Here is a 106,536-nt window from a genome sequence, read left to right as displayed (position 1 = left end):
CCAAAGTGTTTGTCAATAAAGATATATACATTATATTACCTAATATAGCATAAATTTAAAATCTATCAACAAATCACGCTTTAAAATATATTACTCTATTATTTCTATTTTTAATTTTGTTTTCTTAATTTATTGTTTCAAGTATATTATTATTTTTACTACGAACGCAACAAGAGCGTTGGTTAGCTAATGCATTTTTTCATATTATCTCTAGTTATATATAATATAGGGTAGTAGGCAGTGGATCCATGCTAGTATAAGATATAGAAGTACAAGCTCTAGTCATAAATATAGTTGCTATATTTACCGTAAAACAATGAGAGTCACAGACATTTTTTATTAAATAAAAAGGGTAAAATTGAGTAAGGTTAAAAGTGTGTATATTTTGTTTTGTACAAGCTCGGCCTCGAGATGCTTGTAATGTTATAGTTGATGGTTTGGACCTAAAGGTTATTCATGCTTAACTAATATTTTGGTACATCCACCACGATTATTTGTTAGTCTCATCTTAATTAGACTTTATTTTGATTAATTATCTAATTGAAATTTTAATATTTTGATTAAGTTAGTTTTCACTTTATTTATACATTTTATTCATATTCTTATATTTTGACATTGCGAGTTGTGACATGTGCATTGAGGATCATATGATGATGTTAGCCTTCTTTATGAAGTATTAAATATTATCGTAATTTGTCGCTTTCTTAGTTTTGGTTTACCAAACATTATACAAAAACGATTCATGATTTACTTATCTTTTCCTAAGTTTGAGCCGATTCACTATAAGATTAGCTTTACATGTAGTAAAATATTATCTATAGTCTAAGTTTAAAAGGCCAGATTGACATCACAAATCAAATCAAATAAAAAAATATATAGCTAACTTATTATGATGGATACAATGTTTGTATTGACATATCAAACTGAAATAATTTTTTTGTCACTTTAATTTTGCTATAATAAGTTAAGTTAAGTCTATTAATAAATAATGAAATAAATAATAAGACAAACAAATACATGGATAAATATTTGTTTTGATGAGATAAAAGAATAATTGAGTTTATTGATAAGAATATGAGATTAAGGGAGACAATATAAGATCAAACTCCAAAAACAACGATAATAGTATAATAAAATTTGACAACTCAAATAAAACTAGATAATATGTAACATAATTAGAGAAATAAAATCCTCAAATAAAAGTCTTAGACGGATTTTCCTTTCAAAAAGTCATACGAATTTTGTCCATACTAAATATTATACATATATGTTTTAATTAGAGCCATCAAATCAAATTTCAACTCACATACTTCTGTCGAGTCTTGTATCCACATTAATTTTTACATTATTGTAATTTTATTTTTAAAGTTGGACTTAAGTCGAACTCACAATATCACTTACACAATTATACCCTTTTCTTTTTAAAAGTAAAATCAAATAATAAGTAAAAAAATAAAAAAAATATTGTAAAAATATATGCAGAATATTTAGAATGGACTTCATATATGCTTCATCTGTTTCATTATACTTGCAGCTGAGTGTGACATATTGTGTGGGAAAATGTCACTATCAGTAGTATTATGGAACGGAGGTGTTTCGGTAATGAAACGAGGAAGTGCGAAAGACACTTAAAATACCTGGAGATAAGGTGTAATCGGGGACAACTGTCAATACGCTAAAAGTGCTTATGATCCTTCCGCTGATGAGACCTCAAATCCTGCAATAAAACGTCAGCCTTGTCCGTGGTGGTTTCCTTGAAAATCCCTCCGACGCTCAAGTCAGATCGGAAAATCGAAAGTAATGATCTATGATAATTAATGAATACAAGATTGACGGATTGTAGGATGAGTTCAGATCAATTGAAGAAATATTTGGTTAAATATAGATTGTAAGTAGAGGGGTGGTGTATTTTTATGGAGTTACGGTAAGAAGATAAAACTTCAGGTGCAAATGATGTATGCAACATGTATTTATAATTGTAGAATGGAGGTTAGATGGTGAATTGATGTGGGAATCATGAGTATGATGGGTGAGTGGTCGGTTATGGTGAGTAGTGAGTAGTGAGTAGTTATTTTAGAAAGTTATTGGACTAAGGTGGGTGTTTTGGGTTTGACTAAATAAATTACGGGTTTATTTATTTGACTCCATAACATTAGCCCCACGCATGAGTGATAGATGAGGGAATTTAATGTAGTGAGGGTATTAGTCTTTATGCGAAAAAATGATACCTGTGATGCAGACGAATAAAATGTTCGGAAAAAATCATGCAATAAGGTCTGAATAAAATAAACTTTGAATTCTTGCCTCGATGGGCCCATGTTGGTGGGAAGCCCTATGAGTTATAAATGTTTGGCCTTTGGGCCACTTTTGATGATTCGACTTTAGAGCCTGATATGATGATTCGACATTTGAGTCTGATATGATGATATGGCCCAACAGTCAATCACCTGGGACTTAGATAAGGAATCATACTAGATGAATCCTTCGAAAGCATTGATGAATATTTGGATCAGACATAGGTCCGCATTGCCCAGCCGTCAATAACCCGGAACTTAGATAAGGAATCATACTATGTGAATCCTTCAAAGATGAATATTCTGATCGAACATAGGTCCGCTTTGCCCACCCGTCAATCACCCAGGACTTAGATAAGGAATCATACTAGGTGATCCCTCAACAAATATACTGATCAGACATAAGTCTGCTTAATAAATGATCGAACTATCAAGCTAGGTGATACTCGCTATGAATACTTTGACAAATAACACCCAAAATCACTCGTTTTGGGGCTTAATAAGAGTCCAAGTTATCAAGCTAGTTGACACTCGCAAGGATCCCACTTTCAAACAAGGTGAAAGTTTGATAATTAAGATGAATACTAAGAAAATATTGCCCAAAATCAATCATTTTGGGACTTAAATAATAATATGATTTTCAAACTAAGTGAAAACTTAGATGATTCCATAATATGACAAATAATGCTCATGTTTTGGGACTTTAATAATAATATGACTTTCAAACTCGGTGAAAGCTTAGATGATTCCATAATATGACAAATAACTCCCACATTTTAGGACTTTAATAATAATATGATTTTCTAACTAGGTGAAAGCTCAGATAACTTTATACATTCTTCGTTGAAAACCATGTATAAGTAAGATCCAATATAATAAGAATAATAATTAAAGTATTGAATTCCCACGCGTAATTAATAAATAATTCATTAAATATGTGTCAATATCATACTTGATCACTTTCCACATCGACCCATGAATAACAAATACGAAACACCCAATATTCGTTAATGAATAAAAGCAAGAATAACCATATGATCATAAATATATTCTTCACTTGGCAATACTAGTCAAAGATTTGCATCATTTATGTAGCATTTCATTAGAAGGCGAAAGTGATGATTTTGCTCCATGTATCGTGTCACCTGAGATTTTTTTATGGATGGATGGTTTGAACTACTGTCAGATCATACCTGGATCCAGCCAATACATTGAATGTTGGTAGTTTTCCGAGGATCCGATGTAGATAGTTTGAACCACTGTCAGATCATATCCTAATCCGGCCAATACATTGAATGTTGGTAGTTTTCCGGGGATCCGATGTAGATAGTTTGAACCACTGTCAGATCATATCCGGATCCGACCAATACATTGAATTGGGCAATATTTGGACTAATTTTTTTAGACCGAAACCACTTAGTTGAAGTTAGTTTTGAAGTGTTCTACGGGTCATCTAATCCTTTAGATAGTGCATCAAACCGAACTTCAACAATGAGACTGAATTTTTGGGTCAGTTGAAGTTGGTTTGGAAATGTTCTATGGATCTAATAACCCTTTAGAAGGTGCATCAAACCAAACTTGGGTCCGACTTTATGATAATATGTCATGACAATTACTCAACCGGGTCTTTGATGATTCGGATGTAGCATAACTCGGCTACTCTCAATACTTAGACAATTTTGCGAAATTATTGGAGGCCCTTGGGGGTCCGAGTTTTTAATATTTCGGAAAAATTGATGATACGGCAAAAGACAAAACTTGTATAATAACCTTAGACAAGAGAATCCGGCTATTGATGGTACAGAATGACTCATCGCATCCGAATCCTCGATGTCACGATTAACCAAAAGATAACTCGGCCATTTTCTAGGTTCAATTTGGATAGTACAATTTGAGGGTCCGACTTTTTAATACTTGGCCATTTTCCTTTTTGAAGTTGGTTTGTAAACATTCTACGGGTCATTAAACCCTTTTAAAGTTGCATCAAACCGACCTTCAGTATTGGATGAATCAAAGCAATAAGATCGGACTTCTACATCCATGAATAATAACAAACATTAGGAATGATTTGGCCCAAATATTCTCAATCTGATCGGTAAAAATTTAAGTTATTCTCACTCGTAATTTTATGAACCAAATAGAGTCGGAACGAGCCATGATAAATATATGCATTTTTGGATTGGTAAAAATATATGAATGATCATCGTAATGGATCTTCTAGTTTCTTGATAGGATTAGTCATTAGCCCCCTAATGTACCATAACGTAATTGTACATTTGTTTATGCAATTTGATCTTAAAAGCAAGGTAGCTCATCCTTTAGTCAACTCTAAACTTTTTCAAGAGCAAATTCGTCATTGCTTTCTTTCTACTTATAATAGTAAGGGAATTATTATTTGTCGCCACCTTTTTCATTTTATCGCCACCCCTCTAACAAAATTACGATATTACCCCTAGATTAAAAAAAATTACAAAAATGCCACTTAATTTAGAAAATGTTTAAGAAATGTAAATGGCACTTAATAACATTGTTATCGCTTAATAACATTATTATCGGAATTATAAATATATTGAATTTTCAGAGGCTATGGTAGTATATTCGAATTCAAACACGATACCTTCTTTCTAAAAACTCTCTAAAAACACTACGTAAAGTTAAACAAGCTAGAACTCTAGATCGGTAAGCAATTAATCGGTTCGATTTTTGCAAAAAAAAAAAAAAAAAGGAATGAAGTCGCACAAACCAGTCGCACAAAACGTGCCGCACAAAACGTGCGACTGGGAGTCGCACGTTTTGTACGACTGTGTTGTGCGACTGCTTCCAATTTTTTTTTTTTTTATTTTTTTATTTGAATATATTAAAAAAAAAATTCAAAGAAGTCGCACGTTCTTCTGTTAATTTTTTTTTTTTAAATTCGAATTATAAAATTTATTTTGTTTAATTAAATTATTTTATTTTAATCTATTGTTGTGCTATAATAATGGTATTTTATTATAATTATTTTGTAGAAATAATTATTTTTTAAGTTATTATTATTTTGATATATTATGATAATGTTATTATAATTATTATTTGCAGGACTTTGAAAATTTAGGAGATAATATAGGTTATTCTGATAGATTTGTTACCGATAGAGAATTTGATTCTGTAGATGATTTACATGCTTGGGCTAATGAGATAGCACTAACAATTGGATTTCAATTTACACGTGCTTCATATAAAAAAAAAAGAAGGGCGTTCTAGAGTGAGTCTGTACTTAAAATGTCACCGCTACGATAAAAGAAGTGTTAATTTGCATAACTTAGACAATGCTGCCCGACCTGGTTCCAAAAGTAGGGGTTGTGGGTGTAAATTTATGATTTTAGGAACTAGTCGTAACCCAAAGGAAAGACCTTGGACGGTTAGAGTGTTTCCTGGTGAAAAAGGAATACATAACCACCCGTTCTTCATGTACAGAGATGGTCAAATAAGAGTAAATAGGATGACTGTGGATATCAGGCAGCACATACGAGATCTAACTGCAACTGGCATGCAACCAGCATTTATAATGTCTTCAATTAGAAGAAATTTTCCTCGTTTTTATGCTAGTATGAATCAAATTTACAATGTGAGACAGTCAATCAGGAGAGAAGAGATGGATGGTAGGACTCCTCTTCAACACTGTCTGTATATGGCCACGGAGCATAATTATGTAGTTTGCAGGGACTTGGATAGTGAGGATCAGTTGACTAGATTATTGATTGTGAATCCAACTTCTATCCAGATGCTACGTTCGTGACCCCATGTTGTGTTGATAGACACAACGTACAAAACGAATAAGCAAAAGTGGCCCCTTTGCGAAATCATTGGAATAACGCCAACGAATCATAATTTCTTGGTTGCATTCTGTTTGATGCGAGATGAGGCGGCTGTGTCTTATTCTTGGGTGTTGGAGAGGTTGAGGGATATTTACGGGAGAGTCCAGACGCCGGATATAATCGTAACGGATCGGGATGAGGGTTTGTCTGCAGCTATTCATGCTGTCTTTCCAGGTAAACATGTTTTAATTATTAATTATCGTCGATCTATGTATTATATATTTCTGAATTAATTTTAAATTTATGTTTAATGCAGATGTACGACATCTATTATGCGTATGGCATATTGGCAATGACGTGGAGAACATGGTCGATAAATTGTGTGGCGGCAAGAAAAATCAACAGGGGCAGTTATTCAGGCAAACAAAATGGAACCCCTTGGTTAACAGTATGACGATCGCCGATTTTGAAAACAGATGGGAAGGGATTGTGTCCACTTGGTCGACTAGGAACCGGAGAGTCGTGCGATATTTGGCAGGAACATGGATTCCTCACAAAGAGAAATTTGTGCGTGCGTGGACGAATGATTGTTTGCACTGTGCAAAACCGAGCTGCCTCACTGTCCTCTCAGGAAAATAGACCTCCACGATATCGAAACAGGTGATACCACTGATATAGGAGGTACGTGGGTGCTCGTTCAATAAAGACCTATCATAAGTCATGTACGGAGTCCACTCCACCTGCTCACAACGAATATAATACATAATCAACATAACATCTCTGCCCTTGTCATGTACAATTAAGTTTGAGGTCATGTACAAAACCTGTGCCTCTGTCATGGCGTCCAGTATGCTCCTACAGTCTATCAGTCTGCTCAGCTCGCGGATTGGCTTCGGCGGGGACCACATCTCTGCCCTTGTCTTGTTCGGCATGTCAGCTTGACGCGGATGGGGGCGGAAGGCTGGGAAGTACTCGTAAATCCATGTCTGCAACAGTGTCAGGCAACCAGCAATAGTCTTGCACCCAGTCCTTGTCGCCATACCCAGTTGGCGATACAAGTGAGCAAGCGTCACTGCACCCCAAGCAATGTCAGCCTAATCAGCGGTAACAGTAACAACAGGGTGAGGACGCATCCCGACTCTAGTCTTATCCACGAGCAACGTGGAACCTACTATAGCCATGTAGTAGGCGGTACGTTGAGTATCCATAGACTGAGAACGGTGGCATAGCTGCAACAGTGCACCAACATTAATGCTACCGCTTGTGAAGTGCCCCTTCGCACGCAGCTCCGACAATGGCATACCAAAAAGGCCGGCCAAGCCAAGCTGCCATTCACTATCAGACGGTTGCACGGGAAGTGAACCGTCAATGCCAATTCCCAAGATGCGTTGCACGTCGTGCAACATTATGGTCATCTCCCCCCACGGCATGTGGAAGGTGTTGGTGTCAGGCTGCCACCTTTCCACAAATGCCGTAATGAGAGCACTGTCGATGTGCTGGTGCATTATATACGGCAGACGACCAAGGGGAGTACCAGGTAACACCCTGTACAATTCATCAGACATGTCCTGAAGTCTAATGATTGAATCCAACGTTTTCTTCCGAGCACGACATTCCAAAATCGGAGGGGTGCGCTCCAATCCCTCATATATAGCCTTTGCTACGTGCCCACCGTAGCTGGGTATTAAAGTAGTATCAACAGGGCCCCCGGGCTGGGGTGATGTGATTAACCAGTCCGTGTCCGCGGACTGCGAGCGCCTCCTCCCCCGTGGAGCCGCATCCTCAGCCTGGCTTACTCCTGCCTGATCAGAAGTGCCACTCGAGCCCTGCCCTCTAATCCTGAACTTAACAGCATGGCCTCTTACGATCGTCCAATCAATAGGATGACATGCAGACTCATCCTGACCAAGAGACTCTTCCCGACTAAGAGACTCGTCGTAATCAGTATCATCGTCACCTGAGCCGACCGTATGACTATGTAGGCTACTCTGGCGCTCAAAGCGACTACGCACTTGCTCTAGGGTACTTGAACGTTGGGCCTGACTATGTGATGGCCGCCTGTTCTTGCCTTGCTCGCCTTGCAGATCCCGTAACCCCTCTCTCATGGGGATCACCTCTCAGTAAAGTAGGCCTAGATCTACTGCCGCTTAATAACCCTCTAAAAAACCCTTTTCCTTCACCTTGATTTCCAGCCATTTAGTAGAATTTTCATATTTTAAATTAAGACAACATTCTAAAGTTAATTTAATAAACACTTAAAATCAAATAAATTAAAAACAAGTAACACGAAAAATATTTCACATTTACAAACAATTAAACAATTATTATATTCATAAATATTTAAACAACTCAAATTTAATAAATTAATTACACTAAACAAATTCATTACAATAAAAAAAATAAAAAAAAAATATTGAAAAACAAGTCGCACATCCCAGTCACACAAAATGTGGGACTACAGTGAAAAAAAAAATAATGAAATGGATTCGGCACAGTCGCACAAAACGTGCGACTGTGCCGAACCCATTTTATTATTTTTTTTTTTTTCCTTCGATTGATTTAAAAAAAAACTTACCTCGAATTTTTGTTGAGGACTTCGATTCCAAAGTTTTAGTTCCGCTTAATTTTATGTGAAGAATTTGAGTTTATGGAAGTGATGAAAGTGTTATTGAGTGAATTTGAAGTGTTTTTATAGAAGTTATAAGCTTAGTGGCATTTTCGTAGTTTTTTAAATTTCAAGGGTAAAGTCGTAATTTCATTCGAGGGGTGGCGATAAAATGAAAATGGTGGCGACAAATAAGAACCGGGTAATAGTAATGACGAAAACAACAGAACTGTTGTTCTTGACACCATGATTATACAAGTAATACCATAACCATACCAAAGTTTGCAGGATCGTACATTTTTATTTTTTTCATTTTTTTATATATTTCTATTTCTATTATATATATATATATATATATATATATATATATATATATATATATATATATATATATATATATATATTCTTTTGGAATAATAAGAGAAAAAGAGCTTGTTCTCGAATGTTGAGTTGGAATAGATAATCAAATATAGAAAAGCAGTTATTCTCAACAAAACTGACTAATTTCCATGGAAAACAGCCAAAAAATACCGTGTAACATGATCCAAAACTCAAAATAATCTAACTGTTGACAATCATAAAAAAGACACAAAATTCATCTAATAAATATAGAATAATTGAATGTGAGCAGGAGTAAAGAAAATGATAAACTGATAAATTATGTTCGGGGATAGAATCAATTTTGTAATTCAACTAAAATCCAGAAAATTTGACATACAGATTAAACATAAATGAATCGATGTCGTATCTCGTTGAACATCGACATCACATGTTCGATTAGAAACATAAATTGGGTTCAAAATCCACAGAGAAAGAAGCTTAATACGGTTGATCTTTGGAAAAGTACAATCAGACATATGCAATTTATAGTTATACGAAAATCATTTATCCTTGAAGATTTAGAACTACATATACCAACAATTTGAGAGGCTAATTTATGAGAATATTGGGGAAATCAGACTCTCAGATTGAAAAAAAAAAAAAACAGGCGAAGATTGAGAGAATGGTAAGTGAAGATTTAGTACTACATAAAAATGGCGATTCAATCACTCATTGTTATCTGGTGGTGTTTTTGTTAGGGAGGAGCCCTGAAGCCATAACTTTTATGTTTGTAATCCCCACATAGGACGCCAGACTGTTTCAATAATGAAACGAAAAAGTGCAAACACTTAAAATACCTGGAGATAAGGTGTAATCGGGGAAAAGTATTAATATGCTAAAGTGCTTATGATTTTTCCGCTGATGAGACCTCAAATTTTGCAATACAACGTTAGCCTTGTCCGTGGTAGTTTCCCAGAAAATCCCTTCGACGCTCAAGTCAGATCGGGAAACCAAAAGTAATGAATATATGATAATTAATGAATATAAGATTGACGGACTGTAGGATGAGTTCAGATTAATTAAAAAAATATTTGATTAAGTGTAGATTGTAAGTAGAAGGGTAGTGTATTTTTATAGAGTTACGCTAAAAAGATAAAATTTCAGGTGCAAATATATACAACATGTATTTATAATGGTAGAATAAAGGTTAGATGGTGAATTAATGTGGGAATCACGGATATGATGGGTGAGTGATCACTTATGGTGTGTAATAAGTAGTTATTTTAGAAAGTACTAGTTACAAATTCTTCTCCAAAATTCAAATGTACTTCTAAGTTCTAACACAACCCGCCGCTCATCCAAATTCAAATACTCAACTCCAAGTCTCCACTATTTCACTTCTTCTACCAAGCAAAAATGGCGAACGCTCCTCAAAACGATCTCTTCTCATCTCTCATCGCCGATATTAAATCTTACTCTGGAAACGATCCTCTTCTTCCGTGGATAAGGTACTCTTCTTTAATCCTCTCTCTTCATCATCTTCACTTTCTCTCACTTTTTCTGCACGATTTGCAGAGGAGTTCGAAAATTGAGGGAGACATTACCACCGAATATTCTTGAAGAAAAGCTTCCTCGATTTCTCCAGAAATGTGCTCAAACTTTTGAGTCTGATCGTCGTTACCGGAATGATAATCGATACATTCGTATTTGGCTGCAATTGGTGATTTTTTTTACTACATTTGGTAGATGTTGGTTATTTGTTTGGGTTTTGGATTGATTTTAGGGTTTTTGTGGACAGATGGATTATATGGATGAACCGAAGGCTTTGTTGAAGAATATGGAATCAAAAAAAATTGGGTTGAAGCGGAGCGTGTTTTACCAGGCTTATGCGTTGTTTTATGAGAAGACTAAGAAGTTTGAAGCTGCTGATAGAATGTATCGGTTGGGCGTTCAGAAGTAAGCGGTTTTATAATCAAATTCTTGCTGCTGCAATGCAATTACTAAAGTTTAGTATGTTAACTGTAGATGCATGATTTAAGCTTAGGGTTTGATTTACTATTTTGGGTTGTATCATGTATGGGTGTTTAACACAAGTTCCTGAGATAACAACAATGATAACTGCTTTGAATCACCTAAAGGAGATAATATGTAAGCATTAAACAAGCTAAGCAATGTCTTTTGAGCTAACAACAAAAACAGAAGAACACATAGATTGTGGGTATCTTTGCCCTTCCAGGCCCAAATGATTTGTAAAATTTTAATGTAATTAATTAATTATATACAAATCAATATAGCCCATTCAAACACTCTTTGTGTTTGCCTCATAATTAGACTACAAACCTCATGTTCTTTAGTGTTTGTACTCTCTTGCTCAATAATTGTGTCGTTGAGACACTCAACTTATCTTCACAATTTCTATCTTGAGCTACCTCGCTCTTCAGTGATGGAGTAATCTTCCTTAAAGATTACATACCTTCTTTGATGGTTCCCCTTCCTCACAATCTGTAAAGCTTCTCTTTAAGATGCAAGAACTTCAAGAAGTTCATACACTCTACCACACTCTTTTTTGACTTCAAGATGCCTTAATCCCTTAAAGGTAATAGGAATTGATCATTGAAGACCACAAAGCCATTATACGTGCTTGGTGCAAAGCACGTAGTTTGAAACTACTCATCCGAGCAAGAACCCCGATTGTCTGAGTAATTCTCCACGTGAAGCTCTTGACCATGCCCAACAATCCAACACACCTTTTTGTGCATTGCAACTCTTGCTTGGCCATTGCAATTCAGGCTCTTGCTAGCGATTTTCCTACTGCTCACAATCGCTCGCCTAGGCCCTTTGATGCTTGCCCGAGTAAAGAGCACGCTCGCCTTAACAAATTTCCAAACTTTGTGAGCACTAAAGCTGTCCATGCTCGTGCCAACCATCATTTACTTGCCGAAAACTTCTTTGTGCTTAGATAAGTTGCTCGCCCAAGCACATGCCAATACTAGCTTCTGCCAGCCTCGTACATAACGGCTTGCTTGAGGCTTTTTGCTTGCTCGTTTGAGCATTGGGAATGGTTTTGTACGTGGCATTCCAATATCAATGTCAGTGTATTCCAAAAGATGGGGTTGACGACTTGAAATAGAAAGAAGTTAATTCATGAGATCTTTTATGACAATCATGTTTTTCATTCATTCATGTCTAGTGCTATATGGTCCTAGGTTGATTCAGCTACTTGAAGTAGCAAATAAGTCAACCTCGTGAAATTATTCACAATCCTTCTTTTCTATTCATTCTTGTTACATGCTAGATGATTGTGGATGAAACCCGAAAGAATTTTGGTTGTCAACTAGTGTTTTCTTAGGGTAAGTGCGGGTGATGGATAGTTGGTTTTTATGTTATTCAATGTCTTCATAGTTGAGATTGGAAATATCAAATACGTCTAATTTATTAGGGCTAGAGTATCTACCAGTCTTAGCTTTGAATATCTCGCCCAGGTGTTCCTAAGGCTAGTGCCTTGGTCAGATAATGGGTTGGATACCTTGATAGGGTTGAGATAGGCGATTCCTATTTCCTAAGGCTAACATCTCAGAGTGCTTTATAGTGCCTAAGTGAAGTGACTTTTGTCTTAGTTTCACAAGGAGCCTATTTGATGAGCACACCCCATCAGGCATGTTTTCTCGTCCCTTCTTTATTTCTCTTCTTTTTTGTTTTTTCTCAATGTTTCGGTGTTACCTGGGTTTTGGAGCGCTTCACATACAAAGGCTAGCGTCTTTGCTTGATGCCTAGAGCCTAAGCTCTCAGGACCCTTAGCGCCTTAGGGAACCCCACACCTTTCGGGACTAAGCTTCCAATTAAATTTTGTACGATTACATATAAAATATGTATGCCAATTTCAAGTTTACTTTTCTAGCTCATATTTTCGCCTTGCTATTGATTGAAAGAATCACTACTTTTTAAAGCTATTTATAGTTTGTAGTTGTAATGTGGATGGGGAAGATTTTGCATCCATTCAAATGAAACCTATGTGGAATGCAATACTCCATTGCCTTGTTGTCCTAGCTCAATAGTTACACTTAGACAAGAAATAAGTGCAAGATTTAAAGGGTGTTTTAAGTCTGTTTATCAGGGACATAATTATAATTTTTGAACTTCTCTGAAGCCTTGCAGAACCTTTGGATGATTTGCAGAAAGCATATGAACAGTTTATTCAACGCATGCAGCGGCACAAAAACAAGAAAATTCAGGTTACATTTCTAAATTTATATTCACACTTATGACAGTTCTACATTTTGAGGGTTCGAGAACCTTTTCATGGTTAACTAGTAAATTATTGTACAGTGCCAGAAGGCGAAAGCTTCAAAGAGATCTCAGTCTGTTCATAGCACTGCTATCCAATGCTGTAATTTTACTGAGGATAAAGAGATAGTTGAGGGAACTTCTGATGCATCCTTGCTCAGGGAAACTTCCTTGAAAAAAGATTCTGAAAATCCTAGGAATGTTTTAACTGAATGTCCCGAGATTCTGATACCACAAAATGAAGGAAATAAAGGTGATGAAAGCAAGTTATACCGGGATGACTCTGTTGTGGCAAAGTTTGTGGATTCTGCAATTGTTGGTAGGTCTGAAGCAGAAGATGCCTGTCACCACGGTCTGGTAGAGCCTACTATAAACATGAAAGAGGCCATGAATGCCATAAATAGCATGTTTAGAGAACCCATTGAACCTACAAATGCTGTTCGGAAATCAAACAAAGGGCATCTTAAGGTAGATCAGAAAGCTAGCAATAAGCTTGAGGTTTTTATTGATGAACATTCAGATGATACAATTAAAGGCAAGGGACACTTTCAATTGCCACGAAATAAGGAGCATAATCTCCATGAACCGTTCAAGATCTTTGTTGATGATGAGTTAAGCAATGATATGGAGCCAAGCGAGGCTCAAATATCAGCAAATAGTTCTCCTTCATCTTCATCAAGCGCTGATGCATTTGTGTTTCTCAGGCCACAAGATAACCAATCAGAGTCTTCCAATGAGATGAAAGCTGACAAAACATCTAGAAAGACCAGAACCGGCTTTAGGGAGGACACAGTTGTTTGTAGATTTGTGGGTTCAGCCATTCTTGATGAACCGGAGGTGGAAAATATCTGTCACCATGGTTTGGTGGATCCAACTGTTAATCTCAAAGAGGCTATGGAAGATATAAACGGAATGTTCGGGAAGCCAATAGATTTTCTCAGGACTACCAGAAAGAAAAGGCAGGAAAAAGCAGCTGCTTCTGGTAAAAATGATTTTAGTGGGTTTGCAATACTTCCTGATGATGAGTTCAATACCCTGGAAGGTCCACAACCTTCTCAAAACAACACATCATTCAAAGAAAATCATGATCTATACGAACCAACCATCTTCACAAAAGAAGCAATGGATGATATAAATAATCTCTTCTCGATGCCTCTTGATTTTTAGACTACAAGATCAAAAAATGTCCACTGCATTGCTGTTGATTTCCGCAAACGGTATTATTCAAAATCAATTGTTCAGTTTGTGTTGGTTAATTTTGTTTCATAAATTTGGTTGAAAAAATTCATTTCGAATCATATATAATATCGTTCAGATCGATTTGTAGACCAGTCCTGATTTTTTCAAAGCACAAAGAAATTCAAGAAGACAGAGGTAATTGTTTATAATTAGTTCAGTTCAAAACTTCATTCATGAGCCGGAAAAAGATTCTACATTAGACAATACACAAAGAGGGATTTCATCCTAGAAAAAATTACACCATAAAAACCTCAGTATTGGTTTGGCATACAATGCTCAGGACGGAAGGCCAAGGGGCCTGCAGCATAAACGACAGCCTCGTAACCCTTCTTCATAATCTTCTTCTTCTCATACCGAAGTGTGGCTCCATTAACGCCATAGTTAATGTTAGTGAAGACATCACATTCATCAATTGGGGAAGAAACCAGCTTTACAACACAAGCTTGAAGAGGATGATCAAGAAGCGGATGCCTCATTGTAAATCCATCAAGCTTTGCATAGAAGTAACCTCCACTATCAGTACTGTAAGTCTTGTAGTAGCTGATTCTATCCTTGTTATTCCTGCAAATAACACCGACTTTAGCACCATCGATGGGCTTAGCCTCGTCAAGGGACCATGTTCCCGAGTACTTGCAGCTTTGACAGTAAACTATCCCTTCCACCACCACATCTGTTGACATTTTCGGTTGTGCACTATATGGTTTCGTATATGATTTGGGTTGCGAGTTATATCCATCCGTGCTTGCATATGAGATCGATATAGCTAGCAGTAGCAGAAAGACTGAAAACTGAAATAAATTTCTGCTTCTTGCCATTTTGGGGAATTTTTTGTTGTTTTTTCTTTTGGGTTAAAAGGATTACTGATGTATTTATATTTCATGGCTAAGATTGATAGATTTGAAATATTGTTCATACGTGTGTGCTACTAATTTGAATGTCAACTGTGCTGTTTTTGAAACATGCAGGCAACTACTACAGCCTGCAAGAGAGGAGATCAATCTAATAAATTGTACTAGTGGTTGACTTGAACTGCATCATAGGAACATTATTCTTCTACTTCTATATGATTATTAGTAGCTAATTTACTTTTTTATAAAATAGACTCAATGCAGAATCAGTCTTGTTTTTAGTTGGATTAAATACCACATATCCCGGACAAAGTCCTTAGTTTGATGTCCACCTACTTTAGTCTTTTCTCAGCCTACCATGTAATCCAAAAAGAAAGAATAGACTGAGTGATAAGGTAATAAGTTACTATAATTGGAAACCACCTCTTTGTTAGTTTTATGCGTACGTACCCTTCCAAATCATACTCTAAATGAGAGATATCTTATGATATTGAAATAACAAATTAACAACTTTAATGATTTATTTTGAAAGCCAATAACTATATAATTTTTCCTCTAATCTTACCAGCTAATAGTGAACTAATAGTCAAAACTTAATAGTCATCATCAGCTCGTAATATGTTTAATAAATCAATAAATCATACATTATATCATACACATTAATAATTTTGTCATGATTGATTTATATTGATTATTACATTTAAAAAATATTTAAATTTGATAATGATTATATATATGTGCACATTTTCTGAAATTTTTTAAAAAATATCTTCATTAAATTCCATAATTATTGTAGGAGTTATTATACTTAAGAATATAAAGCCTAAAAGGTAACTTTGTTTAAAAAAAAAAAGTAAATGTAGTTTATTTGAAAATAGAAGTGTGTATTTCTTATAAAGATTATTAGATATTAGTCCGTATAATAGATTTAGAAAACATATTCAAATTATAATTTTTTTTTGAACAATGAGCATTAATAAATACCTTCAAAAATCCCTAAATGAGGCATACAAGCTATACGTGTTGTTACATTTCTCTAGATTTTCACGTTCAAATTCTCTTTTTACATTCTAACTTAAATATCATATGAAAATTTTCAAATGTCAATACACGAGTTAGTAAGACCATGAACATCTAAAAGGATTCACCTTCCTCTTATCACTCTTTTTTCTCCTCTTAATTATTCTCTTGGATGTGTAGAGGAAACAACAATCCTCTTGGCCAAGAGGATTGGTCATGATCCTCTCCATGAAGAGGATGTAGATGGATACAAAAGGATTGAATAGGACAAAAAAAATGATGGCATTCCTACGTTGGGAGGGAGAAAAAAGAGGGAAAAAAAAGAAAAAGTATTTAGGCCAAGAGGATTGGTACACTTGGCACAATTTGATTAGTTGAATTTAAGTTTGATTTTTTTACAACGGTATTATTTAAAACGATCATTAAAAAAACGGTAAAGCAAAATTTCAAAATAATTTCACCAACAGATCTATTTTTTTTCTCTATAAAATGAACCTAAATTTTTTTATATTTCACACACTTTAATTCTTCGGTCTTTTCAAGCTTAAATGGTACAACATTTTCTGTCACACCCGAACGATATGATAATCGTTATTTTACAACACTCTTAGCTACAAGAGAAGAATTCGTGATAGACATATACATATGTTTTTGAAGAGTGATTTGGTAGAGCATATGTAGGAAAAGTTTGAAAGCTCCTATACAGACTAATTTTCGAATAAAAAAAATGTAGTAGTATTTTTTTAAAAAAAATTCTATGTTTTCCGAACATTTAATTAATGTATGTACTTTATTTCTTTAAGTAATAAAATATGAAATTATGAATATTTTTTTGTGGGTTGCAAAACTAATAATCCGCTAATTAATTAATTATATAAAAATTGAGTAAATAATATTTATCATTCAATAACTACACAAATTGCAATTATTAAATTTGGATAGGAAAAAAATGTGTGGTGGGATATATGTGAGTAGGAGAGAGAAAGTGAAAAGAGGATAACAGAGTATACCCGTAGAGGCGTAGATGTTGGACAAATTAAAGGAATAGAATGAGAAAGAGGATGTAAATAGTGAAAAATAATGTAAAGGAAAGAGAAAATAATGTGTTAAATAGAGAAAAAAAAAATAAAATTATGAAGATAATATTTATCCTCTTCATTGTTCATGCTCCAACTCTTAGATTTTGCAAAACATCCTCAGTTATATACATGAAACATCACCTTCAACCTACTTCAAATATTGAGATGTGGACAAATCTACCCTTATTATTGTAATTATTACTCTTCCATCGGATAAATAAATTGCAACTAAATTTCACCTAAAAAAACATTTCTTTTTTTTGAAAATCTCCCAAATAAAAATACTTCAATATACTTCATAAACATTCATGAACCTTAGAAACTTTAACATATGCCATATTTGTACTATAACAAGTGAGATAAGAATTTATGCTACAATTTTACATTTTGAGACACAAACAAGCAGCAAAAACATCAGTACTGTGGATGATGTACCTGCCTTTGTTCTTCAAAACATAAATTACACCAAAACATTATGAAAATATTTTCACAACCTTCATACTTCACAACCTTGAACTATATCTTCTAGGTTCCGTTTGCAGATCGAGCATCAAGCTCCGCCCACCAAAGGGAAGAGAATCTCGGGACTGCTTTATCTTGATTGATACCGGTTACTTCCTTCAATTTTGCCGCAACATCTTTCATTGTCGGTCTATTTTGTTCCGAGTGAAGACATTTTCTAATTATTTCACTAAGTTTATCGAGCTGCTCGACATTGAAATGTCGTAACATAGGGTCAATAAGTTCTCGAAGAGGTTGGTCCCCACTCATGTACCCCAATACCCAATCATCGAGCGAGTTCTTTTCCAAAGAATGCGGAATCCGACCTGTCATCATCTCGAGGAGAACCAAGCCGAAGCTGTAAACATTGCTCTCGGGACTGATGGATGTCATACTTAAAGTGCTTAAGCAGTTCGTGATAGGCTGAACGCGTGGAGCAGCCACTTCGTTCCAGAAACAGAAATCAGAGATTTTTGCAGCATAATCTTCGGAGAGGTTTACAGATGATGAGTTGAGATTTGGGTGAGTCACGGGTGGTGTTAATTGGTGCATATGCTCGAGACAGTACGCCATTCCCATTGCGACCCGCAGTCGCATACCCCAATCTAAGTGCTCAGCTTCCCTTACTGTGGATTCACCAGGATCATACTGTATTATATTACTGCCCTTGTAGGACATCAATTTATATTCCATACATGCATAATCTTTAATAGTTATTATGGTTTTTACATACATCAATTTATAGTCCTTAGTGTGGATTTAAGAAAACGATTAGAAGTTGCATATATTGAGAAGAAAAGAATTGTTTAGACGGTTTTCACATCTGCAAAGACAGAAGATAGAAAGTTGGAGCTAAGTGGGTTTAGAAGAGAATCGTTTCTATGAGAATGCACCCTAAAATATTTTGGGTGAAATTTAGTGGAAAGAGTAATTGAGTTGGAAAATAAGACAAAAAACAAGTGGATGATAGAAATGAGTGGTTAAGATAGAGATATAGTATGTTTGTGAATGAGATTAAAAGAAAGATTGTGGGACCATTGCCAAAAAGGGAAATGGTGCAAAATGAGTGAGACAAACTAAAATAGAAAGTGGTGCAAATTGAGAACGACAGAGGGAGTATAAAGAATTTAGACTTACATGTTGAGATTGAGTTGAATGGAGAAAAAAATATATGTAGACGACCACTGATCTATTTTGGTTCATGTAGTGGACTCCAATCTTTCGGGATTAAGGCTATGACATTGTTCTTGTTGTTGTTACTTGTAATTTAATCCTATATGTTAAAAGCATCTTATAATTGTCAACTTCACTATAAGTTTCTACAAAACATTTTATCGAACTTTCTCATCCATTCTTTCAATCCGTGCTTCTTAGCAAATTCAAAATGACCCTTCTAGATGATTTTTTCAATTACTATTACTTCTTCTGTAAATTTTTGCGTATTCGACATCTAAACACAAAAGAAAAAAAAATAAGATGAAGTGTCTCTTTGATCTCTCAAATCGAAATTCTTGTTTCATGAATCATGATCTTGTATATTAAGAAGAGGTAGACTATTGTGTACTCACTGTGCAAATGCTCAAAAAGCGAGCCATTTGGGGCATATTCGAACACCATCAATCTGGTAAACGGTTCTTCTTCCTCACAGTAACCTAACAGGTTGACAAAATTTTTGTGGTTCACTTTCGATAAAACCTCAACCTGGAGAATACACAAAATAATTAAAAAAATGAATGAACAATTCATTTCATGATACGGGTAGAAACTAGTCGCTTTTACAATCAATGTACCTTCTTCCTGAACTGTGTCTCCAAATTTTTAGACCAGTCCTTGGCTGAAGTTACAGCCAGAGATATAACAGCTATTTCAACTCCATTTGAAAGTGTTCCTTTGTATATGGTACCGATAGATGATGATCCAATGACATTGCTGAACTCTTCACAAGCAGTAACAAGCTCGGATCTCTTCAGATTCGGCATTCCTGCTCACATTCTCAATTAGAACACGAAAAGTAATAGTACATCGGACAAAAGATAAAAAGACCCTTTGGCCACATCCTCCTTTATGGGTATGGGTTGCCGCCTTCTTCCCTTCCCAGACCCTGATCATAGTTTCCTATGAGCGGGATACACTAGGTACGATGACGATAATGATGACGACAAAAGATAAAAAGAAAAGGTTCTCGACTGATCTGCAAAGATGCTAGAGTTTTGTATATAATTAGATTTAGACGGCTATTAGAGATGCATCATCTGACAGGCTACTAGGGAAGGAAAAACAACGGTGACACCGAGAATGGATGGGTTGCTGGATCAGTAAGTACGTAAACAGCCTTATCTTAAGCTAGTCTAGACTATAGGTTCCTTCATGCGAAGGATGTAGTTTAAATAGAGGTAGAAAAAAAATTTGTTCCTGGGATTATTTCTTTCATGTATAATCATCAACGACATTTTATATTTCTATTACCCTAAAGTCACATGTACCCAAACTTACCCTTGTAAAAACAAAGCGGTTATATCCGATTGACCCTTGATAGAAAACATCAAAAGAACTAAAACATTTTACGAGTCATTTTACTAAAATCCATTATAATATGATCCAAATTCGAGAAAATGATGTACGTGTAATTAAGAAAAGCTAAGGTAAGTGGTAACAAGTATTTCTAACCTTCAATAAAGCTTGCTTTATCACGGCTGAGTCCATCTGATTTATCGTTACCTAACATTTGTTCAAATTCCAAGAATTGAAAAATAATTCTTTTGAACATCATCACGCCCAGAAGATAGTAACATAAAGAGAGATTATTTATAATATAAAAGCATTACCTGCAACAAATGCTCTCTGACTTAAGCTTGTTGCCCTTTTGATCGTGCGGCTCCTTACGAGGTATAGTATAAAGCTGACTAAGATCAAACCAATGAATCCACCCACAGCTCCAATTGCTATTGGAATTTTGGAGGTTCCTGACGATAGTGTAGCAGACGGAGGAGGCGAGTTCGAATTAGAGGTAGTAGGCTTTTGCGGTGACTGTATGGGTGGTGATGGTTGTGGTGTTTTGGATAGATTAGATGGACTCGGTGTTTCAGGACTGTTAGGTTTGATAGGAGTTTGTGGAGATTGGTCGATTCCTTGATTTTGAGATGAACGTGCAGGACGGATATTATCTAGAGACTGTGTCCCGCCCGATTGTATAGAAGGACTTTCGGAGTTAGTCATGTGCTGATGTTGTAGTATCCTTCGACGTCTTGCATCTTTTGCATGATAATTATGCCTAGGTTTTAGATAAACTAGTGATCAACAATGTGCCAAAGGAAACTTGAGACATTCTTCAATCTTTTTTCGCTAGTTTCTTTTACAGCTCGTTTGGTAATCGGTACTAAATGGTAGAAATGGTAATGGAAAGTTAGTGTAATTTTGGTAAGAATATCTCTTGACAAGTTTAATGGTGATGATTATACTGTTTCAACAATCTCATTTTCTCATAAAATTCATTCTAATGCATTACCATTTGAACATGTGGTATTAGGTGGTAATGGAAAATTGTGAAGAAAAAAACTTTTTTATGATTAAACTTTCATTACCATTGGAATGACATGATACATATCATGAAAAGTTACACTACAAATCATTCTCATTCCCACCATTTAGTACCGATTACCAAACGGGCCGTAAAGGTTACTTTATACGAGGTGTTGTTTAGTGTCATTAGTAATTAGTAAATAGTAACTCATAAATTTTTCCTACAGTCATGTATAATGCCTACATTACCTGGCATAAAGTAATCCTTTCACAAAACTTGCCAAATGGTTCTCATCTCGAACAACTACAGAAAACATCGTACGTTTTTCAAGTTCAGAAGTTATGCAGCAGGATCGTCCATTGTTGTCTAATAAACTGCAGATTACACAGAATAGAGAACACAAAATCAATGCAACAAACAGAGAATACATGTGGATAAAAGTCGCGGGAACTTACAGAATTGGGATGTTGAATTCAGATCCATGAGGAATAGGTTCACAAAAGTTATTGTAACCCAAGTCTAGCAACTCCAATTTTTTCAGATTTTTCAGTTCTTTGGGAATGATTCCGGAAAAGGAATTGTTCCGTAATATGCTGTAAAAGACTTCAGACTTAAGAGTGAAAAATGCCATGAGGAAATGAAACGAGCAAATGAAATCATGAGTATTACGCAAATTGAACAAAAAGTGATTATGCCTTTGACATGTTCTAATATGTTCTTACATGGACTTTATGTGCAGCAGATGGTGAAGTTCGGGTGCCAATGTTCCCTCGAGACAAAGGTTATTCAAGTTCCTGAAAAGTTCGGTATAGCTTAGAGCATAAACAACATCTGAAAGATAAATGTCATAATTGATTGCATAGCAAACACCGCCTTTTTTCAATGTCATAAGAGTAGATTAACAACAACAACAACAACATTTAATTACTCAATGCCGTTAAGTGGCTCTTACCTAGCCGGGATTTGACAAGGTCATACATACCCAACCTTACCCTAATTAGTGATAATGAAGAGGTTTTTTTTCCGATTGAAACTAATAGGAATAGGTAATAATCACATTTGAAAAAGCGCAGACAACTGAGCACAAGCAGGAAAAATCCATATTTTGTCGCTAAAATAATCATTGGTAATTTTTGGCAACTTGGAAAAACATTTTCAAAACCAAATGGGGAAAACCATTGCATAATGGATTCGGGATTTTGAAGTTAAAGGAAATAATACATTCTAGGTCTTAGAAGAGTCATCAATATAGTTCACCTTTTGTTCCCATATAGTAATCGTAGAGTAGTTTTCTTACAAAAAATTGACTTTAATTGCGAAAAACAATGCTTCTATACATTTATTTTTACATATCAAACTTACCACAAATAGATTATCTTAGATTTTTCCTTTTTTAGGCTACCATCAATGTTTTTAGCTAAGGACCTTACTATCAAGTCTAAGAAGTTGACTTCATTAATCCTCAGTTCAGTTTAGTTCTATTCAGTTCAATTCAATGAAGTTACATTAAGTTTTACTCATCACTCTACACTCACATTTTCATGATTCAATATATTCCATTACTAATAAGTTTACTTTTATTTTGTTCATACCTAATAAGCCTCCAACATATATCTATCAAGATAACTTTTATATATGTTAAAACTTTAGCTTGCAAAATGTTAAATGTGGCTTTTACATCGAGACAATTCAAAATTTTCAAACTAGAAACATAGTTCGATCATTTATAGGAACCAAATGAATAATTGAAACTTATTCCCTAGAGAGGTTCTATTGTTCTTGCTCTTAGCAATCAATTCTATTTCATTTTTTTGTACTCCAATAATTATGGGTTTATAAATTTGTCTTAACTTCCAAAAAAAAGTTAAGATAATCTTGTTGACAAATAACAACAAAGTTTACAAAAATAATTTATGATAAGGTTTATCATAAGCAAAAAACTAAGGAAGAAATAATCATAAGGAAGTGCAAAAAGAAATGATCACAAGGAGTGAAGAAAGAAATGATAAATGGCTCACAGGGAAATCACATGCCCACCAGAACATCCAATTCCAAACCAAGAACAAGGGTGAGTTTCTCCATGTTCCTTACTCCAACTTGACAAAGCTCCATATGGGTCATTCACCACCCTATCTCTAAATTCTAACAGAGCAATTCCTGTTTTGTCACCAAAAATTTTTTAAAAAAATAATAATTCATAAAGCACATCACTTGATGATCCTAATTCCTATCTAGTTCTTGTTATAGACAAAGAATCTAAAACCATAATGATACCTATCAAGCAACATTTCTCAAATTGTGACGAATTCAAGATACTAGTATACAATGGGCCGAACACTCACGTTTACATGTGTGCTGCAGCAAGTCAACTACTATTTTTTAATCAAATGACATGAGCCAGCCTAGGTAGGTCCGCTTAGATTTTTTTTTTTCTCAAAGCACATCACTTGATGAAATAATAAGAACACTAGGGTCTAAAGGTTCAAACTTTATCCCTAACAACACCCAAGAACAATGGTAGGGGTGTTCAATGCAATGAAACAAACACTTCAATAAACTAGCAATGAAAAGCAATAAGAAACAATGCAATAAACAAAAGACACAAGATTTACGAGGTTCATTCAATGTGGGCTACGTCCTCGGTGGTGGTTAGTTTGCTTGTATTATGTGAATAATCAATGGAGTTCTCAAGAACTCATACAATGGAGTATTACACTTGGAGAAGAAGAATAGAGAAAGAGAAGGGTTTGTGTTTGGCTTAAGGTTAGAATCCACATGGGAATGTGTGTAGGGACTTCTATTTATACATGTGTACATATGGGAGTAAATGAGGAAAGGGCCCAGCTCTAATGATTAGCCACAGTAATTTATCGCAAAGCAAAACAGCAGCTTGCTTGACGTCGCTCGACTAGGTCGAGCCAAATCAGAGGAGGTCGAGCGGATCTGCTGAGTGGTCGAGCATAAGATCAGAATGCTACTGATCTTGTCGAGCCATGCTGCACGGGTCGAGCGACTTTGAAGGTGGGTCGAGCAGCAGGTCAGAGATTTCCCATTCGTGTGAAACCTGCTGCTTTGTATCACCCTCATGTATAATCTCCTTAAACCACCATTCAAGCATGGCAAGCACATCACACACACATCCACACACCATCAAACTCGTCATACTCCATTGATGCACTCAAAGTCACACCAAACTCCAACACTTGATGATCCTAATTTCTATCTAGTTCTAGTTTTAAACAAAGAATCAAAAATCATAAGGATACATTCTCAAATTGTGACGAATTCAAGATGCTAGTATACAATGGGCCGAACACCCATGTATACATGTGTGTTGTAGCAACTCCACTACTAGTTTTTAATCAAATGACACAGGCCGACCTAGGTAGGCCCTGGCCTATATTTTTTTTCCTTAAAGCATATCACTTGAAGATCCTATCTAATTCTTGATCTACACAAATAATCATAAAGGTAAAATCTTTTTGGGCAATAATTTAAGCATAACAATCAAAAATAGCAATTTCTTAAACTCTATCAATCATAGAATAGCAGAAAAATGCTTCGAACAGAAAAGGGCTAAAAACTTTGAATCAAACAAGTACCTTCAAGGTTAAGAGACAAACAAAAGATGGAATTCTGCTGAAAAATTCCTATAAAAACCAGAATCCTCCATGGAAAAAACCCATTCCTCCACCAACAATTATTCATCTTCTTTGTCATTCATCAAACACCAAACATTCTCATATACCAAAATTTCAACTACCCAAAAAATAAAAACTGAATTTTGACCCAGTCCTTGTATAATATTATCTCCAATTGCACAAGAAACCCTTAAAAAATTAAAAAATTTGAAGAAAAGGGTTATCAAAAGAAGAAAATTCAAAAAAAAAAAAAAAGAACCCAAGTGTTAAAGATTCAAACTTTGGGCTTAATTTTTACAAAATCAACAAAACCCCAAAAGGGTGAGGATTAGGAAGCATAGTGATAAAGTTGTGTTTGGAGAGAGAATGTTAGTAGGATTAGAAAATGGCGCTAGAGAAAGACTTTTTGAATGGGAATTGGGAAGGGATGACTTCAGGGTAGAATTGTGAGGAAACAAACAGGGAACAATGTTAAAAAAAAGTTGTATTTGCAATTTTGTAATGGAGAAATGATACAAGTGTGCATAGTTTGGAATTAAAGAAGATAATAATAATAGTACTAGTGATGTTACGTAGAGCTAAAGACTGAGTAAAAAGAATTGAGACAACATCATTTTGTATAGTTGACTCACTTCCCACGACAATTTTGTCCTTTTAAGTTGCCCTTCAGTAAGGTATACATTAAAGAGTCCATTATCACCCGGTCTCCTGATAAAACGTCTTTTTAACAGATGTTTTTCAGATCTGCCCACCTTAATGTTTATTTACTATATTTTTAATGTCTATTTACATTATTCTTAATTTCTACTTACAATATACTTAATACCCACCGAAAAAGCACTTAAAATGTCTACTTACAATATTATTAATGTATACTGAGAAACTTAGCCTGCTAGTCTACTTACCATATCCTTAATGCCTACTTGCAATATCTTTAATATCTAATTACAATATACTTAACCGAGTAAATACTTAATTACTTACAATATTCCAAATGTCTACTTACATTATTCTTAATGCCCACCGAAAAACTTACTTTATATCTTCCATTTTGGGCCAGCACAATTCCTCAAAAAGACCGTCTCTCACAAGAATTTTGTGGTCCATTATTGTTCGTATGTAAGCTGTTAGAAAAAGAGAAAAATGTAGATGATAAATCACTTTATAAACTTTAACAGTAATTTTTAGTCTTCTAGTAATATCAATTGATTTTAGCAGTAAACATTATTAAATTTTTAGATGAGTTACTTCTTCTCTTTTTTATTTGAATTGTCAAACCCTAATTCTTAAATTCTATGGGTAAATATTTTGTACCTAATTGATGATCATTCACATTTGACATTTCTTTCTCTACCCCCAGGAGTACTATTTCTTTTAAACTTTTTAACTTCGCAATATTATCACATCAAATGGTAGAAAATCGTTTGTAAAATTATAATTTTATTTTATAGTCCAATATCTTAACTTTAACATGCATTTTTATTTAATTAGTTCTTTTATTATTTAAGAAGTATATAACATGTCTACATTTATAATGATAATTATAATATATAAGGTTCTGTCTTCTGTTATTTTGATAATCGCCAATTAACAACCAACATATTCAACCCTCTAATAGTGTACATAAATATATAATATATTATTTCTTGTAATTCAACTATTAATTTAAGTTTTTTTAAAAGGAACTTAATAATTCATTGAAAAAAAATGTCATACAATATTTACAATAAAGTAACAATCGATCAAATACATAGCAATTTTGATCAAACAAAATTCTATATATTAGTCACGATCATCATAAAGGAGATATAACATTGAGTTTTGTCTTATATCACATCATTGTTTGATACAGCCTCCTCCGAGGAGGGTCTTTAGATTTGGTGTAGCTTTAAAATAGAGATAAGTTTAAGCTATTGACTATGCTAGCAGAATTGACACTCGTGATAACGTCATAAACCTTTTTACCGTCAAATTGATAACAAGACTTCAAATTCTCATAATGAGAGACTTAAAAACCCAATATATGGTAATATAATAAATGGATAAAACTCTATAATATACAGATAATGAATTTTATTTGTAACTAAAAACAAAAAAAAAAATTAATATATTAGAGTCATCAACCCTAAGGTTGACAGAGCCTCAAAATTAACAATTGAGGCTAGGGTTTTTTAGAGAGAAAAAGAAGAAAAGTAATCCTTTTTCATTATTAATTTAAGTTTTTGGTTGAGTTTAACTGATTGTTAAGACCCAATATATATTATATATTATTAATCGTGTGTTGGTGTAGATCATGATAAGTGGTCAACGTGCCTACAGGTTGCATTGTGCCTCTACGTGCTTGTCAGAATGGGGATTCTTGTTATGCTTCACTTCACCAAACAATAACTTGTGACATGAGACGAGCATACACCGTAAACCACCTTTTCTTTTGTTAACCATTTTCCCTCAAATTTAGTTGTAAAATGGCGTATTCGGAAAGTTATGCTTGTAGGTCATATACACTGTCGTGTCTTGTTTTAAAGTCATAAGTGTGACACTAGTCTATATTGTTCAGTCATAATTTCATTATTTACAACAACTACAAATCTACATGTTTCTACTAAAAAATCGTTAAATTTGTAAATGAGACATTAAGAGAGAAGTACCATTGAGTTAAGGGAAGTGAGGTGATCTGACCGTCGTGTGTGGTGTACCTGCAATCATAAAGAAAGTCTAAATCGCAGGCTGATGTCCCGAAAAGCCCTCTGATGCCTAAGTTAGGCCGGGAAAGATAAATGTAAGCAGTAAGTATAAGTGTGAGTATGGGAGTAAGATTGCGCACCCTTTTCATATGGATAAATGAAGTATTTATAGCAATAAGTTGTAGGATTATGGATGTAGTTACCTGATTAATCATAATTCAAGGTGATCATGTTTGTGTAAGTGGAAATAGCGAGTAGTTACTTTAGGAGTAGTGACTAGTTATTAAAAGTGGTAGGTTAGGCATTGACTTGTGTATTGACTTTGACCTTTGACTAAGAGTATTTTCAACATTACAGGTATACGAAATATTTAACCCGTAACACTACAGTTCTATACCTAACAATTACTCATAGAGCTTACAACTAAGGATATAACTAGCATCTACCCTTCAACTATCTCAAACCTTTAAAATATCACCAAAAACTTATAGATGATTATAGTTTGTTGTATGGATAAGCACGTACCAATGCTCAATAGTATTGTCCTACACTTATTAGTTGAGGTTAATTTCATTCAAGAAAAATGGAATGAGTCTACTAATACAAAGCTAAGGTTCCCCTAAAAAACTTGGAACAAATTATTCTATTGATAACATAATGGGTAATTTTTAAAGTAAAGGGTTCTCTCCGGTAATTGATAACAAATCATTAATTTTTTCTAAAATATGTACACTATTTATTGATTTAGAAAATTGTTATTTATTTAACTGAAAAATATTTAAATAGTTAGATTGTAAATTTTTTGTCCTTTTATTTTTAGAAAAAATTACCGTGAATAATACAATTTTTTGTTACTTTTCTTACAATAATACCAACTATTGATTAACCATGAATAATACCAATTTAGGGGGTATTTTCCTTGAATAATGTCAACTTTAGTTTATTAACTAACTCACCAATTTTTTTTGTCTTATGATCACCTATAGTTTGATTTTTAACATATTAGAGATTTTCTAAATTGGTATTATTCATGGTTAATCAATAATTAGTGTTATTGTAGGAAAATTAACAAAAAATTATATTATTAACATCCTTTTTTTTAGTCTTATACAATCAAATATCTTATACACATTAAATATCTTATACCAAGTACGTATATAAAAAATCACCGTAAAACGCAAACGTTATAATGAAGCAAATATGGTTATATAAATGAATGATACCTAATAAAGGGTAGTGTTTAATGTAGTTGTTTAAGTATAATTGTTAGTATAGTTTATAGACTAAAAGGCCACTTTAGAAAAAATATCATTATCTAAAGTGACACTTTAAATAACTTTTAGTGGTACAACTATTTTTTTTTTCCAAAATATCACAATTTCATAGCTTTTCAAAACTAAAAGCAACAATTGAAATTTTTTATACTTTTTCTAATAAATTATATTCCAACAACTATTATAACCGCAACTTCAACTAATAAAGAATAATAATTTAAACAACTAATTAGACAATAATAACTATAATCATATAACTAAAACACTGTATTAATAACTATTTAGACAACCAACCGCTAATCTCACGTAACTAAAATAAAGGTGTCTAACTTCTTACTTTAAATCTCAACAATAGCCTATCAAAATCTCCAAGAATCTTATCATTGCACACAACATATGGGTAAAAAAAAGATATGGTTAATAATTAATAATTAGATTTTAAATTTAATTGTCACGTAATTCTATAATCCATCTTTTTCTCTAAGTTAGATAATTTGTGATTTTAATAATTAGATTTGGACTATTAATTAATTAAAAAAAGTTACGTTGCAATGTAATAGTCAAGAGGGCAAAAAAAAAAAGTTTGTAGTGTTCCATCAAAGTTCATCATCTCATGTTCCCAAATTCCATATTCTCAATAATGTCTACTTTCTAAGACAATGAGAAAATCATACACCACAATTTAATAAAAAAATTAAAAATATTTACGTGTTATTCTCATAGAGTTTCATTAGATGTGAAAATATTATTGATAGATGTTGACTTATGTGTAAATAAAATTTAACCAACCTATTATTTATAATCCTTTTAAAAATTAATTAAATTGAGAAATTTTCAATTTAAAAAAAATAATTCAAGACAAAATGTATTATAACATTATATTACTTTAAGTATATAAAAAGTTTACAAACAAATCAAAATTATTATTTCGAACCGAACTTGAATAACACCATTTAATATTTAAGGTCTCTTACTTCTGAGGGCTCTGAGCGGTCAGCTATCTCGGATGCCCAAAGAACCGGCCCTATTAAGACTCTTACAAAATGAAATAGAGTATTCTAGTGGTCATAAGTACCATTATACATGTATCCACTCTACATATTCATTGTATATACTTATCCGATCTAGTGCAATTCATCAAATACATTACACTACAAATACACTTAGCATACTCCTCATAAGACGCTCTAGTACTTGTTCAAAATTAGAAGACAATAAATTATTTGATCTTAAATCGGTAAGCTCACATTTGGACCATAAACAATAAACAACGAGAAAAAAATCAACATGTCGCCAGCAAATGCACCATCATAACATGATAATGCTTATGCTTTGCACCTTGCACGTAATCTATACAAAATCTTACAAACCAAATACGAGCATATACTACTAGTCAACCAACCTAATTTGTTGTTATATTTTATCTTGCCACGTGTGTTGTCTTGTTTTATCTTTTTTTTATTTATATTAATAGTAAATATTTATTGATATATATAATAATATTATTTTATAAAATTAATTTATTTACAACATAAATTTAATTATGAAATCTTTGTATTTGTTATGGTATTATTATTATTATTATTATCAAAGTGAAGAATTTAGTTGAAAAGTTAGTCAATTAGTTTGCTAATTTATTATGTGATAATAATTTATTATCTAAGTTAAAATAAAAATTTTCATGTATATTCTTTTCTGATTTATATAAGGAAATATAGTATTTCAATAGATCATCACATATAGTTATAGTCAATCAACAAATATTACATATTTTAATGAGTTAATTTTTTTCTTAAATATCAAAAGTTTCCTCGTCAATGATAGAAAAAAGGTGCAAAAATTTTTAATGACAGTATAACACGTGTCTCAAGTCGTTTTTTTATTAGTATATTTTATTGATGATTAATTATTAATTTATAGATACTTTTAAACGGAGAATTTTATAGGCCACAATCTCTTTTTTAAGAGTATAATTTAACTTTTTTAAAACTTTAAATTATCATTTTCAAATCCAAATTATAGTTTTTATAGAATTTACGAGATATCACGATCAATATCATAAACAACATATATAGTGAATATGTAAAATTTGTCAATCACATTTGAGTGTTTGACAACTAAGGAGTACACACGTATTAGGAGTATTATAAGAATACTAATAGTCAACAAATAAATAAAGATATCACCATTCATCTTTATCTACAATTGTGTGGGTTCTTGGAAGCAACTTTTATTAATAAGAAAATATAAGCCATTTAAAAATATTACTAGAAGCTTCATTACACTCAAATACTTCTTCAAAACTATACTTCTGCAAATTCAATTTCTTACAAATTAAGTACTCTTACTTTTCATATATCGTTTCTTTCTTATCTATTTTAATAACAACAATTTGTTTAATAGCTAACAATTCGATCAATACTTTTAAAGCTAATAATTTTAACCTAAAATCATTTGCTAAATAGACTCAAAATTTTAAGAAATTCAACAAATTATGATATAGGTCAAATGAAGAAAATTGTCCTAAAAGACTGGTCTAGTGAGAAAGGGAGTTTACTTGCCTATAAATCCCACAACATTTACCCAAACAAACGATGTGGGACATGTTTCATAACTTGCAATTTACCATAACAAATGACCCCGTATGACCAATGTCCTCATTGGTCACGACTATATAATACAACAGATGACTCTTCCGAGCCATCTACTCCATAAACCAATAATCTGCGAGAGAACTCTGGCTAAAAAACTAGTCTAGTGGTAAAAAGAAATTGCTTGCAAATAACCCCTATACTAATTGCTCATAACCAATGTGGGACAAGTCCTGACTTTTATATTGCAATATGGGTCATAGTTGGCTCTCTTATGCCATCTATTTCATAGGCCACCACTTTAAATATAACTCTGATATAATTATAAAAAGTTAAATGGATAAGCTTTCGATAGACTAAACTACTAGATTATGGAGCCTAATTACCTATAAATCTCACCCCAATTATCCATACAACTAATTTAAAATGAGTCTTAACAACTTAGGATTCACCATAACCAAATCAAATTAAGACCAAGAATTGTCAAACACCAATACAAATCCCTCCTTTATAACACCTTTTCCTCGCCTCTCCCCCACCCACAAGAAAACAAAATCAATCAACAAACAAACAAAAAAAAAATTCATAAACCAAAAAAATGCGCCATCTTCTCATTCACTCTTCTTTCCTCATCATAATCTTCATATTCACCTTATTTTCTCATACAAAATCTCAACCTAATCATTTTCTCAAACCTCCATCATCATCCCTTTCTCCCAAAGAAGCCATTAAAATAACTCCACCATTTTCAACAACAAATCTCCCGACCCCATCACCATTATGCACTCTTCAGCTCTTCGACAACACTACTTATTTACAACCCCCTTTTACCGCCATTTATTCTCCCCCTCAAAACTGTTCTCCGCCATGGAATCAGGCCGTTCTTCAATTTTCCGGTGAGGTTTATGGGAATCAATTTGATGCGATTGCCGGAGTTTGGTTATCTGGGGTTGAAATTCTTCGCACAAGTACCCCTCAAGCTGAGGAAAATGGAACTTTCTGGAGTTTCACTAAGGATATTACTAAGTATTCTTCTCTTCTTCAACAATCTAATATTTCTCTTTCTATGATGCTTGAAAATCTCGGTAATGATAATATCGATGGCATTTATAATATTAGTTTGACTATTTTGTTTTATAAAAATGAGGAGATCAAAACAATTAAGAATCGGAAATTAGGGTTCGGGTTTCAAAATTTCGAGGTTGGTGATGGAGTTTATGATGAACCAGCTGATTTGGTCATTCCGATTGCGAATGAAGAAGGGGAAACAGGGAATTGGTTTCGAATTGAGAAGGACTCTGAAGTGGTGTTGAAATCAAATGAGATTCCGATTAATACTAAAAGAATTGTGCTTGAATTGTATGTTTCATCTCATGGTGATGATGAATTTTGGTACACTAACCCACCAAATGAATACATTGAAAAGAATAATTTGAGTTTTACCAAAGGAAATGGTGCATTTAGGGAAGTTTTTGTGAAAATTGATGGGCATTTAGTGGGATCTGAGGTTCCATTTCCGGTTATTTTTACAGGGGGGATCAACCCATTTTCATGGGATCCTATTGTTGCCATTGGGGCATTTGATTTGCCTTCTTATGATTATGAATTGACCCCATTTTTAGGTGATATTCTGGATGGGAAAAGTCATAGCTTTGAAATTGGGGTGACAGATTCAATTAGTTTTTGGTTGATTGATGCAAATTTGCATCTTTGGCTCGATAAGGAATCGACTAATGTTGAGGCTGGTATTGGTGTTAGTAAGCCATCTGAATTCGAGATTGAAAGGAAGTATAAGTTTAAGCAATTGGATGGATCATTTGAGGTTGAAATAGAGAGAAAGAGTCATTCTTCTGGATGGGTTAACTCTAGTTTAGGCAATTACACTACCAATGTTGATCGGAAATTGAAATTCAAGAACAAAATCAAGTTTCAACAAAATGGTGCACAAAAGATTGTTGAGCAAGAAGTAAAGGTGAAAACAGAAGTGAGTGTTGTATCAGATACTGGTTTATTGGTGTCTTCACGAACTTTTAAACGTGATTATCCACTCGATTTTGAGATCTTGACGGTGCCTGGATTGGAACCTGGTACCAATGTGATGACTACAAACATAAAACTCGAATTGAAGGAGAAATCCTTCAATGGGTTATCGGAGATTTCACTTAAGAACGTTCAAGAATCAAGGGGTTCGATGGTTGTAATGGATCATTCAGTTCTTTCGGGTACAGCTCAAACCCACCAAACGTCGAGCTACAAGGATCCAACCAGCTGCTTTTTAAGAACCGCGAGAGCTAATGGTGGAAACCTTTTAGTCGATTCGAGCTCTGTTTGCTCTTCTCGCGATCGCTTCATCAATGACCATGACAAGAAGTTGAGCGCTTGGTAATAAGCTATCTCTTGAATTTGCTTATATATGAATGGAAACCTTCCAGTGATTTGCTTTATCTATGCTTGCTTGCATCTAATCTCACGGTTCTCTTGAATTTGCTACATACGATCTGAAAAACTCTCACTTTGATTTGCGTAATGTACTAGATTCAGTTTGTAAAACGAGTGTATTGTTTGCTTTCGAAATTGTTTTGGAGTTCTGTTGAATTGAAATTTTGTGGTGTTTTTGAGGGAAAGTGTTCCTATACTTTGTAATAATTGAATTTTGTGGAGTTTGAAGGGATGAATTATTTGAGGTTACTTTTGCTGATTTTTTTTCTTTTTCTTTATGTGATGTAACAAGCATGTAATAGTTGAACCCTTTGAATCAATAGAATGGTAATAAAATTGCATTCAACATTGTACACAAGCGTGGAGGGTCTCATTGGCCGCAATGTTCTTTGCCGTAAACTATCCGTTCCAAACCCTGATGAGAGCGGGATATAGCGGGTATGATATGATGATGGACATTGTACTCAAGATTAGTGTAATGTGCTCTTTCCTTTCTGGGACCAAAAACTTTTCGGGCCAACAAGATTCCGATCATTTCAGAGTCAAAAACCATTTTGAAGAGATTGAGAATCGCTCATAAACTGTTGATCTCTTTGATGATCATCAGATAAATAAGTGCTGCAGCGAATCTGCAGAAGACGAGGTTATTTTTTCAAGAGACAAATGAATGTCTAATTGACACAGATGAATTTGATGTAAGCAATGAAGTATTGCACTAAAAAAGCAAGCACTCAAGATTCATTACTAGTAGGCAACCCAGAAAAGGAAGCTGTTGGGAAGAACAATCTATGCTTAAGGGAGGCTTACAGGGTGTCGTCATAAATGCCTGTTCAACAAATGAAAAGAAAGACAACATTTTATTATATCAATGCTATTATATGAATTCCGCCTGAACTCCTATCTAGTCAGAGTTTGTTGAGTCAAATTTATGCAATATTATCTTCATAGTAACAGAGAGTTTGCTTTCCAATTAAATTTTAATAATAAATAATATCCACGTCTTCGCACATAAAAAGTGGAACAATTAAAAGGAACAATTCTCAATTCTCATATTTATAATTGTTAAAAAATCCTCATATTTATGAAATTACTAGTGACATGGTATCTTCTCTCTAAATCACACATTGGGAGAATATATTTTTTTCTCCTTGCTGCAGGACAAAGAGATAGGCTTATACACCATTCCTGTGGGTACCATTGTTTTAGACCATAGTTTCCACTTTCCAGCACATTGATTGGTTGGCTACCATGGCTGCAAAATAAAATCATTCAACAGGAATGACATTTTCACCATTTTTGAATAAAAATTTAAGGGAGTTACTGCAGTGGCAGCACATAAAAAGAAACAACATACTTATATTTAAAGTGCAAATTTGGGAATAAAAAGTAAATAAAATTTGCAAAAGAAAAAAAAAATAAAAAATAAAAAAATAAACCGCCCACCGTGGGGCTCGAACCCACGACCACAAGGTTAAGAGCCTTGCGCTCTACCAACTGAGCTAGACGGGCTTTGTTGACAATTAATGACAATATAAATAAAATAAAAGAAATACTGCTCTCCAAGTCACCAGTCGTAATAAGCAAAAATCAACATACATCCTTGGTACTTGGTACATAGCTAGAGGGTATACTAAACTTTGCCCTGCTTGAAGGCCCAATGAGTTTGGCTTTGAACATGTTTTACCTAAAAGAATTGTTGATTCCGTTTAATAATTAAATTTTAATTTTTTTAAAATTGTAGATTAACAAAATTAAGTTTAGCTTTACCACAGTTGTTCCTGTATGATTTTGTAGAATAATTAATTAAAACCTTAATTCCCTAATGTGTGATTAATCAGGAGTTAAGTGCTGGTGGAAGTCTGTCTTTACTATTTTATCAAGTTATGCAGTAAGATCTTTTGAGAAGATGGTTGTTCCTGTAAAATGAAACAAGGGGTTAGCAGAGCCCGAAATGTTTTTCCGGGAACCCACTCCGACGCCCAAGTCAGTATCAGTCTGAAACAAATTGCCTAATAGGTCCTTCTAAGAGCATTGTGGTTGCAAAGTAGATTACTACTTAAGATTTATTTTGACCTGAGGTCTTTTGTGATTAATATCTGACAAATGTTCTTTTGAAGATTATTTATGACAATAGTAATTACTCTCTTAGATTTATGATTGTGCAATTATAATGTTCTTCTGAAAATCAAATGTGGGTCCTTGAAAATCAGGTGTAATAACTCATTTGCAATAAATTACTTAGAGTTCTTTGTATCTCTCTTAATAGTATAAATTAATTCGAAATTAATTACCTCATATATGTACTCCTTGATGTGAATTTATAGTATATCATTGTACATCTAGAACATTCTTCTATTATTTTATCAATCTCCAAAATTCTCTTGCATGCCATTGTAGTTGTTTTAGACGTTTCAAGTTCTTCTTTATTTGGTGATTTTTCCTATATTTTATATGGCGTTCTTTGCTTTTCCTATTAACATGTGTCCCACTAGCTTATGATGACCTCCTGTAATTGAAAAGTATCTTCCGATTGCACGTGACCTTCCCATGCACTAATATTACTAGTGTACGTTCAATATGCTTCTTCAATCCTCCAAATGAATGTTGCCAGATAACCTACTAATCTTAATAATTCTTCCCAGATTAACACTAATTTAACCTTCCTAGACGGTTTTCTGTCATAATTACTTGTGACTAATATTTTACATATACAATGGTTTTGAATATTCACTGTAATTTTGGAATTATAATATATCAAGTTTAATTAAATTTTAATTTTCTAAAATTGTAGATACCAAAATCAAGTATTCAAAGTCATATAACATTAATATGCAATTAACAATACTTTCAAATATAACAATTATATTAAATAAGGAGAACATAACAATTACAAAATAAAATAAATCAATAAATACTATGTAAGCCTATTAAAACCAATAATAATCAATCATTTGTCAGGGCTTCTAATAGTATATAATTTGTCTTTTTTCAGCAAAATTATTAGTATTTATGATTAAAATTATGACTATTATTCTCAACTTATTGAAATGATTAAGAAGAATATTTTATTATTATAGGGTAGGCTAAGAAAATGAGAGTGTTATGTGGTATGTAATTCCAAAGCCTTACTTAAAAAAAGTTATATATACTCCAACTAAGACAAAACTCAATTATAAAGGTACTTTTTTCTATAGCATTAGTATTAGTTTTCATATTAATGTGAAGATTATTCAAGCTTATCTCAAATTCTCAATAATTCGTCACTAGTTATAGTTATTTTGTATATAAATTTAAAATACAGTTCAATTTACAACAAGGCGTTTGTAGTCCAACGGTTAGGATAATTGCCTTCCAAGCAATAGACCCGGGTTCGACTCCCGGCAAACGCAAAATTTGTTTTTAAACCTGACATTGTCTCTTTATTTTCCTTTTACTTGGGCTTTGGTTAAGACTTTTAAGAGCAATGATTTTGCGAAAAAGTCAATTTTGGCATTAAAACACCTTTAGTTAGTCCTGAGTCCTGACAATGACAAGAGTGTTAGAAAATTGGTTACTCATATAAAAATTGTTCTTCATGTATGTATTGGTTGATACTACAGAAAATTTACAAGGGGAAATGATATGTTTTATTCGTTTTGAGAAGCATATTATAAAAGTCAATGGATGAAGTTTGGTCCTCACAAAAGTCAATTGACAAAAATTTATTGAACCAAAAAATGTTAAATTTAGTATTTCACAACAATTTGTTTTTTTAAAATAACACAAGATATCTTATAAGATCATTTTTTCATAATTATCTTTTAAAAGTATTTTACTAATGAAATTACATAAAACTAAATTAATGAAGTTATCATAAACAATAATAAGGTTGAGGCACCAAACCCTAAATTTTTCTAACCAAAATTTGGTATGAAGACCAAATTTTTATTTGCTTGTTCACAAAAATAGTACTTTCTCCGTTTTAATTTATTTGCAACGTTTGCTTTTTTACGCGGTTTAATGCACTAATTTAATCTTTAATGTCTCTAATTATGAATAATAAAAAATTATAAAATTTTAATATTAATAATCTTGACAATGAGATTAATCAAACAAAATTTCACTTGACTATATTTTAACCTATAAATTAAAAATTAATTATAATTAAGGGTGATAAATAAATACTGTTAATTTTTACCAATATTACAATTAATTAGTTCTTTCCAAGTTTCCTTGAATTCCACTTTATACGTGCCACAAGTAGACAGATTAACACCTTGGATATTCTTGTCAACCTTTCTTTCTCATGTGGAGGGAAGAACCATGCTTGCCCATTTTATGGGGTGGAAAGATAAATGCAAGATGGGTCCACCCACCAATAGGAGCATGTAGTCAATTATCAAGTTATCATTTGCAAAGCGATTTGCTATATAACGTTTCGTTTCATTATAATAAATTTATATTTTTAGGGTAATAATTGTTAGGTTTTATTTTAAGTTTCATTATATAGTGATTTAGTGACATTTTATTTAGTCTTTAGTAACATATGTAATTGTTACTATATTGTATAGTGACATTTATGAGAAATATCACTAGATTCTATGTCGTACAAAGCTTTAGTATGATGTTTTATTATGTTGCTTAAAGGTGTAATAAATGTCACTAAATCCTCTATATATACTATTAGAAATTTAAAGTAATAATATTTAAATTGAATGTTACCAAATATATTCTAATAAAAGCAAATTATTTTGTATTGTTTTTAGAATAGTCTAAAAAATGTTTAAATTTTTGTACTTTTTTACTTTATTGTTCAAATAAGTGTACTACAACTCTACAAGTATTTTACACGAGTGTAACAGAATGATTAAAATGTAAATGATTATTAATTATTCTAAAATACGTCAAAGAATAAAGGAGTTAGTGACTCTAACTAATATTCTCTTTTTTCAAAAATTCAGTTAAAAAATTATGTATTAACTAATTATTTGGTGGAGATGAACACATGTATTTTAAATTATTTTTCAAAGTTTAAGGATCTAATTTATACAGAATTTGCAAATGACCCTCAAAATTTATGAGACAGTCTAGTTAATAAGAAGTTTGATTGAAATTTTATTAATTATTACGTAGATCGAGAAAAGGGAGAGAGTTAGGTGAAAATTAAACCTATAACTTTTAACTAAAAAATTAATACTTGCTCTTTAACTAAGATGATAATCGATTCTTAGTTTCCCTAAGTACTGATTATTTTTGCTTTTAAATAAAATTTAACAAGTGCATTTTTTTTAAGGGAAATTCCACATGGTAACATCTAGTTTTCATGAAACGTCAGTGATAGCACTTTTGTAAGATTTTTCCACATGGTACATCTAGTTTATACACTATCTAACTACCGTAGCATTTTCTGTTAAATTCTTGTTAATTTCCGTTTAATTCATCATTTTGTGAGATTTTTCCACATGGTAGCATGCAGTTTTTGCTCTCAAATATTTAATTCACCATTTTAACGTTTAATTCACCGATTAATGTATCAACGCCCTTAAATGTTGTAACGATTACATAGATATGTATTAGTGCTTGGAATGCATCTTTTGAACTTATGAAATGCACCTTTTGAGCTTATAAAATGCGCCTTATAAATTATTTATTAGTGTTTGTAATGCACCTTTTGAACTTTATAATGCCAATAATTTGAATGAAAATAAAATTGTTACAACATTTAAGGGCATTGATAAATTAATCGGTAAATTAAACGTTAAAATGGTGAATTAAACATTTGAGAGCAAAAATTGGATGCTACCATGTAGAAAAATGTTACAAAATATTAAACTAAACAGAAATTAACAAGAATTTAACGGAAAATGTTACGGCAGTTAGATAGTGCATAAACTGGATGCTACCATGTAGAAAAATCTTACAAAAGTGCTACACTGACATTTCATGAAAATTAGATGCTACCATGTGGAATTTCCCTTACTTTTTTCAATATGAAATACTCCAAGTAGGTAATTATGAAGATGTGATGAAGACATCTAAGCTTCCAATTTGGTGATTGTGATGAATACATTAATAAAACCTTTTACTTGTTTAAACCACACTAAGGAAGAAGACTTGGCTTGACAATGCCTTATGATAACAACCTTTCTTATAAATCTAAGTCTTCCTTCTACCAAACATGCCAATTCAATGTTAAACCATTACTTCTTCATTGCGGCAAAATCCATGCTTAGTTGTTCATAGGGATATAATATTGCTTAGGTAAGGACTATTAGTTTCCTCCTTAATAATCGATTGAATGTACAATCACTAGCCCTTATAAGTTATAATTCTCGAATATAATTCATAAACTAATATCAATAACAAACTCCTTGCACACTACTTCCTTCATTTCAATAACTTTGTCCTATTTTATTTAGACACGTTTGACAAAACATATATTGAAGTATTATTATCTCTAACGGTACATAACTAAAAATTATAAAAAATTGATGATAATAATCTTTGCGTTGAGACGAATCAAATAAGATCCCGCTTGATTATGTTTTAACTTGTATTTTAAGAATAAAATACAAATTAAAAGTGAACTGTAAATAGTGTTAAAAAATTAAATAAGACAAAGTTACTGAAACAGACGTAATATCACACATTACAAATCATTGTTTTTGTAATGTTTGGTTTTTTCTTTTTGAACTTACATGTACAATCAACATTTATATATTTCAATAGCATTGTCCTCTTCTCTGCCTATGGAATAGTTAATATATTGTTAGTAAATTACGTACATCTCTACGTGTTTTCTTACTGTTTTCTATTTATCATTGTAGCACTTGTTATAACACTCTAAGTTGCATATTGAGTAAAATACAAATTAAAAGAAATTAAAAACAAATAGAACACTTGGACCGGAACATCATCATCATCATACCCATCTCCAATATATCACACTCATAGAAACTATGACCAGGGCCTGGAGAGGGAATGAAGTCGGCAACCCATACCCATAAGGAGGATGCGACTAATGAGTCTCTCGAATTGAAAAAGATCATCAGAAAAATCCTGGGATAAAGAGGTTTCTACAACAAGGACCAAATAAAAGTAAATCTGCAATTCCCGTATATAACCACACACAAGTCTGCCTCGAATAAAAAAAAATAATTTTTGTGATAGAAAAAAAAGGAATAATAAGAGAAAAAACTAAGAAAATTCCCGTTTTGTAATGTTGGTATAATTTTGACTTCAACTATAGTCTTCACACGTTCATCAATTACAAGTTACAATACCTCTTCCTCTTTTCCATCATCCCATGGTTTTTTCTGCACAAAATTAGAGTAAATAACACTTTTATTTTCTGTAGATTATTTCGTTGGATCTTACCCAAACCCGGAAATGAGATCACACCAACAGAATCAATAGAGAGAGAAATTAATAGAGGAAGATTTTTCACTATTTTGGTCTGCCCCATTTCATCACTCGCACTATTTCTTCCTTACCCAACTATTTTTCTTCTTCATACTATTTGCATTGTAAAACCCAATTTCTCAATACTCTAGAACACAAGGAGATACATCGAGATAATTCTATTTTTTGATCTGCTTTTGGATTGTGGAATTCAGCGTTTTTTTGGAGGTGGGTTTTTTTAATTTTTTTTTTACATCGAGGATTTGGGTTATGGAGTTTTTTAATTAATGCCCTGTTTTTTTTGTGGGATTTATTTGTGAGAGTTTGTATCATTTGTTGTGGGTAATTCTTAGTTTTGCATTGGTTTATGAGATATTGAGAGAAATATTATTGTTTGATCTGCATATGTGTTGGAATTCAGCGGTTATTGTAGGTGAATTTATTTTTTTTATTCTATTACATTGTGGATTTGGGTTATTTAAGTTGTTTTAATTTTTGCCCACTTTGATTTTGTGGGATTTTTGGGTGAAATTTTGTATCTTGTATTGTGGGTAATTTTTAGATTTTGCATTGGTTTATGGGTTGTTTGTAATCTGATTGTTCTTTATGCTTATTGACTAATACAATTTTTCTGGAATGAAGAAGTTGCTTTGAGATGCAGATAACAATGGTCTGGATTGTTTTAGTTAAGGATGTAAGATTCAATTGAATTTTAACTTAATTGAGACATTGTGATATGTAATGGGAGTTCTATGGAAATTTAGGCCTAATTTTGTGTGATTTGTGAAAGGTTAACTATTACGGCCCGTTTGGTAGGCGGTAATAAATGGTGGTAACGAGAATGAAAAAGTTGAAAAATCTCCTGGTGATCAAAGTTTCGTTACCATGGGAATGGTACGAAACTTTTGATGAAATTTTACACTATAATTCATTCTCATTACCACCGTTTAATACTACTAATCAAACAGACCGTTTAGGATTTTGAAATGAGAATCAATGTTGTTTTACTTCTTCCTTTAACATTGTACCCTATGAAAAATTGTGATCTTAAATTGAGTATATGGGAAACACTTTGCCACTTGTCTCAACTGGTTAGAGTTGAGGATACATATATCTTTACATCTTTACAATCAGCTAATAGTGTTATTCCCCCTAGGATGTTGCTGAGGATTTATAACTGTTGCGCTATGTTTTGGATAACATTTTTAGAAGGGAAGGGAAGGGAAGGGAAGGGAAGGGAAGGAAAGGAAAGGAGAGGATGGGATGGGAAGGGGAGTGGAGGGGAGGGAAGGGAAAGGAAAATAAGGGAAGATGAGTGGGTTTTTCTTGCAAATCTCTCCGATGTTGGAAGGATTCTTTTTCTTTATAATGTAAAGGAGTTTTTCCTTCTAATTTCCCTCCCCTTTATTTCCCTCTATTTCCTCCTATCCAAAAAAAAATGTTGGTATTTGCCGTATTAAGTTTTTTTTTTTTTTATCTTGGTATCTTTTTTTCCCCTTCAGATTTTGGTTTGTATGACAATATGTATAAGGAAATAGGTAGCTAGTATATTTGAACAAGAAAATATGTGCTAGAATTTTGAAGGTGCAAAACTCGATTTTATTAGGCATGTGAATTTAATTAAGTTTTTATATTATACCTGAAGAGAAATTAGGAACTGTAATTAAGAATGTTGTGATTCCTTGACTGAGTTGAACCCTATGCTAGCATAGCCAATTAGATAACATGCATTACGAGCTTCTTGCCCATCGTGAATGGTCCCAGCACAGGTGGTAATGCTTTGGGTAATGGCCTACTTAATGATGTGCACTTCTTATTAGTGTGACGTTGCTGACGATGATTTGTATCAAGGGTTAACCAAAAACTTACTCATTGTTATTATAAGGACAAGGTTGAGTACATCCGATACCCCTAGGCCTAAACCCTGCTAAGGTGAAAGCCTAAGGAGACCTATTTAATGGCATTGGGATAATGGAACGTTTGCATAGACTCTGTAATATATACATCAGTGTGTGGATGTTGCGTAGTTGGCGAGCCTCATTGATATTTATCTCTGTGTTACATTGTAATATTTACGAACAAAGGGCAATCTGATACTTCTTTCATTCTTTTCCTAGCTCTTTGATTAAGTGTTCGTAAAAGATAATTTATGCTTATGCATGTCCTTGGACGAACAACAATGGTTTTTGGAGTTAAAATCCAGAAATATCAGAATCAGTGGTGTTTTTAATCTTTAATTTCTCCGAACTAACAATAGTGTGGCCTCCGGTTGGAAGATGTAGGTCCGTTTCGGACTCATGCTTTTGATATCTCCTTGTTTGCAGGATTTCAAGGATTCTCCGTGCTAATGTCAAGTATGAATTAGTGGTCCCATCTATGCATGAACATTACCGTTTTTCTGGCATCACTGCTTTATATATCTGCTGCTAAGAGGGACAAATGAAGTGTTATAATTCTTAAATAGACGATGGTTTTTGGTAAAATCTCCAAAATAATCTCATCTGCAACAAATCGTTCATCCATGAGGCACTCATCCTCCATCCCATACATTCAAGCTGGATTATCGCCACCGAAAGGTTCTGGCCATGGATTCGGTTTTAGCAGCCCTGGGCAGATGAATAATATGAGGTTATCTTCATCATTACAAGATTTTTCTCAATTTCGTCGATCAGATCCTGAAGTTGGTGATTCAAATGGTGGGACAAATCTAATCAATGCAAAGTCTCCTCATTCTTTTTGTAAAGACATTTCCAGTCCCAGTTTCTCGAAGGATAAAGTGCCTCAAAGCAATCCATTTACTCGTAAGAAATGGATACGAATATTAACATCCCTACTTTGCCTGCTTTTCTTTGGTTTCCTTGTGTTTATACTTGGTAAATTTATTTATTCTCTGTGGTCCGGTGGAGCTTCTAAGTTTTATGTCGTGCTTGATTGTGGGAGTACCGGGACTCGAGTATACATATATCAAGCATCTGTCGCGAACAAGAAAAATGGTAATCTTCCTATTGTTTTGACATCATATTCCGGGGGATATCGAAAGCCAAAGGGACAGAGTGGACGTGCTTACAATCGTATGGAGACCGAGCCTGGGCTTGATAAATTGGTACGCAACTCTACAGGCTTGAAGGCTGCAATTAAGCCACTTCTACGGTGGGCAGAAAAGCAGATCCCAAAGAATTCTCATAAGACTACTTCTCTTTTCCTTTATGCTACTGCTGGGGTTCGTAGGTTGCGAACACCCGACTCTGATTGGCTTCTTAATCATGCCTGGTCTATACTAAAAGGTTCCCGTTTCTCATGTCAAAGGGATTGGGTTAAAATCATCAGTGGCATGGAGGAAGCTTATTATGGATGGATAGCTCTAAATTATGAAACGGGAGTTTTAGGGTCCATGCCAAAAAAACCGACTTTTGGTGCCCTTGATTTGGGTGGTTCATCATTGCAAGTAACATTCGAGAGTAAGGAACCCCTTCTCAACAAAACTAACTTAAATCTGAGCATTGGTCCAGTGAACCATCATCTCAGTGCCTATTCTCTTTCTGGGTATGGATTAAATGATGCCTTCGACAAATCTGTGGTTCATCTGCTCAAAGGGATGCCAAAACTGAGCAACAAGGATTTAGCTCGTGGGAACGTAGAGATTAAGCATCCTTGCCTACAATCTGGATATAAAAGTGAATACTCCTGCTCACAGTGTGCTTCCTTGAAACAAGAAGCTGAGAGCCCTCGGTATGAAGAGAAAGCCCTCAGTAAAGGCGGCAAACCGGGTGTCCCCGTTCAGCTTATTGGCTCTCCGGATTGGGCCGAGTGCAATGCAGTTGCTAAGGTTGCCGTAAATTTGTCAGAATGGTCAGATCTTAGTCCTGGATTTGATTGTGACGTACAGCCATGCGCTCTTTCTGAAGACCTTCCCCATCCTCGTGGGCAATTTTTCGCAATGTCTGGATTCTTTGTTGTCTATAGGTTTTTCAACTTAAGTTCAGAAGCTACCCTAGATGACGTTTTAGAGAAGGGTCATCAGTTTTGTGGTAAAAAATGGGACGTTGCTTATAAAAGCGTTCCTCCACAGCCCTTTATTGAACAGTACTGCTTTAGAGCTCCCTACATAGTTTCTTTGTTGAGGGAAGGTTTGCACATAACTGATGGTCAGATCATGGTTGGTTCTGGTGGCACCACGTGGACACAAGGGGTCGCGCTTGTCGAAGCTGGCAAGGCATTTGCGACTAGAACAGATCTTCACACACTTCAGTTATTTGAGATGAAGATAGATCCTGTCGTTCTCTTTGGTATTCTGTTAATATCGTCATTTTTGTTGGTTTGTGCATTGTCTTGTGCTGGTAACTGCACGCCAAGATTTTTCCGCAGAACACATCTTCCGATTTTCAGGCATAGTAGTGCGCCAGCAGCAGTGCTGAATATGGCTTCTCCTTTTCGGTTTCAGCGTTGGAGCCCTATAACTTCAGGTAAGGTCTTGAATCTCCCTTTTATTATTTTGTTTTCGTAAATGGACAATTACTAGCTTTCCATTAAGTCTTGTTGTGACCAAAGTCACGTGATTCAATAATGTCCTTGCGAATTGCTGATCAAAAAAAGCGAATTATGGTCAACTTTGAGTTATTTTAGGGTTATTTTGAGCGAATCGCGAATTCAAAAAGCGAATTAAATGGTGAATTATGTTACACGGACCAAAATGGTGGAATGGACTATTGAAGAAATGCTCTTATTTTCAGTATCTTTTTGGATGTTGATCTTTACTATTTGAAACTGTTTAATTTGCTCGGGGGTTAGTTTATCGATGATATCCTCTAAATTGATACTTCCTATGGATTTTAATAGTTGATACAATTCTTGTAGCAACTACTGTTCATTTGTTGATCCTATTTGACATATATTTCTCCATGTATAGTGGGATGTTGTTTATTCGTCTTATTACATATTTTTATAATATTAACTTTTTATTATTCTTTATCACATAAAATTAACGATATTAAAGATTAAAATTGTATATTAGATAGCGTGAAAAACAGAAATGTAGCAACTATTAAAAACCGGATGAAGTTTTTAGAGATGAGGTACCTGTCGAATTAGTATTGGGTAATCCATGCTTTCATTTTATTTTGTTTTGTTATTTATAATTTTGTGGTCGTTAAACATTTTGATTAAGGCTCTGGCATTGTTGTTGTTGTAAACATTCCGATTACATTTAACATGCAAAATGATGACGATAATGTGTGGGTTCTCCAGGGGACGCACGAGTGAAAATGCCACTGAGTCCAACTGTCGGCGATCAAGAAAGGTCATTAAGCATTGGACTTTGGTCTGGTGGAAACAACATTCAGCTCACTGATTCTTCTCTATATTCAGCTGTCAGCGGTGTTTCGCATAGTCCATCATCAGGTAGCTTAGGACCGATTCAATTTGACGGCAATGGTATGGGTGCCGTGTGGAGCCCTCATAGAAGTCAGATGTGTCTCCAAAGTAGACGATCAGCTTCCCGGGAAGATCTGAATTCTTCTCTATCTGATCACTGATAAGCCGATGAAGAATCAAATCTCCAAAAGTCCTGGTATGATTTCAATGTTCTTATTTTTGATTCATTCATTTTGCTGCTATACTACGAGTTTGGAGGAAATTAGATTCTATGCTCCGTCTCCAATTTTGCCTCTCCTAGTATATAATTCATTCTTTGTTCGATCTTCACTGTAAAGATATAAATTATTAAAGCAATATACTGGATAGTCGATCTCACATTCTGCTGTTTGTATTGATTCCCTTTGAAGTACCTTATAGAAGTACGTCTTATTATAGTGTAAAAAAAAGGCCGCATCGCATCAAGTCAGCCGCGTTGTAAAGGTTTTCATGAACAACGAACATATATTTCCCGCGTTGTAAAGGTGTAAACAAATCGCATTTTGGATTGTATCAAGGGGATATCTTTTGATTTTGACCGATATTTAGGCGTTACAATAAACGCATCACTCTCGTTACCGCATCACCGTTTTGTTACTGCAATCGTGACCGTTACCACATTTTAACTGTATGCATCTTATTAATGGCATTGGGGTAATGAAATATTGTTGTATAGAAGTACATCTTATTCATACGTCCCTTATTTTGATGGGCTGAAGAGTATAGTAATTCTTATGCAACTTTGTCCGAAAATAATATGCTATTTCCCGTAAGAACGAAGGAATTGTAAGTGTACTTTTTGAGTTGGCCCCTTCATTAATCATATATTTGTTAGATCATTTACTCATCATTTATATTCATATGCTTACAGAATTGCATCTCTGACTGGGATGTTTGCCAGCTAACGAACAATTTCACACTCATTTGAAAAGGGTATTTTTCACTACCAAAGGCGGATCTGCACAAGCTGCTCACACTCCTATACCCAGCTTTTGAAGAACATCGAGATTTTCTCCTTCGAACCAGCTTCTACCTGTAAATCACACGTTCTGCCTACGGAAGCTGAGAACTAGTCCTTGAGATATTCTCGCCTAACCATTTTTAACCTGAATGTGCTATAACGTTATTTACTGTAATCATCTGTGTGATCATGCTGGTCACCAAGTGAATTTTGTTTCGCTGATGATTGATGTTGAAGAATCGATTACAGAGTAAATATAGAACTATTATACTTGCTGGAAATAATTTTTGTATGATGTGAGAGACTTTCTGATGAATTTTGCATATGCCATTGTAGACGACTAAATGGAACTATCCTAAGTTGGCTTTCAACCGGATTACGTACTTTTTCCCGATCCTCCGACAGCCCTGCGTTCCTGATACTAATATGTCGTCAAGAATTGTTCGATTTTGGATTACTAAAACGAAGGATCGCAAATTCGCAACTTAGGGCAAATAGACATATTATGCTGTCTTATAAGTAACCGGATGTGAAGATTCGCCATTTGGAGATGTTCTCAATTTTACTTGATTGATAAACTGATTATTGTTTTTATAACAAGGATCAAGATGTAATTTTGTCGTAAGTTGAATTTTTTTTGATTGGAAGAGTTTTATATTATTTAGATTATATTTTAATAGCTACACTTCTCATAAAAACTTTCATAAAAGGTGAAGTATAGCTATTAAAAGGAAACGGAAAATAATATATTTTATGCTAATATAAAATTATGCATCTGCTGTGTGAAGCTTTAAATGCTCAAAAAAAAGAGAAACTTTCAAAAATATAAATAAAACAATTTTATAAAGACAAACTAAAATAGAAATTGAAAAATAGAGTGAAACTAGCTTTGAAGATCATGTGCTATTGGCGTAGTAGCAATGCTTTAAGTATAAGCAATAATGAAAATTGTTTATTTAAAGAAGAAACACCAAATGAAAAGTACTCCACTAATCAATTTTATTTTTTTTTTTCCTTTTTATGGTGAGTAAAATTTCAATACTATTGAAATGTGTTGTAATAAACAAATAGTATAGCAACACTAGTATATTAGGCATTGTCTAATGTGAGATCATATAATACCTCCAGTAAAAATATAAACGTGACAATTTTTCTGAAAAATAATATTGTTAACATAACAGTCATCTTATTTTCAATTAATATCTCAAAAAAAACATAATAGTCATCTTATTTATGTTTATAATTAACGATTGATAGAAAATAAAACCTCATCTAAAAAATAATCACTTGATAATAAGATATTAGTTACATGTGCATGTAACATTCAATCCTTGCATATGGGCATAAGATTAAGATCACAATACAACTCAAAAGAGAACCATGAGCATTGTCTGATTCTCATTTACCAACGCCACACACTTGCTTACAATTCAATTTTAGAGTCGCAGATTCAGATTCAATTAGACTCTTCTATGTCAGTGATGAGCATTCAAGTTTTTTAATCAAAGTGTAGTTCCACATCGAGTTTGTAAAAACAATGCAGATGCCCACAACAGTCAACCAAAACAGTACTTCACTACACAGATCTGGCAATTGGCGACTTTCTCGGAATGGATGTTTGGGACAAAAAGAGTAAACCCCATTTGTTTAGCCACTATAAATCAACATTCTGTGACTCCTTTCCATCACTCTTCTGAGAGAAAAGCCAACCAAACAAAGATGACAACTTACTGGGAGCAGGTTCCACCACTGCATCCTTCACTGTGCAGATAGCATGATAATCATGTTTCAAATGAGGTTCAAATATCCTTTCCTGGAAGACAAGAAAGCAATTTGATAACTGATAAATCAGATCATAAAAACAATAGCTACTTTTAATGGCGCAGTAGTTACCTTGAAAACTTCGAATGGACAAAAGTCAGAGTTGCCACAGCCCTGCTCAAAGAGGTCAGCAGCGTTAAATGGAAATATAATAAGTCAAGAAAACAGAATCACCACAAAACTACAAAATTTTTGGACCAAGATGTAAAATTTTGTACAAGAGAAGCAATAAGGTCTCAAACCAAAAGGTCAGAGAATGGAATGCCATAATTTTGAATAGTCAAAGAAACTTGTCAAAAAAGGGTCTACATCTCTATTTTGTTGATAAATATTGCAGCACTTAGAAAATTTTAACGTATGGCTGCAATTCAATTTGTTATTGATGTTTTATAGTGCATTTATAGGTTCAATGCCTCTTCTCAACAAAGATTCGTAATTACGATATATCTAAACAATCACGCGAAGACCAGAGCAAGAAACAGGGTAATTTTCCATTCTTTTTACAGATATTCACACCGAGCATTTATTTCACAAAAAAGCAACAACCATGTGTAAGTCAATTCATAGTGTTTTTGTAGCCATCAGAAGCTCACCGGTAAAGGTATTGGATGCTCGTTATGAAGTACATGAACAAAATAATTGCTGGAGTTTGCTCTACTGGCTGGACAGCTATACAGTACAAGCATGTTATTCCCTGCAAATGGCGCAACGACACTGCCTCTCCAAGTTCGTCTTTGGGGAGGCTTTGGAGGGAGCGGCATTGATTTTTCCTTTAGGATGAGATTATAGTCTGTAGCAGTCAAAATAATTATACTATGTAAGATACCAGATTTAAAAAAGAATACACCAAAAGAAAAGGGTCAAAAGATCTTGAGCTTTTATCCTCACCGGATTCTTCAAGAAAGAGACCAAGCAGACAAGAAAAAGGGACAACAGTCTCGGCATGAGCAAATCGAAGCCTTGCCTTCTCGTAACTCCCATCAGGCAGTGCTTCTACATGACAAACGAATGTATACATATAAGACCTAGTAGTATAACTTCAAAATATCGTTTGAGAAAAAGCAAGGTTGCAATTAATAATACAAATACATCTCCAGTTTATGGAAAAGAATATATTAGAACTATGCCATTAAGAAGCATATACAGAGACAGATGCAAGTACGAGTTCCAAATAAAAAGGACATGAAAAAGCTCCACTTATTCATCACCCCCCATTGGCCCAAAGAAACCCTTCTCGTCACCAATATCCATCCCTCCCAAAACAAAAAAAATGATAAAGTTAGTCTCATCCTCAGGGAGACATGAAGAGACAAATCTGGATATTAGAGCAACTCCATTAAGAAGAACATGAGTGAAGAGACCATCAGAAGTTCCAAACTTCTCAGCATCTCAGTGTATAAGTTAATTAAAACAAGACCAAAGCCTCTCAGAATGTGTTCATTAAAGCAATAAGACCAGAGTCCACAGCCTCTCAGGATATATGTTCATCTAAAAGGTCCCAACCTCTCAGGATGTTATTACTAAAGCAAAAAGACCACAGCATTTCTATATAAGTTAACTAAAGCATCAAGACAACAGCCTCCCAATAAGTGACAACTAAAGCAGCAAAACAACAGTTATGTAAGTACCAATAAAAATAGGCTCAGTGTATTACGGCATGAATGTCTGAAGAGATGACACAACACAAGGAATAAATAGTAATGCCAAAGAGAAGCATCAATGACTTCAGAATCTTCTTTTTAATGAATATAACATTGCTAAATAGCTCAAACTGTCACTCACTCATTCCCCTTGCATAGCTTTAAGTCTCATAAACGGTGTCATTTGATATCGGTATATTATCCATCACTATTAGGTTAAACTTTCGGATCATTTGTCAAAAATTACACTTGGGAAAGCTCAAAATTATATTAAGCACAAATATATATATATATATATATATATATATATATATTCCATTGTCCTGGTGATGGGAAATTCTCTGAAGAAATTAGAGGCAAGATAAGTATTGCATATCAAGGATAAATGTTAAATCCAAGCAATAGGAAAGATCGCAGCATTCACAAGTAGTGTCAAGATAAAAATGTTCATCTTAAGTTGACTGAGAGAAAAAAACGGTTCTAGCATCAGCCACTTCTACAAAATCATCAGAAAGACTACATGAAAAATATATAGCAGAGATTTCTTCCGGAATCCAGAGAGTATAATGCTGGTGGGTTTCACATACAATTGCATTGGCAACAATAGCTTATTCTTAAAATAATTTAAGTAAAGGATAAAGTCCCTGTTGTCACCATATACATAAAATGAGAAGAATCTTTGCAGCAAGTAACCAATTCTCACTTAATCTTGTCATAGTTTTGGGTGGTGCACAGACAGATATACGCTAGGCAGAGTACAGAACCTATTAAAAACCTGATACCTTTATTGGCTTTAATAGCAAGATCCATGGACTCCACAACATCTTTTAACAAAGGCAATCCCATCCGATAGTTCACGGAATTTCCGTATCCTTTTAATATGAACCCCTCCAGATCATCTGTCCACTCCAGCAAAGCAATCTACAAACCCAAAATAAACTAATACAATTTTAAAAAGACACACCAGAAAAAAAAAAGGAAAATCAAAAGATCACTTATTTGTTTCACTTGCTGTTTTATAGACTTCTAACTTTTTGTAAAAGAATGATGGTTTAGAATGCTTTTTCACAGAAATTTTGCTTCTCTCTTCCATTTAAGTTTCAATGAAAGGCCATAAGAGATGGTATTCATATACTCCTCAGTCCTCTGTCGCCTAATTATTTGAACCATCTTGGGGTAAAGCATGTAAAATGCTAATGTAAATCCATCCAATTTAAGAAAACATGTTAAGTATGATTTTGTCATATTTTTTGCTATGTGTACTTTTAAAATATCAGCTTTTCCTAATTTTACAGAAACATAATCAGTTATTAATGGACAAAAATGAATCTAAGAAACCGCAAAAAGTCAAATGATGGAAATTTTTAGTGTCATGGGAGTAATAGCTAAAGAGGGGGAGGCAACGTAAAGAGGGAGATAAAAAAATTATTTGTATTCAGTTAGGATTTATTAGTTAAATATTCTTTCAAAAACCCCGTGCAAAAACTAATGATCAAATAGAAAAATACGTAAATGAACTTCTAAATAACATAAGACCATTCATCAACTATACAACATAAGGTGAAAAAACAGCATTTGTTGATCTCTGCAAAACCATAATGTACTCTTTAATCAGTGTACTGTTAATATATACAGATGCGTCCAAGACTCCAAATCTGTTTCCACTTTGGAGCTCAAATAATATACATCTTTCCATGGAAAACATCAAAATGATGAGTAAATGTTCAAATGAAGGAAAAACAAAGGCAGAATTGTATATATTTTTACCTCAGGTGTTAACACACATTAATGTGTCTTAGATTTCAAATCTATTGCCACTTAAATGTTCAAGTAATATACATAATAATCCAAGGCAAACATAAAAACGAAGAATAAATGGATAAAATTCAAATGAAGGGGGAGAAATGGAAGAATTGTACTCCCTCCAATTTACTGCTAATGTCCCATTTGCTTTTTAGACACTATTCATCTCTTACTCTTAATTTGTATTTTACTATTAATCTATAAGTTAAAACATAGCCAAGTGGGATCTTGTTTGATTCGCCTCAATGCAAGAATTATTTATATCAACTTTTTATAATTTTTAATTATGCACATTTAGAGATATTAAAGATCGAATAAGTGCATTGGATAGAGTGTATAAAGTAAATGGGACATTAGTAGTGAATTGGAGGGAGTATATATTATTACCTCAGTCGGATTAAAAAGACCACAAGCTTGATTAGTTATGTCTAGTAAAGATGCTTCCTGTCATTGCAGAAGCAACTAACAAGCTTTATTACACAACTTATTTGTAAATCACAGGTTAGTGACCAAGGAGAAACGTACCTGCTTACATAAAAACCAGAGAGAAGAGACATCTTGTCTAGTGAAATTCAATCCATAGCGTACAGAAAAAGTACTAGTTATTTCATCAAGAACAGGTTCCTTGAGCTTTTCAACTGCAGGTTCCTCATTTATCCTGTAGTTCTGCATTCATATAGAAAGGACATAGGTGAATAAGTGATCACCAAATTTTTTAGAAAATGAGCTCAAACAGATCGACCGTTAAATAAGTTTCTAAACTATCACCAGGCAAAGTATCATCGATATAGATGTTCAAATAACACCTTAAAAGCTTAAACACCATACCCTAACAGTGAAAAATTTACAAAACTAGCCACAATAGATTTAGATTTAGAGGTCTGTATGGTAGATAATCAAAATGAATGGAAAAAAATCTTTGTGGTTGATCATTGGAACAGATACATTGGTTCATTCATGTAGCCGACCCCAATCTTTTGGATTAAGGCTTCGGCATTGATATTGTTGCTACAACAGATTGAAAAAAGCACCATCACATAAACAACATACATGCTATCTTTTGAAAGCACTGCAAGAAATTCCAAATTTCAGGGACCCGTAAACTCTATGAAATATTGCCACAGGAGAGCTGTGATATATGGCTAAATGTCATACAAATGAAAAATCTGCAGCAGATAGAATTCAAACAACGCCTGACCAAATTGACCTAGATTAGCATTTATACATTTGTTTGCTTAGAATTCTGATTCTAGTCTTAAGATAAACCTGATTATGTACAGATAAGGTATCTCAACAGCTGGAATTCAAACCAATCTTGAAAAATTGACATATCACAGCATTATGTATTAATGTACAATAAAGATGCAGAGTACTAAACAAACAATCACTGCTTCTATTTACAAGCTGTTCATATTTAAAATTGTCAATATACTAGCCAAGCTGAATAGTTAGGTGATACACACAGATAGTAATCAAAAGAAACATGCAAAGGCAAGAAGATCAAGACAATTTGAGAGGAACAACAAAAAAGGAAACCTTCATGAGTTTTCTGGAAAATCTTTCAAGTACATTCTACATAAAATATCTTTTTTAAAATAAAATACACAAAGGCAGAAATGTGACTACCAATCAAATCATCAACTATGACATAGACGCTCACCTTATAACTTTGGCAGGTGTCAAAAAACCTCAGCAACAAGTCACTTGCACGACTTTCGGTGCTGACAGCAAAAGCCCGATGATTCCCTGGCCCAAGGTTTCCCCTGCCACTGAACAGTCCCATTGCAAAAGCCACAGCACTAGCAGAAGCTCGAGGTACCTACAAAATAATGAAGAAACTTGTATCGAAAGGCATAGTTGAGGGAAGTGAAAATAACGCTAAAAGAAAACATTAGAAACTTAATGTTCTATACGGTAATTTTAATCTGGATGTGTTAGGGGTGAATTATTAAAATCCCTACCTGAGTTGCTTTAATTGTATATACATCAGGGTGATATTCATAATTTAACAGATTTGGATATTTTTCTCGAATCCTGATTCCAAGATCATAGAGTTCCTCTTCTCCTTTGACAACCAATTCTCCACCCTTCACCTTGCCTTTCCACGGAGATGTCCATCCAAATAACCAAGCAGGAACGTTATCCAAAGACAACTGCCGTTCTGTTGCATCTGCTATGAGTGCTTGCAATGATGAGGCTAGCCTCTCCATTTCCCTCATTCGCTTCTTAGTAGGGGCTCTGGTTCCATGCCTTGCCTGTAAACTTGATTTAGGTTAGTTTTATACAAAAAATTCTTGGATAGAAACTATAAATTTATTATAGGCAAAGCTTATTAGTTAAAAGCAACTAATAAGTAAAACAATCAAAAAAACAACTTCAACAAAACAATTGATGTTGATACTTCAGCCAAAATGCAATACAAAAAGCGTACAACCAAAGATAATCTTGAGACATAATTTCAAAAACTCAAACATTACGTGCCAATGCATACCCACAATTATACTAGCAATGAGTTTACATATCAACCACACACCATCCACATTGCAATTTTCAAACAATATTTCCTTTTAGAGTCAATAATTATTACTTAGTCCTTATTTTTATTTTGTCCGTTTATTCATTGATTTGTAGTTTTTTTAACAGAGTTCGACAAAATGGCTCATAACTCATAAGATCATTTACGCTTCTTACTTGTGTGAAGTTATAGATGTCGTTTTCAATCAAGGGTCAATGGTAAACAATTTATTTATGATTACAAGGCTAGGGTTGTGTTTGTGACCCTCAAACACAACTAGACGAAAGCCACTTGATATTTAGGTAACAGCATGAATTCATTCAAGTATATCATAGAAGAAACAAGATTCGATAGAACTAAAACTACTCACTAACACAATATTTACATTTACCCCAATTGTTAATGAATCCTAAACCTACTTTAAAATGCATCATGCCACCATGAGGTGTCATAACAAAATGACCTTGAACATGAATTGCATGTAATCATTTCACTAAAAATTAATATTTTAAAAAAAGCTTTGGACAAACTTCAAGCTAGTTATGTAAACAACAGTGATGATTATAGATAAACATGAACATTAGCTACCTCCATAGATCAACAACAACCGCTGAGAGCCCACTCAAAACTCCAAAAACCACATACGGCTACACAATAGCTCAAGGCGAACACCATAAGAACACAAGATTCCTAACAAGTGCAAGTCAAGTCCACAAAATGGAAAATCAGAAAATTATAATAGAGCAAATATGGCATGCCGCACGATTTAAAACGATGTACTTGAGCAGTTGTGCTGTATAGATGCTACACCACACTGAATCAAAAGATAGATGGCATCCCCCCTCCAAGGAATTCATTACAATTATGTGAAAGAGAGGCCTTGCAAGCATACTTCCCGTCTAATACTTCTAAAAAATAATGCCTCTAATTTTGATAGGGCCAAAGATTTATAGTTTCATGGTTTTGCACTACAGTGAAATGACTCATTAAATCATGTGCACTTCTTATTCTTGTGAAGTTGCAAATGATGTTTGTTACCAGAGGTCAATCAGAACAACCTTTAACATCAATAACAAGTGTATACTAAAGGTAAGGTTGCTTACATCCGACCCCACAAATCCCACCTTAGGTGGAAGCCACTTAGTGACATTAAGACAATGAAATATTGTTGTTGTGTAATACACAAGTCATTATAATTTTGAGCTCTTATTAATACTAAATGAAATTCACAAGTTTGCGTGTGTAGTAATATCTAGTCCCTTTGTCCCATTGAATTTGAAACATTTTTCATTTTGATCCGTCCCACTTAATTTGCATCAATTCTATTTTTGGACAATGGCCCACTACTTTCTTTTAATCTCATCCATGCATTTTAACTCTCTTTTAATTTCATTCACACAATTCATTCTCTCTCTTCATCTATTACCACTATCTTAAAAAATCCTCTTCTTTCTCTTTGATTCAATTCTACCAGGACAGATGAGTAGTTCTCGGGATGCAGCTATGAACTCTTCATTATGTTTCCAATGCACCCTTAACTTTTCAATATTGACAAAATCTACTATAGACTTTAAAAGAAATGTGACTTGAGTCTTGTGTTAATTACTCATATGATTAGATGACAATTAAAGAGCGGAAGAATTTGGTCTTAAAGATTAAAGTAACAAACTAAGATTACTAGACCTTAAGCATGATATTTCGAGTAGTAATGGACACTCCATTTCATGAAGAAGGCACACACTCGTATGGTGTGCATAAAACAAAGCAATGGAGTGTTTCACATGGGTTTGCCATTAATATATAAGGCAATATACTACACACTAGCTATAGGTGCACAAGGGGAGACCATTAGGGACATTGAAGACTGTGCAAAGAAGCTGAAAAGGGTGTCAGAAAGCAGCTGGCAGCCTGCTCGATCGAGCGCCAGTCGAGCCAGGTGCAGGGGCTGTTTTTCACGGGTTGCTGCTCTTTGTTTCTGTTTTGTCTCTTTATTTCCCAAGTCCCCCGTTGTCTATATATTGTACTTTAGTGTATTATAGAGCCAAGCTCTTACCATACTCTCTTATTCTCTACTCAATATATAGCTCACACATACACTCTCCATTGATGTAATTCGTTCAACATTGCAATGAGCAAGCTCCTCTATCCTTTAAACAAGCCTAGGATAGTAGATGTAGCCTCATTAATAGTGAACCACTTTAAATCTGGGTGTTATGTTTATATTACTTTTATTGCTTACATCACCTTAATACTTGCATATAAAGGTGTTCTTGCATATAGACATGTTCATTAGTGCACCTTCAACCCATGGTCATTAACCTTTCGTACCACCTTTCGTTGGCCTACTCTAACAGAGTTGGTGCACCATGCACACTAACATTGGGTGCACCACACCTCACTGCCACCCCCACTCCCACTTACTAACCCAAACTGCTTACTCTTCACTGCACTTACCTCTACATTTCCTACTCTTCACTCCACTAATATACTAGCATATTAAAGTTGGGGTACACTATGTTCGTGTGCACCAAGTCCACTCATTACTTAATCTCAAATAATCAAGGCCTCGGTAATCTTTAAATAATAACAAAATTTCACTTAAATAAGTGCTGCATATTATTTAACAAATCATTTTTTATAGTCCATTTTGATCAGAAACAAAGAAACTATGGATCCTAGGCAATATGGAGAATGGGTAATTGGACATTTGTAATCTTCAATATCACTAAACATATATGTCAAATACGAATTTCAATCAAACTTGCTCCACTTCGACACGAATAAGCCCTTACACAGTCAAAAACTGAAAACAAGAACAAGACATTACCACAAGATTTAGATGAATAGGCGTACAAGTATCGGGTATATTCGCAGGAACAAATGAATTATCCACAATATCTTTCACAGTTCCATATCTGCACACCAGAAATAACTACATCATCAATCAACATTAACAGAAACCCTAAATTAGGTTTATTAATCGAATAGAAAACATAAAAGGATAAAATAATCAAAATACATTAACACAAAAATGGAAACAAAAAAATGGAACCTCGAAACGGTGGATAGATGTTGACGCACATCAAACGATTCATCGGAAATCAAATGAGCGGAACAAGAAGGTAGAAGAAGAAGAAGTAAGAAGAGAATATAGAGAATTGCATGTATAACAATGGCGGAAAGTTCTCGCTTCATCTTCAGTCTTACTTTCATTTTTTCTTTCTAGAATCGAATTTTTTTTTCTCTCGTTTGATTTTTATATGATTTGTTACTGAAAAGACAAACGTGTAGAGTGATCAAAGCGACAGCTGGTTGGAAATGCCACGTGGAATTTTTAATTATTAAAAATAAAAAGGGTAAAAATATCACTGGTTTTCCTTCGCCTTGGTGGTTTAATACATTAAATCTCAAGCTATAGGTAAGGGTTCAAGAACTAGTAGGGAAGATAAGGAAAAAGAAGAATAAGGTATTACAAAATACCTTTTTTTTTAAATACCTTTTTTAACAAATGTAAATATATACTTTAACAAATTATTAATTTTTTTTGAATTGAGAATATAATTTTATTTTTTTGTGTTTTTTACCAGAGAGTAAATCGAAAAAGAGGAAAGCATATGTATATAATTTTAATACAATGGTAAATAGGCAATAATACTTACATGGATATATTGACGTAATGTAATCTAGAAAAGGCTCAAATTACAAAGTTATTTAAAAAAAAAATTAAACAATATCCTTTTTAAATAAAAGTTATTGTTTAATTTATTATGACATGATAACTACAATATGAAAATAAATTAAATGGTTATAATTTAAAAATAAGTAAATTGCTGTAAAAATCTATGAAGAGAAGAAATATAAATTAGGATCACAAATATTTTTGATATTAAATCAAAAAGACAATAGTGAGTTATTTATGAATGATATTTATTAAATACTTCAATTCAATTTTTAAATGAGTTCCAATTTTATTTTAATACTTTTTTCAAAGAATTTTATTTTAATACTAAGTTTATAACTCATTACTGAATTGCAAATCGGATTCAAAAGTTAATTTTTTAATAGTGTAGAGATACTTTACAAGCGCAAATGCCAAATCACATACAAAGAAATTTTTGTCAATTAACTATTAGTTAATGCAATTGATATATCTAACCCCCTAGTGTTATTACATATATTTATATTAAATGTTAAGCTAGTTGTATTAGCCAAATGATTAAAAAAATATTTGGTAAAATTAATTAACTAATTCTAAAATTTGATAAAAAACATTATATTTTTTTATTTTAACTTCAAAGCAACTTTTAGATTGACATAAAAGTTTCATTTACCAATTTATTGTCCAAGTAATCAAAAAGTTAAATCTCAAAACATTCAAAAAATCGATTAATCGAAATCGAATATGATATAACCGATAAAAAATTAACCATATATAAAAATTAAATCAATTATCATATTTATCATTTAAATATAATCAAATATTCAAAAATCAAACCGACCCGACATCTTATACCCACATCCACCCAAACATCTAAACCAACTCGATATTTTATACCCACACTGAGAACATAAAAATGAACATCTCAAACTCTCTTGGTCAAATGGAGGAAATACTCCTTGAAATAAGAATGTGATCGAACCTGCTCATTCAGCAACCCCAAGTGAGGACGAGGACACCGACACCCCTCAAGTTCATAGCTATTTCAATTTCCAACTTCCTCACCTCCTCACATCGGCGCATTTCACGGAATTATCATCAAAACACCCTTCACTTTCTCTCTCCGTTGACGGAACTTCAGATCTTTTGTTGACCCTTCAATCATTTTTCTGCAACCAGGTAATTTTTTTGATTTCTTTTCCCTACTTAATTGATTGCTTGAATTTATGCAATTTCATGGTCTTGATTTTGAAGCTTGAAATTGTTGGAATTATTGTAAACATACTCTAATCCTTAGATTGTTTTTTGACATTGAGATAAGGAAACTAAATTGATGGTTACAATTATTATTTATATTATATCATGGGTGATTGATTTTGTTGAACTTGGGATTTGAAGTTAGGAATGTTTGATTGAAGAGCAATTTAACAAAATTCATCGCTATTGCCAAGTTATTGAAGCTTTATGATTCAGCACAATTAGGTGATAGTCATATTTGGATTTAGGGATTTGTAAATTGTAACAGTGTAAAATACCGTAAAATAATTTGTTGAGATAAGGAAACCAAATTGATGGTTTTTATTATAATAGGTTAGATTAATTGATTTATTGAACTGGATTTGAATTTAGGAATGTCTAATTTAGGAGCAATTCAAACAGAATTTATTGCCGTTGCTATTTGATTGAACCTTTATAGTTTATTATTCAGTACATTTGGGGAATCGCCATTGTTGGAATTAGGTAATTGTAACGGTGTTAAACACTTGTAGCTAGTAAATCATGGAAAAAATTATTAGGTTAATTTTATTTTATGTGTTGTCAGAAAATATTTAAATGAGGAATTAGGGATTTCAAATTAGTTAAGTTGATGCGTAGAAGTTTGTTGGCATATTAAGCCAGTGGTTTCTGAGAAAGATATATATGATTTAATGTAGATTGTAAACTGTTGGTGTTTTTGCAAATATACTAGTTTCCGGAGTTGGATGTGCTATTTGTAGTGGTAAGAAGTGACTTTCGAGTCCTTATGAATCATTTTTAATTTTGATGGAAAAGAGAAGCAAGTGATTTCTCACTTAAATTGTTAGGCGTTTATCAATGATTGGAAAACCTCAGGATTCTGGAATTTGTTGTTTATTCAATACCTTGTAAGTTCTAAAGTTGTGACCAGATTTAATTGTGGCTGCCTGGCTGGTACAATTTTTCGTTTTGGATTGATATAAAATAAATGGATTAAATGTTTAACTAGTGGAGAAAGCTCATTTTGTTTGTTTGATGCTACATGCGGTGTCACTATAGAATGATGCTAACTTGATGTTTAATTGAGGTTTGAAACTTTGATTTTAGTGTAAACATGCCAAAATGGGCATGTGTAGATCAGTAGATGCTTAAAAAGAAATTTGTAGCCCTTGACTTACATAAACTTTTTAGTGCTTAAAATTAAATTATATGAATTTGTTACCTTTTAGCTCTAAATTGAATTTCTCGGAACATTTGTCCGTTTGAAGAAGTTTAAGAAAACAATCCTTAACAATGACTACACATCGATGGATGTAACTTTATTGACCCCTCATAAGTATCTTCTTTCTAGTCATTTCTGATTTTGAAGATTAAAGTGGATATCTTAGTTTCAAAATGCTTGATGCATTACAACACAAGATTTTAGTGTGTCCTGAATAAGGTGCAAAGCCAATTTTTAAAAAAGTTTTTGAGTGATTTATAATGCAACTACTATAAAATTTACGTTTGCGTATGCGATTTACCAGGTTTTTGACATCAATGTTGATTGTTGACTTCTTTCTATCATTGTGTTTCTAGGTTTTATTCTTTTTTGCATATTTTTATAGCATTGCTGCTCTATTCATATGTACTAATTTACTTTATTATAAGGGGTTTTTAACAGAATATTTCTGTCTTATATTGAGGAAAGAAATGCTTTTACATTTTTAGTCAAACTATCAAGTGCACAATAGGACACAGTTTAACACGTACTGGGAATTTACTTATTACTAAAATTTATTTATGAAATTTTGGGCATCAATCACCCTATTGCAAATATTTCTTCTCGCTTCTCTTGAGATTTCTGTATCACACACTTATTCTCGTGCCATTTGGCTATTGGTGAAGGTAGGACTTATTCTAGCATTGGGTCAATGAGAAACTTGAATGAGTTTCAAGGCTTCTGGGGCTCTGTGGCTCGGAAGGCTAAAGCTGTCCTTGATGATGATGTTTCACCCGAACAAGTTGAAGCTCCTAGAAGATCTTATCAGCATAAAGTTGATATTGGACAGCAAGTAAGAAAGTGTTGTATTAAAAGTGGACTGCAATAAACATTTTCTTCATTAATTTTTTCCCTTTCACAGGTTAAGGTTAATAGTTGGCTTTCTTGCATGAATTGTTTTATTTCCTTTTTGTCTCATAATTTTAAATTGAAGGCTCTAACTGTAGCAAGAGAATCAGCGTCAACTCTTAGTACATAGTACGAAATAAGAGTATTTTACTGCTTGAGCTTGAGTTTTTTCTAAATGGTTATGTGTAGAAGTTTAATTTCATATATATTTGATATTGACCATTATGTTTATTCCCGATGGAGGCAAACTTTTGTTGTTCTTTGGTCTTGAATCTTTTTTGGACTCAAGTAAAATGGTTCATCGACTCATATGCGCATTCTATTTGTGTGAAGTTATAGATGGTGTGTGCAATCAAGGGTCAATCAAAAACTATTTGTGTTATTATGAGGGTAAGACTTGGTATGTCCGGCTCCATCCTGAACCTACTTGGGGGGAGCCATTTAGTGGCATTGGGGTTTTAGTGTTGTGTATTGATATTGATCATTGAATAATTTACAGTCCCCTGTGCATCCAAGTTATTTAAAGGACCTAGTTTGCAGGATGATCGTCAATTTGAACCATCTCAGAGCCGTAAGAAGCAAGACAAAGCTGTTTTGAAAAAAGGATTTGGTGCTATTGCTTCTTCACTTAATTATCTTGGCAATGCCTTAGAGGTAAGCTTGGTGTATATTTTATTAAGTTCAGTGAATTTACATCTTCCGGTGCTACATTTGAGGTTTTGGCTGGTTTCAACACCTAATATTTCCTTCAATTTTATTCTGAAAGATAAACTTTTTGAGTAAGCTGCTAGGGCCACTTGAGCTTTAGCAGTTAGGTGTATGGACATGAGGTTGTCTACCCTCATTACATTGCTTGTTCACCCTCTTAAGTGTAGATCTTTTGTCTCATTAAATTTTCTTGTAGTGTTCTGATAGATCCTTTTGTGACTCATACTGATAGAATATGGAACTTTGATGGAGCTTTTTTTTTTTTTTTTTTTTTTTGTGTGTGTGTTGGTGATGGTTAGCCGTAAAAGTCAATATAAACTGAAGCTGTCATTCCAACCAGTCAACCACTTGACCTTGAGAAAAGCTGATGACAGATTTTGATGGTGGTAACTGGTCATTGGTCAATTATTGGAGGGTTATAGTGTATGTGTTGAACTCTTACATATAGAATTCTTTCTGGTAAATGGAACTACAAATGTTTGTGTGAGAAACCCACTGGTGGTCGCTCAAATAATTTTCTGGTTCAGGAGAATCTGAATTGAATTGTGATATGCGGGCCGGTTATCAACTAAGCACATGACATGTGTCTCAACTCGTAAACATCCTACGAACTCGGAAATTGCAAGAAATGTAACGAGTATAGAATGGAATAGGCACTCTAGTACCTTTGCTTGTATACATCTTCAGGAGTGCAGGTTCTATGAACAACATTTCATCTTAATGATAATATTAGAGTTGGTAAGCACGTAAATGACTACCATAGCTACTTGCACTCTTGCAGGCGTTGTAGGAGGCTAACAAGCCGGGTCAAGCTCTAGCTTGGGCCGCTTGTGGTAGCTCGGGTTAGTTCAGTGCAATTCATGAGCACTATTAATGAACCCTAACTAAATAATGCTTCCTTATATAATGACATTCATCATTTTGACTATTTTTTAGAAACTCCCAAAATGTTGAAATCCTTCAAAGGGCTTTAGTTTCTAGAAGTTATGAATGTGCAAGGGCCTCATTAACATTTTAAAAATTATTGACTGTATGAACATTGATGAAAAATTAAAAACAGTAACAACTGTTTCAGAATTAAGGGGCTTGTATCGAGTAAGACAGGGACTGCTTCTTTGTTACATGTCTCAATGATCGTATTGAATACTCCCCTCTTGGGCTCGTTCCTAAATCTAGCTTATGGCCTTGATGCTGCTTCTCCAAATTTGTTGAGATGCCAAAAGTAGGTGACCAACATGTCTGTAAATTTTCTCCAAGAGTAGTTAGATTCTTGATCCATTTTGGAGAGGAAATGGCGGGTGGTGTTTTTTCCTCAAGGCATGATGTATATAACTTGTCTTTGAATTCAATTGGCAAACTAAATATTAGCTGTAAGAATCATAATGGTGTGTCCTGCATTCCTTTTGGGGTTAGTCCTTTAGGAGAGCTGTGCAAGGGTCTTGGGACAATATATTAGACTCATTACCTATGATGCTTGCCTTTGTATATGTTGAGGAATAAACTATGCTAATGTATCTCTTTCTTATGTCCAGGAAGGACTAAATATTGTGGAGAACCGCACTGCAGACATAATCCAAGACACTCGGAATCGGAGATTGAACGTCAGAAAGAAAGATGCTCCAGACTTAAAACAACAGCCGATAGATGTGAAGTATGCAAAGGAGCCATATAAATCGCAGAACCAAACATCTCCAGGGGCGCATACTGATATGGAAATCCAACTGCAGGCATCTCGCGATGTAAGGTGGCCACTTTTTAATCACTAGTCATTTGGTAAAATATCAATATTGACCGCTTTACTATGATCTGTCATCCCAGATTTCTTTCAAACTTTCACGGTAGTTCATATTTCTTATAATGTAATATCATCGACTTTTATATTTACTTGTTCAGAACAGAAGTCAGCTTTGACTTCCAAGTTTAAGTAATTATGAAATTCTGTTTCATGTCAATGTTATGCTGACCTTAGGACCAGTGGTAAGGATATGAAAAGTTTTGGCTTGACCCTCGAAAAAAAAGGCGTTTTATTGACACTATCTAGTTCTATGTTACGCGGACTCTTCATTTTGCTTCACGTACTTATGTCCTATCTTTAATGCTCGAACATTGGTATGGCGCTTAGACACTTCATTTTAGGCGTAAAATTTAATATTTAGACGTATCCGACACTTTGACACGTACCGGTATCCCACATCAGCACCCGAGTCCAAGTAACATAGATCTACAAAATATCTTTTAGAATAATGTCAGAGCTTATGGTTTAGTACTTGAATGCTAGGTGGATGAGGTAACATCTTATGAGTAATGATTAGATGACACCATATGCCGTATGCTTTTTCCATTGGTGCTAGTTGGATATATCTTGCTCCCTCTTCCTCTCGTCGTGTTTCAGTACTCTTTTAGATTACTTGAAGTAACGGCCCGTTTGGTAGGTGGTAATAAACGGTGGTAATGGGAATGATAAACAAGTGTAATTTTGGTTGAAAAATCTCTTGGTTACCTTGATGGCCATGCTTATCCAACTTCAATCATCTCATTTTCTTCATAAAATTCATTCTAATGCATTACCATTGGAAGAGGTGGTATTAGGTTGTAATAGATATTTGTAAACAAAAAAACTTTTTTGTGATCAAAGTTTCATTACCATGGGAATGATATAGAACTTTTAATGAAATTTTACACTACAAATCATTCTGATTACCGCCATTTAGTACCACTAACCAAACGGGCCGTAAATATTATGTGATGCTTTTTAGGTTGCGTCTGCTATGGCTGCCAAAACAAAGCTGCTATTGAGAGAGCTAAAGACTATGAAAGCTGACCTTGCGTTTGCCAAGGAACGGTGTGCTCAGCTCGAGGAAGAAAACAGGATTCTTCAAGAGAGTATAAATAACGGAGATAACCCTGAAGATGATGAATTGGTGTGATTTTGAACTTATCTTCATTCTATATGTTTAGTACTACCTCTCACCATCTCGACTCAAGATTTATATTTTACATTACAGATACGGCTTCAACTGGAAACCCTTTTAGCCGAGAAGGCTCGGTTGGCTCAAGAGAATGCTTTCTACAGTCGTGAGAATCGGTTTTTACGTGAGGTAGTTGAATATCATCAGCTTACCATGCAAGATGTCATTTACCTAAATGAGAGGAGCGAGGAAATAACAGAAGTTTACCCTTCCAAGGTACCGGGAGGAACTAATTTGAATGAAATGATGACAATACCATTGTTATCGCCTTCTTTACATGCTTCTGAGCTTTTGTTTAAAGAGAACACAACTTCAACAAAATGAATTAGGCATTAAAATTGAGCCTCATGTATTCCTGGTTATCCTAGTTTACATTTATGAAGGAGAATCTTTTTTTTTTTGAGCTATTGCTCTCTTATTGTATATATTTGATTTTTGCTATATTCACATGTTCAAAGAGGATTGATTTTAGCACCCCAAATATTTATAATGGCACTCCCATCTTGAGAGGAAATGGGATTGCCATTATAACAATTGGAGTGCCACAATCATTTTCTTTTCTTTTTTTGACATGATAACAATGTAAAATGCAGAGTATCAGGTCTTGTTCTAGTTGGAGAAAGTACCGTCTTCTTAGCAAGGTCTTGAGATCGATTTTCATCTCTCTCCCTTAAAGTGTGATGGATAAGGGCTCATAGTAAAAAGAGCTTATAGGATATAGGGTCTTAAAACAAGGAAAATCTTTATCTATAAGAAACTCATAACTTAGTGTCGTTCTTATAATATGAATTTACATACTTTCCTTCATTTCTATTTATTAGCTATATTTCTCCATTTATGAGGTTTGAATAAGTTATAAATGAAAATTTGAATAAATTCTAATTAGAGAGAACAATAAAAGTAACAATATCAAAAGCCAAGATTAAACACAACTCACATTATATCATATTTCTGTAATTTCTTAAGCATTTAATATTGAGAATTTGTGATATAAAACAATCATATTACATATATTTCCCAATAATTACCAAAAAAATAATAATTATAGTTCGTTTAATAATCAATACTAAATGGTGAAAATAATAATAATTTGTAGTGTAAATTTTCATAATATGTATCACGTCATTTTATGGTATGAAAGTCTAATCATAAAAAAGTTATTTTGTTCACAATTTTTCATTACCACCTCATATCACATTTTCAAATGATGAGCATGATCATTAAACATGTCAAGAGATAAATATGACCATTACACTAACTTCTCATTACTATTCTCACCATTTTATACCCATTACCAAACAGGTCTTTAAAGTACTTATGAAGGCCAATTTCTATACCAACCAGCCCACGCAGAAACAAGACCACTAATACCCAACGTCACAGCATGGCAACAAAATGGGTTGGGCTCAATCGTCGCCACCGCAATCACCAAATCCGCCACGTTCGCCGCCACCGCCATCAACCTCATTACTCTATCTTCCTTTATTTTCTTCACCTCTTCTTTTACTTCCTCTTGTTTCTTTTCGCCTTCCTTTAAACCCTTCAATAAACCCTTTTGTTTCCTTAACCCTTCATGCATAAATATTAAGTCTAAAATTATAAAAAATATATAACCAATTGACTCACCAAAAGCCGATATAAAACTCATTTTCTTAGCCAACTTTTCATCCAAAACTCCTAACCTTGAAAGCCAACTAAAATGATCAAAACCGAAATACACCATCTCCCCTGCATTGCCTAGGATCGCTAAGGCCTGAAGCCCACGGGTAGAGCCTGGGTTCCGACGCACGAGGTTTAGCCCGGTCAAGGACCGACCGCTACGAAACGCTTTCCGGCTCATCCCTGACGCCACCTCCCATAATTGGAACCGTCGGGCCAAGTCGGGCTCGGTTTTCTCAAGGTGCCAATGGGCTAACTTGGAGACATATTGGTAAGTCTTGACTAATTTGTCTATACCATCTCTTTTGGCTAGGAAGATTACTAGCTTATCTAGGGTGTCATTGCTCATGGTTTTGTATCTCTTTTTCTTTTCTTTGTGTTTATAAAATTTGTGTTGAAGAGTTGTTATTGGTAAGGCTTTTGTTATAGATGGGTTTATTTGGGGTTTGTTTGGGTGATGGTATTGTGTGTGAGTTTCTTGCTAGAAAACAAAAAGGAAGGAGAGCCACAAAGTAGTAGTATTTGGGATAATATGGACTAATTAATATGGTACACATGTTTGGAGCTCATTTTCCATCTTTTGGCTACCATAACCTTTTTCACTAGTGAATCTCTTTGCCATTTAGTTATCCATACATTTTGGCTGCTTCTACTTTATGCAAACCAGTGATTTAATTCACTCAATACTAGGAACTAGGAACGCTTATTAAAATAATTAATTGGAAAATCGAGTCGAATGTGTCTCAATCGAAGAAAATTATCTTTATCTGATAAAGTTTTGAATTTGATTCTCGTCTAATTCTTTCATCAGCCTACTATGTTATCCAAAAAATTAATTAATTAATTAATAGTTGGTTAAAAAAATCTCAATCTTGTGCTTCAAGTTGGACTAGTGAAAAGGAGAACTATCCTTTAACTTCTAAACTCTAGGTTCAAGCATTGTTAATTCTATCAATAAAGAATCACAAGATTTGGATATATTTTTCTTGAGCAGAACTTTTGAGCCGTTTTATTTTATATCCGGAATTTAAATGATTTTTTGGATAGGTATACGTGTAATTGACTAAATATCTTATTTATTTCAAAGAAAGCTTGGTTCCGTTTGGTTTAAAAAGTTTGAGCCATTTAATAAATTATATTTAAAAAAATCAACGATTTTCAATTTAACTCAACAAAAGAAGTATAATTTGATTTAGGATTGTTACGAAATTTATTTATTATTTATTTTGTTGATTTTATGAATGTGTAAAGTTTGAGAGTTTCTAAAATGAAAAGGATAAAGTTGAACATGTTTGACATAATATGGCTACAAAACGAAAATATCTTTCCCCAAAATGAGTTAAAATTTTTAGATTTTGCTAATTGAAGCACCTAAGACATTTGTTAGTAACCATATAAATCAATCACTAAATACCATTTGTAATTACAATAAAAATTAACTACGTCCCAAAATATTTTATTTATCTAATTTTTTTTTCATAATTTACTTTGCAACAATTCTTACTTGAGACCGTCCTTTGTAAAAACGGCTTTTCAAAAGCCCAATCCAAATCTAATTTATGTTAATTTTTTCAAAAAAATTGGCGCGCGCGTCTAAAGTAAAATATGAAAAGTCACATAATATATTTGGGATTATAACAACATTTATTTGGGGTTATAACATAATATATTTGGTGTTATACCAGCATATATTTAAGGTTTATAACATAATTTATTTTGGATTATAATATAATATATTTGAAGTTATAACAATATATATATTTGAGGTTATAACATAATATATATGGAGTTATAACAACATATATTTGTGGTTATAACATAATATATTTGGGGTTATAACATAATATATTTAGGATTGTAACAATGTATATTTGAAGTAATAATATAATATATATGGAGTTATAACAACATACATTTGGGGTTATAACATAATATATTTGGTGTTATAAAAATACTATACCCAACACATACCATTATATACCGAACTATATATTATATTATAACCCCAAATATAATATGTTATACCACAAAGATATTTTGTTATAACCTCATATATATATATATTATGTTATAACCTCAAGTATATATATTGTTATAGCTTCAAATATATCATGTTATAACCTCAAATAAATTATTTTATAATTCTCAAATATATGCTAGTATAACACTAAATATATTATGTTATAACCCAAATAAATGTTGTTATAATCCCAAATATATTATGTGACTTTTCATATTCTACTTTAAACACGCGCATTAATTTTTTTTTAAATTAACATAATGATTTGGGCTTTTGAAAATCGTTCGGAAAAAACAGTCTCTCAAGCGAGAGGTTTACTTTGTGTATTATTTGGCCAAAATAAATATCGTTTTTTCACTAAACAGTTTGAGAATAATAAGTATTCGCCAGATCTTCGTCTTTAACCTCCTGCTATTAGATCACTGATCACAACCCTTCCAAAACCTCCATTTTCACGATCCAAAAAACCTTCAAGTTTTCCCCATTTCGAATCCTTCTCTAATGAACTCACATTCATTCGTCGTCTTCTATTTCCACATCTCTTAATTATCCACTCATTAACTATCTCAATCAATCCATCAATCAAAACTCTGAAACAATGATGATAGATTTGGGCGCATTTTCTGAGGAGAATTTCGATGCGAAGAAATGGATTAACACAGCGGTGAAATCGCGTCACCCGCAAGAATTATTAGAAAATCATTTAGTAGATCTGGAAATGAAGCTTCAATTAATGTCGGAAGAGATTTCTGCTTCACTTGAAGAACAGAGTTCCGCTGCTATTCTCCGTGTTCCTCGTGCCACTCGTGATGTCATTCGTATTCGTGATGACGCTGTATCTTTACGCTCCTCCATTTCCTCCATACTAACCAAGCTCAAACAGGTTCATTTTTAAATCTTAGGGTTTTTCTGGTTTCATGTAAGGTTTTGGTGGAAATTAATGAAGTTAATGTTGGTCTCTGTCTCTGAAGTATGTGCGTGATCAGTAGTAAAATTATCGGTGTCTTGATTTTCTAATATCGTCGTAAAACGGAAAAGGCTATTAATTTTTGGGGCTTTTGAGTGACTTGCAAATTGAAAGACCGAAATAGCTCACGAATTACGTTACACTAAGCAAATTTCAATATTTCATGTAGTTAATCAGAATATAGATATAGTTGAATGTGGATTAGGTTTTGATCTAATTGCAAAGTTTGGTTAAACCTGTGATATACCCCATGGTTTACCACTATATACCAACAAGAACATATGCAACTCAATGTCCCGAATGAGTGACGGAAGTGGTCATGGAATTTGCGTGGTTCTAGGACTCTCTTACATGAGATTTTTAAGATTGTTGTGCTTTAGGAATGAGTTGAGTACCATGAATTAATACCATCTATCGAGGAAAACAAATGAACTCAAGATGTGAAATTAAGTGATAAAGAAATTAAGCTCAAGGTGGGAAATGTGATTTGAAGTGGGTTGAGCATTTTGAATGCCACCACAATAATAGAGGGAAGACTGAATCTACAATTACGCCTGTTTAAGCCATAGTGCATATCGCCTTCATAACTGTATGTGATTGTATTGTAATGATTTTTGAGCTTATCACCATCAAAATATATTGCCAAGTTAACCGCATTAACAATGAATATTGAAAATCGCTATATATGGTTAAAGCTGAAGATCCCTTACGGTTTCTTATATATTTGAAGGAAATTGAATTGAATCCAACAAAATGTGAAATTAGAATAGGAGGCATTTATTTTGTTAAACCTATTTCATATTGGGATTCTGTTTTGGTTGATGTTTTCGTATAGTGCTCTACACCTGGAGTTCTCCCAGAGAGTAGAGACAACCAATGTTTGACCATCCCGAAAAGCGATAGACAAATGCGCTAATTTGCACAATTGTTAAGTCTTAACCATAGTGCAAAAACAAGGCCGCACCGCATCGGCCGTGTTATAAAGATTTTTAATAAAAACAAAACGATATTTCTCACGTTGTAGAAGTGTAAAGATATTTAGGCATTACGATAGACGCATCACTCTCGTTACCGTATCAACGCTTCGTTATGACGATCATGTCCATTATCGCATTTTTTAAAGATTACAACAATCCTTTATTTAAGTGACAATAAGTGATTCCTACCTAGGCTCTTTAGAGGGTTTGGGGTTTGGATGTACGTAACTTTACCTTTGTACTAATAAAGGCTGTTTTAGATCGATTGATTGGTTGACCCCGGGGAGCAAATATTATTTGCAGCTTCATTTAAATAAGAAATGCACGTAATTCAATGAACTGTTTTACTATTTTCCTTTATCCCTCGAAGGAATGAATACTTTTTTGGTAAAGAAAGAGAAAATAAGGTTCTTTTAGTTTGATTTTGACAGGTATTTGTAGTTGCCCAAGCAAGTGTGTGGTTATAGACAAACAATTCTTTTGTATATGAAGAGTATTATGTGTTAATATCTTAAAATAAATACTTGCTGCCCTTTAGGATTCCGATATGGACTTTAGGTTTAATAAGCTGGTTAACCTAAATGGAAACATAAGTGACATCAATCCTAAGTGTATATTATGTATAATATTATAATTTTTTTAGACCAACCAGGGGTCCTGGATTTGACTTTTACTTAAGATCTTTATTATAAGTTTTTATTTATTTCCCCTGTTTCCAAGACTAGATTAATTTATTGTATGAAATTTAGGACTTAACTGAATTTAGTAGGAGATCTAACTGCTACTATTGAAGTGATGGGCTACTGTTTAGTTAGAAAGTAGTAATTATTTTTACAGTCTGTCTTTTGTTTATACCTGTTCCAACCAGGTTTAATTAGCAAATGTAACTTCTGCTTTTCCTGTCGAGGGTTTTCTTAATAAGTCTTGCTTACTTCATTACGAGACCTTGAGTCTTCTCTGTGCTATTAGAAGTAGGTTGATTAAACCATACAGTTAGTACTTTCATACTTTGTAGCCAAGTAGAATTAGATTTCATTTGAATTTATTTCATAACTTGGCTAACTATTCAAAGGTTGTGTCCACCTATCTCTCTTTCACTAGAAAGGTTGCTCATTGATTAGTTATTTTTATCTTTACTTTTTTTCAGGCGGAAGGTTCTGCTGCAGACTCTATTGCAGCTCTTGCAAAAGTTGATACTGTTAAACATAGGATGGAATCTGCGTACAAGACATTACAGGTTAGATTTATTGGTCAAGTCCATTATGCATTGGTTAAGAAAGTGCTTTGTTTCCAACAAGGCAAACTTTGTGTGTCATATAGGATGCTGCTGGGTTGACCCAATTGAGCTCAACTGTGGAGGATGTTTTTGCTAGTGGTGATCTTTCAAGGGCTGCTGAAACGTTAGCTAGCATGAGGCACTGCCTATCTGCAGTTGGGGAGGTATGAAATATTATATTTGCAGCTTGCAATTATGATGTTACAATCATGCTGGCCATAAAAAATGTGCTGTGTGCTATGTTGTGACTTTTAGGTTGCTGAATTCGCTAATGTGAGGAAGCAACTTGAGGTGTTAGAGGACAGGTTGGACGCAATGGTGCAGCCTCGCTTGACAGATGCTCTGTTTAATCGTAAAGTAAAGTACTTGTTTATGATTAATTTTTTCGGCTCATCATGTATTAGATGTCTAATAGACTTCTTTTTTTCCTACTATACAGATTGAAGTTGCTCAAGAGATGCGAGGAATTCTTGCGCGAATTGGAAGATTCCAGTCCCTCGAAGTTTACTATACTAAGGTCCACCTGAAATCCATAAAAAGTCTTTGGGATGTATTCGAATCCAAGCAGCGAGCTAATAAGTTGCCAACTGATAAAAATGATGGAGAAAGGCTTGCGAGTGCAAATGAGTTCCAATCAAATTATTCTGTTCTTTCTTTTGCAACTTGGTTGCCAAGCTTTTATGATGAACTGCTATCCTATCTTGAGCAAGAATGGAAATGGTAAATGATTATTTTGTTGTTATCTTGCTTTCTCAGTTTTTTCCTTGGAAGAATATGCCTGCTTTTATTTTTTTATTTAAATACATACCCCTTGAGTTTTTGTGTAATCCATTTTCTTTGAGAGTAGACAAGCAAGACAAGAAATTCATTTTGGATTTTGCTTTCTCATATTTGTCATCTTGTCTGGTTGATTTTGTCTGAGAATGTTTTGCAAGTTTCTAAAAATTCTTGTATTATTGTTTTTCATATATTTGTCTAGTCTGGTACGATGTTAGTATTTTTCCAGCTGATTAAAAAATATAAACATTTAATTATCTGAGAATACTTTTCCATTGTTTTATTTGTGACTAGTTAGCAAAGCTCTTGACATACTGCTTTGAGCTTTTTCTACTTTGATCCCTGTCTCTTGATAAATGACTAAATTAGGCTCGAGTTTGTTTATATGCTTATCTTTGGTTGAGCATGCATTTCTTAACTTCTATGACATGAACATTACTATAATTCATACATCTCTTAAGTATGCTTGTTACAATATCACATCGTAAAAATGATTTCCACATGTAACTTTGTAGGTGCACAATTACCTTCCCTGATGATTATAAAACTCTGGTACCAAAACTATTAATTGAGACAATGTTGGCTGTTAAGTCTAGCTTCATTGCCCGCATCAACCTTGCAACAGGAGATGCTGTTGCCGAAACAAAAGCGTTAGCAAAAGGTGCTTTTCTTACATCCTTAGAACTTATTGCATCCTCTTCCTCATAAATGTCGGCTCATTGGAGTATCTGCAATCTTCTAGGTCTTTTAGAAAACTAATACATATATTCTTAAAGGGTTTTTAATTTGAACAACCACATTATTTATGTTCTTTTTGGGACAAATGTAGCTATATATTGTACGGAGAAACATAGTTTCTTGATCTGCCTCGCTCATGTCAAGGGAGTACACATGGTCTATGTAGGTAGCTCCTTTTTCGATTGAGAAGTAACTTTCTCTCATTCATACTATTTCACGTCCTAAGTTCTGCTTGTTTTTAATTAGGATTGAGTAACATTCTACGTGGATAAAGCTGTAGTTCATGCTTTACTAGCAATCCCAACTCATGCCAGAACCCATTTATGGTGTCCTATTAGCAATTGTAAGTAATATGTTTCTACTCTCCGTAGAAACTTTCTGGTGCATTCGCAACATTTAGTCTATTTTCTTAATGGGTGAACATGTGAAGGATCATTGATCTATATGCCTAAAATTGATTGTTAGACTTGACTGTGTGATGCATCTTGTGTTTGGGATTGTATTATCTCCATCTCTTGGTTGTAATCATGCACTCTTTGTCCGATATTTAATTGCCCTTCTATCAAGGCTTTGGCATTGTTTTTGTTGTATAAGTAGTATAGACATGTACAAATCTAAGTGAATGAATAGGTAAGTATTGCCTGCGAGAAAAAAGTGCTGATGTGACACTTTAAGTTAATTTGGTTATGAGATACTTTTTGGAGAAGCCTGCAAAAGAAATGTGGGAACGTACATATAGGACAGATAAGAGCTCTGATTTCCTCTGTGGTATTGACCTTTGTTTAATCTCTCTCTTTTCTCTCTTGTTTTTTGACAGAGCTTTCGTCCTGTATGCTATATGGTGTTTTTTTTGTTGTTGAAATATGTTATTTAGGCACAAATACTTATCTAAGAGTTAGAACAAACTAAAAAATTTGTTGATACCCAGCACGGGCAAAGGATCATTGCCTCATTGAGACCAAGGGAGGCTCTGCCCCCCTCCCCCCATTCCCAATATCTATGTAAGATTTTTTGAACTCACATTTCAGCCCCTGCGGTCATTAACCCTAGCTTTGCACTCCCCTGCTACAAAGTCATGCGACATGAGTGTGGAGACAGATGTTCATCAAGTGTATTCCTGATTTCGAAAAACTTCTGATTATCTTTTCATGCTATGACACTATTTTCGGTTGACTATGTTTGCTAGGTTTTAGTTAGAATTCTGATCCAAACCCATTATTGAGCATATGGATCAGAAAAACTGAGTTATTGATGTGAAAATCAACATGCTGGGTAATGGTTCCTAACCAATCCTGTTGTGCCACGTGTTTGACACCTACATGGCTATCTATGCATCGTGTTGCGAATTTTTGCTCAAATGATTTTATTTTCAGAAACAGTTATTTATGGTTGCTACGCAAAGTATTTCTTGTTTGTAATATTTATCTATACATTCTTTTGTTTTGAACCCTCTGGATTTTTCATTGGTCTGCAATCTACATGCCACTTAGATAACCCAACAGTTAAACTAAGTAATAACAGTGTATTTTTTACAATTTCAGGAACGTTGGACTTATTATCTGGTGATATTCCCAAGGGAATCAAGATAAACAGCAAGCATCTTGATGCAATGATTGAACTGCATAATGTAACAAATACTTTTGCTAAAAATATTCAACATCTCTTTTTGGAAACCAATACACAAGTACTACTGGATACTGTGAAAGCCATTTACACACCCTTTGAGACATTTAAACAGAAGTAAGCTACTGGCTTGAGTTTCTATAATATAAATTCCTATTTCTGTCTTTTTTCAACCTTCCATTTTAATGGATTGTATAACTGAAAAGCCGTCCTTGTATAGTTGGGATTAAGGCCAAAGCCCTTGTCTTATAGCTGAATAGAACTTGCCAAGTTTGTTTGACAGGTCTACAAATTTCTATGCTAATATTTATATATTTTTTTTCAATGAAGTAAAATATGAAAGCTTGTATCTTCAATATTTTTTATTTTAATGTGAAATTGTGTTGTAGATATGGTCAAATGGAGCGCGTCATCCTTGCGTCTGAGATTGGAAAGTTAGATCTTAGAGGAGCTGTTATGCGTGGAGTTGGTGCACAAGGAATAGAACTGAGTGAAACTGTCAGGAGGATGGAAGAATCTATTCCTCAAGTCATTTTGCTTCTTGAAGCTGCAGTTGAGAGGTGTATCAATTTTACTGGTGGTACAGAAGCAGATGAACTTATCGGTGCCCTGGATGACATAATGTTGCAGTACATTTCTATGCTTAATGAGACGTTAAAATCCCTAAGGACAGTATGTGGGGTAGATAATACGTCTGACAGTATGAGGAGAGATTCAGGATTGGACAAGAAGGAAGGAACACATAATCCTCGTAAGACTGACCTAATTTCAAACGAAGAAGAATGGTCCATGGTCCAAGGGGCCTTGCAGATTCTCACTGTTGCTGATTGTCTAACAAAAAGATCCTCAGTTTTTGAAGCTTCTCTAAGAGCTACTGTTTCTAAATTGAGCACAAGTCTTCCTGTAACAGTATTTGGCGACCAAAATCAGAGACAGCTGTCCATTGATGATGGAAATGCGAATGTAAATGTAACTGGAAGAGCTGCAATAGATATGGCTACTGTACGGTTGGTTGATGCTCCTGAAAAGGCTCGGAAGCTTTACAGTCTTCTAGAACAGGCAAGTACATTGTTTTACTAGGTTTGCTACCACCTTAAATTATCCTCTTGTTTTCATGTCCAAGAAGTCAGGAGATGGAAAAGACTATTATGACTAAGAGCTTAATGATAAACATATTGGTCATGGAAATCTTTGTTTGATCTTATCTAAACTGATTATGTAATTATGAAACGTTCTAAACCAAGAGAGTAGATAGATTTGTTTGCCCAATAAGCTATGTTTAATAGGAGGAAAGATGCTGGGTCCATGGCCATCACATTGAAGGATGTCTTCTAAGATTCAAGGAGTGTTGAACCAACAGGGATTTCTCTAACTCAACCCTGGTTGAACATTTACTTATGCTTTTCTGCATTAAAATTTATAAACTTCTGTTGTGTGCTTTGTACTTGCTTCGTTTGGAATCTTTGACATTATGCTGTTTTGTGATGTGTTCTGTTCCTTGGTGTATTAATGTGCTTACTGAAGAATGTTAATTTTCATCTTTGTGCAGTCTAAAGACCCTCGGTTCCATGCACTTCCGCTTGCATCCCAAAGAGTTGCTACATTTGCGGAAACTGTTAATGAGCTTGTATATGATGTCCTGATATCAAAGGTACGACAGTGTCTAAGTAATGTGTCACGCATGCCAATTTGGGCATCCGCAGAGGAGACGAGCGCTTTTCCCCTCCCGAGCTTCAGTGCATATCCTCAATCTTATGTCACTAGTGTTGGTGAATACCTCCTTACTTTGCCTCAGCAACTAGAGCCCCTAATAGAGGGTATAGCTAGTGATGATGCCAATACCGATGAAGCCCAAATTTTTGCTACTGAATGGATGTTCAAGGTAACCACAATTTTGCATAATGTCTTTGCAATTTTTGTTGAAGTGTTTACTGTTTAGTTACTCAACTCCTTTCATCTCCTTGCCCTATTCACTTATTTCTTTCCAGTGGTTGTTTATTTCAAAAATAGGTTGGATTCAACCAACTGTACCTCTTTTTGTCTTTATAATTAAAGCGAAATTCTAAGGTGCATGATTTCACGAATGACTTCTGAATGAATAATAAATAAAGAAATCATATGTAAGAACCATAGCATTTCGTGATTTGTTGGGAAATATACTTTGATTCTCTATTAACCAATAATGTAGGACCATTAACATGGTTAAAGCTTAAATTGTTTAAAGTCGAAGCACAACAGGGTATTCTTTACTACCATTATATTGATACTTAATACCGAGATGTATTTTAAATTAAAAATCGTTATAAATTTTTCGATATATAACACTCATGTCGATAAAAAGATTTGAATCTTTTTTTTCTTTTTTTATTGGTATTGGAAAAAGGTTTATCCTTTTTATTTACTTAAGAATATCATAATCACTTTGTTATGAACTTTCAAAGGTTGCGGAGGGTGCAACGGCAATATACATGGAACAGTTGCGAGGAATCCAATACATTACTGATCGTGGAGCTCAACAGCTCTCCGTCGACATTGAGTACTTAACAAATGTTTTATCTGCTTTGTCAGTACAAATTCCTCCTATCCTATCGACATATCAGACATGCCTATCCAGCCCTAGGGATCAACTAAAAGATCTAATCAAATCAGATTCGGGCAAAGAGCTTGACCTTCCTACTGCTAACCTCATCTGCAAGATGAGGCGTATCAATCTCGAGCAATAGTTGTGATGCCAAAAGTCGAACACTGTCCTTGTTATGGTTCACTACAAAAAATTTTAGAATTGCCCATGATCTGATGTCATTTATGAAGCTATCATTTTTGCGGTACTTGTTTCGAATGATACATGACTACAGGCTCGATCTCCACACATATTACTTGAAGAAGCTCCTAGCAAGCTTGAGTTTTTGTTTTGGTACTTGTGCAGTTTTTTCTTGGGGATTCGCTTAATTGATTTCAAGCAATATTACCGAGTGTTTTTTAGTATAATATCGCTTCTATTTGTACAGTGTTAAATTTTTTTAAATATGGAATGGAAGTACCACAGCTTTCATGCGTCAACAAACCCACTAACCCAACCAGGTTGTTGAGAGGCCGAAGTTTCCTTTCTCTTTTTTTTTTTTTTTTTTTTTAATTCGGAGTACACTGCAAAAATATGCTAAAATTTAATTACAATTATACTCCTTTCATCCATTTAATTTGCTATGTATATTATAGCAAATTCAAAAGGATTAAAAAAGTAATTTTTAATTTAACATAGCAAATTAGTAGTTAACAAACGTATAGTAGCATAAGCTTTATATAGCCAAGACAAAATAATATACTTCACCTCAAAATAGCGCATTAGCAAATCCTATCAACATAGTCCAGAATAGAGAGAAATAATATCATCATCAAATCACATTTTCAATTCAGAATTCCTAGAAGCTAAAAGGACTGCATTTCGTCTGGGCAGAATCACCTAAGGCCAAATGTTTTTGGAACCAAAAACACCCAATTCAATTACTGTGAGAAATTACACGGCACAAGTTCTGTTTGATCCTACAATGTTGTGTCGACAAAAATCTGAACGAGAAATCACACACTTCAAGCAACAGCAGCATCTCCTTCGTGAAGAAGCATTTGGTCGAAGTGCCATACACCTGAGAATAAACCATAAAAATTTGCATCAGTGCTAGTTCGAGAATTTTCTATTGAAAATAAATGGAGAGGATCGATTCTATGAGGGCGAATATAACTTACCATGTCCCTTGCCAACCCTCCGAAGCTGAGCAACATATTCAGAGATTTTCTTAATAGCTTCAACCTGCATATACCAATAAATAACATTTAAGATTGGAAGACAATCAATCAAACAGCAAAACTGATAACATCTGAGAGTTTTTTTTTCAAAGTATTGATTAGGGAAAATGAACTTTACTTGTTCATTTAAGAATTCCCCCTCGACAAATTCTTGCAATTGCACATCGTTGTTTATCTCAGCTACCTGTAAAATTGTAAAAGTTGTTAGAATGACCCACATTTGTCTCTATAAAACTTCTTCCTCTCGCTCATATATGGCGCTCATGTTAAATAGGTTTAAGTTCTATATCCCTTTACAAGCTGTATTTGCAAATCAATTAGAAAAAGAAAAGGAGAAGGAACCAATACTAACATGATGCAAGTTCAACAATTTTTCATTTGTAAGCTTCTCCAAGGACAAGGCCAGTTCCATAGCTGCATCACAATAAAAACACAAAAGTCAATAATCTGAGAATAAATGCACCAGTCCACAACAGTCACATGATTCGCTAATTTCCGCATGAATTGCAAATTGAAAAAAACAAATTATAATCAGTTTTAGGCGATTTTTGTTAATTCTGAGCGACTCGGATTAAAGAATGAATTGGCTGACGAATTATGTTACACTAGTAGACAGTCTACAATCTCCTGTTCAAATGATCCAGTGGACAGTCTTTTCTGTGGTTTCAGATCAATGAACTGAAACACCTCAGTCTAAGTTATGACCGAGCATGTTTATAATGGATACTTCAGATAAACTTTAAGTCTAAGATTTGTAACGTTGCAGTCTTACAGAGCACAGAAAGATCTCAAGGATTTGCAGACCTTGGCCTCAAATCACAAGGATGCACACATAAAGACATAAATATTGAAACGCATGATGCTTATAACAAAAAGGACTAATAGGTTAAACTATTATCTGCAAAACATATCACAACACAATAAACATAAATACACACACAAACAAGAGCTATTTAGCACGTACAAGGGCTACTGCATGAAGCATATCAATCAACATTCAACATATACTGACAAGGAGCTATAAGCTCAGCAGCATGACTGATTCACCTTGAGGCAATATATGACTACACAAAAACTTGTTCAAGTGAATGTTGAACCATCCCATATCAATGGCTAATGCTTAATGGAACCTTTTGCGTAACTAAGTACTACTATCATTTTTTCACCAGATGATAGGTGCATTGTGCAAGTATTAAGATACAAATGACGTACTACATTAGAAGGTTATCAACTAATCAAACATGGAAAGGGAAAACATATTTGAGCTATTCAGAAAAAATTTCAAGTTATGTACTTTGATAGAAATACCAAAAATTACTTAGTGATTGATTCAGCTAGTTGCAGCCTCGCAAGAAGTCAAACAAAACCAAGAAAATTCCGCTAACCTAGAGTTGCGCAGCACAAGAAATGCAGCACAAGTTCTAACCAAAATACAGAATTTTTTTGGTACAGCTCCTATACCATCTCATCTTTTATATGTGGTACAACCCGCTAATTAAATTAAGCCAAATAGGCATACATTAAGCCATGTCATTAAGTGAAGATTAAGAGTTATTGCTCTAAGAAAGCCTCCTTTTAAAATAAAAGTGAGAAATACTCCCGCCTCTTTCACCCAGTTGAAGTCAGAAAGTTTATTCTTCTCTCCAGTACTTCAAGTGAAGAACTAGGTATGAATCTCCTCTAATTATCTATGTTATTATGTATTTTGATCCTTTCATGAACATTTAAGTAGTTCTACATTTGTATCTTTATCATTCTACATTCGGCTCGATAATGTCGTGATTCGTTTCTACCATTTTTTGCTTCTTGTGTTGTTGGTAGTTCAGCCAATTCTATATACGGCTCGATAATGTCGATAATTATCTAGTGTTGTTGATAGTTCTTTTGGATGTAATTTATGATCGTATCCTGTGTAATAATAAATAGAGAAGATTGAAAAGATATTTTTTTACAGATTGATGTTTGAAATAAGTGATACTCATGAAATGGAAGTGCAACCTACCATTCTTGATCGAGATGTAGCTAATGATCTCAAAATTGGCATTTTATTAGCACCGACAAAGAAGCTTATGATTACCACAATGCATATGCATTGACAAGGGATTTAGCGTGCGTAAGGATGTTTTACGTCGAAATAAGGATGGAAAAATCATTGGACGCACATACTTATGTACAAAAGCAGGTCGATCATATGCCAAATCTGAAAATAGTTTAATTATTCATACCGAATGTAAAGCCTTTGCACGAATCAAGAACTTAAATGGTTCGTGGGAACTCTCAGAATTTTTTTGTTGAACATAATCATGATTTGGCGTCCAATGAAGAGAAGCATTTGCTAAGATCCAATCGAAAAAAAGATGCAGCAAACAGTTTGGTTATTTCATCTATGATTGATGCTGGGATCGAAGCTACACAAACCTTTTCTTACTTGACAAATGAAATGGATGGTGAAAAAAATGTTCAATTTACATTAAAAGATCTAAATAATCATATCCACTCCAAAAGGATAACTTAGCTAGAAGCAAGAGATGCACAAAGTCTTGTAAATCATTTTAGGATGGAGCATGAGAAGGACCCTATGTTTTCTTACACAGTGCAATTAGATAATGAAGGTCACATAACAAACTTTTTTTGGCGAGATGGTAAGTCATTGATAGATTATGAGTCTTTTGGGGATGTGATTATTTTTAACACTACATATACACGAACAAGTGGGGTTTATCATGTGCTCACTTTATTGGCATCAATCATCATAAGAAAAATGTGATTTTTGCTTGTGCTTTTATGTTGGATGAGACTACTGAGAGCTTTGTTTGGCTCTTTAAAACCTTTTTAAAAGAGATGGGCGATCGACATCCAATCACAATTTTTATAGATCAAGCCCTTACCATATCCAATGCCATTCAACAAGTATTCCCGAATACCAAACATCGCTTGTGTATGTGGCATTTATCTGAAAATGTTGGGAAACATCTTAGCCATGAATATTCTATTGAAGGGTTCAAGAAAAATTTCACAACATGTGTTTATGGTTGTCGTCCGGTGATTGAGTTTGAGGAAAATTGGGCAAAAATGATACAATCTTACAATCTTGCTGAGCATAAATGGTTATCTCGTTTGTATGATATTCGTCACCAATGGTGCCCCGCATTTAGTCCGGACTCATTTTCAGCCGGAGTAAGATTCACTCAAAGGAGTGAAAGTACCAATAGTGTCTTTTCGTAGACTTTTATGTACGACTATGCCTTTGACACGTCTTGACTCATGTAGGATGCTATGCATATTTGTGGAATACAATTACTTTTCACAATGGATATATAAACATAAACAATTCAAAAAGTACACCAATTTTGTGGGATATTTGGTTTGCAAAAGCACTAAGCAATTGGAATTTACTACAAATTAAAGATGGGAATATTTTTGTTCACAAATATCTATCATATAGTATTAAAATATGGAATTATGAAAACAACTTACGCTGGAGAATCAATTACAAAGAAATCAATGACATTCTCTGCTAATGTTGTCAATGACCAAAAGCACACAATTCATAAAACACTTCAATTTTACACACTTCACAAACAAATTGGGAATAAACTACAATTTTTATCATTAATCTAAACAAAGCCTACGATTTTAATCACTAATCCAAATAAAACCTACGATTTTAATCACTAATTGAACAACATTTTCGGAAAAATTAATACAAAAAGCTATAATTGACATTGAAATAAAGAAAAGATAAAAAAATAGAAGTAAGAACTTACATCTTCTTCATTACTCAGATGCTAAATGTAGTAATATTAAAATTTGACTTAAAATTTTTAATATTGATTGCACTTATCAAAGCATGTAAATTTGTTTGGTTAGATTAAGGATAATGAGTTTTGGGGTTTTAGGGGAGAAGAAGAGCGTTAAGAAGAGAGATAAAACTTTAAATTTGACAAGTTTTTAGAATTATCATGGACAATATCTTATTATGTGGCAAAAAGTTAATGGAATGATATACCACATAATAAATGTGACTTGGTACAGCAACTGTACCAAAAATTCTCTACCAAAATATATTGTTATCCTATTACTTTAGCTAGTTAGCCCAATCTAGAGTTGCTCTCTAAACCAAACCAAACAGGACTACAGTTGTACAAAATCATGAAAGGCATCCTCAAGATGGAAACAAAATACTCACCGTGTAAAGCATCTCCTTTTTCCTCATGATCAAACTCAGAGAGGGGCATCAGTATTGATTGCAACTTCACCCTTCCACCACGCTGGTTCTGCAATCAACAAAGCAAGACAAATCAGCTTACTCGGATTCAGTCACTTTTTTAATCTCTGTTTAAGGCCTAATTAATACTCCATAGATTTGCTAAAGTTGAACCACTAACATATTGATATTAGTTTAAGTACCTGGTATTCCATCAATTTCTCAGCATGCTCTCTTTCCTCTTCACTAGATTCCTTAAAAAACCTAATCATAAATCAACAAGGTTTAACTATTAAAGGTAAATTTAAACAACTAAAATGGAGGATAGATTGCTGCAAGAGATTACTTACTTGGCAAGACCTTTAAGTGCCACATTGTCTCGATCAAAGTAAGCAAACATCGCGTGGTAAACGTAAGAAACATTATATTCCACACTGCAATAAACATCAATTTTCAATTTATGTATTTAAAGAATGAAAGAATCAACTAATATAACAGAGTATTTTCATAAAAAAATCAGGGACACAAAAAATGAATACAACAAAGAGTCAAATGATAGCCAATCGTGAAAACCTAACCGCTTACATAGCTGTCACATTATGCGCGTTGAATCTTATCAATTCTCAGTTACTATCTTTAATTTTCCACATCGTAAATACCTAATTTGGATATTTCTTCCTTTACAGAATGTAGCCAAATCATTTTAGAGAAATTAGATTCGTTTTCAAAGAACATATTGCAAAAGAACGCATAACAAACGACATTAGGCTTGCAATTGAACTCATCGATAGGCATAGGTAAATTCAAATCCACAATTAACGCAAACAAACAATGAAATAGTTACAAGCAATTGAAGAATAAAGAAACAGAGGAAAGGAACAAAAATTACTTAATTTGCTCATTGATAGCAGCTTCACACTCATCAGCATACTTTTGACGAGCAATAGAAAGATGAGGAACATTAGGCACCATAGCAAGCTCCTTCTTAACTTCCTCAAACGGCTCAAAAATGACGCCATTTAGCGTACCGCTGTTAGATTCAGCAGCAGCAAAGACCGAGAATCCATTGTCAGGATTTTTCGCCGATGGCATTTGGAGAAATGAAGGAGACACGCTAAAAGAATTCACTGAAGAGAGAGATTGAGTGTTGACGCTAATGCCAACATTGTTAGAGAGGAGAGAGAAAGACGGAGAAGCCTTGAGAAGCATCTTGAACGAGTAAAAATGTCGGAAATTTTAGAGAGATAAAGCTGGATTGTAGAGAGAGAAAAATGGCGGTTGAAGATGTTAGAATGAATGAGTAGAGGATAAGAAGATATTTAAGGGCGTGTGGGGAGAACTAGGTTTAGAACGAGAACCGTCGGATAAAGATAAACGTGGACGGTAGAGATTTGAAGCGTGTGTCTTGCTCGTGTTGGAGATAAAAAGTACTCCATATAGATTATAGAAGTAGTTGGCTTGTTAGATTTTTCTTTTGTGCTAAATTGTGCTGACAAAACTTTATAGGAACACATGGAGACTTGGAGAGCCAGTGAGCCACTACTTTTTAGTGTAATGATTTTGATTTTATTAATTTTATACATTTTTATTTGGTCTAATTTTGACTTTAATATCACATTTTTATACTTAATATATTTACAAATTTTTTTTTATTTCATATCTTCACGTTAAATTAGTATACAAATCAGCTATTTCAGTAACAGATTTAAAGAGATTAAAGGAACACTTTTCAACATTTTATAGAATTTTTAAACAAACTGATATACAGAGTTTTGTTTGAGGCCATATTCTCATATTTTCATACATAGGCCATCTCATATATATTATGAGAATATAGGATTTTTGTTTGAAATTGTCTTACTGAGAAACAAGAAACGATCTCTTATAAAAGTAGATTTTTTTAAAAAAATATGGATCAAATATCAAATTTACAAACTTAAGATAAATTAAACAATTTAAATAGCATAAATGCAACTTTATGATCTGCGTTTTTGTGATGATGTGGGAGTATCTTTAATCCTTATGAAAATGTGACCATTTTTTTTTATCAGTCCTGTTATGGTAATATTTATTCTTTTATTAATTTATTTAATAAATAACATCATATTACTAAAATACCCCTTGACCTTTCGGGTTGACTTTGACTTTCGGTCAATGGGCTTTTTCTGAGATTACTATTTTCCTTGAATGGCCCATGGACCGGTTACCTCTAAACGACCCTAACTCCCCACTTTCCCACAGTATATGGCTCTCCTTGTTTCAAGATAAATGATTGTCCTTCCTTCCCATGACTAATCCACCTCCCATTACTTCCACTACTCCCATGATAGTTCACTTCTTAGATGCAACTTCCCTTCAGCAACATTATAAATAGGGGCTAACACCAAGGAGGGAGGATCATCTGAAAAAGATATAGCTTTCCTAGCATCCTTGCTTACATTACATCCTTAGCCTACCCAAACACTAACACTATCAATCTCAATCCCGATATTTCCTCTTGCATTAATTCTGCAATCGTTCATTCATTAATTTCCGATTTACGTTCTAACTTGAGCGTCGGAGGGGTATTCCGGGAGACCACCCCCGGACAAGGCTAACGTGTTGTGTTGCAGGAGTTCAGGTCGCTTCCTCCTACGAATCGCTGCTCCCGATAACGCTTCCACCTGTGGTATCTTACGTGTCTTTCGTTTCCTCGTTTCATAACCGAAACAGTTTGGCGCCGTCTGTGGGGAAGGAACAAAAAGTCATGGCTCCTAAGAGAAATCCGACTCAAACCGCCACCGTGCATAGCACAGATACAGATACTTCTGCAGGTCACGCTAATAATCAAGCCGTGACTCGCCGTGATCTGGACATGCTAGCACGGAACCTCACGGCTGCTTTCTCTGAACAACTCCGCGCCGTCATGAATAATGCTCCTACTCAACAACGAGTATTAGAAGATATGGCGGATCAAATAAAAAACTTGCGGGAACGAATCGAACCCCATCCGGAGATACCGAAGTCTCATGAATCTCAGGATGGGAACTCGAGGACGTCCCACTCCAGTAGACGCAATAAGAAGAGGCGGGAGAGATCTAGAACCTACCCGAGCCTCAACAAAACAGATCTGCGAGATGGCGAATCTAAAACCGCCTCTCGAGACGTCCGCACCTTCCTAGAAAGTAAGAAACAAAAGACGTCAGAAAGCGTCCAATCATTGGTGGATAAAAGGAGGGAAGAAAGAAAGCAAGCCCAACCCGCGGAGTCTAGCCGCCGCCTCATCATGCCGCGGAATGAGGCCGGCAAAAGTAGCATTTCTGGAAAACTTGTACTCATAATCTCTCCATTGGCCCCGGTGATACTAAATACCCCCAGTAATGGGAAGATAAAGATTCCGAACATGGCGGCCTTCGATGGAACGTCCTGCCCGGAGGAACATCTGATGGCCTACAAAAACTTGATGTTGCTGTATACCAATGACCCGTTGTTGTGGTGCAAGTTCTTCCCGACTACTCTTACGGGAGTAGCACTGACATGGTATACCTCCCTTCCAGGAGGAAGTATACACAACTTTGTCCAACTGGAAGAGAAGTTCCTGGGCCACATTATAGCTTCCAGAAGGCAGGAGAAATCAAATTTCCATCTACTCAGCATCACGCAGTCAGAAGGAGAGTCCATATCATTCTATCTAAAAAAGTTTCATGAGGCGGTGCTGGAGGTAACCGATTTGGAAGAATCGGTTGCATTAAACGCCCTGATCAACGGAATGAAGGCCCAACGGCTGAAGTTCCAGTTGGTCGAAAGTCAAGTGAAGACATACGCGGAGGCCATGAAGCAATGCCAAAGCTATGTCACAGCCTCCGAAATATGTCAGGCCCATGATCCTAAAAAACGGAGGTCTGATAAGAAGGACCCCATTGCCAATCATTCCTCGAGAAACAGAGAGGAACAAGCATTGAGGAGGGAAAGAAACTACCCTCCGCGTCGTCCGGAGCCCCCGTCAGATATGGGGCCTCCACGATCCAGACATGTGTTCGTTACGGAAGGGGAAACAAGGACGCGGAGTATACTCGATGGAGGCAATGACCCGATGTTCAACCGCAACAGGAAAGACATATTCTATGCCATCCGCAATGAATTACCAACTCCGCCTCCTACTAACACCCCCTCCAACCGTCGCAACTTCAATCTGTGGTGTGACTACCACAAAGAACACGGCCACACTTTGGCCCAATGCCGTGAACTTAAACGTATCCTGCACCAATTGGCTGATGAAGGGAAATTATCGAGGTTCATCAACAAGGGAGACTATGTAGCAAAAGAAGTCGAAAGAAAACCGTGGCACCCAAGACGCAGATCCCCCGGAAGGGATGAGGCCAGGCGCGAAAGCTCCAACACTCAAGGGACTATCAACCTGATCTTCGGTGGATACACTGAGGAATATCCCACCATCCGCGCCGCAAAAGATAGCGTCCATACTTTGCTGAAGGGACCTCCAATGACCACATCAAGTGGGCCGGTCATGAAATTTGATTCCACGACCTCCCAAATGCTGCAACAACCACATACTGACCCTCTGGTGGTCACTTTGAAAATTGGGCAAATGAAAGTCAAAAGGGTACTTGTGGATACCGGAAGTACGGCTGATCTTCTAACCATGGATTGCCTAAGGAAAATGCAGTTTGAAGAAAAACACTTGCAACCCCTCGATAAACCTTTGATCGGGTTTGGGGGAAACCAGGTCGTTCCATTGGGTACCATCGTACTACCCGTACGAGTAGGAGAGAAGGACAAAAGTAGAACGATGCCCATACGATTCACGGTTGTAGATCTCACCTTCCCCTACAACGCCATCATGGGGCTTCCGCTCATCAACAAAATCAAAGCTGCAATCTTCCCTCATCAACTCTTGCTTCAGTTTGAGCGGGATGATGGGCAAGTGGGTATACTCAAAGGGGACCAAGTAACATCTCGTCAATGTCTAGTGAGTACCCTCAAGCGAGAAACCTCCTCCACTCCCTCCAAAAGAAAGAGAGGAGACTCTTCAGCCGTCATGAGCGTGTATACAGACAACCCCAACGCCCACGGAAGGCCTTACCCAGTGGAACGGTATGAGGAGGTGGAGATGTTTGATGGGAAACAAATCAAAGTTGGAAAAAACCTCTCAGATGCAATCAAGACTGATCTCTTGGCCACCATCGCCGAGTTCCGCGATGTCTTCGCTTTCTCCACGGAAGAGATGCCTGGTATCCCTACCCATATCACGTGTCATAAGCTTGATATAAAGCCAGGTTATAAACCCGTGAAGCAAAAGCTGCGACATCAGGGAAGAGAGCGAATAGAGGCCGCCAAAGAGGAGGTGGAGAAGTTATTGAAGGCCGGATTCATCAGAGAATGCAAATATTCAGATTGGCTCTCCAACGTTGTTCTCGTCAAGAAATCCAACGGGAAGTGGAGAATGTGCGTCGATTTCACGGATCTAAACAAGGCATGCCCAAAAGACGACTACCCTCTCCCCAAGATAGATCGCTTGGTGGACTCCACAGCAGGACACGCCCTGTTGAGCTTCATGGATGCTAACGCAGGTTATCATCAAATCCCGTTGGCCCCTGAAGACCAACCACACACAGCGTTCATCACGAATGCCGGCGTGTACTGCTACAAAGTCATGCCCTTTGGTCTAAAAAACGCCGGAGCCACGTATCAGAGAATGGTAAACAAAGTTTTCCAGTCTCAGATAGGCCGAAATCTGGAGGTATACGTGGACGACATGATTGCAAAGAGCAAGCAAGCATCTGAACATGCTGCAGACCTCCGAGAAACATTCACAACCCTCCGGAAGCACCAAATGCGACTCAATCCAGATAAATGCGTCTTTGGAGTTACTGGAGGTAAGTGCCTTGGCTTCCTTGTCGACGAAAGAGGGATAGAGGCAAACCCCGACAAAATTAAGGCAATCCAAGATATGAAGTCCCCCAGATCCGTAAAAGAAGTGCAGAAACTAACAGGGTGCCTAGCAGCCTTAGGGAGATTTCTATCCAAATCCGCGGACAAATGCTCCCCCTTCTTCAAAACCCTAAAGCAAAGCAAGTTCGAGTGGACGAGAGAAGCAGAAGAAGCATTCCAGGAATTGAAGGAATACCTGTCTACCTTGCCGAAATTAGTATCACCCATCAAAGGGGAGAAGCTAGTCCTATATGTCTCCATCTCCGAGTACTCGCTATCCGGAGTACTAGTGGCGGAAAGAGAAAAGAAACATCTTCCAATATACTATGTGAGTCATGCATTCCGGGGCTCAGAGGGGAACTACTGCGAAATGGAAAAGGTCATATTTGCAATAGTGATGGCAAGCAGAAAATTAAAGCCATACTTCCAATCCCACCAGATCATCGTTCGGACTGATCAACCTTTGAAAAAGATTCTGGAAGGGAAAAATAAGTCAAGCCGCGTCACAGATTGGGCAAACCAGCTAGCAGATTTCGGAATCGAGTATGAGCCTCGCACAGCGGTCAAAGCCCAGGCTCTGGCCGATTTCATTGCTGAAAGTACTCTACCCCCTCATCCTGAACCCAATCAAGAATGGAAGTTGTATGTAGATGGGTCCTCGACACAATTAGCAAGTGGGGCTGGACTCCTCATTGAATCGTCCGCCGGGGTCCGTATGGAAAGGGCGGTAAGATTCGAGTTCGCGGCGTCCAACAATGAGGCCGAATATGAAGCTTTATTGATGGGGCTGAAAATCTGCTACGAAGCAGGGGGTAAGATATTGTCCCCATTTTCTGATTCCCAACTAATAGTTGGACAAATAAATGGAGAATTCGAGGCCAAAGATGAAAGCATGAAAATGTACTTACAGCAAGTAAAGGAATTTGTTCAGAAATTCGACAAATTCACTTTGGTCCATATCCCAAGATCCCAAAATGCACAAGCTGACTCTTTGGCAAAGCTGGCTAGTTCAGCTGATACATCCGCGGCCCGCGACATCATCTGGGAAGTCCTTCCAAACCCCAGTATCAATCTCATGGTCAACACCATTGATAGGTCAAAGATGTGGATGGATCCTTACATCAAGTTCTTGCAGAATCAAACGCTTCCCCAAGATGAAAATCAAGCAAGAATGGTCCAGAAAAAGGCCAGATGGTTCGAACTCTACGAAGGAACGCTCTATAAAAAGTCATATACACACCCCCTTCTAAAATGTGTTTCTCCTGAAGAAGGAAACTATATCCTTCGCGAAATACACGAAGGCGGATGTGGTATTCATCAAGGAGTGCGAACCGTTGTGGGAAAGGTTCTCAGAAGCGGATATTATTGGCCCTCACTCAGGAATGACGCGGAAGCCTTAATCAAAAGATGTCCTGAATGTCAATACCACTCGAAGATTGAAAGGAAGCCATCAAATTACTTGACCGCCATGCAAGCCGTTTTGCCTTTTGACAAATGGGGCATAGATCCCCTCGGCCCCTTCCCACCTGCCAAAGGCCAAAGGAAGTTCATCATTGTGGCTATCGATTACTTCACCAAGTATGTGGAAGCAGAGGCTCTTAGCTCCATCACAGACAAGCAAGTCTGTCAGTTTATATGGCGGAATATTATAACAAGATATGGCATCCCTCGTGTGATCATAACAGACAATGGAAGGCAATTTGTTAGCAGGAACACCATCGAGTATTGCGACAGGTTCAACATCCAAATCAGGTTCAGTTCTGTATCTCGACCTCAAACGAACGGGCAAGTTGAGTCCGCAAACAAGGAAATTCTCAACGGTATCAAAAAGAAGATAGAGGGGGTCAAAGGAAATTGGGATGAAGAATTACCAGGCATCTTATGGGCAAGTCGAACAACAATCAAAGAGGCCACGGGGCATATGCCGTTCTCTTTAGCGTACGGATCCGAAGCCGTACTTCCAGTGGAAATAGGCGTACCCTCCACACGGGTCACCTACTACTCGCACGCCGAGAATGAGGAAGGAAAAAGAACAAACTTAGATCTCCTACCCGAAACAAGAGGAAACGCACTGTTGAGATCGATAGCACAGAAGCAGAGAATGATTCGTAGCTTCAACCGTCATGTCAAAACCAGACGTATTCAAATTGGGGACTTTGTACTCCGCAAAGTCGAGGCTACGGGAAAGATAGTGGAAAAAGGAAAGTTGGGAGCCAACTGGGACGGCCCTTTCAAAGTCACCCGCGTTATCAAACCGGGAACTTTCGAACTAGAAGACATGAAAGGAAAAAAACTACCTCGCCCATGGAATGGAGACCATTTGAAGAAATTCTTCATTTAACAAGATTTGCAAGGGGCAATCAGTAACTCACTCTTATCAGATTAACTCCGCGACAAAGTTTCAACCCATGATGTAGTCGCGTTCTCATTTGTATTTCGCTTTATCAGCCATCTTCCCGCGGCATGCGGCATGCTCGCGTTGTCAATTGTAGCTTTATGATTATCAAAATTCATCATTTATAACAAATCAGAAGTTTCATTTGAAGATTATCAAGCTCTTACGATCACATATACTCGGCAAAGTTCTATTGCAAATCTTATAAAATTCAGTCATATCGATAAGTCTGACCCCCAGTTTGGGGTCCCTAAGTCCAAAAATATTCTATGTTTTTCAAAAATGTGTTCTAACCGGGACATCGATAAGTCGGACCCCCAGTTTGGGGTCCCTAAGTTCAAAAAATTCTAAGTTTTTCAAAGATGTTTTCTAACAGAGACATCGATAAGTCGGACCCCCAGTTTGGGGTCCCTAAGTTCAATATATTCATAGTTTTTCAAAGATGTTTCCCAACCGGGACGTCGATAAGTCGGACCCCCAGATGGGGTTCTCAAACTTCAAAATTATTTCAAGTTATTCGCTAAAAATTCCCGACAGGGACATCAACAAGTCAGACCCCTAGAATGGGGTCCAAGGGTTGAAATTATTCTAAGAGTTCTCCAGACGAAAAATATTTCCCGATCTTCTACCAGGATAAGTCACGGCTTAGAAATTTAAAAAATAGAAATATTCTCAAAAGATCAAAATAACAAACATATACATTGTTCTGGGAAACACGAAATACTCAAATGACATTGTTTGGAAAATATTCTAAATAATTACAAATGTATGATTACAAAAATGGAGGTTATATGTCGTCCAGGAAGGCGTCCACGTCCCCTTCAAGACCTTGACCCGGCGCAGGAGGAGACCCGGCCATCCCCTCTTCAAGACTAGGGGTGAAGCTTACATAATCTTCAATATTAAACGGCTCCACCTTAATCTCGGACAGCTCCTTGGATAAGCCCTGGAGGTTTCTACCTTCGTCAATGATCAAGTTTGACAAATCAAGGCATAAACTCTCAAGGCTGGAGAGCGCCATGTTTTCCGGGACATCAGACGCCGGAGGAGAGGAAAGGGTCAAATGGTCCAAGTCGAGGCACAAGGCCTCTTTTTCAACGTCATCATCTATTTTCTCCGACCAGACCCTCTTCTCCTCCGCATCCCAAGAAGGATCGACAAGCACCGCCGACTCCCCCTCCAAGATTGGAGCTAAGTTGGACAAGGCTTCTCTCCCCTTTTGATTGGCAGTTTTTTGAAGGGTTTCGAAATCCATGCCCAACTCCGCGGCAGCCAGGCGATACTTCTCGTCACTAATCTTGGAACCGGCGCCCATTATCTCCACCGTCAGATCTCCCAGAAAACTTGACGCCTCCGGCTCATCCGAAGTCAGCCAGTCTCGAGCTATCCGGGCTTTCCTTCCCAAGCAAAGTTTATACACTTTAGCCGCGGATAGTACCGTCTTGAAATTGGCGGAATCAGCCGCCACCTGCTGCATTAGGCACTGATTCTGATGAACCAGCTTGGCATGAATATCCATTAGGCGGCCGATCTCATGGCCAAGGGTCGCCGACTTGTTGGAAGCAGCATCCAAGTTCCCGACGGTCTCCTCCAGCTGCTTTCTCGCCTTTTCCCGCCATTGCTCAGTCTGGACCAAGCGTTCTTTCAGCTCAGAACACTTGGCCACTTTCTCCTTTAAGCCCGGCAAATCCTCCCGCAACTTCAAAAGTTCTCTGTTCAGCTCTTCGCAGCGGGAGGTGAGGGAGGCCAAGGTCTCTTGATCCGCGGCATTTTGGCGACCAACATTGAGCTCGAAAGCCAACCTTATAAAGGCCTGCGAAGAAGCAATTTATAAGAGCCAACAGATTGAAATAAAAACCATTTACCGTGGAGGAAGGAACGTTACCTCTGCCGCGGAAGCCTGCGCCCGACGCACTCTATTGCGGGGGGGCATGGACTCTAGAAGGTCGACATCCACCTTGCTGACCAGGTTGGACGTCGCCTTGTTGAAACGAACGATCAGGCCCTTATGCCCCAACTCCGGGAAGGGCGTCTCATGTTGGAAGGGTGGAAATTCCCGACGACGATACACCTCCGCAAACTGTGAATCCGGAGCCAAGGAAGACTCCCCTACTTTCTCCTTGCCCTTGTCAGAAATGGGCACAGAAGTAGCCTGGGGAGAGGACGCTGCTTCCACAGCTGGCCTAATCCGGAGGGGCACCGCCGTATGGATGGTATCTACGGAGGCCCTCTTGGCCGAGCTCTCCCCGTGGGAAGAAGAGTCTCTCTTCCTCTTCCTCTCCTTCCCACTCTTTTTTTTCGCATTCCTCATCTGAGGGATCACCCTCTTGGACTCATCGGGAATGTGAACTTTTTTCCTCTCCTCGAGGAGACGGAGAGCCTCCTGCTGGCTGGGCACATCATCGAGGCCCTTCTCTACAGTGGCCGAATCCTGTGAAAAGAGAAATTTAGAAAAAGCCAAGATAAAAATTAGGAAGTTAAGAGAAAGGTCGTACCTTAGGCGGAAGAGGGAGAGGCTTTTCCGCGGCCCTCTGATTAGCTCCCTCAGCGAATCGCATGATGCTGAATTTCTTCATCAGATCCGGATTCTTTGCTCTTAAATTTTCCTTGGCTACCCCTGAAAAATCAAGAGTTAGAAATGAGTAAAAAACTATTAAGGGAGAAAGGAATCCGACGGCTCTTACTCCGATCGATAGCCAAGCTGATGCCGAATGCCGAGAGGAGGTTCTCATTCTCCAACTCGGGACGACCTGGTATCCAATTGAGTTGGACGTTCATAGGTTTCCTCCCCAACTGAACGTCCATCTTTGCATATTCTATGATCACCGCGTCGTCAAAGGAACATTGCGGGATCCCATTATTAAAACCCGAAAGGTTGGGTTTGATGTCGAAGGATGTCTTGATGTTCCATCCCCTTGAGTTATACAAATAAGCAAATTTGGTCCTATATCCTTTCTGGTTATCGGGAAGGCCGTGGACTATCTTCAGTCCACGACGATGGGTAAATGTTATCCAACCACAGCCATGTAATTGGAAATTACATAATCGGGCTCTAAATATATACCTAAACGCTGTGAGCGTCGGTGGTACGGCCAAAACTTTACAAAGAATTAAAAAAGCCACCATACAACCCCAAGCGTTGGGGTATAACTCGGGCACAAAAAGGTTCAAAAAATCCAGTACCTCTCGAAAAAAAGGGTGGAGAGGAAATCTAAGTCCTAGTTCGAATGAAGGAAAATATACAGCTATACAATGTGGAGGGGGAAATCTAACAGTATCATAGTTCCCCGGTGTAATAATGTTGATGTCTTCTTTTAAACCCCACTTCTGAGAGATGGCTTCCCGTCGACTTTCCAAATCCCTTTTGGTTTGTAAATCTATGAAGTAATTAAGGGGCCCGCCGTGTGGAATGTAAAATGGAGGAGGGACCAGTGCCGCGCTTTCCCTTCCTGATGACTCGGTTGATACTTCAACGTTTTCCATATCTACATACAATAACCCTTCCAGGTCAGGATTTATTCGCGGCAAGTAATTCGGGAAGAAAGCAATGCCCACTTCCCAAGGAGCAGTTTTCATTTTCTCCGGCGTATACACAGGGGAGACAGACGATTCATCCCCGGCCTTTATTGATTCACAATGAGGGGTTATTCTCACCGAACTACTATCGTCCGAATCATTCATTTGCAACCCCTCTTTATTAAAGCGTCTACATACTACCAAGGGAATTTCCGTCGGGTTAGCAATGTTAATGTCCAAGTTAGCTAATGTGTCATTAGTAGCCGCGACATCCATATTAATAATATTCGAAAAGTAGTAGGCGAAAAATAAGGGATAAATTCATAAAACTAATCCAAAACCTTTAAATATTCAAGAACATGAAGAACAGTTTGAAGAATAACTTGAAGAAATTTGAAAAATCTGAGAAAAAGTTTGAATACCTTGAAGAGAGTTTGAAGATTTGTCAGAAACTTGATGAAGATCTGTCAGAAACCTTGAAGATCTTCGAGAATTTGTCAGAAGTTTGAAGGAGGGATGAAGATTGTCAGAGCGTCTCTCTCTACTTTCTCTTTCTAGCGATTTGAAGATTTGGGGGAGTTAATGAAGATTGGATGAAAGGAATTGTTCCAACCACCCTATTTATTGCAGCAATAAATGCCTTGGGATGTGAACCCTCATTAAACAAAAATGGAGTCCCAAAACGAAAGCTGGGAAGTCGATAAGTCGGTCTTCCAGTTAGAGGAAGTCACCAAAAGACCTTTTCCAAGTGTTTTAGCAAAACCCGTGAGGTCCACTAGACGGACCCTCAGTAAAAGGGACATGTTGCAAAACCCAAATGTCAGTCCTTAACTACAGATGGGAGGTCGAAAAGTCGGACCCCCAATGAAAGGTGAAACCTTATAAAATTTTCTAAGTAACCAGTTACCAAACTCTCATGCAGTCGTCAAGTCCATAAGTCGGACCCCCAGGAAGAGGGAGAATATGAAAAATTATTCAAAGTCTTTTAGCGCTTAAACGTGTCTAGGAAGTCAACAAGTTGGACCCTGAATTGCGCCTCTAGAAACGAGAATTGTCAAGTATGAAAAGTTGCACATTCGATAAGGCGGATGATATACCGCGTCACCTTCGCTCTAAACCGCCGCCTGAGTGAAGCATGAATAAAACAAGTGCAAAGAAAGTCTGTGGGATCGATAAGTCGGACTCACTGGTACATTCAGTCGATGATGTAAAAATTGTAAGTGCAAATGGATTCCCATACTCCCGTACGATCGAAGAAACGGGCCTTCGTACTGAATCCGCGTCGGAGAAGAGCAAGGGGTATGTTCTTCCGTGAAGTCGACAAGTCGAACCCCTAGATAGCCCTAGCCCAGGTAAAGAATTTTAAGTATAGAAGACCTCTTGTATGACTGTGCGATCGAAGACACGAGATATGGTGCTCATACCGTATCATGGAAGAGCAAGGGGCTTGCCATGACTAGGTACTGGGAACATTTCTACTTTTCCGCAGTGGCGAGTTTGTCCGTATGGTCCATAAGTCGGACCCCCAGGTGGTCCTCATCGTTTCCAGAATATTCCAAGTGAAATATTACCGTATGATTGAAAAGTTGGACCCTCAGGTACCCCTCACCATTTTTGAAAAATTCTATGTATGAGAGAATTTTCATGGTGAACGTGTGGATTGAAGACACGGGTTCCTAGTTCGCGTCATAGTTAAGCCAAAGTCGCGGATGTTCTCCGAGAAAAAATCAAATCCTCCTATTTACATTTATGCTGCTGACTGGAGCTACTCCGCGGCATGATATAATCCACGACTTGAATTACTACATGATAGTAGGGCTGTCTCAGTTGGTCTCAAGTGCAGACTGCTATACTTGAGGTTGCAGGATCAAGCCTCCCCAACTACATTTTTTGCTGCTGAATGATATTGAGGGAGGGGGCGACTCTGTGGCATGCTTCAAAGCCGCGGCTCATTTGGCCATATTCGTTTTTCTTGAACTCGGAGCGTTTCGCACTATCACTTTGAAAATGTCATAACTTTTTCGTTACAACTCGGAATTCGACATATGAACAGTCGATTCGAAGCTTACGAGCTCAATTTTCATAATCCATCAGAAGGTTTGCCAGATTGTGTATGTGTTCATTCTCGTAGGGCTTTCGAATATTCTCTACGGTCATGTTTCTTCACTAAATCAATTCCGATGGACACGTATTTTTCCGCATAAAGGAAGATGTCTCCGATTGTTGGGACTATTTCCTCACATCATCCTTCATGCGTGGGGCTAAATGTTATGGTAATATTTATTCTTTTATTAATTTATTTAATAAATAACATCATATTACTAAAATACCCCTTGACCTTTCGGGTTGACTTTGACTTTCGGTCAATGGGCTTTTTCTGAGATTACTATTTTCCTTGAATGGCCCATGGACCGGTTACCTCTAAAAGACCCTAACTCCCCACTTTCCCACAGTATATGGCTCTCCTTGTTTCAAGATAAATGATTGTCCATCCTTCCCATGACTAGTCCACCTCCCATTACTCCCACTACTCCCATGATAGTTCACTTCTTAGATGCAACTTCCCTTCAGCAACATTATAAATAGGGGCTAACACCAAGGAGGGAGGATCATCTGAAAAAGATATAGCTTTCCTAGCATCCTTGCTTACATTACATCCTTAGCCTACCCAAACACTAACACTATCAATCTCAATCCCGATATTTCCTCTTGCATTAATTCTGCAATCGTTCATTCATTAATTTCCGATTTACGTTCTAACTTGAGCGTCGGAGGGGTATTCCGGGAGACCACCCCCGGACAAGGCTAACGTGTTGTGTTGCAGGAGTTCAGGTCGCTTCCTCCTACGAATCGCTGCTCCCGATAACGCTTCCACCTGTGGTATCTTACGTGTCTTTCGTTTCCTCGTTTCATAACCGAAACAAGTCCCTTTTAACTTTGTTAGACATTCGTTTATGGAAATTGCCGTACTTTTTTTTATTTTTCATTTATGTATGCAATTTTCTCTTTTAATATTATCATACTATTTAATTGTGTCTAATACTTTTTAAAAATCTTTGTGCTATTTAAAACTTAAAAGTAGTCCAATTCATTGGACCGGAAGTATGGGCTAAACATGGCTATTCTAAGTGGATAATGCATAGAGATTGATTGAAAGATTGGGTTTACAAGTGAACTGAATTGATTTGTTCTAGGCTTGATGTTAAAGTTTGTTTGTACTCGGCTTAAATAAATTGCAAATAAATTTTATATAAATCGTCTAATTATAAAATAAATTTATATAATTATATTTATTTAATTGATTATTTTAAGATTATAAGTGATCACTTCAAGATTATAAGTGATCACTCCAAGATTATAAGAAATCACTTTAAAACTATTAAAAGTAATCAATTTAAAACTGTAAATAATTATTTTAAAGTTATAAATAATCATTTTCAAATCGTAAATATATATTTAACCGATTATCTCACCGTATCACTGGCCTTTACAATAAAGCGATCCAATAAGTTTTATATGAGACCTTTTTAATATAGACTAACTAATATAATTAGTTTATTTATCTAATTTATAATTTTAAAATTGTAAGCGATCGTTTTAAGGTTATAACTTATAACTAATCACTTTAAATTATAAAAAGTGACCACTTTAAAACTGTACGTGATCATTTAAGATTATAATTGACCATTTTAAAACAATAAATATATATTGAACCATGTACTTATAATTATTTTTACTATTGACTTCACTATATAGTTACAAATTGTAAATTTATAATTGACCATGTACTTATTTTGTCTTTTTGTATTACAGTTTATTTATAAAAAAAATTTACTTTTCTGTGGCAATGGTCATACATTTTTTTAATCTTATTTACAAACCCACTTACGAATACTTAAATCTCTACTTTGATTTTCGAGTTTTAACAAATTTTAAAGAGTGAACAGAGTTTTTTTTTCATCCAATTGTTTGTCTTTTCATCATAAAACCTAGTAATATGATACTATCTCTTTTATTAAACATCTATATACCTGCGTCACTAAATGCTACTACTGCTACCGTAATGAACAATGTCATTTTCTTAAAAGCAACAATTTATTCGCCTTAAACCACTTATAACTATTTAAACTGTTACACCAAATACACCCTTAATGATAGTATCTACTTTTCATAAATGTATTATATCATGTTTATTGTTATGATATTTTTATCCTTAAAGATGTGTTTTTCTTCATAATTTTCTATAAAATCAATTAATATCACTTTTTCATGTGAGTGTAATAAGGTGAAAAGGGTGTCCTATTTTTTTTTTGACAAAAACTTCTTTTAGTTACACCTAAGTATAATTGCACACAAATTAAGATATTGGAAAAATTGATGAAAATTTTCAATATTACCTTGCTTATTAGGGAACTAATAGATTTAATAGTTAGACATTAAAAAAGATAAATTTAAATTTATATATGTAAATATCACTAAGGTTGTGTTTGAAAACATAATTGAAACTAGGGAATTTAAATTTGGTATTTAAATTCAAAAAATGTAAATAACACCCATATACATGGGATTTACAAATTTTGATACTTGATCTATTTTACATTGTTGTGGGAATTTTATGGAATTGATTTAATTCCACATTTCCAAATTTAAGATTTGCAAACATAGTATTTGAACCAATTTAACATTTAGAAATGAATTCCATGTTGACAAACATACCATAATATAATTTGATAGTGGAAAAATATCAATAATATCCTAATTGTTTAAGAGTTAAGATAGTAATATAAAAGTAAATTAATTTCCAAATGAGCTAACATTTGGGGAAAAAAACCCTACTCTAAACTATAAAGCATAGCTTTGTTATTAATGAACAATTCACGCAAATTAACAACTAAATAGGATATGTCTCGATCGGAGTAAGTATCACTTTCCTTACATAAGATTTGGAAGTTAGAGTTTCACCTGACCTTCTTTAGTTATATATATAGAAATATATTCTCCGCATTATTATGTTAATTATTATTCTGTTTTGAGTATTTTATTTTGTTGGTTATATTTGAAAACTTTCATTTTATGGTATATTTTTTTAATCACTTGAGAAAATGAATAAAACAATTTCATTATATTGGTCCTTTAATTTAATTGAAGGCTCCAAAAATATTAAAAATCTCTTAACTATTGTTTAATCAAATAATAAAATCAAAAAATTGATAAACCTTATACAAAGTTAATTACGAAATGAAGTACAACATCTCATAATTATTTTTATCAATTATCGTGTAAAATATCAAACGTAACCAATATTGTGAAACGGGCGCATTATTGTGTTGATAGAAAACCATGCATCTCGAAAATGAATCTTTTGCTAATAACCAAGTTTCTCATTTAATGATCGACATTGGAGAAATCTATAATTTTGGCTTTCTAGGTGGTGAAAAGATGTCTGTTTTTTTCTGGGTTTAAACAACATAATTTTCATCAAAATTTTAAAAAAGAGAAGATCAGAAATAAGGAACCAAACAAATATGCAGCAAATTAATTAGGGTTTTTACCTCACTTCTATAATCTTTCTGTTCATCAATTCTCTTGCTCCTAGATTTAGGGTTCTGAAAACATTTAATGCAATGTTTACACTAACTAAGCTTCTTTAATTAATTTAATCCAATTTTTTATTACAAATTCGACTACAATATACAATTTGTTAATCACAAATTCTTAAATGATACATTCTCATAGTGAGACCATTTATATTGTACTAAATGACAGTTTCATAGTGAGATTATTTCTATATGACTGATTGATATATATTTAAAGCATTAAAGTGATCAATTATAAAAATAAGTTAATTATATGGGCCCCTCTTGTGATGAGACGGTATCATGTAAGACGAATTATTAATTAATTAAGTATCAAAAAGTGAAAAAACTTAAATAAACGAGTAAATAAAGTACTCACAAATAATAAAGAAATAAATTATATTTATTATTGGTGAGGTGAATTTCAATCTTATTAAAGTTTATTAGTAATGTGTTATTAACGTAAATGAGCAGATGAAACAATGTCAGCAACAAACAAGCTAGTTCTAGCTACCTAAAAGTCTATAAGTAGCTAAAACTCCTCTATATTCTAAATGAACGTGGATGCATGTTTGTTGATTTTGAATTTGGTTGAGTTAATGCAATGTATACGATGATTCAGATTTTAGAATTAAGTATATGAATTTCTTAGAAACTTTTTTTAATAATCAAATTAATTCATTGATTATGAAGTTATATGATATCCACATAAGAATTAACAATATCTATATGCATAGTAATTAAAATTAAATAACAATCTAAATTAAAAAATCACATATCTGATACAGTTGTATATTCTTTCTCATCGTTAATTTAATGTAGGTTTCGCATAAAATCGAATCTGCTACAACTTTTAGTAGAAACTTCTTTTTTCTCCATTATATATATATATATATATATATGAAACATTTGTACTAGGTTATTATTTATTTTGTTATTTGATTTTACAAGCAAGATGAAATTCTTCTGTAGACGTTGAGGATTAAATCTCTTTGACAAATTATATGCGTTCTAATTTTTTTTTTTTTTGTAAGTTAATTTCTAAACAATTAATAACTAATTAAATATAAAGCCTCATAATTGTAAAATTCACATCAATATCTTAGGTTATATATTATTTGTGTTATATATTTTTTAATTAAATATTAATAATTAAATGACATATATAGTGACTTAGTCAAACTCAAACCTAATTTCATCTTGCTTGGGGCTTGAGTATGAGTTCAAATTAGGGCAATATCTTAGGTGTGAAGTGACTACCAAATTTGATGACTTTTGGGAGAATTTTTTCAGACAGTTATTTCTTGACCTTTAATTTGACTAACATTTTTATATAACTCTAATATTATTGATCTAATCATTTGATGAGAACAACTAAATTTCATGATATACTAGTTGTAGAGACAAAAGTTTTTTTTTTTTGGTTATAAGGTATACCGAGGAAAGGACACTGCTAGTTAGAATCAAATTCAAGATCTTATCTAGAGAGAGTGGTATTTGCTTCAACTAAAAGTGCTAAAACAGATCTGATGACTGAAATTTATCCTTCCTTGCAACAGAATTCGATTTAACCTGACTTTAAAATTATGTAAAAATTGGACATAAAACTCAATTTCAAACCAAACCGAAACACCTAATGCGAAATCAACTCAATAAACTGACCTGAATGACACCTCTAACTCTAACTGAAATAAGACCTGATTATTTGATTACAAGGTAGAGACAAAAGGTTATATATTGATGGTAAACATTAAAGGAGAGATGGAGACAGAAAAATATTCCTTTATGGAAGCAATAGTTTCTGCAAACTAGGGTTTCTTAAACAATTACTCCAAATTCTAAGAAAGACAAGATGCTAAGAAAGAAGTGCTGTTTTATGCTGGAAGATCAGACAAAAAAAAGAAGCTTTGGAATCATGTGAGCTGCAATTAATGACTTATGCAGAGAGATAAGGTTTAGGTTTCTGCCCAAATCTTATTATATAGGATTAATAACAAAATTTTATGTTTTATTTTAAATTTTAATTTTAAATAGTATTCATCATTTTCATCGAATTTAGTGTATTTCACTTATATAGTAGAACAATGATTAAGATCTAAGGAGGAAAAAAAGGTAACAGTTTATGCTCATAAAGGAGGATGTAGCCAAAGAGTCATTCGGCTCAAGAATTAATTAATTTTTAAATAGGTGTTCGTAAATGATTTTTAATTAACAAAAAAAAAATTGATAGACTTTTAACTTTAAGTCTGATGTTAGCTATTGGACGAACTTTTTCTATAATGAACAGTCAACAATTAATGACCATTTTTACAAAACATCTTCGTAACAATTGTAACCAACTGAGGTAGCAATTAGCAAAAACGTCAATACTAGTACCGAGTCAAACAAATAAACTGAACTAACCAACAGCCAATAATTAATTTTTAAACATTAATAATTTGCCCTCGAAATGGGGTTTTCTATAGTTGTATAAACAACACCCACCAGCTTAATATACATTCAGACACTGATCAGGTTTCATCAATGCTACTAGGGTTGTACAGAACATGTTTACTCAAGTATTCAGTGATTTAATTCTTTAAGAGGCCATAGTCTTCTTAGATTAGTTTGAATATATTCTATTTGATCCTTTTGAAATTTGAATATATTTTATTTGATCCTTTTGAAATATAGATACAGCATAAATTCTTTTTATATCTATTTTTGGAAAAAAGCCATGACCTACTATTTCATTGACTTCGAATGTCTTGTTAAGGTTTCAAGTTCCAACTCAATCAAAAGCTTAACCTTAAACTTGTGATTAAAGCCTTATTATATGTAATTATGTATATATGTTAATTACTCCAGAAATTTCTAATCAATCACCGTAATTTATAAATCACCACAAAAAGACAAAAAGAATAATACTAAAATAAACAAAACCAAAATAGTAAATTAAAATCACAAAACTGTCACCTATCAAATCCTATCACATAAAGATGATTTATTAACTTTACAAATTACCGGCATTTGCTAAGACCTCCTCTTACTTACTCTATCACATAACAAACGTAATAAATGTAATAAAATCATCATTATCATACTCTGTATATTAATACTAGAAAACCAACTCAGTGATTTAGACCTCAATATATATGTTACATACTCTATCACGTCATTTCACGTGAAAGCCTTTTGAGCACGAATGCATGGTGGACGCAACACAAGTATCCCCGTACTTGTGCTAATAATATATTTCACAAAATAAAGAATAGATGAGATTTGAACCCAATATGAGGTTTGACCTTTTCTATCACGTTGACATCTAATACTAATTAATGGTTGCGGCTTTAAAATATATTATACTCCCTCCGATCTTATGAATTAGTCCCATTTCCTTATTTGGCAAAACCTTTGAATTAGTCCCATTTCTATTTTTGGCAATCCTTTTTTACTTAAATACCCTTAGTTCACACAAGTAATTACGAATATACCCCCATATACCTTACTTACCCAACTACCCTTCACTACTTATCCTTCACTACTTACCCTTTACTATTTACCCTTTTTAATAGACCCCACACAATCCTTAATATCCGTGCCCAAGCAAATGGGACTAATTCATAAGATCGGAGGGAGTATATTCTACCACGCCCCTTATATAAAAGCCTTTTAAGCTAGAATTGTAGATGCAACAGAAACCCTCCAAATAATTTTCCAACTTGCGAATTTGTAATATACTTAATTACTTTGATTTGATTTTTTCAATTCTTTTGTTTCTCTAAACTTAAACAGAATATCGTGCCTAAAAACAAGATTAAAATTTTAATTATTTTGTGATATTTGAAGCTTCTTATATGACAATTAACAAAGAAATCATGCAGAAGCTAATTAGATGACTAATTAATTAATGTTATGATTAGCAATAAATTTCATCGTATATACACGTGTTCATTTGTTGGTATGATCTAAGAGTAGATTCTCACTCTGAAGAGAATCCTTTTGTTAAGTATTTTAATAGGATCATTGTCATATTTTCTATTATGAAATACTTCACTTGCTATATTATGATTATCGACACTATTTATTATACAAATGTATTATATAGTATATTGTGGTTAAATTTTGTTCGAATTGTCAAATCGTTTAATATCATAATTTTAATTTTGTATAACATTTTAATATATAATTCAATAAATAAATAATCAAAATAATATATTAAATAACGTATAAATTTAAATATAACAAGTAGAATAAAATACTTAAATACAATTAGAATCTCTTTCTTCCGGCTGTAATAGTTGACTAGTTGCGTATACAAATAAACTGGTGTTTCAATTTATAAAATTTGTATAAATCTCTTTTTTAAAGAACATGAGAGAATATGGAGAAGGTGAATATACTTCTACATACACAACAATATTTAAGTTTTATTTTAATAATAAAGAGACTCGTTCTTATCTTAGTTTGAGTAAGTATTATATTTTTCAAGAAATAATATCTGAATTTGATTTTATTATCTTCTTTTAGCCCTTAATTTTTCTCAGCCAACCTTGCTTGTACTCAAAAAAAAAAAAAAATATGTGAAGTCGATTATATAACTGAAACAAATAAATGTGAGAAATTGTCAATAACATGATTATGCGAGTTGCAACTCTATCTAATACAAAAACTAATCCACAAAACTAACACAAATTTGTTACAATGATCATTTCCATTTTGTTGAAATTTTCTTCATTAATTTGTTGAA

The 106,536-nt window shown here is 34.7% G+C and overlaps 10 protein-coding genes and 2 non-coding genes across 16 annotated transcripts; 6 read left to right on the top strand and 6 right to left on the bottom strand.

Annotated features, from left to right (window-relative positions):
- The first annotated feature begins 10,316 nt into the window (after positions 1-10,316).
- LOC130804441 (uncharacterized) lies at positions 10,317-14,726 on the top strand. 2 transcript variants are annotated; one of them, XR_009040016.1, is made up of 6 exons: positions 10,317-10,525; positions 10,593-10,737; positions 10,816-10,973; positions 13,165-13,249; positions 13,344-14,518; positions 14,617-14,726. XR_009040016.1 is itself a non-coding variant. In XM_057668873.1 (5 exons), the coding sequence occupies exons 1-5, from the start codon at positions 10,434-10,436 to the stop codon at positions 14,466-14,468; spliced, it is 1,605 nt and encodes a 534-aa protein (XP_057524856.1). In that variant the 5' UTR covers positions 10,317-10,433; the 3' UTR covers positions 14,469-14,694. The 2 variants fall into 2 exon arrangements, 1 of the variants encoding a protein (XP_057524856.1); XM_057668873.1 differs by having other exon boundaries at positions 13,344-14,694.
- A 65-nt stretch (positions 14,727-14,791) lies between these two features.
- Positions 14,792-15,355, bottom strand: LOC130803809 (non-classical arabinogalactan protein 30-like). Its single transcript, XM_057668011.1, has one exon. It carries the CDS (start codon positions 15,353-15,355, stop codon positions 14,792-14,794), a length of 564 nt encoding a protein of 187 aa, XP_057523994.1.
- Positions 15,356-17,737: 2,382 nt separating this feature from the next.
- On the bottom strand, positions 17,738-25,717 carry LOC130804045 (inactive receptor-like serine/threonine-protein kinase At2g40270). Its single transcript, XM_057668344.1, has 10 exons — positions 25,111-25,717; positions 23,527-23,665; positions 22,231-22,302; positions 21,964-22,101; positions 21,757-21,882; positions 20,814-21,259; positions 20,656-20,706; positions 19,779-19,969; positions 19,557-19,689; positions 17,738-18,614 (listed from the first exon to the last, which is right to left on the bottom strand). The coding sequence occupies exons 1-10, from the start codon at positions 25,226-25,228 to the stop codon at positions 18,013-18,015; spliced, it is 2,016 nt and encodes a 671-aa protein (XP_057524327.1). The 5' UTR covers positions 25,229-25,717; the 3' UTR covers positions 17,738-18,012.
- Positions 25,718-32,140: 6,423 nt separating this feature from the next.
- LOC130804283 (peptide-N4-(N-acetyl-beta-glucosaminyl)asparagine amidase A-like) lies at positions 32,141-35,206 on the top strand. Its single transcript, XM_057668670.1, has one exon. It carries the CDS (start codon positions 32,297-32,299, stop codon positions 34,082-34,084), a length of 1,788 nt encoding a protein of 595 aa, XP_057524653.1. The 5' UTR covers positions 32,141-32,296; the 3' UTR covers positions 34,085-35,206.
- Positions 35,207-35,573: 367 nt separating this feature from the next.
- Positions 35,574-35,646, bottom strand: TRNAK-CUU (transfer RNA lysine (anticodon CUU)). The gene has a single exon. It is a non-coding gene; the product is annotated as a tRNA-Lys (tRNA).
- A 1,808-nt stretch (positions 35,647-37,454) lies between these two features.
- Positions 37,455-37,526, top strand: TRNAG-UCC (transfer RNA glycine (anticodon UCC)). Its single transcript has one exon. It is a non-coding gene; the product is annotated as a tRNA-Gly (tRNA).
- A 3,826-nt stretch (positions 37,527-41,352) lies between these two features.
- Positions 41,353-48,258, top strand: LOC130804888 (probable apyrase 7). Of its 2 annotated transcripts, XR_009040072.1 has the most exons (5): positions 41,353-41,745; positions 43,842-45,980; positions 46,762-47,083; positions 47,798-48,137; positions 48,224-48,258. XR_009040072.1 is itself a non-coding variant. In XM_057669528.1 (4 exons), exons 2-3 carry the CDS (start codon positions 43,985-43,987, stop codon positions 47,046-47,048), a joined length of 2,283 nt encoding a protein of 760 aa, XP_057525511.1. In that variant the 5' UTR covers positions 41,353-41,745; positions 43,842-43,984; the 3' UTR covers positions 47,049-47,083; positions 47,798-48,258. The 2 variants fall into 2 exon arrangements, 1 of the variants encoding a protein (XP_057525511.1); XM_057669528.1 differs by having other exon boundaries at positions 47,798-48,258.
- An 879-nt stretch (positions 48,259-49,137) lies between these two features.
- On the bottom strand, positions 49,138-58,957 carry LOC130804889 (uncharacterized). The gene is made up of 11 exons (XM_057669529.1): positions 58,719-58,957; positions 58,494-58,581; positions 55,113-55,406; positions 54,812-54,970; positions 53,677-53,817; positions 53,539-53,595; positions 52,131-52,269; positions 50,597-50,701; positions 50,302-50,498; positions 49,781-49,822; positions 49,138-49,700 (listed from the first exon to the last, which is right to left on the bottom strand). Exons 1-11 carry the CDS (start codon positions 58,877-58,879, stop codon positions 49,542-49,544), a joined length of 1,542 nt encoding a protein of 513 aa, XP_057525512.1. The 5' UTR covers positions 58,880-58,957; the 3' UTR covers positions 49,138-49,541.
- A 1,254-nt stretch (positions 58,958-60,211) lies between these two features.
- On the top strand, positions 60,212-67,350 carry LOC130804383 (uncharacterized). 2 transcript variants are annotated; one of them, XM_057668801.1, is made up of 6 exons: positions 60,212-60,503; positions 62,448-62,614; positions 63,211-63,324; positions 64,911-65,117; positions 66,135-66,299; positions 66,384-67,350. In XM_057668801.1, the coding sequence occupies exons 2-6, from the start codon at positions 62,474-62,476 to the stop codon at positions 66,669-66,671; spliced, it is 915 nt and encodes a 304-aa protein (XP_057524784.1). In that variant the 5' UTR covers positions 60,212-60,503; positions 62,448-62,473; the 3' UTR covers positions 66,672-67,350. The 2 variants fall into 2 exon arrangements, with proteins under 2 accessions (XP_057524784.1, XP_057524782.1); XM_057668799.1 differs by having other exon boundaries at positions 60,213-60,503; positions 62,452-62,614; positions 66,384-67,293.
- On the bottom strand, positions 67,296-68,609 carry LOC130804385 (peroxisomal membrane protein 11-4). Its single transcript, XM_057668803.1, has one exon. The coding sequence runs from the start codon at positions 68,353-68,355 to the stop codon at positions 67,663-67,665; it is 693 nt and encodes a 230-aa protein (XP_057524786.1). The 5' UTR covers positions 68,356-68,609; the 3' UTR covers positions 67,296-67,662.
- LOC130804382 (conserved oligomeric Golgi complex subunit 7) lies at positions 68,145-79,562 on the top strand. 2 transcript variants are annotated; one of them, XM_057668798.1, is made up of 10 exons: positions 68,145-68,277; positions 73,118-73,207; positions 73,291-73,410; positions 73,502-73,603; positions 73,686-73,966; positions 74,539-74,684; positions 76,303-76,501; positions 76,774-77,443; positions 77,934-78,266; positions 78,826-79,562. In XM_057668798.1, exons 2-10 carry the CDS (start codon positions 73,181-73,183, stop codon positions 79,105-79,107), a joined length of 2,160 nt encoding a protein of 719 aa, XP_057524781.1. In that variant the 5' UTR covers positions 68,145-68,277; positions 73,118-73,180; the 3' UTR covers positions 79,108-79,562. The 2 variants fall into 2 exon arrangements, with proteins under 2 accessions (XP_057524781.1, XP_057524780.1); XM_057668797.1 differs by lacking the exon at positions 68,145-68,277 and adding an exon at positions 70,384-70,909.
- A 142-nt stretch (positions 79,563-79,704) lies between these two features.
- Positions 79,705-85,694, bottom strand: LOC130804384 (ferritin-4, chloroplastic-like). Its single transcript, XM_057668802.1, has 8 exons — positions 85,282-85,694; positions 84,743-84,826; positions 84,596-84,656; positions 84,375-84,462; positions 80,538-80,599; positions 80,304-80,369; positions 80,126-80,189; positions 79,705-80,025 (listed from the first exon to the last, which is right to left on the bottom strand). Exons 1-8 carry the CDS (start codon positions 85,599-85,601, stop codon positions 79,970-79,972), a joined length of 801 nt encoding a protein of 266 aa, XP_057524785.1. The 5' UTR covers positions 85,602-85,694; the 3' UTR covers positions 79,705-79,969.
- Positions 85,695-106,536: the final 20,842 nt, after the last annotated feature.

The sequence above is a fragment of the Amaranthus tricolor genome, chromosome 17, assembly GCF_026212465.1.
Source record: "Amaranthus tricolor cultivar Red isolate AtriRed21 chromosome 17, ASM2621246v1, whole genome shotgun sequence".
NCBI lineage: Eukaryota > Viridiplantae > Streptophyta > Magnoliopsida > Caryophyllales > Amaranthaceae > Amaranthus > Amaranthus tricolor.
This window is presented reverse-complemented; position numbering and strand designations above follow the sequence as displayed.

What these genes read in the sequence shown, in the direction of transcription:
- LOC130804441 (XM_057668873.1), top strand. Translation starts at nt 10,434, where the DNA reads ATGGCGAACGCTCCTCAAAACGATCTCTTCTCATCTCTCATCGCCGAT. An exon ending in TTCGTATTTGGCTGCAATTG is followed by an intron (nt 10,738 to 10,815) that starts GTGATTTTTTTT and finishes TTTTGTGGACAG; the next exon opens with ATGGATTATATGGATGAACC. An exon ending in TATCGGTTGGGCGTTCAGAA is followed by an intron (nt 10,974 to 13,164) that starts GTAAGCGGTTTT and finishes ACTTCTCTGAAG; the next exon opens with CCTTGCAGAACCTTTGGATG.
- LOC130803809 (XM_057668011.1), bottom strand. Translation starts at nt 15,355, where the DNA reads ATGGCAAGAAGCAGAAATTTATTTCAGTTTTCAGTCTTTCTGCTACTG.
- LOC130804045 (XM_057668344.1), bottom strand. Translation starts at nt 25,228, where the DNA reads ATGACAAAGAAGATGAATAATTGTTGGTGGAGGAATGGGTTTTTTCCA. An exon ending in GGTGGGCATGTGATTTCCCT is followed by an intron (nt 22,303 to 23,526) that starts GTGAGCCATTTA and finishes CGAACTTTTCAG; the next exon opens with GAACTTGAATAACCTTTGTC. An exon ending in AAAGGATTACTTTATGCCAG is followed by an intron (nt 21,260 to 21,756) that starts GTAATGTAGGCA and finishes TCTAAAACCTAG; the next exon opens with GCATAATTATCATGCAAAAG.
- LOC130804283 (XM_057668670.1), top strand. Translation starts at nt 32,297, where the DNA reads ATGCGCCATCTTCTCATTCACTCTTCTTTCCTCATCATAATCTTCATA.
- LOC130804888 (XM_057669528.1), top strand. Translation starts at nt 43,985, where the DNA reads ATGGTTTTTGGTAAAATCTCCAAAATAATCTCATCTGCAACAAATCGT. An exon ending in TTGGAGCCCTATAACTTCAG is followed by an intron (nt 45,981 to 46,761) that starts GTAAGGTCTTGA and finishes TGGGTTCTCCAG; the next exon opens with GGGACGCACGAGTGAAAATG.
- LOC130804889 (XM_057669529.1), bottom strand. Translation starts at nt 58,879, where the DNA reads ATGAAAGTAAGACTGAAGATGAAGCGAGAACTTTCCGCCATTGTTATA. An exon ending in TCTCTTTCTTGAAGAATCCG is followed by an intron (nt 50,499 to 50,596) that starts GTGAGGATAAAA and finishes TGACTGCTACAG; the next exon opens with ACTATAATCTCATCCTAAAG. An exon ending in GTCCATTCGAAGTTTTCAAG is followed by an intron (nt 49,701 to 49,780) that starts GTAACTACTGCG and finishes CTTGTCTTCCAG; the next exon opens with GAAAGGATATTTGAACCTCA.
- LOC130804383 (XM_057668801.1), top strand. Translation starts at nt 62,474, where the DNA reads ATGAGAAACTTGAATGAGTTTCAAGGCTTCTGGGGCTCTGTGGCTCGG. An exon ending in AAGTTGATATTGGACAGCAA is followed by an intron (nt 62,615 to 63,210) that starts GTAAGAAAGTGT and finishes CCTAGTTTGCAG; the next exon opens with GATGATCGTCAATTTGAACC. An exon ending in ACCCTGAAGATGATGAATTG is followed by an intron (nt 66,300 to 66,383) that starts GTGTGATTTTGA and finishes TTTACATTACAG; the next exon opens with ATACGGCTTCAACTGGAAAC.
- LOC130804385 (XM_057668803.1), bottom strand. Translation starts at nt 68,355, where the DNA reads ATGAGCAATGACACCCTAGATAAGCTAGTAATCTTCCTAGCCAAAAGA.
- LOC130804382 (XM_057668797.1), top strand. Translation starts at nt 70,625, where the DNA reads ATGATGATAGATTTGGGCGCATTTTCTGAGGAGAATTTCGATGCGAAG. An exon ending in ATGCTCTGTTTAATCGTAAA is followed by an intron (nt 73,604 to 73,685) that starts GTAAAGTACTTG and finishes CCTACTATACAG; the next exon opens with ATTGAAGTTGCTCAAGAGAT. An exon ending in AACAAAAGCGTTAGCAAAAG is followed by an intron (nt 74,685 to 76,302) that starts GTGCTTTTCTTA and finishes TTACAATTTCAG; the next exon opens with GAACGTTGGACTTATTATCT.
- LOC130804384 (XM_057668802.1), bottom strand. Translation starts at nt 85,601, where the DNA reads ATGCTTCTCAAGGCTTCTCCGTCTTTCTCTCTCCTCTCTAACAATGTT. An exon ending in GCTATCAATGAGCAAATTAA is followed by an intron (nt 84,827 to 85,281) that starts GTAATTTTTGTT and finishes TGTTTATTGCAG; the next exon opens with TGTGGAATATAATGTTTCTT. An exon ending in GCACTTAAAGGTCTTGCCAA is followed by an intron (nt 84,657 to 84,742) that starts GTAAGTAATCTC and finishes ATTTATGATTAG; the next exon opens with GTTTTTTAAGGAATCTAGTG.